Genomic DNA, 144,179 nt, shown 5'->3' on the forward strand with positions numbered 1-144,179 from the left:
AACAAAGCAGGTTGACCTCATGCAGCGACACGGAGGCGTCTCTAGCCTCTGACGATGGAGTCTCTAATTATCTAGAGTTATAAACACAGTATTTTCTGGTTGAGCTAGAAAATACTCAAGTTTTCATAAGGTAAATTTGCACCGTTGGGGTTCTGTTTGCTGCACATCCTGGATGTTAGCAAAGAGAAACGTTCACAGATAGCTAGTAGTTGCTAAGCCGAGATTAGCATTCAGTTCAGTTACAGTATTTTCCCTACTATAAGGCACACCTAAAGCCTTTAATTTTCTCAAAAACCGACAGTGCGTCTTATAATCCAGTGCGCCTTATATTCCAGTGCGTCTTATAGTCCAGTGCGTCTTATAGTCCAGTGCGTCTTATAATCCAGTGCGCCTTATAGTCCAGTGCGTCTTATAGTCCAGTGCGTCTTATAGTCCAGTGCGTCTTATAGTCCAGTGCGTCTTATAGTCCAGTGCGTCTTATATTCCAGTGCGTCTTATAGTCCAGTGCGTCTTATAGTCCAGTGCGTCTTATAGTCCAGTGCGTCTTATAGTCCAGTGCGTCTTATAGTCCAGTGCGTCTTATAGTCCAGAAATACTGTATGTTTCCTGATATTGCTATGCCAGCTCGGCACACTTTTTTTGAAAATAGAGTATAGAATAAATGTATTGTATATAAGATAATAGATAAAGTAAAAAAATTTTTAGCACATTTTAGCTTAGCACAGAGATGGTTAGCCTACTTTAGCGTAAACAAAGATGTTAGGCTAGTTTAGCTTAGCATAAAGAAAATTATAATACATAACCTGAGAAGGGTGATGGTTAGCCTCCTTTAGCTTAGCATAATGACTGACAGACAAGAAGTTTTCTCATTATAAACACATTTAATCTTTAATCTATTTGAAACATTTTGTCTTTTCATTGAAAAGTAAAATTGAAGACATTTTGATTTTAAAGGAATTAAATAAAATAATTCAACCAGTGCAGGTATGCTCTTAGGCTGAATGTGTGGGTAGATGTGCGTTTCGGTGGAACCTGGTTATGTTAGATTTACTCTCATGCTTCAGACATCACTGGAAGACTTTCGCTCTATTTGTTCAGTAATGAGAAAAGTGGTAGTGAGTAAATGTCAGCCGGTACATAATGTCGTACAAATCACGAGACATTCACAGCGTTAAATAAAATCATTTCACACCGTCAAATTTTTAATCATCATCTTGCTGTTTTTTCAATTTCACAGTCTTCACATCTTCCACTTAGATGCTAATCTGAGATCGACCAGCATGTGCAGGTTCTACCAGGTTCCCCTCCTGACCCATCCAAGTATATTTTTTAAAACTCCTCCACATTGTCACGAGGTCACGGTGCAGGAGCAGCTTTTATGCTGTTCAATAAAAACCTTCAATCCAATGAAAACAGCAAATATTTCACTGCGAGTGAGCGTTCACAGCATTTTAAGATGGGTTTTTCACCTCGAGTGTCTCGCAAATTAGAATGTGAAGGATATCCATGTTTAAAGGAAGAAACCATTGACAATATTTTGGTTGTAAAAATAAGTATTTAGAAGAAACTTCTTTAGAGATTAAATATTTTTTTAGGCTTTTGAGGGTTTTTTATTTTCTCATTCAACCGATCAATTGATCACTTTCAACACGTGAAGACTGTAAAAATGGAACTAACCAACTGATGGAACGAAACTCTTTGTTTTTATGTCTTCATAACAACACATTAACAGCGGCTAGCAGAGGCAAGCATGTAAAGCGCTATTGGGGGTGTTTTGGCGGTGCATTGTGTTTGAATGGTGATAATAATCAGACTCCATCAACAGCAACTTTACACAACAAATGCTACCTATCATGCTAACTTCATTCTGCATATAATCTGAAGTGTTAAAGCTAAATGAAACTCACCTTTACTTTTGAGAAAATTTTACAGTACAGTGCGCCCTCGTAACTCGCGATTAACGCGTTCCAGGAACCACACGCGAATTACGAATTCTGCGATATTGCGACAAACTGTTTATTTTATTATTTACAGTAATTTAAACGCTTACAAACACTATTTCCAACACTCTTATTGGCTTTTCAAAGCACTTTTGTGTCTCACGGAAGTCCGAGACTCACAGAATGTAACACACATCCAAATGCCCTCAGCCAATAGAATGCGAGAACGGTATCACGTGACTACTTGCCAAAAATCCACGATGAGGTGAAATTGCGTGTGTTGATGAAAAAATGTGCACTGTGTCCATATCTGGAAGAGGCGTGGCTTAAACCTCACATGGGCGGGGTAATAAAGGTAAAGGGCGTGGCTTAACAAATACTAAGAAGAGATTTTCAAAACCTCAGAATTCACTTTGGGATTACATTTTATAATTTTTTAGGAATGTTTTTTGCATGGATCTGAAATTACTTACCTCACACGCTTGATAATCAACAAAACTTACTTCCTCCAGGCTACGCTACGCTATGCTAACACAATCTTAAATTCCATGGACGCTCCCTCTATCAGGTCTTCCTAGAGACTCCAGATCCCGCCTCGTTTCTCCTGCGGAGCGGGAATTATTGGAAACCATGAATAAGTAAAACGATTTTCTTTTTTTGTTGCGCGTAACGTTTCATTTTAAGAGCAGCACGTATTGATGTCGCTAATGAGACAAGCACACGCTGCCGCTAGCGGCGTAGCCTTTGGAGCGGTTGGTTCCTTCAAAGGGAAGGCGGCGTCTTTATGATCCTCTGAGTGATCGCTGTACGTTGACGCGGCAAACCGTCTCTTGTTGGGCGCTGCAGACAGATAACACTATTTTGGTGTGTAAATGTCAATAATAGAAAAGTGTTTTTTGGATTTCGCTGGAGCTCAAAGAGGCGTTTCATGTCTTTTTTACGGTTGAAGGGATGACAGACGTAACTCTCACATCATAAAGACGCCACGCAGATTGATGTCGGATGATATTGTGTGTTTTGCATCTGTCGTTGCTTATTTAAACATCTTCAGGATACCTTTTGGGAATATATTTGGAATTAAAAAAAAAACCATAATAAAACTTTTTAGACCTATAAAAAGCCTGTTTTTATATATGTTTCCATTTTAATGATGAATTCTCGTGTGTGTGAGCAGAAGCACGACTCGCACGACTGCACAGAAACGACTCCGTTTGGAAGCATTTGCTTTGGGTTTTTTTGGGGGGCAATAAATATCACATCCAGCATGATTGTGCAATTATAGCTGCGGATAAAATAAAAGCAGGAACAGAAGCTGATCCCTGAAACGCTACGGAATCATTTTCTCCCTCCTTTAATTCCAAGCGTTTTCCACAGGGAAGCTGATGCTGTAACATAGAAATGACATTAATTAAACAATAATTGTGAGTTGCTTCTTTTAACGGTTCGGGTCCCTTGTTTTCTTGTGTTATATTAAAAAAAAAAAGTGTGGAATATTTAATTGAAGAGTGAAACTCTCCACAGAGCTGTTTGGGCGAAGCGGATAAAATTAAAATTTGCTTCAGTTTGGCCTCTAATTATTCACTGAGGGTTTCTCTCTGCTCAGCTTCAGCTCACGTTCCATCAGATGAAACCTCCGTGCTGCGTTTAGGAACATCTGTCAATTCTTCTATTGAAGTGTGTTAACATGTGGGGGGTGGACACAGTAATGCGTGGATTATCTTGTCCGTGGACGTAGTCGTTGACGCCTCATGACTCCCACGGAACTTGTCCGGTGGGAATGAGTTGCAGACATTTTCAAAATGCGCAAAGCAGGCGAATTAGTCTGACTGGAAAATCTCAAAAATGATCAAAATATGAGTAAAATCTTTTATGCAAACCTCGGTTTCTGACCACAATTCGTACCAGAAGGCTGTTCGAATAGCGATTTGTTCAAACTCCAAAATACATTTTCCCCATTACAAATAATGTAAATGGTCTTAATCCGTTTGGAGACGCTAGAAAACGACCTTTGTTCAACATATGTTGTTTCATAATGTCATTTATATGTCAAATTGTATAGTAATGAAACATATCAAAGAAATGTAAAAGAAAGGAGAAAAAAAAACATGGACGTAGTCAGATTAGCCTAAGGTACGAGTTACCGTCGTCTTTTGGACAGAAGTTACCGTAACTCATACCAGAGGCAATGGAACGCAAATTTAAAAATTTCTCAAATTTCAAATTTCTCTCGACTTTTCTCGCCTTTGTCTCGCACTTGGCGGCGAGAAAAATGCGTATGTTTCGCGTTCGACTTCCAAATTTTTTTTCAACTTCTAAGACAAAAAAAATTCCAAATATTTTGTTTGAATTCCGATTTTGTTCGATGTCCAAAGCGTTAGTACAAGCAAACCTTGGTTTTCGAACACTAACACAAACACTATAGACACTTCATTCTACCCATGCCTATCTAAGCCTGCGTATTTATGCCTTTTTATTCCTATTTGTATATTCTCGGTGGGTTATTTATTATGTATTTATTATTTACTTGTTTATTATTCTTTCTATTTGGTATTGGGACTACTTTCTGCGCGCTTTTCCTGTGTTTTTTTGTACTCACTGTTAATTTCCCTGACAGAACCTCCTTAAGGGATCAATAAAGTTCTACTCTACTCTACTCTACTCTACTCTAAATAAAGCCTTCTGGCGTGTTCCGGTCTGCAGGCTCCTCACTCTGTCACATGCTGACGTTTCCCATGAGGATTCTGTTTCTTTTGTCAGACACTTCTACGAAAACGCAGCATCTTTTTGGAGCCACGGGAAATATGAATAATCGCTAATTGGAGGTGGATTCTTTCAGTTTCTCTCCAGCTGTCCAAGTTTGAACTGCAAACTTATATTTAAAGTGTAAAAATAGACATCAAGAATGCCAACTTTGTGTACGCGGAAGTTAAACCTTTTCACAAACGTGCGAGGAATAAAGGAAAGTTTTGCACGTCTTAATTACAGTTTAACATTTAATGCAAACTTTTTTACGTTATCGTTGGTGATTGTTGTGTGTTTTTACCACCGATTGCCTCAGTGATTCCGTGATTTATGTGTGTGCACACGCCAACACGCTACACCGCGTGTGAACCCACATGTTCCTCCATCAACATTAGAATTTTTAATTGGAGCAGCGGCTCGTTCCAGGAGTGATTCATGAGGTTCGGCTGCACATTCAAATTAACGGCACGGATCGTTTTCTTCTGGAAATTAATCTTGGAATGTTCACACCTTGGTGAGCAGCAGCAGACAGAAACAAACCGCATTTCTATCCCAGAATATTCCCGCGTTTCGGCAGCTGACGGGACCAAACTGTAGACATTCCTCGTTCTTTGTTCTCGCACCAGAACCAACGGAACCAGGCAGCAGCTGCTGTTTCACACGGATGACGGTACAGATGTATTTAAGCTCCCAATGAAACATCGATTGAAAAGTTAAAAAAAATAATTTATACATTAATTATAAAAGTAATTTATTTATTGATTTATTAATTTTATTATTTTTATAAATTAATAAATACATTAATTTTAATAAATACATTTATTAAAATTTTTATTTTGTTTTAAATTAATACATTTTATATTTTTACTTAATAAAGATGTTTTTTATTTAATAATTACCAAAAGCAACATCCCCTAAACACCACACTAATCCCCTACAATCCTGTCGTTATTTGGAAGAAACAAAAAGTTTCAAAAAAGATCAGAAAAGTTTTGGGAAGCTCAGAAACGCAGGTAACAACGGTCACAGGTGATGATGACGTCATGATTGACTATAAAGGGGCATCAAAAGGCAAAAAACGGGGCAAGTTTTTGACATGATTGAATTTCGAACTGTTACTGCGGAACAAATTTCACTTCAAATGTCTGACGTTAATGGAAAAACGACCAATTTGTGTAATTTGTTGGAGCTTGTTTGATAAAGGTCTCAATAGAACCCTAAAAGCAATTAAATCTCCCCCAGAACAGACTGGGACATGGCTCCATATGCCCCCCCCCCCACCGTACTTAGAGTTTGTAGGCTTTCATTTCAAAGAGAGAACCCTCTGAGATCTTTAATAATGAAAGACCTCTCACCATTTCAAAGAAGCCTTCCGCGGTTAATCTCCTCGACACGTCTGTCAGGAAGACGGCGCCGCGTCACAAACCTACATTTTTCATGAACTCTGATTAATTTGATTGAATAATTCAGGAATGGATGTTATGGAAGCGTCGCAGTTGTCAGTTTTTACGCTTCCTCCAGAAAAATCTGTCCGTTTGTGTGACGAACCGCAATCCTGTTTGTCCTATTTCTGTTTGTTTTTTATTGATCTCTGGACATTTTCATCCACTGCAGACCAACGTTTGGATAATTCTGCTGATGCTTCCATCAGATATAGAACAAAAAGGTGATGACGGTGGTATCTTATTTCTTCTTGGTGCAGCAGCTTGATAGAATAACCTGAAGTGAAATGCAATCCTCTCCACAAAGGTTAATTTATATACTGCTCATATTTTCACACTTTTTGTCCTTGACTCATTTTCTCCTTACAGCTTCTCAAATCGCAGAGGATTTTTTGTTTTCCTCGTGTCTGAAATCTTTTTGTTTTTGCTTCATTATTTTTACCCTTTGGAATAAAAAGTTTGAAAGTTTGCAACCTCTGCCGACAAGAACGTTGTTAAAACAGCGCAGAAGTAAGAGAGGACCGAATGTAATTGTCCTGTCAACCTTACACATCACCGATCCAAACCTTAACCAAACCGTAAAATAAAAAAAATAAAAAAAGAATAAATAAAAATTTATTAAAAAATAAATAAATAAATAATTAAATCACATCTAGCTCCCTGTTTGGATGTTAAGGAATTATGAAAATTCCTTCAAAAGTGTAAATTCCTCCCAGAGAGGAATCGTCTATCCGCTGGAAACGAACCTAAATATTTAATCCTCTCAAATTTATTCTCTTTATCAAACCAACTTCGCGTCCCGTGGAGCTAACAGCAGCTAGCTCAGGAGCTAACCCTGGAGAAGGTTGCATAATCACATAGCTGGTCTATAAACAGGAGGCGCCACTAGTATTGAGATAATGAAGAACACAAAAACTCCTGTTTTCCTTTCATGACCTCTGACATCATCATGAAACCTACTTCACCTGATGATGTCATAGTTTCTTGTATGTGCGATAGAATCGATAGCGTCCCTCCTGAGGGAACCAAATGCCTGAATCAGAATACTTTAACTTTATTAAACTCAATTGATGCATAATGATGATTAAATTGAATCTTGACTTTTTGGAATTACATTAATAAAGATTTGATTAGTAGAATTTAATTGTATTTACAACCCAGCTTTGCTTTTGGCCGGTCCGCTGCTCTTGTAATAATTGATCACCTTCCTCTGCGGAGACTTTCCCCTCAAACTTCTGACCAATCCCAGCTCTCCCATTCAAACGCCCCTAACCTGGTTTGGTCCGGACCTCTCGGATCCGTCGGTGTTGTGCTTCTGTCACTTTAGTGCTGGGTTGATAGATGGCTGAGCGGCTGATTAAACTGATTCAAAGAGGTTTATTTTGAAGGGGACAAATGTCGCTGCTTCAAGTTAAACTTATTTCCCAAGCTTTTACTTTTTCCTGGAGTAATCGTCAATTACATCTTTCAAATATGAGCATATTTATAGCTTTACACGATCAGAAATGAACCGTACATTCAGAACTGAGGAGTGTTTTCACCCTTGCAGGCCTGTATCCGTAACGATCTCCCCGGTGCACCCTGGGACGGCGCAGGGCAAAGCTTCTGCTTTAATGGATCTTTAATTCACAGCCGTTGCCCTGCCTGTAACCCCCCCCTATCTCCCAAAGCTGCCAGCATCGCTCCTCAGCCGGCATCTGTTTGTTCTGGACAGAAATGTCAGGAGCCGTGCAGAAGAAACACAATTAGACCTCTTTTAAAAGAACCCTGGAAGAAAATGTTAACAAGCAGCTGATTTCTATTTTCAGTGATTGATTTGAAGCCACAGGCGCAGAGCAGTGAAGGATTAGATATCATTAAAAAAATGTTTTCCTTCAGTGAACTTTAATGGAACTTATAACCCCAATTCCAATGAGGTTGGGACGTTAAAAGGTAAATAAAAACAGAATATTTGCAAAGCTTTTTCAGCCTAAATTTGATTTGAAAACACTACAAACACAAGATATTTAATGCTCAAACTGTTAAACTTGTCTGTTTCTTTGCAAATATTATCTGGCTTTGAATTTAATGCCTGCAACACGTTCCAAAAAAAGACTGAGAACGTTGAGGAACGCTCAAAAAAACACCTGTTTGGATTGTCCACAGGTGACCAGGTTGATTGGAAACAGGTGAGTTTCATGATTGGGTATAAAAGGAGCATCCCTGAAAGGCTCAGTCTGTCACAAGCAAGGGTGGGGTCAGGTTCACCACCTTGTGAGTAAATGTGCAAGCAAATAGTCCCATAGTTCATGAACAATGTTTCTCAACGTTCAATTGCGAGGAGTGTAGGGATGTGGGTCTATAGAGTCATAAAACGATCCAGGGAATCTGGAGAAATGTCTGTACGTAAGCAGGAGAGCTGAACACCAACACTGAAAGCCCGTCACCTTCGTCTCTCAGGCATTAAAAACTAGCGGCAGGGTGTAAAGAGTGTTAGCCCAGGGGCTCAGGAACGCTTCAAGAAACTGTCGTCAGTCAACAGTTTGTTACTACATCTACAAGTGGCCTGAAAACAAACTATAATCCTGAGAGTGAAAAATCTGGAACATGACCCAGCAACATGTCAGGTTCTACCCCTACCCTCACCCCTACCCTCACCCCTGTCTGTAACCCCAACCCGATGTTTGAGGTTAGGTCCTTTAGTTTGACTGGTGCAGTCTCAAAGGCGGTTTTCCAGCTCAACAGCGTTAACCCCAACTCCTAAACCTAACTCCAATCCTGAGTTAGGGTTGAGGTTAACTCTAACCTTAACTCAAACCTAACCTAAACCTAATCCTGAGTTAGGGTTAAGTTGAACTCAACCTAAGTCTTACTCAACCCCAACTCTAAATCAACCGTAACTCTACCCTAACCCTTCCACTAACCCTAAAACTAACTCAATCTTAACCCTTACACTAGCCCTAATCCTAAATCTAACTCAATCTTAACCCTTACACTAGCCCTAATCCTAAATCTAACTCAATCTTAAACCTTACACTAGCCCTAATCCTAACTCAACCCTAACCCCTATGTATTAGTCCTAAGTGAGGGTAGAAGCGGGGTCAAAAAGTCTAGCACTGGGATTGAAAAGAGGACTTCTTGTGGTTCTAAACTACACTATGGCCATTCTGAGTTAACAGAAGTTAGGATTAGGTTTTGGTTAGGATTAGGGTTTCTGCTCGGGTTTGGGTTCAGTTTTGGCTTCAGTTTCATTAACCTTACAAAAAAAGAAAAAAACATTAATCATCAAGAATGGTTTCTCTTTCTTGCTAAATTGGGGAACAAATGTTTGATGATGGTCGATTGTATTTAGACAGTAATAAAATAATGTCTCCATGATTCCCCTTGATAAATAGATTCATTTTCAGCCCCAATTTATCCGGCATTGAAATGTGTGTTTTGGAAATTCATGCATCATTCATATTATTGCAAATTAAAATGGACAATACAATTGGCAAAATTAAAAAAAAGAAAAAAAATTGTGAAAACATTTTTATATTAATATGTATTTTTCCTGCTGATCCCTATTAGTTAAAAACACTTCATTCAACCTGGCATCACAAACCATTTTCATTTATTTCTAAAATACTTTTGAGCTTCAAAGACAATAAATATCCTGGGCTTTGAAAACATGCAGATTCAGGAGCTAATTACAGAATCCCTCAAGAGAAGCCAACATCTATTCTTTTTTAGCTTCAAGCCAATCTCATTAAAAAAAATAAAAATAAATAAAAATAGTGTGCAAGATGTGAGTGAACGATATCTGCTGCCTGGAAGCGGCAGGATTTACGAGAAACATTTGCGAGATGTGTTAAAATGGGGTTTGGAATCATCTCTCATTGGAAGCACATCTACAAAATTAAAGGATACCAAATAGAGATTTGGCCGCCTTGGGTTGAACTTTTACCTCGGCTCATCTCTAAGTGTCCCTGATGCCTTGAGATGTTTTATACCCCCGAGCGTTTCAAGGATACGCCGACGACTGGTATTTGTTCACGTGGGAGTGATTCCCCGAACAGATGCTACGCTCTCCTCATTCCACTCCCTAGCTCATAAAAATCGTACAAATACATACAAGCATCTTTTTCATTTGTAGTCGAGCTGCCTGGAAACAATTTTCACGGACAATTTTATTAGAAGCGAATCTGTTCTCTTACTTTTCAAAGGTCATTCGTTTGACGAATCCCAGTCTGTTGTGTTTAGAAAGGTTATTTTGCTGCCTTCAGCGCATTTGTTTTGCACAATAATCAATTGAAGTTCATTTACCAGTGGGTTAATAGTGTTATTATTATTGTTATTGTCATTACATTGGAGGCGTTGTTGAATAGACACAGATTTTTATTATGCACCAACCAATCAGAAGTATTGATCTGACTAAAAAGGAGTGAAGAGGGGCTTCAAATAAAGGTCCTGAATGGTGAGATGCATAGAAAGAGAAGTAATGATTAAATCATAATGACATCATAAAATGTGTGTATTTGGATTTTTAACGTGATCTTAACATTTTGATCGTAGCCCATCTTTCCCTCCCTACCTTTTTTTTTTTATTTGAAGCCTTTGCGACACATCGATTGTTGGATGCTCGGGAGGTTTGATCCATCCAACCTCTAAACCCTTCCTGTCCCATCAATAAATGGACCAGAGGCCTCTGAGTGGGGCGGGGCGGGGGGTCTCTGTGGTGTTTGGCAGCAGGAGGCTGATCCTTTGAGTCCTGAGGCAGGGATTACAGGGCTTCTGACTTGTTCCGGAACATCCCATGGATGCTCAATGGGATTGAGATCTAGGGGAATTCCTGGGTCGGGTCAGAGCCTCGAACTCTGTCGTGTTCCTCTGGCCCTTCCTGAAGAGTGGATAATCCAGACTTCCTTATTTGGTTGCTTTCAGGAAATCTCAGGGTAAACCCTTTGGTTCTTTGGTAAACCAATGAAAATACTTGATATTTCTGTCCTGCTTTTTATATTTTACATTTTCTGTATCTAATTCCCAGGAATTCCAGGTTTCCCAACAGCCAAAATAGCCAATGTCAATCAGTCCAACTACTTCCTCACCAAAAATCAACTCTAGACGACTGTGAATTCCACTCAGAAACACATTTCCTTTGACTTTGTGGGACAGATGTTGTGTTATTGGTTTTCCAAAGATGCTGCCTGCATGATATCAGCTCCGTCCTTTGCACGATGAAGCGAGGTCAGGCAAGATTCCCAGGTGAGGACATCAGCAGCCAGATGCACATCCAATAGAGTGATGAGGCAAGAGGGAAGGAGGTGTTCGAAGGGGTACCAGAAAAGATGGAGGTGAGAGAAGGAATGGGGGGTTGCTAAGGTGACCTCATGTTCCTGCAGTTTATTTTGCAATCCCTTAGGGATTGGCTAACAGGGAATCTTCACAGTTTGGTCCCCCCCCCCCCGCCCCTGGGAAAACCAGATGATGGAGGAATGATGTATTCTGTTTTTGTTGGGTTAAATCAGTTCATAAAAATGCACCCAGTAAGCAGAATGAGGAATTTCCAAGTCAGTACGCTTCATGTTTGATATTATAGAGGTCGTATGAAAGAAGAACACCAATAAAACTACCGGGATCCTCATCGTGAGCTGAGCGTAGCACAAGACAGACGTACAGTGTGCTTACTTTGCATTTATAGCGAGGCCTTCTCAGTAATTGTCTTTCGATTTGTTCCGTGTGTCTGTTATTATTCTTGTTTAGTACGGCGTCAACGCCGGCGTGAAGCAAAATGAAATCTCCTCAAGCTTGACTGTAGCTAATAAAGTTTCTCCTTAACTGTACTGCATGTATTTGAGGTCTGGATTTATTCAGCCATCTCATGAATTTGAGAGCTTATCATGCACTTAATTGCTTAGAAGTAGACTAGTTTACCAAATGCATGACTTTGGCGGAGGCTGTGTTCACCCCAAAAACACAGCAATACCAATATCTCCTCCAACAAGCAGGACAGACGTGTCAAATATGTCCTTTTATGGATGCTGATGTCATCAAATGTATATCTTTTCATTGAAATAGTCAGTAAGTGTATCAAGAAAGAGGAAGCAGAGGTGCCTTGAGACCTCATCCAACGTTTAAGACTATTTAAGCCAAGAAAAATTCATTATTTTTACAAATAATGAGTTATTACGGGCAGCAGAAATGGAGAAAAGTTGCCCAAGACTTGCCATCTTCACCCCAACCCAACCCAGACCTCTCTCTTAAGGTAAAGAACCAGTCTCAACAGGGACTCCGATCACTTCACATGGTGTGTAGAAGCAGGCAGCCACTCTGTTGGAAGTGTAATGCTCCAGTATTTATAAAACTGACACCCTGTGGCCACTGCAGCTCCACTCGCCGCTCTACTCCCGACGACTGAGCCTGATGGAGGAGTTGAGTCCGGCGCTGGGTCCCCGGAGCTCCCCGCCGTTTAGATGTCATTTCTCTAGCCTAGCAGAGAGAGGAGTATACCCTGGAGAAAGTCTGGCCGAACCTGGCGAGTCACAGGCAGTTGTGGTACGATGATGCACGACTGCGTACGTACACCGACCGGACTGCGGCGCCGCTGCAGAGGAAGAAGAGCGACCCGGCAAACCGTGGATGAGAGATAAGGCTTTAAAGAGAGATACTCTGCGAGAGAAAACATAATTCCACCCGGGTGATTCATCGACACGATCAACAAACATTTGTTTTCTCGCGTTATTGGAGCCGCTGCCGCCGCCGCTGCGCGTTAAGAATCCACCTGATGCAGAAACCTTTCCTTCAGCGGTGAGTCATGAAACATTTTGGCAGGTAATTCTAAAAGACCAAAGGGGCCATACATTTTTCATACGGTTCATTTTTCCTGCATCAGCGCCGCGTCTAAACATTACAAATTACTCCCCCGTGAAAGTAACTCTGTTACACACCTTACTTTGTAAATCAACAAAGGCCCAGGGTCTGGTTTTCTGTTTCCACGGAGGGAGGAGGCGAAAACAACACAACTAGACGAGAAGGTATAATTGGCCAGTCACGTTGGCATGGAAACCGCATGTTTTTCTCCATCTATATGTTGAAAAAATACCTTCTTCAGAAAGCTTTTGCACGAAGAAAATAAAACGAATTCTGAATTACAAGTTTATTCCGATACAACCTAAAAAAAGTGGAAAATATTAGATCCGTTAGGGAAAAAAACCCTCATCTTTTATCCTAAAGATGACACTTGATGGACCTCTCTGCTAATGAGGGCGACCTCTGCCGCCATTAAAATGCATATATGGAGCTAAAACATCATTAATCCAGCCGGCGAGTGCATTTTTAAACGACACCGGGTTGTGAACCGACGCAGCGCCGGTTTGAACCGCGAAATAAATCCAGTCTTTTGTGAGACTACGACTCGACTCTGGATGAACATGTAAAGCATCTTTAATTAATAAGGATCCCACAGCATGACCTCCAGATCGTTCGCATCTGCCACTTCATTTAACGAAAAAAGGAAATTTCCCATCCGTGATCTTCATCTGTTTTCTCATCACGCGTCAAACTAACGTCGTCTGCTTTTTTATCTCTGCTCAGGAGTGGCCATGTTTCCATACATGATGTATATTTCGAGGGTGAATCAATATTATGACATTCTGAGTGTTTCCACGCAGGAACTGTGTCGGAAAAATAAACACGAAGGTCTACGTGACTCAATTATTTCAATTTTTTTGCTGTTGGTTAGGTGAGAAGAGAATCACACAAGTGTAAATGAGATGTGTCAACGCCTGGAGGTTAAGTCTTTATTCCTCTTCACTACGTGAGCTTCATCCCCCGTTTCTGCTCTTAATTTACATAAATGGAGCTCTGTCGTTCTTTTTAAAGTTTATTTAGTTTTTTTTATAAGTGTATAAATAATTTAAATAATATTATGATATTATTATTATTATTTTTATTATTATTATATAATAATAAAAATAATAAAAATAATAAATAAATATTATTATTAATATTCTAATATTAATAATAAATAATGAAATTTATAAATAAATGTATATCGGCGCTAAAAACTGACCTAAGCATAATACACATAAATTCCTGGATGTACTTCAGGAACTGGGGAATAATAACTCTATTCCCAAACCTTATCAGCTCCATGTGGAACACATGTTCCCGTTAAGGTTGGAAATTAAATGGGAGGCCAAGGTTGCCGAAGCGGGAATAGTCAGCGGCAGGTAGGCCGGGGCTTTCCCATACACTCTCGTTCGTATCTGACCTTTGACCCCTGGTGCACCTCTCTCTGCATAGCGTGATTTACTTGTGTGTCACATACGCCAGCAGATGCACAGAGCCGGTTTAGGATGGCTCGTCCGGACAGGCGCTCGTTCCTCCGAGGGCGCTGGTCTCCCGCGGCGGAGACGCGGCGTGGATTCTCGATGCGAGCCGGTTCCTCCAGAGGACGTTCCCCCCCCCTGTCAAGCAGCTATCTGAAGACGGATCCCAGGGAATATCATCCAAGCAGAATATGGATTTGAAGCGAGAGGCTTGGACGTTTGTACGACTTCCCAGCAGCATCCGAAGCCCCCGGTGGGTTAAGACGTGCCTGGGAAGCAGATGGACAAACCGCGGCAACAATACTGAACAAACAAATAAAAAAAATGATATTTATACTGAAGAAAAAGTGTAAATCATGTGTTTTGGAATCAGTGGCATCAATTGGAACAATTCTGCTTGCAGAGGTGGTCTGTCCTTTTTATTAATATCTTGCAGAGAGGATTTCCACTCAGGAGGAGTTTTAATCACAGGTGTGGCAAACGCTGTCAGGAGTGTGATGACACCTGATGGTGTGTAAGCAGTAAGCACCAGCCCAAAATAAACTCTTGCTTCAAATACTTTACCACTGCTTTTCGTCTGCACTCACATTAATACCTGAAAGAGGACGATTTACTGTTTTTGTCTGCAGAAATTAGCGGAAATCTGCAGCTTGTTCGTGCAGCGATCGTGTGCAAAAACACGACAGGTTATTCCTGTTGCGTAAAAATAATGAATGCATGAATGAAAAAACAGGATATAAAAGAGGAAAAATGTCAGAACAATAAAAGAATCAGAAATTTAAAAAAAGAAATAAAAAAAAGAAATAAAATTAATTAAAGAAATATAGAAATAAACAAAATAAAATAATAATAATAATAATAAAGAAATAAATAAAATAATAAAGAAATTTAAAAAAAAAAAAGAAAAAGTGAAAGAAAGATTAGATGCATTAATACACCGGGCGACAGCCGCTGCCTTTGAAGGTAGTCTTCTTTGTGCACAGGATTAAGGGAACTGTTGGGTTCAATCCCGCTACAAAGAATCCAGACGGAGGCAACAAGAGTCTTAGAGCTCGTATCTCCCGACTCCACGCCGTCCGTCTTTCATTATAAAGGTCAAACAGATATGACAACCTCGCGGTATTAAGATGGAATCATGCAGATCTCAATCTGCAGCACCTCTCACCTCGGAACTGGCTAATCCCTGGAATGCCTGGCAGACATGAATTAATGTTTGAGGAACCATCCCGGTCTGTGTGCGTACACTCGATTATTTAATATCACAGCAGACATCGGGCAAAATGAGGTCATGAAGTCGGAATAAGTTTAAAATGAGTATAAGTACAAGTTTTATAATAAAAAGGATCATTTTAGAATCAATGCTCTCACCTAATGCGTTAAATTGATTCTGTTTTCTAAACAGTAAATTATTAAGTCCTCAAAAGAGTGGGCAAAATTCAAATCTGTTCACAACAAAGATGAAGACATAATTACTATTATCAAAGCGTCACGGGCGACAGATGTCACTTCTCCGCCGACGGGATGAGCAGTCAGCGAATGAAAGCCGAGCTGTCATGTGTTTGTTGCGAGCGCCACAAAGGTAGCCATTAGCGCCGCGGCGGCGTCACCCGCTTCCTATTCAACAAAGTGGTTTTAAAACGTATGCATGAGAAACATGGGCGTGATGATGCAGGTCAGAACGAGGCGTTCAGTTAGCAGTTTTTAGTGTTGAAACACACCGTTGCTAACATTGTTTGCTAGGAAGGCTAGCTGAGTTATTCTTAAACGTCAACTTGAAGCCGTTTTTTATTTGACACACAATTTTGACTAAAGAGTAACATTATTACTATTATTAAATTATTAATAATATTAATAATAACATTTCTTAATAATATCAAAATATTATAAGTAATAAGATATTATTTTTATTATTATTATAATCAATAATAATAATAATAAAATTATTGTAATTATTATTTTATAATAATAAAATATATTGTTATAGATGATGATTATGAATATTAATAAATCTATTAATGTTAATAATAATAAATATTATTATTATTATTTCTAATTATAAATATAATAATTTAATCAAATGGAAATGTCCGATGCATTTCCTGAAAGACTTTCTGTAGGTCGTTGGATGTCAAATAATTCCGTATGATCCCACACAGATTTAATTTATTTATTGAAAGCCAATACATCGTGCCGTCTGGACGCAGAAAGGTTCTCTGAGAGTTTCCTTTTCATCGCTAATTTGTTCAATTTGAGCGCTTCAGTGTTCTGAAGGCATCAGGGCCTTCCACACGGATTCATTTCCTGTAGCGGCGGTTCAGAGGAGACGGCTTCTGGCAGGAACCAGCCGATAAATCCGATCCTCCTGAGGCTCCTGCTCTCAGCAGACCGGATCCAAATTGGGTGTAACGCTAACAAGGTGAATTCACACACGGGCTGCGATTGTAAGAAAAGCTTCCGCTAAAGCTGCGCTTCACCTTTGGTTTACTTATTGGGGATTAATAGACGAACAACATGCACTTTTTATGAGCGTGATTATTGATTGATGATGATATTATTCATCAATACCTGAAGCAGAACTGTACTTTTTTTTTTTTTTAACCATTTTTCTCTAGCATATTTTTCATAACCCCATAATTTATCAAAGCATTCAAAGGGAGCCTCGTTTAAGCTAAATAAAACCTATTCATAAATAAAGAACTGCAGACCAAGCATCCCAAACCGAGACGTTCCAATGGGATTAGCCGCCGCTTATGGATTTTCCTCGTTTGCATCTCACGGGATTTTCAAGCTTTACTTAGTTACTCGAAAGTAATGAGTTACTTTACTGTATTTCTATCACAAGCACGCCTCCTCTTCGGAGAGGTTAGCTTCGCCTCGGCTAATCACAGCGCAGACGCTAAACTTCATTGCAGGTTATTAGAAATCCGATGGTTCATATTGACTATGATAATGAAGGCTCTCCTGCAGAACATCGATCCGTCTGATTCATGCATTCACATCTTAAAGCTGCTTTTGCTTTAAGCAAGAGAAAATGGAATGATTAAACATCCAAAAACATCTATTTTCCCATCATGTACGGTAGCTAAAAGTTAAATACCTGCAGCTTCTATTAACATAACGTCATCTAGACTCTTGACATAGGGTGACATAGGGTGATGCTAATGGATGGCTAACAACCAAACATTTGCTGGAGCTCCTGCTGGGATACTTTTCAATTAGACTGACGTTGAGTCTTTTTTTATTTTTTATTTTATTTTTAAAAAAGAATGAATAAATCCAACATCAGATTTGTCAAACTGTCAAACTTTTTGCCGCCATGAAATTTACACTTTTAAATAACCTGGAAGTCTTTTATTGATTCCGAGAAGAGAAGGAATAAAAGGTACAAAAAACAAATACAAAAAAAAAAAAAAGTAATATTGCTTGGATGCATTGTAAACCGGCTTCACCTGCAGTAAACAGATAGAAGAATTCCATTGTCGTCTTAAAGCACACAGACTGACGGAGTGGTGGAGTATTGTTCAATCCGCTCATGGAGTTATTGTGGTTTTTCAATGTTTAATGCATCTGTTTCATCTTTATCGCTGTTCGCCGCCTGCAGCGGGTATTTATCCGCGGCTTTTCAACCCGCCGTCGAACCTTTTGAGCGGAATAAAAAAACATCAACGTTGTAAAAGAAAAAAAAAAAAGAAGAAGAAGAAGCATCTTTTATTATTTCACATGAAATAATTTCGATTAACTTGCTTTTATTTAACGATGTGCCTTTTCTTCTCAAACCTAAAAAACTTCTTGATTCTTTGACACCTGAAAAGTCCGAGACAGATAAATCCGAAAGTGGCTTCACTTTTTTACACACTTTGTCTTTTTGCCGTATTAAAACTACATTTTATACGACGTGCTTTCAGAGGGCAGATTTCATAGACCGACTAAAACCCAACAATTTTGTCCGGTGGATTATTATTCCGGTCGAGTTTTTTGGGGTTTGTCAGTTCCGATTTGTTCCCTCGCAGTTCAGGCGATGCATTGAACACAGTTTTTAGGGATCACAGTTCTCCCCGAGAACGGTAAGAACTTGGCAAAATAAAAACATCAGACTTTATACAAATTTAGAATTTCTGACACGCGCTTTTGAAAAGTGTGGATGGATTTAAGAAGTTACTTCGCAGCTTAAGTTTTTTTTTTTTTGTAATGCCTTCAAAGGGGAAAAATACAATACTCTTATTTCACCGGCTGACTTCTTCACCCTGCTCTTTTCAACCCGCCGTCCCCCGGTGTAAAACCAAAGATAGTGTTTGCGTTTGGAAGCTGAGACTTCAATAAATGAATTCTACACGCAATGGTGCAATCGTTCACTTTTAAATCAGTACTGGCACCGATATAATTTAACACAATTAAACCCTGGACTCAACAACTTAACCCTTTTTAATCTGGTTGTTTCTCCTCGTTTGCTTCATTTTCTCAGTCATCGTCGAGGTATTCTGCGTGATGGAGACAACATAATTGCGTCTCAAGGTTAGTTAGTGCTGTCGCTGCATTATTAATGGGGATAACAAAAAGGTTAGGCCTGGAACACATGCACACCAACATCAGCACATTCCTGCAAACCCCAGCTGTCAGCTTAGAAGGAGCTCGGCGGCGGCGGTGACAGCTTTATTTCCATATGCATTAACGCTCTCAGAAAGTATCCTCAGATGCAGAATAATACAAAGTGACTGGTATTAATTAAAGCTTCCATATGTATCAGTATTATAATCCCCAACCTCAGCATTGTGCAGCACAAGGGTTCATTAGAAGCAGAGGCACAAAGACTAGTGGCGTAGAAACACTTCCTGGACTCAAAATGAGCTTGTTTGATGAGCTTTATGGGTACAAAGAAAATATATTATTAAATGACGATATATTAAGTGAATCGAGTTTGAAGACTTATTCCGAATGTTCAGGTTGGACGGATAGATGGAACATCGTCTTTAGACGCTCTACGACACTAGGAAATATCGGTTGGCTTCAGCAGACAATCCTTGTGCCCATTTTCCTCTAGAAAATGAGCTGTAAAGTAACACAGAGCGTTCCCGGTGATGTCTATTATTCTTTCAGTCTAAGCAAATTGTTCAGTTCCTACAACAATGGAAGAGTTTATTCAAAAGACGCTCTGACAAGTCGTCTTTGTTGAATGGTGACAGCTAGGCTCGCGCAGACTCGTCTGACTCAGAAATTGGTTTCTGTAAACACCTTGGTTGACAACACAAACAATTGCGCCGTAATTTGAAAGTCCTGTAAAATGTGATGTTTACCAGCAGCGAAGGAGACGCGACGGAGTCTTAAAATCGTGTCGAAATCTCTTGTAAGAATGAAGACGGTTTGATTTTACAGTGGCTCTAGTCGTGCTGGAGTGCTGGCAGGGAAAAGGCTAGAGAGGGGAATGAACAATGAGCTTGGGCAACGCTGTTCACGGGGGGGGTTGAACCCAATCCAACGTAAACAGTATCCATGCCATCGCTTCTTTTTTGAGTTGGCTTGTGGGACGCCCTCCCCCGAGCTCCTGCATGGATGGAGCCAGCTCTTTCATGTTTATGCAAAGGATGGAGAGCCTTCCTCTCCTCCCTCTTATCGCTGATGTCTCTGTTTGTTCTGCATCTCCATGCTAGAGGGGGTAAGGCATCGGTCGCGTGGGGGCCACGCAAGGTCTAGTTCCACCTGGGGCTAAGACGTCACGTGACACTATCTTTATTCTCATGCCAAATGTCCTATTCATTGGATGCTCAAGCAGTATTGTTGGGTTTTGGCCCTTGGGGTAAGGAGCATCATCGTCCAGACTGGACAATCTCCGCAAAGCTGCTTCTGAGCCAATCAAACTGGTTTTTATCAGATCTCAAACATCAGTCCATCTAGAAGAAGTTCTGGCTCCAAAAAAATGATATTTAATTTATTTAATTCCTTTTTCAAAAACACAGTTGTCACATTTTGTTTGGTTTAACCGATTCACCCATACATTTTCAATAAAATAAGTTTTGAAAGTGAACACGGCAGTAAACGTAGCAGCACGTAAGGTCATTAAACGCACCATTAAATACCACTAAAACAGTGTCAAAATCCTGAAAAAAATTAATGAATCAAATGATATATTTGGCTTTATATTGGTAAACCTGTTTCTTTGTAATCATCAAGTATCTCTTACTCAAAATGTGACTGCGTTGTCAGAGATTACAGTAATTCAAAAGCATGTTTAAAGATGCTAACCAAGATTAAACTTCTGTTTTTGCCGCTGACAAGGGTCGTGGACCGCTTAATGGTCGTACAAACTCCATCCCATCCCTTCAGCCTTGAGGTACCGCTGATGGATGCGAGAGCAAGAGGAAGATGGGAGAATTGTGACATATACATTGATAAAGACGCTTCATTTGCGTGTAACTGCTTTACTGTAGTCATCAGATCATGACAAGAAAATGTAGCCCTCATGATGTATACACCATTGGGGCTCCAGCGTGATTTGTAGGTCTTAAATTGTGATTTTCCAACCTGTAGTCGAATCCAGAAAGAGTCATTCATCTCCTGTCAGAGGTTATGTCAGAGAAATCCATGTGCACTTCAAACATTGCTCTTTGATGAGGAAAATAAATGGTAGCCACAAAAGAAATTTCTTTGTTTTTTCAATTTGTTTTGATGGAACATGACTAAAACGCTAAAAGCTCGCCCTTAAGGGAAAAGGCGATCCAAGTGGACGCAAGCAAATATGTTAAGTGTTTTGATTTTGAGCTGATTATGTTGAGAGTGGTTCTCATGATGGAGTAAAAAGGTCTAATATTTACCCCGGAGAGGTCTCGGTCGAGAACCACGAATGCCTGCACAGAATGTTTTCTCCATATATTGGGGCAAATGAAGGGTAATAACGTATGCAGATGATCTACATGTGTATATCTGCGCCAAATTTAAGAACAATTCATCCGTTTTGAGGAGGAAAAATTGTAATATTGTGATTAGACTTCATGGGAATCTACGACCAGTTGGGTATTCCTACCTCACCAATCCACTTCTAGATTAGAATTTCAAGACAAGCACAAGAATGAATCCTTTTTGACCCGAGGCCGACTCCGTCAGTCCCATCTGACCTCGCTGAGTTCAAGCTCCTTCCATGTTGTCAGAGATAAGAAGCATTGGTTGCTCTTTTGACAGCTTCAACACATGCAGCACTGTTTTCCCTCTAATCTGGGGGTGGATTAGCTCTAAATATCACTCGATCTGACACCGACAGCATGGAAACGTGAGCCAAATAAGATGGAACAGAAAGGCGTTTTGTCCAAGTGTGGTTTATTTAAGAAAACTGTGTTTATCACGTGACTGAACTGCAGTATTTAGCCCTAATTCATCTTTTTTTTTTTTTTTTTACAACTCTAGTACAAGTCTATTCACAGTACCCACCTAACGGAAACATACATTTTCATGTGGGCCTTTTGTTAATTACAAAATTTCCCTCGAGTGTCTCCAAAAAAATAAAAATTACAGATTGATGACTGATAGATAAATAAATAAATACACAAAAAATCTGATCCAACTCAATAAGCCAATAAATAAATAGAACAATAAATAACATTCAAAACTTCTTTGGCCGAACTCGGGCCGCTTTATTATCCCTCCCTCCCCCCGTAGGTTGACATTGCTGTTTGGTGGATATGTCACCCAATCAGAGCACAATATTCTGACTGGATATTATATTAACCAATGGGGTTCCTAGGAAAAAAAAAACTGTATATGTGGCATGAAATAGCGTGAAAGAACAATTATATCGAGGCACTTTTAAGGATGTTACAGGAAATGACAACATTTCCACGTGTTTGCGCGTTCCCCAAGAGGAGAGAAGAATGTAAGACAGAAAACAACATTCAGTTGAAAGCTAATTGTATGAATGTCTTCCTCATTCAGTTACGTAACTGCATTTTTTTAAAATTAGTTTTTCAACTTTTTTTCCTTTTTTTTTTTTTTTACAATTTTGGGACAAAGGATGGTCAAAAAGCACCACGAAAAAAAAACAAAAAAACAAACAAACGAGGAGTGAGCTGGAAAAAAAATCAATGAAGACGAAAAACGATGGTAAATCATTGTGTGTCGCCAACCAAGGGATCATTGTTACATATCTGCTTTTAGGAGTCTTTGAACAACATCATTGCGTGTTTTCTGTGGTGGTCGAGTCCGACTGTGTTTCCAACCGATCCCCAAATATCCCCGCCAGTGTCTTAAAGCGGGGTCCCCAATCGTTGAGGTAATCGTAGTCCTCCTCAAGCTCCACGGGGAGGGAGTCGATGGAGCTGAGCGACTCGGCCACCGAACCGTTGCCCTCGTACGCGTACGTAGCCAGGGAGTCATAGGGCGGGGCCGAGTTGTCCATGTCGTGCTCCTTCAGACGCTGGTTGATGAAGTCTCGGATGTCGGCGTTGTCCTGAGACACCGGCGGCCGGGGGCCCCTCTTGATCTCAGGTTTGACGTCCCTGCGGAACAGGTTTTCCTTGACTACCTTGGGGTTGCGAAGAGTCCCCATGTCGAACGCGTGCGTGTCCTCCTCGCCGCCGCCCTCGTCGTCGTAGTGGATCACGTTGTCCCGGATGTCCTCTTTGGACGACATGAGGGTCTCCTTTTTCTTCTGCCGTCTCAAGCCCACGTAGAGAACCACGATAACTGGGAATAACAAATCGGGATTACAAAACAACCCTGATTAGCATACCTTTCGGCAAATGAATAATAGCCCACATGTTCAACTCTCATTCCGTCACCAGGTGTTAATGGGGTGATAGTAAATGAAAGCCCATTAGAGTCATAAATAACAAAGATATCTATAATACAGTAATTCACATAATTGCGGCCCAGTTTCAAGCTAAACCTACATTTATTATGACCTGTAAATCGATGCCTACTGGGAGCTGCTTCAGCAGCTCAAAGGGAATCATTTGTTCCGGCGATATTAAATACATCACCCAGCACACGACTGCAAATATTTACTGACAACATTCAACACGCCAGACGTCGCTTTGGGGGTCTTTGCATTTTCCGTGGCGAGCTTTTTTCAACAAGTTGGAATGAAAATCCCCCTCCTCTTCTTCCTCTCTCCTGTCGGTGCGATCTGTAAATGTCGCTCCGACTCTTTCTCCTCCAGGTCGCCTTGGAAGGAAAACGACGGATTCATCCGACATCTCTGACGTGAAAGAGCCCAATAAAAGCATTCAGACTCGACCTAAAGTAGGTCCCCTCCTGAGATCGTCCTCATACCTCCCTCCATCCTCCCATGTGATGCTATCTGCCTTGTGCGTGGCGCACCTGCTCCCCCTAGTGGCGACAGAGTAGACTTCCACAATAATAGGTTGATATAGGAGAAACAACCAATCGGAATCCGTCTGGAGGAAGCAGCCAAGCAGATGAAAGTCTCCGTCTAATTTACCTCATCACTTCTCCTCGCAGGACAACTGGGTCATCCTGACAAATCCTCCCAGGGACCAAAGTGGCTCCACAGAGATGCTCTCCCTGTGAGTTCTGATTCTGTCTAACGCTTCCCTTCCCGGGAACAGCCTGACAGTTTGGCGACCACCTCGGCCTCGGGATAGGGCGAGCCGACTCTTCTGAAGGCGTTCTGAGACGAACGCGAAAGACTGTGTGCGTTTTTATGTTGAAACTCTATAGTCTAGACTCGTAAACAGTCTTGTTGTCGAGGCCTGACGAGAGTCGGACAGTAAATTCCGCATTAGATGGATGCAAATAAACCTTCCCCATCTTCATAATCGTATTCATAATCCGGGCACCGATGCCGTAAACCTACATTTACTGTCCTCCCTGTTATGCAGATGAGTTTGGACATTAATAGCAGGGAATTAAGTGGGAGTTTTACAAGCGTGACCTTGCATGACTTGTAAAAGCTGTAGCCGGAGCAGCAGCCACAGGGAAGCAAGATTGGATTTAGTTTATAGAGCCAAGCATCCCTCCCCCTCGTCTTAAACGCATCAACGAACGACCAAATTCATACGACCTCTAGGATTAACAGTGGAGAGACGCCAAATGAGGTTTGATTGTCTATTCGGACAAACTGAAGTGGATCTGGATATTTTTTTGATGGATGTTTATATACAGGTGTTAAGATCGCAATGCAGTCAATGTCCACCGAGAAAAAAGGTAAAACTACACCTGAGATGTCTCCCAAGTTCTCTCCTGAACTTGAACATTTGGTTTATGTACAGTAGTTAAAACAGTTTTCGTCTCCAGCAGGATATCAGCAACAAAGCAGAATCAATTCCAAGAAGAAAAGCAAACAGATTCCGAGGAAATGATACAAATTCTTTCATACCCAGTTGGAGCTACCAAAAAAAAAAAGCTTTGAAAAACAGGAATTTTATTTATAACCAATATTTTTGGATCAAAAAAGAGTCTAGAAGTCTGGTTTTACGTTGTTTTCTGCTTAAAAGTTGTGATCTTTGACCATTTTTGGAGAAGATTTGGAGTCTCGTTTACACGTCAAAGGATGGCGACGCTCACCTAAGAGGATGATGATGCACAAGAGGATGGCGATCAGCGCTCCTGTGCTGAGACCCACGGGGAGGAAGATGGCCTCCGCGCTGCACGTTAGCAGGGAGCCGTCGGATTCGCAGCCGCACACCCGGATGGTCAGGGTTCCCGTGCTGCTCTTGGGCGGATATCCGTTATCTTCAATCGCCACGGGGAGGAAATAGATCTCCTGCAGGCGCCGCCTGAAGCCGCTCCGCTTGGTCACGATTCCGGCCGTGTTGTCTGCAAAAAAGAAAACCCCAAAACATCCATTGATTTGAGTTTATTTTATTCTGAAAGGGTATGTGGGCCCAGATTAAAAGAATTCTACAAATGTTTGCTGAAAGCCCAGAAGCATTTCCTTGATCTATACAGGTTCGACTTTTTTTTTCCTGGCCGGAGCAGAAAGGAAAAGACTCCCCAAACGGAATAACCTCAGATCAATCCGACCATCCTCTTAGTCGGGAGGTCCAAGTCAGACAAAAGCTTTTTCCCTGATTGGACCAGAATCTATGTCGATACTCCTGTGAAGACGATGAAAAGCTGCAACATATCAAACAGTCGTCTTATCAAACTTCATCGTTTTTACACCCGTGGAGTGCTTCACAAGGCGGTAACGCACCTGAAACCGGGAATCATTTCCTGTCTGCTTCAGAGAACCGGCAGATAATGGAGCGTTTCTTTTTATAAACACGGATGAAACCTTTCGGGGGAAGAAGGAGAAGGAGGACGATGAGCGGAATCGAGGTCGACAACGGATACCGGGGCGAGGGAACGTGTCAGGTCGAACCTGCCCGGTCCCGTCCACCGCTGCTAGACTGTCTGACCTCTGTCAAGCCGGGTTTGTTCCGCCGACGGAGCCCGGCGATGTTTTCTGACAGGAGGTCACGCGTTTTAGCACACCTCGCGTGTCGTGCACACCCGCCGCGATGTTGGCGCTCCCTCTGCCTCCTGTCCCAGGTGCCCCCGGTGTTTGTATGTTGTGTCCCTGCCTATCAGATCTGGCTAGCAGAGGCCTCGGGCAGCCCGAGAACCCGCAAGACGCCGTGTTACAGAAAGGTAGAATTGGATCAGAGGTCCAGACAACGCCGTGTCCCCGCCCGCGACCTGCCATGTCCTACTTTTCTTTCTGGTTTGACTTCAAAGGTCTCTGAGACACTGTTTGAATCGAAATTCTACTCATCATCGGTCGTTTTTATGAATTTTTAACGTTTAAAGCTGTGTCATCTGCAAACTTATTGTCCTTTCATAAAAAGCGCTAAATTAGCTTAACTCGTCATTAATGCTGCTAAAATTTGATCATTTTGCAAGGCGTTCGCTACTAATTTAACAAGGCAGTAACATCCTGCAACACCCCAGAATTCAAAATTGTACCCTGACCTACTTGCATAGGTCAAAGATCAAAGCTAGTGCTCTGACCTACTGTCATAGATCAAAGCAGTAGCTTTGATCTACGATCTTACACTGGCATTCCCCCTTGTCTTTCTATCTTATCCAGTTCCTGAGTGTAAAAAAGCTGAAATTTGACCTTGACCTCATTTTCTCAAGGTCAAGGTCATCATCTCATTTTCATCCCCTTTCTGCCCAAGTAATGTGCTTCTTGTTTCATCCTTCTATCTGCAACGGATGTGAAGATATTTGGCGTACAAACTAACGAACAGACAATTACAATACATCAACAAGACAACCCAAGAGGACATACTTCCAAAGTCCCGGATGGTGAAGTTCCTGTTCCTCGGTTCCTCCTTGGGGGATTTGAAGGAGAACTGCTGCCCCGCCATCGGTAGATCGTGGTCCTTAGCGCTGAACATCTGAATCACCTGTTAGAAAAAGAAAACCACAAACTCAATCATGGTTTTGTTTTTTTCTTCCGTTTTTAGCCGTCCTCCGTTGGGAACATCAGGTTCAGATTTAAAATCCTTTCATCTGGATACTGACAGCGCAGCTGGAAGGTTCTGTTTCATGTGCTTGTTTCAATGTCAAATTTCTCCCCTTAATGGAAAATGAAACCGCCTACAGGTCAAACTGTTCTGGCAGAAAATGTGAAATTATTCACCGCAGAACGGAGGTGTCAACGCGTCTCCAGCCGACTGCATGCTAGACCTGTCAGCGTCAAAGCGGCGAATGGTTCCCAGCAGGTTTTATTAGTATTAGTTTTATTGGACGCAGTTAGGGTGCCTTTGATTGATAACTCCCCCAAATTGGGTCGCCTCAACATACGGCATGATGGATTAAGTTTATTCAAAACTGTTGGGGGTTGTTCAAGGGTTATGAAGGTGGTTTAAGGACTGTTTTTATTGGAGGAACACAAGAAAAGCTCCTAAAATAATAAAAAAAGAACATGGATTCTGCCCAGTTGTCTCCAAACAGACTAGGACCAACCTGACCCCCCCAAAGCGTGACGAGGTCCGAATGTGTTGCTCCCTCTCTCAGCGTTTGGGTAAGACTCAGTAAACCCAACGCCGGCAGCTGTACTCTCCCCATTATTGATTTCCAGCGATCAAATTAGGTCGGCGATGAATAAATCTCAAACTGCAACCGGCAAGCTATGTCCATTTGCATCCATCATCATTCGACTTTAACCGACGCATCGTTTACACCGTTGATAACGGCTGGCGTCCGTCAGGCCACGTCCAGTGAGTGATGCATGTTGGGTAGGGGCAACCCCAGCGGAGGAGCAGTTAAGTCACAAACCATTAAACTGGTCGTCGGTTAATCCCAGTCCGGCAGACGGGTCTAATCTAACTGTGACTCACCTGGAAATGGTAGAAACAAAGCAAAAACCTGACTCAGCATCCTAATCCCAGAGGTTTACAGATGCTAAGAGGCAAATGGGACATTTTAATCTGTCACCAGCCGTCAGGTCGTCCTCATGATATGAACATTCGACTTACAAACCTTCGATTTACGAACATTCGATTTACAAACATTCAATTTACGAACATTCACAGATAGGAACTCTGAACTAGTTGATGTTAACTATTTGTGGATTAACTGAGAAATTTAATAAAATCAAACGTAAAGGGGCGTGTCTGATAATAATGACATTTAAATGACCTCAATCAGAGATTATAGATTGAAATTGAATAAATAACGATTTACGAACAATCCAATGCACGAACAACCTTTCTGAACCAATTGTGTCTTTGAAGGTTGAGGACTACTTTCTGCTTACAAAATGGTTAATTAAACCGTTAAATGATGGATAAATAATAAAATGTGTCTTTTAAAATACAGTAAAATTAACAAAATCACTTCCTCTTTGCTCACTTTTTTGTGCTGCAGTTGCAGAAAATCTCTAAATAAAGTTATATTTGCATTAATTTTCTTCCATACTGATCCTATCCTATTTCAGAGAACATAGAGTATAAATATGAACCTAGCGTGTGACCTGTCAGCCTCGATAATCAGCATTGAGCTCATTTTATAACGCTTATTTTCCAATAATTATAATAACATCATTCTAAGGTGTATAATTACACCGTGTGATGTAATAATAATAATAATAATACTCTCTTTCGTGAGCTTGAGGACGTTTTCTCCTCCTCTCCGCCGTGACCGCAGCCCCGGCTGCTCTAACTGCTTATTTACCGGCTGCCATTGTGAGGCGTTAATGGCTTTAAGTATATCGCTGCCTTTGGCTCTCGGCTGCTTTGTGCATTTAGCCCCGATACGAGTGGTCCTAAATGTAATGTAAATGTAATTTTCCATGGGTTTGCAGGACTGCAGTCCAATTGGGCCTTATATAACAAAACAAATGCAAGAGCAAAGAGCCTATTATAGGATGGACTGTACGTAAATCTCCATCGTGGTTTGCTGCTTTTATGACTCCTTTGTCGCTAGTTTTTCTCATTTCACACTTGACCAGTTGACCAGCAGGTCGCCGCCTACATTAAACATTAAAATCTTTGCGTTTCACTTTCTTTCTTTACTTTTAACCGCCTCTGTTTGGGAAACTCGGAGCTTCCAAAAAGCAGCAACATCAGCAGCGCCTCAAACCGTCAACAGATAGAGGATCTGCAGTTCTTTATCATCCGCCAGCTGTGAGCAACACCTGGTGGAGTCGTGCTGCGGAACCACTGGAGGGGCGTTTGTACTCTGAACCGGAGGGCGAGGGAGGGAAAGGTGGGAAAGAAAGGGATTACAAGGAGGAGATTAAAATATGGAGGAAAATCTGAGGAGACAAGGTGATGCTTGCAACCCGTTTTTAAAAGTCTTCGCTACATCGACTTTTATTTCTAGCCCCAGTTTAGAAACTTTAGAAAGTCTTGGAGTCATATATTGAACATGCATTTTATTTTGAAAGGCTTCTCCTCCTGCATTATGGTACTCAAGGTAAATTGTGACTGACAGGTAATACCCATAATCCTCAGTAAATACAATTTGCAGCCTTCATGACCTCTTGAATGTCAATTCTCGCCCTTAGCCCTTAGCTTGCCAGAGCTGAAACAAATATCTGCGATCCATCAATGTGGAATAAGCCAAAAATTGTGCATTCACGCAGGATCCCGTCGCCCGAAATAAAGGCTTGCCGGGGCCGTTTGTCTCGACTCGATCTGGAAGGATGAAAACGCTGCAAAAATCACGTCCGGGTTTCACATTAAAAAGACGGTGGAGCCTCAAATGCAGCCGTTATTTTGACTGCAACAGGCCTGAGGACCAGCGAAACATCCTCCGTGTGATGAGGAGTCTACAGCAATTTGATAGACTGCCAAAGAAGCTGCTCCCGCAGAACGCTAACTGCATATAGATGCTAGTTAATGGGCTAATTTACAGGCGCAGGTGGTTTGCAATGCGCACAGGCAAAATCTGCACCGCAACTCAAATATATCATGTGAAATGTACTCTGGGTTGCGGATATGCAAAGCAGCGATGTACTTTATGACGGCGCCTTCTGCTGAATTCGGCTCTACCAAGCAATAAGTACAAGATTTAAGTTCGGGCCATGTACCGACAGGTTTCCTGCAAACTGTTTTAGTCTAGTGACCTTGATTAAAACATGGAAATCTGACCTTTTATTAGGTCCGAGTTAAACGTGTGCAGAAAGGTAAATCTCTGCACACCAGAAAATCTGTTTTTCTGGGTGTAAATGTAAAAATAAGGTCTTGGGGAGGCCTCAAACGCACCTGTCCGACTTTGGCATTTTCACACACGAAGCACTCGTAGAGACTGGCGAGCTCCGGCGGGAACTCGTTGATGTCCAACACGTGGACGGTGACGGCCACCCGGCTGGTCAGAACCGGACTGTCTGCAGCAGGAAACACAAAGAAGAGGTTAAACACAATGAGTCCGACCATAAGGGGCGTCGCTTTGGTGCAGGGCGGTCTTGACGGTCCAAGAGACGGTCCAAGGCTTCCTGCATCTGGAACATGTCGGTGCATATATTGGTGTTTCACGAGGTGTTTGATTGATGATGTTGGGGAGACTTGGACATAAAAATACACATTACAGACATCCCGTGCGTCATCTGCAAATAATGAATGTCTCAAATCTTAAAGTACGGCTCTTTGGAGACAAGATTCTCTTTGCTGGCTTTGTTTTCCTCCGGTTCTGTTGTGGGTTCTCGCCTTGAGATGTGCAGCCCATATTAATTATAGATTGAAAGCCCGGTTGAGAGGGACTAACAGGAATCCACGGTTGTTTGTTACAATCGTTTCTCACCGCGGGGGCACAACGGGGAAATGTTCTTTTTTGTGCGAAAGCCAGAGCAAGGTAAACTTTATGGATTCGATGTGGGAATACGCTTCGCTCTGCAGCGAGGGGCTTAGCGTGGCGATGACGGTGCAGGGGTGCAAAGGTGTGTAGGTTTATGTGGGGGTGGGTGGTTTATGTGGGGGGGCGGGGGCGGGTTTGTAGAGTTGCCCAAAGGGGATTGAAGACGCAGCCACAGCTCTGTTAGTAACCCGTCTATGACCTTGAAGGAAAAACCAATCTTCCCACCGAGGTAAAAAAAAAAATGACACCAAGCATGGGATTTGCTTCTGAACCGCCGGCGCTGAAGCTAACCCAGCAGAAATTCTGATCCATCTGGTCATGAAGGTCCACAATTCCTTAGATATTAAAAAGCTGAACAAATCTTGATAAATAAAAATGTTTCTCTGAGGATGTTATTGCCTCTTAAACTAAAAAGCTCCACAACTGCTTACTGGACTCCATCAGCGATGCATCGTCTAGTCCACTAGATGGTGCAATGGTACAGCGGTTACATTTCAAATCTGACTAGCGTCAGCAATTCAGCCCCCGATAACAAATGCTCCCTTTAATTTTATTGAAACTTGATCTTGTGTTGCTGAACGCTCCGTCGGTCAGCCGTAAAGAGCCCCGCTTTACGACACTCCTCACCCCGTGTATTACTGTTTAAAATTAAGCTCATTTCAATAAAAAAAACCCCTCCATCTTTGCATTCAATCAAGCACAAATCCATAAAACGTGCGGCGAAGGGATTCTTTCAGAGGAGTAATCCGCAGATTAAATGAAGAAACTCACGTCGATGGAGCTAAACTGAATTAGCGTCGCCTCCAACTACCGAGGTTATTATCATTTAAAGATCCTCCCCTCTCTCTGTGAGCGCCACCAGGCTTCACTGCCAAAATACAAACCTCTAATCCAGTCCCGGGTCTGATCCTGATCACCTTTACTATGTGGTGTTCCTCAGGGAAGAAGGCGCTTCTTCGAGGAATTACCGGGAAAAATCCCACGAAGTTAAGAGTTCTAACTCTGATCAGAAGGGATTCAGACGCCTTTATTCAAGGAAAACTTTATCCTCTAACTCATATTGTTGAGTCGTTCCCTTAGACTGATTGTAACAGGAAATAAAAGGTGTCCAAGGACACCAACATTTAACACGTGTTCACGTTTTTCCTTTATTTGTCATCGATTTCTCATAGAATGGCGTTATTTCCACGGGCCGTGAAGGTATCGCACCTCAGTATTTACTGCTGTCCTTTATGGTTCACAACTCGAATAACAGACAGAAAACAACCCGGCGATGATAATAGAATTCACCGCAGACGAGCCATAAAAAAGCTTTCCAGAACACAAAGTTCTGCCAAATCTCCGTCAAGGTCAGAAACACATTTTGAAGTTGGGACACAAACTCCAGGGCCCTGGGTTTATCTCCGTCCCTGCGCCACCAGTGCGACCGTTATTCTTTCAACGCCGGGTGATGCGACTTCTTTTCTTTTCTCTCGCCTCTAATGAAATATTGGTTCTCCGAGAAGCCACAGAGGGCAGAAGGGGGGTTGAATGAGAGGCTGATAAGGAAGGAGCGGGAGGCAAATGAGCGAGACAAAGATGTGCGGAAATCCCCACGTCACCCGACTCGACACGTGACCCGACTGTAAAAACTCCCCTTTGCGTCCTTTTCAGACTTCCACATCCTCCGGTTTCGCCGACGCTTGAGCGAAAGAAAACGCACATATGCACATTGAAAAACGGAATTAGCGTGCCGCTGATGTGACCTTGAAGGGGAAGTGAGTAATATCGGTTTCCAAGGCGACAATGATTCAAGTTTTAACAGCCCATATTTCACAGTCTGTCCTAATGAATATACAGCGTGGGTAATTTTGATTGAGCACCATCCTGCCTCTAGGATAATGACTTTGACGGTTCTTAGCAAAGATTTGATGACTTGATGACGATGGATTTGCTTATTTATCCGGAAATTCGCTCCACTTCCTTCATAAAAACATAATTAGCTGGTTGACACGTCTTTTAAAGCCGCCGCTCCGCATTGATCCGACCGCCTTCCTTCCGCCGTTAAACTCCAAAAAGGTACGCGTTTTTTTTTGTTTTTTTTTACTGCGGAAGGAGTAAAAGTTGACTCTCCCCTTCGATGCCAATGTCATCGAACGTATTAAAAAGATACAGTTAAAAAATGAAAACAGAGTTTGCTGAGACCACCTCCTGGAGATACGTCCTTTCAGGGGAGCCATCAGGGTTTATAGTCTCCTATAAACCTTTCTAGCAAAATGGGATTGAGTATTGACTTGAGTAAAAGCGTGGTAAATCCTTCACGTAGATAATGGCAGGGGAAGGACAATGACACCCCCCATCAATCACCATCGATCCGCTTGTCATACTCACTGAGTTTGGTCGCCACCACCGAGATGTTGTGTTGGGCGATGTTCTCCCTGTCCAGGAGCTCGTTGGTGGAGATGGTCCCCTCCACCGGATCGATGTCGAAGTAGCTGTCCAAATCGCTCTTCCAGTCGATGGAGTACCTGGAAGAGAGTGTTGGTTTTAACCGTCTCCGTTTCCATCGTAAAACCCCGAGGATCCTCCCGCCGGGGCTCATGTATACGAGTTAGCCCAACGACGACGCCGTCTTCATCGGCTTCATTACTCATTCTGAACGGTCATTTCCAGAAAATGTGCTGAGGGTCGCACATGCGTTCCAATCTGGTAATGGGACCGTGCTGAGCCGACGGTTTCCCTCGTGAGCATTAATGAATTTTTAGGCGCTGATGGAATCGCATCAATCCCTCACAACAAAGGCGTAAAAGATGAGGGTTCGGCGTCCGGGAACAGAGGAGACGTCGTCCTCTCTCTGAAATACAACTTTAGTCTTGGGTCATTGTAAAAACGGAAGAGAACGGCGCCGGTAATGACGTCGCGTCGTTTGATCTAAAAAGGCTGGTTGTCATTAATAAAGATGATTTTCGCCCTTTATTACCAAGCGTGTCAAAGGTTTTGGGTTCGCTGCCTTGCTCGCGGGAACTCCCACAGCACAGATGCTTCGTTTGAGTTGAAGGACGACATCTATAGATCAACGTGTGTTTTTTTTTTTTTCTTCTTTTTCCCAGCAAGTTATTTGATCTTAAAAGGCGGTTCTCATTAATATTTAATATCGACGCTTGTTTTCACACCCTAGAACGTCAAACTGGACTCAGTCATGAACAGGAAGAACCATCGACGAGATTCAAACCCGAACATCTCCAAAGAGCCATAAGAAAAATATTTGAATGGACTTTTTTTTAAATTTCTGTGTCGTCTTTCACGTCAATTTCTTCATTTTTAAAATTCTTTATTACTGCATGTCTTCAAAACTATACTATAAATGAGAAATGTATTAATTTATTATGCTTATATAACACTGAATACTTAAAAATAATGAAAATATTATACAGTCCAAACATTTTTTTTTCATTTTCTATTTGTTTCATTAAAATCAAATTATTAAAAGAAAATTAACTAAATAAAAAAATAAAAAACTAAATGAAAAGAAAGCTCATAGAATAATTTATAATATTAATAAACCAAATTCCCATCATGGATTGAAAAGTTGAACATTTGATAGTTTTACCTCTGGGGAAAAAACTTTTTTTGGGGATATTTTAATTTGATTTGAAGTCACTAAACCACATATTTTCCATTGCCAGTGTGGCCCAGCACTACAAGGAACCATAACATGACATATCAGTGTTTTGAAATTCAATTAAGACAAAAAAAATCTAATCTCTCAACATAGATCCAATTAGTTTCTTTCAATAACACAAGATGGAAAAGCATCAAAAGCAATTTTCAGTTGTTTCATTCTGAGATATCATTAAGGAGACTAGAGCCCGTCTCCAGCGACGAGAGAGGAATCACACATCTAAAAAGAGGCCGCTAACGCTGATAACTGCACATATAAAATTAATTAGAGGATTATCTGCTGCTTTTGAGCTGCAGGAATATTAACCCAGCCACACAATACACAAGGTAATTTGAACAAAAAAAAAAATGAAAAAAAATGAAAGGTTTATTTTTCTATGGTCATTGATTTTTAGAGTTCATGGTTTCCTCTGTTGTAAAAAACAAAAAACAAAACAGCATCAAGGTCACGACCGCAGCGTTCCTGCAACATGGTGTAATTCGCGGTTTAACTGTTTTAGACAGAGGCCGAAAGTTTGGCCTTTAAAACTCATCCCAACTTCGGTGGGTTCTTTACAATCGACCAACAATGCAGTATTCATGATGCCCTTTAGTCTCCCCCGGCTGCAGATAACTCACTCCATCCTATTAAATAGCAGAATGAGTGGAGTAACGTCTAAAAGCATATTCCCTATGCATGGCGGGTCATTGGCTCCATTGTTTCGAGGTGCAGAATGTGAGGCTGCTCTCTGAGGGCACTGGAATCAACTATGTCAGCTGTGGTTTTGATGAATATTTAAAATGCTGGAGACTCACTGAAGATTTTTTTTTTTTTTTTGGTTGAACAAATCTTCTTCCATTGTTTGTTGTTTTGCAAATGAAATATTCATGATAAAACCCATGCATGTCCAGACAACACGTTTTTATCATCGCGTTTTTCGGCAAAAGCCGTCACTCCAAAGCGAAGTGTCTGAGCAAAGGTAGAGATTCTAACAAAATGGTCCTCATACATTGTTAAAGGATGCATTTCTTTTGTCTTTAACAGTGAGTCTATTGTTACCCAGCTTTTGAAAGGTTGTTTTTTTTTTGTCCACACAAAAATAAAAGCACCTATAGAATACATTGACTCGCAATGAAATATAGAATATGTACAAAATAAATGTCAACTGGTGTCACAACAGCTGAAAAAAGTGCATGCAAACAATTTAAAAGGAAATCAGTTTTGAGTATTTGACATGTTTGGATAAAATGTGCATGAAATTGTACAACAAAAATGCACAATAACATGTACAGTACAGATAATTTCATCAGCTAAGAGTCAACAGAACAATTTCTTCTGAAGTTACGTCCCTGTTTGTGAATGATGCCCTTTAAATGTACATAAAAATATAATTTAGGTTGAACAGTGTTTGCAGTTCATCACATTTGGTTCGAAATTAAAAAAAAGAAAAAGTAATTTCATGTGTGACATTTTCTTTAAATTTTGCAACAAATGTGATGATCTGCAATGTTTTTATTTTATTTTTTTCCGTCATTGTGCATTCCATCGTATTGTAATGCAGATTATATTTCACCCACACCGACCATACCTCGAGGCACAGCTGCTGGATGAATTTAAAATGTAAAATAATCTCTAATAATTGATCTGAACATGACATTCAGACGTGACTTCACAGAGAGGAGATGGAAGGTTCAGATCTTCAGATGTGGGGGCATCTAATAAAGTCCTAATATTGCATCTGTCGCGGCATCAAACCCCCCCTCCCCCTACATCTGACAAGCTGCTGGCAGGACTTCACATGACAATGTCAAATGTTCTACATAGATTGATTAGTCCTAAAAGTGATCATCTCAGGATTAAAGTCATGATGAAGGCGACTGCAGACATTGATGAATGGATTAGAGTTTTAAAACCTTCAATTACTGGCTGCAGTATCAGTAGTTCTCCCGTCAGCTCTTTTATCCTCACGGGAGCCGCGAGGGAAACTTGGCTCAATAGTAAAGCCTCTCAAGATGAAGAGGAGCATTCAGATCCGGGGGGGTTGCTTCATTTATTAGAGCTTTTCAGGGGCCGGATCGACTCATCCTGAATAAAGTAAATATGATTTACATGGCGGGTCAGACTTCTGAAGCATCTGTATATATTTTCTTTTAAGATTACATGAGGCCATATTGGATCTGAAGGATTTTACAGAACTGAACTGACAGTCCAGTTCATCTGAGGATTATCCTCAGTCGTATATTAACGTATATTTTACATAAAACCTGTGAAAGATGTCCTGATAATTTCCTCCCGTGTCCAAGTATTGAGAATTATGGCTGTTTTCTGCCAAAATGCGACCATAAATCTCAATGCGATGTCAGGACCGGCCTTCAGGGGGCAGTAGAGAGCCAATCCATCCGGATTAATCATGCAACCCTTATTGTCTTGCAAGTTTCATGACTTCTGACCATTTAAAAGCGCCCTAAGCTGCTAAAAATGCTTTTAAATAGCAGAATATGCTAAAAAAAATTTAATAATGCATGAGAAAAATTATAGAAATCTTGCACCTCTGATTCCTGCATTGACCAAACTGCATGCTTACACAATGTGGATTGTAAAACTGCATCCATTCAGATAACTTTTAATGCATTCGATAAAAAATGCATTAAAATATGCTTATATTGAAGACTTTAACCCTACCTGACTGGGCTGCTGCTAGCATCCAAGTCCTGCGCCGTCACCGCTCCGATGATGGTACCCGCGGGCGTGTCCTCGTACACATCCATCACGTAGGAGGGCTTATCGAACACCGGAGGCTCATCCACATCCAAAACGTTAATCTTCACCGTCGCCGTGTCTTTGAAGGCCCCGAAGCTGTGAAAGCGCGGGTCCAGATGGGCGTTAGAGGCGTCTACCTTGAAGGTGTACGCCTTCTTTGTTTCGAAGTCCAACGGCTTTGAAGAAAGAAGAAGAAGAAGAAATAGGGGGGTATTAATCATCACAACTACAGTTTATTTTCTCCTGATAATCAAATCGTGATGGAGGACGCGCAGGCGCCACTCCTGCTGTAATTTCCTTTCTCTCTAGTGTGCATCTGCGCCAAGTAAGAGCACTTGACGAGACTGCAGTTACCGAACAAGAGCATCCGTGTTGACAGCGACTTGGTTTTTTTGTTTGTCGACTGATGAATAAGCGCTTTGCGCTATAAATCGGCGGCGTTGTCTGGATCCCGCTTTATTCTGCAACCTTCCCCCTACCAAAGAGGCGCTTTATTTGGTTTCTCCTCCAGCCTCTGACATATCAGACCAAAGTCAATTAGGGGGGAGGAATCTGCATCCTCGGCATGTCTTCGACTAGAGGTGTAAACACTCGACAGCAGCGACACCCGTGTTCGTACATCTGCCTGTCTGCTGCCCTCTCGAGTGTGAACGACCCAACTTGGCGAGCCTAGCAGTTTTGTACGCTCCACTGGCGCGGAGTCACATGAGAGACATTCCTTTCTGTGTATTTTCAAATTGACTAGCATGTAACCTCTACGGGCGGCGGCGGCGTTGGTTCGCTATCTTCCCGCCCCAGGAACTTGGAGCGCAGGTCTAGCATGTCGTCTTGAAGAAAGAAAGCAAAAGTGAAGCTACAGAGGAAGGAGCGGATGTGATTTTTTTTTTTTGTATGACCAGTCATCTGTCCAAATTCAAACGCACATGAATTAGCCAACTAATTAGAACCCAACCGCTAAAAAAATGACCAGAGGGTGTGCAATCATGATTTCACAGTCGTAGCAGATGTTTCTCAAAGCCCTCTGTCTCTCCTCCATCGCCATGGTTTCACAGTCTCGCAGCTACAGCAGGTGTCTATAAAAAAACAAAAAAAACAAAAAACCAGAGCTGGCCAATCTGAAAGCAATCATTGACCATCAACCGGCGTGATTGGTTTGATTACAGTCCACCAGATGCAACTGGCTGGCCACAGTTATAAGATCCCTCAACAGGAAATACACTCTGTCCCTTTCAATCTCTTTCAAGAAGTGACAACACCGGTGGGGGGGGGAGACCAGGCTCTCCAAAGTCAGTTCCCCCCCGAGTCTAGAACCTGAATTCACAGCAGGTGTCAGTCAGATTCCATCCCTACTAGAAAAAAACCAGATCTCCCATAAAGTCGTGGCTACAAAGAAGGCTATAAATTCCAGTAGTCATTATTTCGGTTTTTGGCGAGCGTTTGGCCGTCCTGCCGATTGCTGGAAATCTACATCAAAAGCGAGGCTGGTGTACTTAACTCCTCAAAAGAGGGAGTTCTAGGCACAGAAACAAACGCATCAATAATTCATTTCAAGTCTTCTCATTATGCGGAGCGTATATATTTTATTTTTAAAAAAAGGGAAAAAATGAACTGATACCTTTTTTATAATCGCGTTATATTGTGAAACATAGACAGCCATGCAGCGCTCAGCGGAAATTGGTGCACAGGTGGAGGAGTTGGGGGGTGGTTGGGGGAGGAGGCAATGCTGGGGGAGGTGGACAGCAGGTGGTGTGCAACAGGCCTCATTAAGCCAGAGACTCACCGAGAAGGAGGAGAAGCTCCTGCGCTCCATCTCAACATGCTGCATCACCACAATTAGGATAAAGGCCCAAATCCGCCCTTTGTAACTGTCTGATTTTCATTTTCAATCCTCCGCTTGCAGGAAAAGACGGGACTGATGGAGGAAGAGGAGAGGAAGGCTCTTCCTCGTGCGCGCACTTTTGCACAAGTCTCCAGCTGAGCACAGCTGGCATCGCCGACTTCGATTTGAGGAATTAATTGCGTAAATGATGTGTAAATTCAAAACTGTTGCGCGAGACAGAATTTACCTGGTGGCCACGGGACGGTTAGAGTTCAAGGGTCCATGAGACGATCATCGTGACGCAATCCCACCGATGCTAGCCTGTGCTTAGCATTCAACGCTAATCACAGGCTTGTTTACCGTTGACTTTTGAGGGCATAGAAGCGGCACTGAGAGTTAGCCACAGCTAACCACAGCTAGCATCCGGTCAGAGACAAAGTTGATCCGTTTGATCAATTCTCCTTTGCTAATGTCTAACCTAGGGGTGTCAAAGTCATTTTGGTCTGGGGGGCCACACACGGGTTCGTCTGATCTCAAGGTGGCCAGACCAATAGACTCATAGCAACATTACATAGAAGTAGCAATCGGTCCAATCATAAAACTCTGGGGCCGGACTGGACCTCCTGGTGGGCCAGAACTGGCCCCCGGGCCGCATGTTGGACCCCTGGCTTAGTGAACATTATATTTTATTTTTCCTCATAACCTTGCAAGATGGTAACAACACGCATAAAAAAGAGCTAAAGTGCTACTAGCTACTAGCTTACAGAGTTAGCTAAACAGCTAAGTAAAGCTAATATTAAAACCGAGGTAGAAATGAGAATTAGTTTAACATGTGGAGACACAAAACCAAACAAGACAAATTAAGATAATGTTAATCATGATGATAATAAAATTAATTTATACATTGAAAACTTGATTAAAAACTGTTGATTCACATATTTCTATTTTTCTATTTTCGAGTATTTCGAGTAGAGCTGCGTGCCCCTACCCCAACATGACCACCAGGGGGCGTTTACACACCTGAAAAGCACTCAGTAACACTGTCAGGTGATTTTGCAGGATAATCCATCACAATATTCAAGTCATCGTAAAACTTTACTGCTTTGATTTGTCATTTTTATCCATCCTGGTTCAGTTGTGGTATTTAATCAGGACTGAGTAGCAGGGGAAAAGACGACAGCAGATACAGGAGGGGGGGAAGGAAGACACCCCAGAAACAATGCAAGAGCAGCCATATGATTAAGTTTCCAGCAAATCCCGCAGATTAATTCACATATTGTAGTTTGGGTGGGGGGAAAGAAAAAAAAAAAAGCGTCACTGACTCTTTAATACATCTGAGAGACGTGAGCATGTCTGGCATATCTGTTGTTAAATAAGAATAAAACGGGGGGCCAGCGAGGGGTAATGAGAAAGTCTGAGTTAATGAGAAGACGTGCTAATGTGTCAACGCTTGACTTGGGGAGAATCAAATGAGATCTGGAGGCCATAAGGGAAATTTCCCCTGGAAAAAAAAAAATAAAAATCCGTCTATTCATTGTATTACCGAGCATATTTCACATTTTTTCCACGATGACCTACTTACGAGCAAAGGAAACCGCCGTTGGTACGTACGAGCGGCTATCGCGCGCGCGCTATCGTCCCTCTAAAAAACGCACACCTATCTAATGCGTGTTGAATTCCTCATTAAAGCCTCAGTAGTTATGCAGCTTTTATGAGTCGCCGCCGCCGACGCAACGAGGAAGTGGATCAACGGAGGAATTTGTAAGGAGGACACGCCGGGTTCCTCTCATGTCAGCGCCGCTGCTCTTCAACATCACAACAGAACATAGTTGAAATTCTAGACATGGTGCTGCGCCCTTTGATATGTAAATGTGCACCTTCATTGCACTGGCAGTGATACTGAATGAAGCAACATCTTTTTTTTAACTTCTTTTTTTTATTTTTTTTTATTCCCTGCCAACTTGAACGTGTTATTTTTCAGGTGGAATTAGCCGGTTTTGAACAATGGGCTAATCAAGGCGTGAAGGTGCGCGACGCACGTGTGAAATCCGCGATTCTAGATATATAACGAGAGATGACTCCTCCTCACTAGGCTAGGGAAGTGCTAGCTGCAGCTGTTTTGCACCACCTCTGTTATTTTTTTTTTGGTGGGGGGGGGGGGGGGGGGCTGGAGAAACGGCAATATGCAGATTGAAACGGCTTTAGTTGGGGTATTACAATACTCACACCTCAGCTGCTCTCTCAGTAATTCCAGTAGGTAGTGGAGGGTGAGGTGGGGGTAGTCTTCTGCTAACAACCGTAGCCTTTCCTCCCCCCCCAACCTTGAAGAATCGTTATCACGGCGTGGCAAGTCATTAAGCAGGTTTGATGTCGTTTGTTTGCGCTGAATGCAGGTATTACCCCGAAAAAGAGGCTGGAGATTAAAAGGAGGTGAAAAATACCGCAAATGTCGTTTAATCTCTGATATGCAGAGCAGCCTTAAATCCATTTAACCACAGTATTATATGTGTACAATACACTTTATGAATCATTAACGCTCTCTCTCGCCCCTGAGAGTAAATCAAAGCCACGGCAAACATGTCGGGAATAGCACGCGCTTCTAATTGCGGCCGTTTGCGAGCACTTGGTATTCCCGGGAACGCGGCGTCCGTTCGGGTAATTCCAGCAGATGACGTGACCTCTTGAACCCAAGTAGGACGGCACCCGTCATCCGATAGCATGTTTGGTATGTTCCTCAAGTTTAAAACGCTTTGATATCTTAGAAATGCCTCAGGGTGAGATTCTGGGATGCGTAATGAGGAATCGGTCAGGTTTTGACGTCTACGTCGAAACGCCTCCACGAAGAAGGCCGGAGAACTCGACCGCCAGCGAATCAGGGAGCACAATGAGCTCAGTGAAAAGCTTTCACACCCTAGAGAGCCATTCGATGCCCGTCTGAATACCATGAGGGCAACAACGCCAACACCATTGGTATCATCGGTTTTTGCGTCCTCACACTCCCGTAAACTCGCACCTCTACCCTTAAATTGGACGGGGTTAGCCTCAGGATGAGCTTCCATACTCTGGTTTAATCCACCCCACCCACGCCTCCCCCCCAGGTCACCGCAGAGACCTTTTGATCGACTCACACACAACCTCGTGACGCACACATGTGAAAACACTCCCGCTCCCCCCGCCTGGCTTGCTCGGCGAGGCGTCGCTCACCCGCGTCGGCCACCCGGACCTCCTGGTGTTCGGAGGATTGTTTTCCTTCTGCCCGCCTCTTTTGACTCCTTTCACACCGGGGACTAAAATAACCCATTTAGAACATCCAGCGCTATAATCAATCGATTATTCTCAGCTCCTGCTGGAGCTACCCATGCTATCCTCGATGCAACGATTCCTGGTACCATTCTTTCTCGGAAATGTCTGACCCTTCGCAAATAGTTTATTCTATTTAAATAATATTCAGATTCTAATTTCACTCAAAAGTCATTTTAAAAATGTGTACAATCGGATTAAATCAACATTTTGTTAGCTTTTGCGTCATTCCGTGAGCTTTAAACTCTCACGTTCATGTTTTTTTGGGGGGATTTCCAACCAAATATTTTTCGTGCCCCTGGGAGTCAAATTAAGAGTTCATTCATCGCTTCTCAGGACCGAGAAGCAGCAGCATCCTCTGAAACGATGCTCCATCCGCCCAGTAATGACATTTCTGAGAGGAATTAAACCGCAGTCGCTGCCTGACTTTTGAGATATTAAGTTCTTAATTGATGGCAGGAATGATGGAGAAGAATTGTTGCCTCCGAGCCGCCGACGGCTCCGGCTTTAGCGAACCCTGAATGAGGCCGCGTTGGAGTCGAGGCAATTAGAGGCATTTTGTTTTTCCCCCTCTTGATGACGAGCCTTTTTGTAAATGTCACGCTGAAAGCCTGAAATCACATGTATGTAATGCTTTTTTGGGGGGTTGGATTTGATCTTTTGATTGCGATACAACAGCTCGTGGGAGAAAATTCCCAGAATGCTTTGCAAACATAAGTAGAAATAGCATAAACGTCTTTTATCATCACTAATAACCAGCAGAAATGTTAGAAACTCAAAGGAACATCTGATATAAACTTTTATTTTACGTTTTTCAGCCACTTTTTCAGGAATCTGATTCGATTTAAATGAAGGGGCGGGGTTGAAAAGAGGAATTCTGATTGGACGATTTAAAAGCACGAACTCCAACAAACTGGATTACCTAAACATTTACACCATCGCTTGGCGAAGAATTTTACAACCGACGCCACAACAGAGGAGCTTTGGCGGCGTTAACATCCCAACAACGTTAAACTAGCAACGCACAACAGTCCAACCAAACAAACACAACACAGAAGTATTTTCCTTTATCCATAACTTCTTTTAAACCTTTTAAAACTTTATTAAGCCTGCGACGGCGGCGCAAATGTCGCTAGCGTTTCCGAACTCTTCCGACACAAAGTGTGTTTGAAGCCAGAGGCCGGCGCTGAATTCTCTTTATTCAATCCAAACCCAGTTTGTTCCCATCCTGTATTCAAATTTATCCCCTCCATGGCGGAGCCGGGGTAATATTCCAGCACGCCGTCGTAAAACAATATCGCTCCTTCGGGCGCCGAACGGCTAAAATTTCAATTAGGTGTGTCGGCCATCTTTCCCTTTTCCTCCCATGGGAGCGTAAATAAACATGCAAATGGACAAACAGCTTTTAATGTAAGTAAGAATTATTTCACCGCCATCACAGCTTGGGGGGGTTATCATCTCGTCGTGTGTGTGTGTGTGTGTGTGTGTGTGTGTGTGTCGGCGCACTTTTAATCTGCATGCTCTTTCATTTACACTATGTCACACACATTTCTCTGCACACATTTGTATGCAGGTTTCCTCGGCGGATTGATCTATTGTCTTTTATAATCCCCTGTTTTGCAGGAAGGATGTTCTAACCCCCTCTGTTCTCCACCCGCCCTCCCCCCTTATCCCCCCCCCATATCAGCAGTCCTGGAAACAGACGATCGTCCTTTGAACCCATTACTCAGCCTGATCCTCTTATCATAACCAAACCTTCCCAAGCCTCTAATTTGAGGTTTGCCAAACTCGGCGCACAATGTCGCTTTTCGTTTCTGCCCCCGCTGTGTTATTTCAATGCTGACGGGAGGGAAGGGAGGGAGGAGGGGGGTAGAAAGAGAAGGGGGAATCGTCCCCACACATTTTGCACACCTGTCTCCGGGGATCTTCCACCAATCTGAAACAAGACAAGACCGTGGGAGGGTTGGAATCCCGGGACCGCAGAGAACGACTCATCTCCACCTCCAGACTCCTCTAATATCGCCATCCTGGATGGAGGCACATGATTTTTTAGTCAATGACTCGCCTTTGTGCTGCAGATTACCTCACAGAAAGGAATACATCACAACCGACTTGTGGTCGGGTGGCGGAGCATCAACAATGCTAGCAAGGAGCGATGCCTCCTCAGCATCCGTACCAGGGCGTACATGATGTAAACACATAACCGCCTTCATTTAAATCATAATCGCCTCCTGTTATTCCATTACTGTCAATGAGAAGGTCAGCATAGCGTGATCTACAGCTCCGACTCGCAGGCAGACGAATCCCCAGTTTTTAGAGCTCAGGCATGGAATCAGTTTCTCATTCTGCTGCATTTTGGGTTTTTGTGTTTTCTTTTTTAAGGGGGGGGGGATCAAAGGATTGCACACCTTTAGTTGCCGGGGCGCGAACTAAAAATGCATCAGAAGGAAAAAAAAAGAAAAAAAAAACCCCACACAAATGGAGATTTTGCACCCCCCCGAGAGCATTTTGCATCAGAAAATGCCCTGAAAGGCATCAAAAAAATAACGTTTTATTTTTCTTACTCCTTAACGCTTTTTGCAATCTGGTGAAATATACGCCGCGTTCCTGAAACGATAGCGAGACAGGAGTAAACAGATGTTTGACGACTACCACACAAATATTTTGTTCAGGTGATTTTCGCACGGAAAGAAATTTAATGAGACCTACTTTTTCTGATCTTCCACAAGTTAATCCCCTCCTAATGTTCTGTTCAGTTTTGAGAAAGTTTCATGGACTAAAACTCTGTTTTTATTCCAGCTTGTGTGTCAAAACATGTGGAAAGCACTCATGGGGTTATTTAGAAATTAAATTACAATAAGACAGGATGGTGATCGTAGCTTTATTTTTAAACGCATGTTTTTAATTGTAGTTTTTATGCACTTTGGAAAGAAATAGACAAATTTCAGATATTTTTTTAAGTATCAAAAACTAAACTACATTTGAGGAAAATGGGGGGAAAAAACCCGAACTCCATGTAATCAATTTAAAATTCTGCAGCATTTTGCAGCATTTTTGCACAATTAACTTCTGAAACATCTTGCAATTTTGCACAATGGCCCAAATAATTTTATTTTTTATTTTTTATTTTTATATTCCACCATTTGCTCTGCTGTAATGAGAACTCACATTTTCCTGCTCTTCTGCACAAACTGGTGAGGTATTTTAACTCCATTCCTCCCGAGGGGAGCTTTTGCTGTCGTTCATCTCATTCCAGCATGAAATAATTGGTAACTTGCAAAAAGTTATGGTTTTAAAATAACTTCCTGGACACTTGAGAACTCACGGTAAAATAAAAAAAAAAAAGAAAATGAAGGAAAAGAAAGAGAAGTAATGCTTGAAAAAAAAAGAAAAGAAAAACCTTTGTGACATGACATTGTTCTCCTTTCCTGTATTGCGGGGCCGCGGCGACTGCATCCTGGGAGGAATCAAAGTGCAAAGATTTGTGAATTCACACCCAAAAAAAAAAAAAAAGCATCTGCTCTGCTTCGTGAGCGAGCGAGGGGCTGGGGGGTGGGGGGGGGCTGCCAACTTTCACATTTTCATCATCTGAAAGACTGGGAATGGCAGAGGTGATTGTCCTCCAGCTGTTCCCGTGACGACGCTACATGATGCATGGTGTATTTTAACAGCATCGCAAGGCGGCGTCGAGGAGGTGTGAGCGCTGGCACAGAAGCGCTAGCAGTTTGTAAACTGCACATTGCAGGAGTCTTGTTTACCAACCTGGCTACCAATGCTATTCCTGATGCTGAGGCGTAGCGGCGGACAGATTAGCGAGGCAAACAAACCCGACATCTGCGAGCTCGGGCGAGTAGTCGCTCTAATGGAAATTTCATTCACGCCATTACTTCTATTAATCTTTTTTTTTTTTTCTTGACGTAAAGGTGGTTCCTGGAATCCTCACCGAGACGCCGCTCACGGCTTTTGTTCTGCACCCATTAAACGCTTCCGCCCACCCACTGTCACCGAGTTGAATGCATCCCAACGCGTCCAGAGAGGAGGCAATAAAACACTCCTGCTGTCCAGGAACGATCCAGCATGTGGGTAGAAGAATGCATTTCTACTCAGGCTGCTGGGATTGACGGATCTGAAGTGGGCCGGCCTTGGAGACGGCGTCGAGGAGGGCAGACATTTACTTTTCAAGTTTTTTATCTGTACTAAAGTTGCAAGGCTCTTTAGCGGATTAACTCTTCGATCAAACATCTCAAAGTGTTTGTCGTACCTGGAGTTGGTTGCCGCCACGTGGTCAAACTTTTAAATTGGGTGCTTTAGCTCCGCGGCGCTAAGCGCGGCCAAAGTCCGTCGCCCCCCGCCCTCCCCTGCTGTGGGTCACCGAGCATCGGATGCTTTAATCCACTTATAAAGGAGAACATATGGCGAAATAAACGAGCCCTGACACGCTGAGTGAATGCTGTATATATATATAGCACAGGCTGGCAGGGGGGCTCCGGGGGCTCGGGCAGCAATGATGAGCTACAACCCGAACGCTTATTAGCATTTATTTTATTTTATATCCCAACAGTCGTCTCTTTTTTTGTTGAGTTGTGGCGGTTGGATCGGTTGTAAGAGGGCAGACTCGGACTGAAGTTACCCTAGAAGTGGAGTGGCAGAGTCGTAACGCCTCATTTAAGAGCCACAGGTTGAGCGATGCTGGATTTTTTTTTTTTTTCTACTTTAAGGGGCAGGAAAAGCCAATAGCCTCAATAAAAAAGCGCCTTGGTTTTACTGTGACTGATGATTAAAGGCTGTCCCGCTGATGAAGGAGACGCTGCAGCCGATGGCGAAGCTAATGGTTTCACCCATGGCTTGGAATTAGTTTTAATCCACTGGGAATCAAAGCGGGGTCACGCCGGAGGCAGCCGGTTTGAGGACTTTTGATTTTCGCTTGGGGGTGGGGGGTAAACTAACTGTCAGGTTTTTTTCTTTTTCTTCTTTCTTTTGCGGAATTTAAGACACCAAACAATGTCAAGTGCTAAATGCTAAAGCTATAAATGCTGAAATGAGACCACGCCTATTCTCTCTGAGATTAATGCTTTTTGTTGTGAGGATTTCCAAACAGGAGTATTATGATGCCACAATCCGACTGCCCTCTTCACGACTGTAAGCCCAGGAGGGGTCGGGATTATGACCCCCGAGACCTGAAGCCTCTTTGCAATCTGCTGCTAGTCCCTGTCCTGATTGGTCTGCCGTTTTAATGCAATAAAATCTGCAAGTGGATAGTCTCTGACTTCATCTCCACCCCGGTTGGCGAAGCTTCTCGTTCCTACGAGGCCACATACCCGTTTGAGGATGATGATGCCCTCCTGGTTGTGTTCGTTGGTGGTGATGTCAAACATAGCTCCCCCATCACCCGGCACGATGGTGTACTCCACCTCCGCGTTCTTCCCGATGTCCAAATCGTGGGCTTTGATTCTCCCGACGGCCGATCCCACGGAGGAGGACTCGGGGACTCTCAGGTGGAAGAAACCTGCGAACAAACCCAACAGCAGACTCTGCTCATTTATTCCCATCAGCCCATCTCATCGCCCGTCCTTCACGAGGTCTTAGACGCTCCCCAGGACGTCTGATCCACCCACAGACAAGCAGCTGTGTGAAGTCCGCCCGGTAGCTATAGGCGTGACATTATTCAGGTTTGACTTGTTTGGACATCAAGGCCCGCGCCGATCCTTGTAATTGGCCGACTCAACCCGTAAGATCAACAAACACGAGGAGAGCTCAGGGGCTCTGATGCTCCAACAAGAAGAATCACCGCCGAGGACTCGTCTAGAGATCCACAAACAAACCATTTGTGTTGACGGATTGTCGCCGACACCTGGAAAATAGGTGGAAATCGGCTCCCGCGTTTCCTTTTCAGCGCGCTGACTGTTTGATCAGTGGGATCCGTTTGAGCCGGAGAAATTAAAATTCACCAGAGCCGTGTAACTGTCAGGTATATACGCGGGAGTTTCCGGGATGATGTCACCTCCTAATATGCATCCATTGATGCGTTTTGCATCACATGTTGGTTTTTTTGGAATTGGGTTGGATTTCAATAATTACCAGTTCAGTCTTGGACTCTTTGTGAGACTCCAGCTCTGCTATGACATCACTGCTCATTTCTTATTCCTCAATCTCACTGCGGATCTGAGCTTTTTCTCTCCGTCTTGATCCCGGGATTGAGGAGCAGCAGCTGAGGGCATATGGATGAATCCATCTGCCGTAATTTCAATAAATAATAAAGCACTCCCAAGGACATGCATTCATTTCAAGTCATTTAAGGTTCGCGTCTTTTTGAAGGACGGGACAAGAAAGTTCCTTTTTCTTTTTTGTTCGTTCGTCCCGATGCCAAACCGGGGTGAGTCGGGGGTTAGCGCACAGCTGCTATGCGGCGCGCTCAGCGAAAAGCTTTGAGGGATAATTCAGCAAAGCCACATGTAGGTATATTCAATGCTGTTAGTCTTGCCGTTGCTGGCTTTTGCAGTCACAACCACATCTGGTGCATCAACCGGTGGGGGTGGGGATTGACAGTTAGCAAATATTTAATCCACGGTAACGAAGAATTCTGTTAAAGACAGACGCGGGATGAGACATTACTGATATCCGTGAGGTCCTCCAGCACATTTCTACCTGTGAGCCCTTCATGGATGGAAGGAGGTGGAACACAAAGGGAGGATTTGGGACGGGGGCGGAGGAGCCGCCGCCGTACTTGGCCCAAACCTCTGTGCTGCGACAGCATTATGGAAATATCATGGAGGAGCCTGACCATCTGACTGCTCTTTTTGGCATTCACAGGAGACCGCCGGGCGTCACGGTAACGCACGCATCCCTGCAGCAAGCATCTCCTCATACGTGTAAAGAAGCTTCCACGGATCAATGTGTTTACAGCAACAAGCTTTTTCCAGTTTTTTTTAATTTTTTTTATTTTTTCTCCTCTGGCTCGGCTTCGACCCGACCAACACTACAATCGAATTAATCTTTATTTCCCAGCAGCTTATTCAAAATACCAGATAAAACGCAGTGTTTAAATACACCGACTCAATCCCTGATGCGCCTCCATCATCAGCTCAGGCCTGATCTAAATATAGAAGGGCGCCCCCCACCCCCACCCCCCCCCCCACCCCCCCACCCCCCCCGCCAGCAGGATAACACCAATCCTGCTTTATTCGCCGCCAGGCGCCACAGTTGCAAACGCGCCAAATAATCAGGTAACTGTGACATTTAAGAATATATAATGGAGACTAATTACCAAGAGGGGGCGTAATGATTGCCCCCCTACATCAATATAGTCGTGGTTTTTATTTTGTTGTACCTGCACTGTTTAAGCAGGATTTAAATACCTTTAATACTCACTTTTGGAGAATCTGGGCGGATTATCGTTGACATCGCTCAGGCTGATATTGACGGTCGTGGTTCCGGCCAGGCCCCCCAATTGGCCCCCCATGTCCTTGGCCTGGATCAACACCTGGTACTGTTCCTTCACCTCCCGGTCCATGTTGGGCAAAGCCGTCTTTATAACTCCTGAAAGGAAAAAGCAGGAAAATGACAAAAAAGTCGGATGGGAATTTTTTTTGGGGGGGCACCAAGTGATCCATATGTCCTATTTCCCACCCCAGCGGTGGGAATCTGCGTGTGTGGCTCCAACCGGGGGATGAAATAGAGGTCATTTGGAACTGAAGACACTTGACATTCAATAGGGAGCTCTGGTGAAGCCATATAATGATTCATTTGAGGATCAGAGATCCTGAGATCAGAGAGCGTTTGTACTCCACATTAATAGCGAGGTCATCAGTAGGTTGTCGGGGGCTAAAAGGAAGCAGGAAGTATAAACGACTCCTCACTTTTCCCACCCTCGTAATCCACTTAATAACGACGCAGATTTTGATCCAGGAGTCAAAAATTTTTTTAAAAATCAAAGGATTTTATTTCCCGTTTTCTCGCCTGCTGCCCACTTTTTTGTTATTGTACCCCTCGTCGAAGTGTCTTTGGAGATAGCGGGACGCCCCACAGGTCACCCCTTGTTTTTAATAATTCAATTTTACCTGGCATTAGTTTGGAACGCAGCCCCAGTAAGGCGCTGCAATGAGCTGCATAATCAGCCGTGGATTGGAGTGTTTCTGTCTGTGTGATATGTTTAAATTTATTTATATGCTTTGAACTGGCCCAGATCAGCAGCCAGCATCAGCCCACTACTGGCAAACACTGCTCCTATGAAGGTATTTCAAATTTAGAGCAGTATTCTGCTGTAATGCCAATCTACTACCCTTTTACTTCCAATTTCAGTCCCAGGAAACCAGTAAAAAATTCAAGTATAGCACGATTAATGTGGAAATAAAGGAATTAAAGTAATAATCATGGCGTGTTCACACATTTAAAAGTTTATGCATTAAAATATGCAGAAGGTAATAACATATCTGTCATGATTTTCAGTGAAATAGCAAACGTTTTCTATCCTTTTTGGAGTATTTCTCGATAAACTGGGCCAGTTTGAGTCGGACGGCCAATCAATGTAGCATAGCATAGCATAGCATAGCTGTAGCATTGCGACACCAAGCAAGACTAGCAAGACACCCAGTAAACAGGAAGCTGTGGATGCAACTACTGAACTGTGCTACCAGCAAAGCCCCACAGCGATCGGAAAACGCCAACATCTTAGTCCATCCAGCTAGCGTAGCTCATTTTTTATCCCAAGCTAATGCGTAGCATCATTTCTCTGGTCTTCTTTAATCAAAACAAGGAGTTTTATCTTCTGATATATGTATTTTTTTGTACTTGTTGTTCCCACAGTGATGGCATTCTATTGGCTGAACATGCCTCTGTTTTATCTATGGAAGACTGTTGTAAACAGACACAGCATCAAGTCACAAGTTTTTATAGAACTTCCTTTGAAACAGATTAATTCTTGTCTCGTATTTCCATATTGTACGATCACATGAAACGCTTTAGCGCTCCCCGTGTTTCGTATTACCCCCTCTTTATTTAACACCTGTCACATAAGCTATTCACTGTCTTTATTGTCGCCTATGCATCCTTATGTAGCGTAGCCCAAGGGTCGTTGGCGGTGCTTGTTTTACTCTCGTGATATACGCTAGCACCGGCTGGCGCTACATCACCCACCGCTAATAACAAACATAAATATCATTCACCATCTTCTCTGGCCTCCCCATGCAGAACTTCACCTGTTTTAGGGTCCACGGAGAAGTATGGCTGGCCGTGGAGGATGCTGTACACCACCCTGGCGCTGTTTCCGTAGGTGGGGTCGTCCGCATCCGTTGCCGTCACCTGCGTCACGTACGTCCCTGCGGAGAAGAAGCGGAAGACCGATCGATTTAAGCCGTTTCCTCTGAAATCCATCAGTTGGTCAAACAACCTGGCCCGACACTAATGAATGATGGATCACCGCCGAGGAGGCTAAAGCCGATGCTAAGCAGTTTGACACCAATGTGGTGGAATGAGGAGGTGCAGGGAGGATACATGTGTTCTCCTGCTGTATGATTAGCATTTTCTAGCATTATTAAGTGGAATAGGGTAAAAAAAAAAAAAAAAGGGAAGAAATAAGCTCTTGTGTGACCATTCATTAAACAATGTGACCATTAACAAAGCAAAAGGCCGTGGCAGGAATCGCATTAGGGTGGCAGCGGTCCAGACTCCCGCAGTAACGAGGATGGAATAATTACGCGTTGGAGGTTTGGCTCATCCTCCTTAACTAACTGGCATTGAATGCACCACTTATCCTTATTTACTGTGCATTTAATTAAAAATCAAACCAAAGCTTCCTGTTTGAGAAGAACAGGATCACCTTGAGACTCCAACCTGCACCTAGCTATCTTAAAAAGCACGCTGTGTGGCGCTGGCCAGAATCACGGACGCAGAAATGGTGACCAAAGGGACGGAATTTGCATTCCGGTTAGGTCCTAGCAAGTAAAGAACCTCCCGCGGATGCTAACAAGCTTGAAACAGTAACTACGAGAGATTAGCATATCAATCCACCCAAACAAAGCCTCACAGTGGAGTTCATGAGCTCAGCATGGATAACCACTACGTATACAAGATAACACCACCGTGTAGATAATGCACCGACCCGTTCTCTCCTCAGAAGACCTGCATCTCCAGCAGATTATGTTGGAGGAAGTTGAAAAGCCTCTAGGTGCACCATGTGCACCTGCACATTTCCAGGCAATGTAAGCGCCAGCCTCCGCCCAAGGTGCGAGGCACTAAAGAAGGTGATTATATTCCGCTCACACACAAAGATGGTCGTGCAGCTTTGCTGCAGAACCATATGGAGAAACCTAAAGCAAATCAGGATTATTCATCTGAGCTTATTTGTCGAGCTTGTGGGCTTAGTTAGCTTCGTCTTGCTTGTTTCGTTGGAGGTTTTTTTTTTTTTTTACCATTTCCTGTTCTTTTGCTTTACACATCCTTTTCTTTTCTTGGGGTGCCCCAAGTTTCACCAACATCCATCAGATCTAGGACTTCTTCCTTTGGGTTTCCAGGATTACTCGCAGACATAACTTACTGCCCGTATTTGGACCTCGCCTTTGCCTCATCCCGATCAGACATCGGACTGTCTAACAGTCTTACAGTTTTGACCTTGGACTAGTTATTGGATTTTCAGAGTAAATCCCTGAACTGCACCTCGAGAGTCTTGGTCGAGTGTCTTGTGTGGATCCTCACTCTGCACTGCTGGAGGTGTGACGATATTAAAAATAAATCATTGACGTGACATCACAACCCAACGTAAGCCACTTATCAAGTGGATTAATTACATTCCTGAGGCCGGATCTCTAATACAAACATAAAATATGTTTATCTCAATCGCAGGCTGTTAAACGCGGAAATCCCAACTTTCATGTTTTGCTTAAATCTATTAACGTAGCAAATCTTATGTGCAAAACAAGCAGTAAAAGTCAGCCACAAGTTTATTTCATTGATGATTTGAGGATCCAGAGGTTTTATGGGTTGATTCATGCTGGGGGGTAAATTTCAGACACTCTCTGCCTCAGCTGCTCTAAGTTTGGCCATAATTTCTCAACTTTACGGACGTGACAGACTTCATTTCTGGAACCTCAAGTGCCCAACGTGTCCCTATGGGACCAAATGGCTTCTGATCGGTGGGTGGTGGGGCAGTTAAAGGGGAGAGCATTGGTCCAAAAATCATGTGAAATCATTGGTTATATCCAATCCATAATATTTCAGAGGAACACATTACCTAAGAGGAAAGGGAAGACGTTTCGCTTCATTTCACGCTAGTCCTGATCCTTTGTTTCCATGGTCACGCTAAAGCTTCTGTGGTTGTTAGCAGTTCCAGAACAGCGCCGCTTTCTACCCAGAGATTGCTGATTGAGGAGTTTTCGAGGGGCTTTGCTGCTGCTCACATCAAGAGGAACCCTTCTGCTAGTGAATTACCTTGATCTACTCTCCCTTGGGGGTACAGGGGGGTGAATAAAGGCAGTATTGTGAAAGAAACTCCAAGCCCAGAGAGAATAACCAGTTGTCTGAATTGTCAGGATCTATCGGGCTGAACAGCTCCGCCCCTCAGGTTCCATTCAGGAGGAAGACTTACCTACTGGTGACATCTCAGGGACGCTGGCCCGGTACGGCCCCTCCAGGAACTTTGGCTCATTGTCGTTGATGTCCTGAACCTTGATAACAAATTCCGACTCTGGCTCCAAGGGTCGATTGGTGATGATGTCGACAGCCTGGGCTCGTAGGGTGTAGTAAGGCTTCTCCTCCCTGTCGAGGCTCCTTAAGGCATGGATGTCCCCCGTCGTTTGGTCAATTGTGAAAATGGAGCCAGCCCCATCCCCTGAGAGAGTGTACTTCACAGCACTCTCCCCCTTATCGAGGTCGGTGTGCAGCTACAACACAAAAGAGATGGGGTGGGGGTAAAAAAGAGAGAAAGGTTGAGTGCAAACATTGGCAGAGATGATGATTCAATGAAAGCGCTGGGGAAGAGCTGTCACTGAACTCTATTTCACAAAAAAAAAAACAGTCGAGGAAAAGCGACTGAGCATCAGAGCCAAATTCATGTCGGTACAAAGATCTGCAAAACCCTTAAGTCATGAGAAAAATAAAATGATCGTACTTTCAGAATGTTCCACAGATTAATGAGGCTAAATCCCTCATAAATAATGTATTCTCCCAGTGCAATTATGCTGCAGTGATAGCTCTTCAAAACTCCATCTCTACCCAAGCGTGACTCAGGAAAACTTCTCCAACGCCAGATAAGAGGAGTCTTTTCTGAAGAAATTTCGCAAGCGGAAGCCGTAAATACCGCCTGACGCCGGTTGCCTTCACCTGACAGCGAAGGCCTGCGACCGCATGACAAAGCATCGCGTCTGCAGCGGCGGAACATCTCTGTTAATACGCATCCGAGGCCAAGGCCCGCTCTCTTTGTACAAGACAAACACATTCTGGGTCGGCGCTGGAGAGCTTATTGACATAGTTATGTTTGCCTTCCTGGGGAGATCAGCCACACAATTCAAAGCCCTTTAAATATTTATCCCTCCCGCAGAATGCTGTCCTCGCTACGCATAGATATGGATTTTTTGTGATTTTATTAATTGCCTTGAATTTACTATGGCATTGTTGAAGGGTAGAATTATTCCAGGGGTCAACAAGAGATGTTTTAAGAACTGCAAAACCTCTCTGCTCTGCTCCAATTCAGGAGTTTTGCATGTCATAAAGTAATAGAAAAATAAACCCAGCTACCTGTGAAGCCCTATTCTGAATTATAAGGCTGGTGTCTTCAGGAATCGGGTCCATATTGATCAATTCCCCACTCAGGTCTTTAATCCACATCTTTAAAGCGCTGGAAGGAGTTCATCCCTCCAGATCCAAACAGACTGAGATGTATGTCTTCTATTATTCCCCCCACCTTTTCCTAGCATAGCTGCTACACCCAAGCTAACGACTGAATCCATCCTGTTTCCGTCTCTTTATACCGTCATAGCCGTCATTTGCACACAGTTGTTTTCCTCCCCCACCAGAGGAAGTGAAATGTGAAAAAAACAAACAAAAAAAACCCCACCTCCAGATATCCAGATACAGCAAAAACACGCCGGGTGTAATTGGTGATTCGGTGCAGATTGCCCATTTTGCACATGCATGGCATGGCATTCTAATAACATCACCCATGGTGCATTATTCATCGCTATTCAAATGATCGAGGGGTATTTTTAGTGCGTTACCCCTTGTTGGGCGAGGTTCCAACATTTTATGCAACGAGCACAAAATCTGAAATGTAGATTATGTATTGTCCATGTAGACCGAAATTATGTGAGGATATGTTACGATTAGCCAGACTTGTATTTTCCATTTTTATTAGTAGGTGCAGGTGTTCCACGCGACAACACATTTATTTGTGCCACGATTGACCACAAGTAGGAAGGAAGAAGGTGTAGATTGGAACCTACAGCCTTCTGTCTGCGTGCTGGTGCTAAAAATACCCAAATATGTCTGTGGCATCACATTTGTAACTTGGGTTCATTAACACATCTCACAACAACAAAAAAAGAAGTGTTATCACATACTTTGGCAAACTCTAAATTTAATTAATGGTTCAAATGATGCTGTATTTTGAAAGAAAATCTTATGTGAAATAGTCATTTATTTAAACCAAAGGAAAAAAAAAGAAGTGAAAGCTTAATTTATAGTAGAAGTTCTTCCTTGGGAGGAAAAGCAGTGCTTAAGATGTATATTCCATAATTTCAGAGCCAAAAAGGGACAATTTAAGCATGAAAATATATTATTTTACTTATTCTGATTGGACTTGACATTGTAAGACTTGGAAATCACTTGATTTACAAATCCCAAATTCACAAAGTACAGCTTTACCTCACCCTACATTGTTAATCCAGGAGACAGGACGTAAATTGAATTATCGAAAATGCTCCCATTGTGGGACAAATTCAGGATTATTATATCTAGACTTAACTTGTGTTCAGGCTACACGGATGATAACCATTGTCAGTTATGGACTGGACTTTATTTATTTGGTCAGTACGAATTTATTTTGTACAAAAAAAAATAAAAATCTAAATTACAATTTGGCAATGTTTGCCATACATGGCGGAAGCTTTATTTATGAGTGATAAAATAAAAGCCTTTTAAGATAATAGAACAGAAATTATTATTAAGTTTGAGTCAAGTAGAATGACAAAATCTTGACTTTTATTTTTCCGTATATTTTATTTATTTAAAAAAAAATCTCCCTACAATCGAGAATGACGTCACTCTAAACGCGGAATCCGAGGTTTTCCTGCGCAGCGTTTTACAGGTTTAAAAACATGCATACATAAAATGCATTCATGCTGTTAACATATTAACTGAATGAAAAAAAGTTAATTCTTTATTGAAATGTATGAAAATTACAGAAATTCAGAAGTGAAATGGAGTTTTTTTTAACGTCTCTCCCCAGATGACCATATATGGACTTCCGCCTTGCGTTATTTTAGCCCAATTTTTGACACCTGGGAGTCAGGGTTCACAGGTCAACATGAAGATGGAGCCCCAGGATGAAACGGACCGCTGTCCGGACGGTTTGTTACTAAACTAAACGGAACGTCAACTCCACCTTTATAGTTTAATCCCACTTTAAACGAGTTGATGACGTTTCACCGCGCGCCAGCCAGCCTCGCGCCACCCGGAAGTACCTGTTCCAGTAACGAACACCTAACGGGACGCTGGGTCTGTAGTAATGATAATAACGGCATGAAGTGAGAATGGAACCCATGACTCCGCCAAGTGCTCGTGACGTCATCAGCGTGAAGGCAAGGTGTGTTTACTTATTATTTATTCTCGGGGGGGGGGCTGAGTGATAAACTGTTTACAGTGGAATTAAACTCGAGTGTCGGATTAGAGTTGGTTTTTTTTTTTTTTTTTTGTTAATTAAAATTTAGCTCAACATTTAATTAACTTCGACGCAAACAAACACTTGTTAATTCTGTTTTGTCATGTTTTTATTTAATGCAATGAAGCAGAAAACTTACAGAATTAAAAAAAAAAAGCCCCCCCCCCCAAAAAAAGAAGGCATTCCCCTTCTAATTATTCTGAACATATGTCATCCTCTCATTTGTGAACCCTGCTGCGTTGTTGCTGCTGCACCTTCTCAACTTCCTGTGTTTGGGTTTGGTTGCTATGGAAACAAGGGGATTTTTTTTTTTTTTTGGATGGATTTGCTAATAGATGGAATTATGGTCTGTCCTTTCAGGTTTCCTGGGGAGCGGAGTTATTGTGACGACAAAGGTAGGAGCTGATTGTGCTGCCTGTTGTGGTTGCATGTTTGCGCCCCGCTGCTGTTTATGCTGATGACGCCTGACTTTATTTGTGTTGATTGCTCTTTTTATACATTTGACGCCTTTTTGAAACAAATTGGGGGAAAACCTCTCCGAGCTGCGTTTTGGGGCTCAGATGAATTTGTCGTGTTTGTTGAAGGGCTTCTGTTACCTACTTCCTTTTTTATTGAAGGAGCGGGGTTGGTGCTTTGTGTTTGTGCCAAAGCGACAAAAAAAGTGATAACAGAGAAAAATGTCAGTGGTCAATTTTCAATCGGGCAATAAATGTTCACCAGAGGCCCTGCGGCGTGTTGTGTTGGAGTAAAATCTGTTGTTTCCTGACTGGGAAATGAAGGTCAGCAGCTCCACCGGGCTGCAGAGTTTGCTTTTCTAGGTCTTGAACTTTATTTTAGGGGCTTTAATGGATTTAACTTTCCTCCACGGTGCTGCTTTCTGCTTGGATTGAACCTAAATACTTCCTGTTTGAGTTGCTACCTTTGACCCTATTTTAGGATGTTTATTTTATGCACACTTTTTGGTCATTGAGACTGTTTTTTTAATTAAAGCATCCCTATCAAACAGCTCCATCGCTGAGATGGTGAGAAAGGAACGATAACGCAAAAAACACTAGAAAATGTGTTAACGCAGCAACGGCGGGAAACGTTTAGAATGCACAAATACAAGGTTGTGCATCGCTTTTAATGACACCCCCCCCCCATATAAAGGAAACGCACGGCGACGAGCCAGCCAACTACTTCCTGTCGGCCTTCAGAAGCGACGCTGCCCTCAGGTGCTCTCCGGAAACTTTTGCCGTCATCCTCTGTTTCCGTCAGATAGCGCCCCTTTTTCATTCATCATCAATCTGGTTTTGTATTGTTTTATAATCCTGTAATCTGTCGCAATCGTCTCACGCGGCATAATCTGTAAGGCGATGCGTCGACGACGGATGGAACGGCGTTTATCTCCTCCTTTCGGCGTGATGAGAGTTGTCAGTCATTTTTGCTGGTGGCGCCTCGGAGATCAGAGCGGCTGCAGGCCTGCTATCCGTCTCTGGTGACGCAACCCAGACAGGAAGTGCACACACACACACACACACACACACACACACACGGCTCCAACACCTGTGTTCCAATCCCACGTAAACCTGCAGCACCGCCGCGGTGATGCCATGTTCTCTTGGCGTTTTCGGCCGCGTTCCATTACAAGATGTTTGCCTTGGCTTCCGCTGCGGTGGACAAAAAAAATTCCAAGGACGTCTGAAAAGCAGGTAGCGCTGACTCAGCATTTTGATTACTCAGCGTTTTCCGCTCGTGTTGCGTTGCGTAATGCCGTTGAGGTGTTTGGACCGTCAGTCAAAGGAAAATCATCGAATAAATTGGTTTTTAAAAAAAAAAAAAAAAAAAGATTAATGCAGTTTTCTTTGACTGATTTATTTTCAGTGTCGTTCATTCACAACACCTGGACGTTCATTTAGAACCGCACAATTAAAGACGTAGACGAAAATGCAAGTGTTAAAAAAGGACAGCCACGTTTTTAAGTGAAAGTTGTTTGATATTAATTAAAAATTCCATTACGCCAACAATGCTAATCAGTATTAGAAAACGATTATTAATAGGGAGGCAGAACAATGGCTTGTTTGAAGCCACCAACAACGCCCCGCGGGCTCCAATCACAGCCTCCCATCCACACAAAGCACGAGGAAATAATGAGTCTCGACTAAAAAGAGGCACAAACTGTCTGCTCCTGACTTATTCTTTACAACACGTGATCCGTGAAAACAGAATCCGCGTTTGCAGAATTGAAATGATGCAAAAAAAAAAAAAAAAAATTGGAAGAAGAAAAATTTAGAAAAAAGAAACCCAGCAGGATGACAGAATGAAAGCCGCCTGGTAGAGACAAGCGCGATGACACGCACCCATAAGAGTGTCTTTACACTCCAGTTTTTCATGATAAGCATAATTAGCAAGATGCTCTGCACAGGCTAGTAGCCGACATGGCGGCTATAAAAAGAACCAGGTAGTGTGGGGAACAAGAATCAGAGTCCTTACCACCCAAAACTCACCATCTGTTTGAATAATTATGTTTGACTTGGGGATTTTTTTTGTTCTTCTGCGTCTCGGTTGATTGCTCAGTGTTCACAACTTTTCAAGATGCCAAGATGGAGTGCTAAGCGTTTCATATTTGGGACAGGATGTGTTTCCACGACTCTGTGAATGTTGTTGCTTTGCCTCATTACGTTACGATTTATAGACTTTTCTCGACGTATTCCAGGGGTGACTTGTTGTTTCAGGGTTTTAAACGTTTGGGGCGACGTCGGGCAGAAATATCACTCAGGTCAGATATTACTATCGACTGAAGTCTTGATAGAGAAAGCTGCAGGACGTTGCAGGCTGTGGGATGTTCACATACTTATGCTTTAGAGGGGAATTCCTGGCTCCGAGGAGCGTATTCCCCAGTTCTTTTTGATGATTTGCAGCAGGCGGCCTCCGATTGGCTGAACGGTAAACCAGCACATTGATTAATTTCAGTGATTTCAGAGCAGAATGTAACCAACCTCTGTGGAAAATGCTGTAATTGGATTTCTGCAAACGGGATAATACGGGTGCTCCTCAAGGAATGCATATGGGAGCCACAACTCTTCTGCATTGTTCCTGGAACGGCCCCCGAAGTCTGCACCAATGGGCATCGTTACAAAGGAGTGTATAAAGTGCTAAAGTTAAGATGCATTCGTTTGTCAGCAATTGTGTACGTCTGCAAAAACATCCCCCCATCTAAAAAAACCCCAAAATGAAGACATCTGTTTTGTCTTTTTAATTTTGCGTGAACACTTTTCTACTTCCCATCGACGTCTTGTTTCATTACAGGGATTCAAATGTTGCACAGACAAAAAAAACAAAACATTAATTATGCAATTAAAAGGTTCTTATCTGGACAAATGTGCGTGTTTGTCTCCTCTTCAGGGCCCTTTAGGTCGGATTCAGGCTGGCCGCATTTGAAAAACCCCACCCCAACGATAATCCAGGTTAAAAGACGGACTTGCATTCTGACTCCTTCTGTTATAAATCTGACTCACCTCTTTGCGAGACAGCTCCCATCCTCCCTTAAAGCCCCGCAAAGTCAATCTCAGCCAGGATCTGGCTTGTCTGGTCCAGAATGATGGAAGCTCAGACATGTTGGGGAAATATAGCGCCAATCACCCCGGCGAAACCAATGCTCAGAGCGCACATAGACGCTCGTAAGCAGCCGTTACATGAGGACAGGTGACGTGAAGAAACATACATGTTCATGTTTTTTTGTTTTTACCTTGTGCAAGGGAAACAAACTGGAAAATTGCTTTTGAATGAGTCACGCTAAACAATCATGGTGATTATTTTTGGCTTAATTGCGCTTTCGTACCGCATCGAGCGTCCCGGTGTGCATTATAATCCCGTCCCTTTGCCGGCGCCACAGGAGACCTGAAGGTGGATTTATTACACTTTGTGAATAATGTTTGCCTTATCCGTACTTAGTGTTGAGTTATGCCCCTAGCAGGATATTCACTCCGAATTTGTCCGATCAGGATTCATCCGTGCTGTTCATCAGTGGAGCCATCCTGTATCCTTTGGTGATTTGTGCGTATCCGTGGCCTCTTGCTGTCTTGCATCTATTTTTATGCTTCTATTCATTATCCGGGGACCAATCCACCCTTCAATCTCACAGCCCGTTCACACACCGTGCCGTCCAATGAGCACCGAGCTGACATACTGGCACTTGGTGGCTCGGAGTTAGCTCGCTGTCAGACTGGCGCTGTGTCATACCGCCGTTTGCGTGGTTGACTCCAAGTCGTGCTACTGATGGAAAGAAAACACTGTCAGAGCTGCCGGCTTATTATAGATGATCGATATTGGCTCGCCAGTCATTTCTTTGCCGCTGACAGCGCCGAGCTCGCTAACGTGCTCGTGTCATGCCTCAGTCAGGTAATGGGGATTGAGGGATAAAATGCACACGGGAGGCTACGCCGCTAGATATGTAACAGGAAACACTCACTGACGTGAGGAAGATGATGGGATATGGGATGTATCCACAGATTCAACCATGGGCGTGGGAAAGGTGTTCGTCCCTGACATCGTGTTCCAGATATGGTACCTGAAAAGGGGCTTCTCAAAAGTGGACATGACCAAAGACGATGACGTAACAGGTCTGCCCGTTTTGGACTAACTGGCCAGTAATGTGACACAAATCCTGAACGATAACGGAAAAACTTTTGGCTAGTAATAATTAGGGGTTAGGTTTTGGGATTTTGGCTAAAAACGTAATAATTAGGGGTTAGGTTTTGGGATTTTGGCTAAAAACGTAATAATTAGGGGTTAGGTTTTGGGATTTTGGCTAAAAATGTAATAATTAGGGGTTAGGTTTTGGGATTTTGGCTAAAAATGTAATAATTAGGGAATAGGTTTCGGGATTTTGGCTAATAACGTAATAATTAGGGTTACATTAAGGGTTCAAGAGTTTGTTTTTATTGGCCAGTTATTACGTTATTACATTTCAAAAACAGGCAAATTTGTTTCGTTATTAGCTGTTCTTATGTTTAATGGCTTTAATAGGTTGCTTATGGACCCCATGGGGTTGGACTTTGGCAGGAAAAGGGGTTCGCCCAGTTCTTCACAGTTCATGACTACTGCATGTTTTTGGTGGCTAAACTAAAGGTTCTATTTGTTTGTGATTCTTAGATAACTTTGATTGTCCTACCTTCATCATGAATGAATAAAAAAATCATCCATGGTTATATTTTACATACATTTTCTGACACATTAAAGTACATAAGATTGCTATTGATCCGGGAGACCGATTCCCTCTGCTCATATCACACTTGATTAAACAATAGAATGATATTGATACAACATAGAGAATGCAATTTTCTGCCCAGAATCATAACAATATTGCCTATCAATGTCAAGAAACAAATGGAAAATGTTGACCACTGTCGTAAGTGATACTGATTGGTGCATTAGCACGTCGTTTGGGAATGTGATCTGAGCCATTCGGGGAAAAAGTCCATTACCCACGAGGACAAAATATATGAAATGTATTGCTTTGTCAGCGTAGATGAATGGCGTCATTAGCTTTCATTTCAACTGTTCCTTTCCGAATTCCTCCTAACATTCATCATCAACATACTTTACAATCGTTGATGCCCGCCGCCTCTTTAACGCATTCTAACGAGCGGCTGATTTGCTGCCATGGCTTGGCGCATAATCTCCAGGAGAGCAATCCTTCCAAATTAACCTGCGTTTGACTTGGAATTTCTAGATTATCGGAGATGAGAGAATTTCATATTTTGACGTTTTACACACTTGTAGTCTTGATTTTAAATCCATGATATTAATCGTATTAGCACCAGACTCCAGGGTCACCTAGCATGCTCGCCATGTGCCACAATGGAGGTACCGCGGCGTCGAACAATTAGTTGGTGCATTAGATGTGCTTTATGGGAGTCATGGATGGATTGCTGCCTGGAACATTTGCTCAGGGTCTTTACATTCAGGCTTTGCTTAGCGGTAGGTCACCGACTAGACCTCTGCATACGGCGGTGCAAAGCAATCAAGTCGATGTTAATTAACTGTTGGTATCCAGTCAGTCCCGCTGAAGTATTTTACAGCACATCATCATCAATAGTCTGTAAACAGGTGTGCTGATGCTATTCATGCCTCTGCAGGCTCTCAGGCATTTCACAACTCACTCCAGAAGCATTTAAAGCCAACGGCGTTTAACGGTGCGGAACGCGCCATTGCTGGGAAGGCTGGTAAATTTCATGCGGTCAGTCAGATGATGGGATCTCCCTTTTTTTGTTGTGCTGGGGGTGATAAGTCTTGTTGAAAAGGTTTTTATGTCCTTCTTATGGGGCCCTCATTGAAAGATTAAATTGCAGGCTCTACATCGGTAATAAATCTCAGCCAGGTGTGGGGCGGGACCGGCAGGAAGAGCCATCAATAAAAAGATGGATGGTCATTTCTTGTCAGGCAGGAAGCAGGGGGGAATAAGTCGTAGGAGGAAACAGGTCTACCCTTTCTAGCAAAAAGTGTCGTATCGACCAAAAACGAGCGACCTTTCGTTGAGCGAGTGTGAGAGACGGGGCGTTGGAGCATGCCACCGCATGCCGTGGCATGCTCCGCGTCGCATTAAAGGTGCTGAGAGACCTTTTCCCATCCGTTTTTATCGGTCCTAAGTGTGACTCTATCTAAATTGATTGGATTTCCCTTTAACCTTCAACCCCCCCGGTGAGGGTTGTGATGCTTTCTTAACTTAATGGCTGCGGCGGGGATTGGTGAGATCCTGCAGCTTATGCCAGATTGATAATTTGATTCCCAGACCGGTTTGTCTGATAGTGGTTTCACTGGGAAGAATCCCATTGGTGTTTTCATAGACGTCGACTGGTTTTGACAAAACACTCCAAACTGAGCACAATGTCATCTGTAAGGTTAAAGAGGTCAACACGTGACGTTTCATTACGAAACATATTATATGTGTAATTTAAATGGGTACTTTAAACCGATAAAGGGTTTTGTAACTGGCTTGATCAATTGATTTCTTTCTATTTATGTTCAACAATGTGTGACACGCAAGAATCCATTAAGACTCTCCAAAGGTTTGCCCTGTACATAGCTTTTAATAAATGTGCAGGAACTGAAGAACAAAGTTAACAAAAGACTCTTTAATGTGCACTAAAATAAAATAAAAAGTCCTCTTCTAGTAACCAAAAAGTATTTCCGCCTCTATTTCTGTCGGAGTTGCAACACTTTTGGCTTTTGGCTCTTTTTGACCTCTTTCTGAAGTTTGATAAATGGATGAAATTTCAAATAAAGATTGTAAAGATTGTCTTTCTTTTACCTTGCTCCACTTTTTAGCCACTTAGTGACACAATGTGCACTCAGTTGTTGACACTAAATTGCAGCAGTCTGCTCAGAAAATCCCATCATTCTTTGAAATGCGCCGCTCCGAATTAGACCTCCTGATGCCGTAAGCAGCCATTACTCGTGGAAGGGCTTGAAATGGCACGTCGTCCCTTAAGTGGATTCCGATTTGCTGCATTGCAAAAAAAAAAAAATTCCAGGTGAAATATGACATCTGTGACCAGTAATTCTAAGTGAAGGGAAGAACTTTGCTGCAAAGACAAGCTGGAAAATAGCTGCTGAACTCAGCGAAGAGTTAAACAGAGAGAGAAAGCAGCTTGGCTTGATATACAGCCACGCCGCTAATGGCAGATTTTTCTCGCAGATAATCACTGCTCAGCATGCTAAGGCCTCTGCATTATATAACAGCGCCTGCGCAGGGTTGTTACGGCAACCCTCATGTTCTCTGGGCTGTAATTACTAATTTGCAATAATGCTTTTTTTTTTTTTTTTGTCAAAAAGAAGATTGTCAGACGCTTCTCAGCATAAATTATTTCACGAATCTTCCATTGCCGGCACTCAAAGCAATTCCTAATCAATATCTTCCTCTTGTTTGTCTGGAGGGTTGTCGTTATGGAATTATAATGATTTGTTGTTATCCGTCTTCTTATTTCCTTTTTAATAGCGTTGGAAAAACTTTGCAGCAGCGCTTCATAATAAACTTCAAGTGGCATAAAACCTTTTTTTTTTTGTAAACATCCTTGGAATTATGTCTTTTTATTCCTCTTCGCTACGGGTCCATTGTGGTTTTGTGCTGTTTTTTGAAAGAGCAAATTTAATTCGCTCTATGCGGCGGCTGCCTTTTTCCACACAGGACTCCTGGTGTCCCGGAGACTCCCGAGACTCTCTGTGATAAATGTAATAACTATTCCTCTAAACAACTGCAGTTCAGTTCCACTTGAGCAAAGCTCTGAGGTGCCTGCTCCCATATTGATGTAGGAATCCAGCACCGCTGGAGCTAAAGACGATGCTGGATTTTTGAGGCATCCATATTTGTTCTCCTGGGACTAAATAGATATGTAACTGTTTAAAGTTTTACCTCCAAGTGGCAACGTTGGGTTTTAGTGCCACCTTTATAAAGACCGAGCTATAAAGACCAGAATATACACACTCTAGCCTGACTATTGAGATGTAGTATTGTGTGTGTGTATGTGTAAAATCAATATGGATATATTGCTGTACTTCTTGCTTCCCACAGTTTTTGTAGTCTTGACATATCACCAGAGCCAGTGGAAATGCAGACGCCACGTTTTTCCCCACCAGTGTTGCAGCTGAAAGGGAATTTTGCATGAATGAAACCAAATGGGAAGTGAAGATTGATAGTTATTTCCTCTCTCCTTCCCCCTGTCGACTTCATACCTACGCCTCTCATGATTCTGTAGTAAATATAAAAATCAGACATTTTCTGAACTCGGTCTCATCTTATACTCCGTAAATACATGAAATAAATGATAAATAAACCATGCATTTTGATTATTGGCAATCAATTTTTGATATATGTTAGCACTAATTATGTATTTCAATGATAGAGCGCATGCTTCGCATGTATGTTGCCCCGGGTTCAATCCCCGGTATCTGTACCCCTATGGGGGAAGGCACAAGCTAGTGTCAATGGTAGGCCGCTTCCAAGCCTGGATAAATGCAGAAGGGCATCCAGCATGAAAAACTTGATCATCTAAAACTTAAACTAATTGCACAGTTCGTTCACTAGAAGCCACCGATGAGCATTTACTATTCCAATGTCGACGCTTACTATTACTCCAACAAACACAGGATCCGTGTCAAGTTGTAATTTTGAATTAATTATGATTTTCTAAATAAAAAGGAGAATTTTTGTCTTGATTGACTCATTTTCGTGCCGCTAACAAAGCAGCTCTGGTTAAAAACTTCATATCAAATTAAGACTATAACAGAAAGTATGTCTAAGCAAGTAAACTTCTATATTTTGTAATATTATCTGAACTCTTCCTGACTATAAACACATCATAAAGTCTCCAGCGTGAAGACGTAACATTTCAACTACAGGATATAAAATAAGGCCCTTCACAAGGGCATCTGAATGTTGTCTCCTAACATCTGCTGGCGCTACACCCATCCCCTGGTGCGCTCAGGCGAACCCCAACAGTTAATAGGGAAACGAGTTGATCCGTAACACCGCTACGTCTCCACTCCAACGCCATTGGTCGTCTCCCCCTCCCTCGCTCGCTCCCACCCTCCCTCCTCCAGCGATTATTCTGCATTCTGTCAGAATTGATAAAATGAAATTGCTGCATCTGGTTAGCAACGCGAATTAGCCGAATTCTAATAGGGGGTGCTAATTAGTGGTTATATTATTATTGCTGACATGGTCAGGTTTTTTTTTTTTTTTTTGAAAAGAGTTTTCACCTCAGTGGAAGAATGACACGTTTCTAAATAGCGTTGTCTCCTTGCGTTAGTTTAATTGCTCCGTGAGGCGATATACGAACCAACTAAAAGCTTTGTGAAACATTTTCTATTCATCCGGGGAGCTCGGAGTGAAATGCCAGCTAACAAGGCCTTGAAGCCAACATATAAATAAGAACTGTTTCATCCAGTTTATCTATTTTTAATCTTGCATTTACACCTACTTAGCTGTCACCACATTTACAGTTCCTGCTTTTCATGAGCTTCCTAAATGAAATGTACCGCAGCTGCATTAACGACAAATAATTAAAATGCTCTCACATAAAACGAACGCTTGCATTTCACAAATATGTGCAAATACGGCTTTTGGTTAAGGATACAAGGGACTCCCAACCATTTGATATCAGAAGAGTGTCCCATTTACTGCAGGATGGTGACCAGATCCACTCATGTCAGCGCTGAACTGTTAGCACGATACTCAACCTCTTGGTACCCCTGGGAGTACTGATTCTTCCGAGCCGGATTCCCGGAGTCTTCGTAATGCGGTAACCATAAGAACCTAAACCCTGACCTCTGTGTGGCGCTACCCGTGCTAAGTGGTATAAAAGGAAATTAAGGTGTCATGTTCCTTCTCAACTCGTTGGTCGAGAGAAATTAATGCTCAACCAAAAAAACCACTCGGGTCATCGCTTCTGACGAGAAGCTTCTTGAGCCTCTGCGGCTCCCGCATCCTGGACGTCACTGAACTGAAGTCATGTTTACACTCCAGAGGGTGAATGCATTACCACAATTAGGCATTGATGTATTAGGGGACAAGCATTCATTGCACTGAGACGCACGGTCCATTAGAGTTCATTTATGTGCCTTGAAAACAAAACTGTTACCTATAGGTCTCTGTAATGGTAATTGCCTGGAAGACACGCCATTAATACCCCACCCTGCCTGTCTCTGGGCATTATGTATTTAACTTTTCATCCCGTTGTAGCTTCACTTGTTTTGCACCTAAAGCCTTTCTTGCGATTGTCCTGACAGGTTTGGGGATCTCTGTCCGGATGCTTCAAACGTGGCGAAGAATCAGTCAATTATTTTGAAGCAGTGCAGCAGCTCAGGATTAAGTGACTTAACGGTGAAGCAGACAGCATCCCATCCTACCCTCCTAACCGCCCCCCCATCCTCCATCCTCCCCTAGCCTCAGAGGCCTCCACAAAACGGCGTGGCTTGCGAGGGCTGATTGCGGTGGCGCCGGGGGTAGATAAGTCACTCTCACCATTATCCAATGTAAGCTAGGAGTGCCAAATTACAACTTTAGCCTTAAACCTCCACTGAGTGTACTTATGAATGTCTCCCACAGCAGAGGAGAAAAGAGGCCCATACTAAAATCCGATTGGCCCTAGGTTTGCAGGGGACAAACAAAGTGTGTCTCCGGGGATGTGTTTATAGATCCTCGGCTGTTGGGGCTCTCAGCTGTTTTTTTTACTGCCGTCAGTGTCTTACTCCCGCTCATAACTATGATGTCCCGACAGCTTTAAGACTCCTGTAATTTAAATTTATTTCTACCACACCATCGATTCTCTCACCACTCCAATGTCATGCATGTCTTGCCGGCCTAACCATGTTGCCACAGCTCCGTTAGCATGTATAGATTTTCCTTCCCATGCCTGGGATCATTTATATCCTTAAATATGAACTGGGGCGGTTTGAAAAGACACGGTTTTACGAGATTAAAGCCAGGAGGTTAACTTCTTCCAGGGCAAAAAAAAAAAAAGACTTTCATTCCCATTTGTCACATTTCCTGTATGTATTTATCAATACGTTTTTATTTTCTGATAATGTAAACTTACTCTCCGGTACATTTGTGCTCTCTCTCCTTTCCATACGTTCCTTCCTTCATATTTTATCTCCTTCACCTTCTTTTGCTCCCTCCATTTACCACCAATTCAATTTCTCCCATGCTCCTTACGACATGATTTATGACATTTCTTGGGCCATAAAAAGCTGAAAAATAAGGCTTTTTACCTTGCCCACGTACTGCGGGTCTGACCCCATATACTCCTCCAGCACAAAGAACTGGTTCCACACCCAGCCCCTTTTGACCCGTTGAAATCCGGCCGGCCCATTCCTCATCGGGCCCAGCGAGTTCCTGGCGCGATCTTTCGCCGCCCTGATCCGTCCCAGCGGCCGTGAAGGCGGTCGTAAAGAAAAGACTGAGCCCTCGTCAACGAGTATCCAAAGGAACAGCAGCAGGCAGTTCCTTGTTAGCATTGGCGATCTGTGAGGTTCAGGTCCCCAAGTTAAAGTCCAGCGACGGGAGGTGAGCCACGCTGAAAGGATTTGTGGAGGTCGGATATGCCGGATGGGTGAGGCGGGAGCCCAACAAACAGGTTCCTGGTCCAGTCAGGGTCCCAGTTAGACGGGTATGGAGCTCATCACCTGCAGGACAGAAAACAAACGTCAGGTCTCAAAGGTTCTCATCACCAACAAGACTAATGCAGCGTCTTTATTCCTATTAAACTCCAGCAGGAATGATTTGGAATGACCCATCCACTTCTGGCTCTGATTGGCTCACCCAGACTTTATTTTTGTGCCCTGGTTTAGTCAAAAATTCCGTGTTAAACCAAACAAACCCAACAAGAAAGGAACCAAATGGTTCAAACCAAATCCATTTCCGAAGACAAGTGGTCTAGATTTGTCTTAAGTTACATATTAGGTGTTTGTATTTAAAATTTTTTTTTGGACAAACTACTGTTGTTGCTTCGGGTTTTGAAAATGGGACCCCCTTTGTGGACCAGATCGTAGCACATGTATGATCAAGTATTTATGGGATGTCCCAATGACCTGATGGTCCACTATCTGCACCTGGTGATGAAGGAGAGGCATACTTCTGTACTCAGTCCAGGCTGGCTAACCTTTAGTCTGTTCCTGGGGGTTCAAAACTCCTGCACTACTTAATGACGCTTTAATAAATGGGTACTGAACAGTTCTCATAGTCTTCTTCACCAACAGGGTCTCAGAAACTTCACCCAAACCCATCGACACCGTTGGAGAACCACGCAGCTGTCGCGTCGGTTGCGGGCGGCGATGGTTGGAATCCTACATTGCCTGGTGCATCGATGCGAATGGCGCGTGGTGCGGTGCGATGATTTCTTTTCCGTGCATTGCCTCCTCAGACATCTTTCCTGCCAGGAGCACAACAAATGTGACAAGCGGCGGCCGCAGGAGATGGTCGCGCTCGCCGCGGCGTGTCATTTGACAGACAGGCATTCTGCGAAAGAGGAAACTCGTACGAGGTGGGGGGATTAATAATAAATGATGCAGCTCCAAGACGTTGCAATTGAATATTTAATCTGTTCTTTCTTCCAATATATATTTTATGTCGTGGCGCGGCTCACCAATGAGCTGCGAGCGTTGCTGGGGTGCAGCCAATCAAATCGATGTTGTGTCACGCCGTTGACGTTTTGTTTGTGATGAGGCCTCATCGTTTGCATAAATATCGACGACTCCAGTCAGTGGCGTTCACCCTTCGTGACGGGCCAATCAGATGTGACGTCTCTGACTGTTTACCAATACTTAATCACGAAGGAAGAACGTCAAGTCTTTTATATACGTACTGAATATTTCAACGATGTCAGCCGGTGATTTAACAACTTCAGCGCGATTTTGTTGCAGGAGAAAAAAAATGAAAGGCAACTACCTTGTTTGATGTAAAAATGGAATAAATGTAGCTTTTATAGGTTTATGTTAATAAAACGAAGTAATTTAATTGATTTACACCAACTCATAACATATTTTACTGATGATTTTTTTTTTTTTGGCTGAGCGTAAATTCTTCAAAGATGTGTAGTTTTCTTGCTAACTGATGTTCAGACTATAAATTAAAGGGGATTTCAAATAGTCCATCTTCCTGCAGCGACTCTGACTCTGTAATATTGAGCTGTGTTATAATGGAGACGACTGGAACCTGTTTTTTTCTAATTGAACGATCATTCATCACCAAGCCCCGAAGCCCGAAGGAAAAAATAAATATATCAGAACCAACCTAATTTGTTAAGCCTCATTCATTATGGAGCAAACAACCCTTTCTTTTTTTTTTTTTTACCTTTCACACCTTGTTTGCGGCCCTGACTACCATATCCATACCGAACAAACCTCTCCAGCCTTGTTACGGGACACTTAATTGCGCTGACAACAAAAGACGGGGGAACCACAAATGGCTAGGATGAAGAATTGAGCTAATGGTTTCCTCACCTGTTTTATTTTATTCATTTTTTTTTCCTGTCTCTCTGCTAATGCACTTATAAGCTGTACAGTAATGGAAGACAGCGTGCCTCTAATTTCATAACCGGAGCCCTCATTGACATCATTGTCTTTTGATTAATTACACAGACTTGGAACATCGGATTCAGATGGATATTACTTCCACCAAGGTTACACAGTGCATGCCGATCCATTTATCCTCTCTGTCATCGCAGTATCTTAAAAGTCAAAACTGATCTGCAAAGTTCCCCCCAGTGCAAAATTGGCAGGAGTCGTCCTGACACGGGTCAGACATGACTCCCCTGTAGGTCACTTCTCATTTAACGTTGACATAATGGAAAATGACTGTTCCCATAATTCCTGCAAAATCACAGCTCTTGCCACCGTACGGCCCTGGGAGGTTGCTTGATGCATATTTTATGAGATAAGTTCATTAGCATGTGTCGGGCTTCGGTTTGCGAGCCTTGACCCGTGTGTCTACTTCAGATAACGCCACGCAGCGGGCTGACAGCGTTCTCGCACATCACCTTCAATAATCAAAAGAACATATGGCCGAGCCGGTGTGCCGGGGCAGATTACCACCCACCAGAGACTCCCACCGAAAGTTATTAGTCATCAAGGCTGCCATAAACACGACACGCAAATAAGTAGGCATTAACTTCTGCAGCTGAGGGGGGAGAAATTAGTCATCTGGATCAAGTTCTCACTTTGCATATACTTTATTTCTTGATAGACAAGTGGGCAGAGATGTATGTTTTTCCGCAATCGAGCGTCTCGTCAATCAGAGATGTCACCGAGGCACAGGTGTTGTTTGATAATTGCTAAAGCATCCGAAAGTCTTTTGAAACATAAAAAAGAAAGGGAAAAAATTCACCAATGCATTGCCTGAATGTTAGGTTTGCGGCGTTTTAATTAGCTTTAAATGACTCGGCTTTGCAAAGCGGGACCTCGCTCTCCAGGTATTGAGTCATCAGTCATCCGACGGCTGAATGCACTACAGTATGTTAGACAATACGGACATTTAGGTGCTGTGCTCGTCTTTTGTCGAGGGGGGGGTGGGGGGAAGCAGCTGTACATTCATCCTGCTGAGCCTCGGCTTTGTTTGAAAGAAGCTCTGCCTCAGCATGAAGAAATAAAAGAAGTAATGCGTCTGCAGATCGTCTGCACAGCTAAAGCTAATGGCCGATCGTCTGGCACAAGGAGGCCGAGTCGCACAACGGTGTCACCTGTCGTGGCATTCCCAGACTTTCGGTTTTAGCGACTCAAGAGTTACGCCGAAACAATCCCATCAGCGATTAGTAGCATGACGAGCTAATTTGGAAAATATGAGTTTTAAAAATGGGGAAAGGTATTGCTCGGCGGTTACTCCAGGTCCTCATTTCGGGTGCATATTTTCAACGGTTAATTAGCTAAATAGCTCGGAGCTACGAGCTACGTGTCAGCTCTAAAATACAACGGCTCTTCAGGGTCATACAGTAGAAGCACATCCCATTGTAAATTAAGAGCAATTAACATCTGGCGTCGCCGTCAGTTCAAGGCGAAAAATGACGAGAGAAGAGGATCATCATTAGTATATTAGCTTCATTTTCTCTCTCATTGTTTGAGTTTGGAGATGCTTCATTTTTTATTTAGCACTTTATGAGAGACATTGTCGTTAGTAATGGAATGAACTTCCCTCGCAGATCGACGCCATTCCCTCGCCGTAGATGCAACACGTTTTACCATAGATTGGAAACAAATCGACAACCCTATCTTAGGATCTATCGGTTTCAGAATGCTAAACGTTAACATAAAGACATTTTCTAATAATCACTGAACGCCGTAGGGAGCCGGAGGATCTCAGCAGGGATATGTGGAAATACTGAATTATAGATAAGTCACTAACATATTAGATAAACCGTAAACCGTCTCTCTGGTTTAGAGATTTAACGTTTAATAATTGAAAGTTGAAGCGGAGTGTGTGGATATGAGTTAATACACTCGAAATGGAACATTCCCGAGTGTCCGGGACAGAGACCGGTCTTGGAAAGGTGTTTCTGTGTTTCACATATAGAATTCTAATGAAACTCATACTAATCCCAGTTATTCGTCTTTCTTTCTACTTTTCAGAGCCTGGATCAACAGATTATTACCTTTTTAAAAGTGGCAAAAAAATAAGACAAGGAGACAATAATTAGCAAATAAGTAGGTGATTAGCATCTCCAGGTGTCACACAATTATCTAATGAAGATAAGCCAAACTGATGGAGGTAGCGAGTTCTTTTTCAAGCATTGTAATCACTTCATCAACTGCATATTATTTGTAAAGAGAACAACGCACGAGATGAGGGGAATTTGTTTACTCCGAAATAATGAATCATTATTTTCTGGTGAAATATCCCAATAAAAATGAAGCTCTTCCCCCCCCCCCCACTTTAAATATTCTTGGCTGATATTCACCAGTGTCATACCAGTATGGATCATAATGGTTTACTGGCTTCTTTCTTAGATATGAGATGCGACCACGTCGCCACGGTGACCTCAGTCGAACCGCCGCCGCCCGACTGATGAGAAACTGCGTGAACCAAGGCCGGAGAGATGAAGGCAAAGAGTATTATTCAGGGAAATCACTGTGAAGCCATTGTTTTTGCACGGCTAAGGCCGAAGAAGACTGCAATATCATTGAAGCCCTTCAGGGGAAGAAGAGTGGGAGGAGAGAAGTGTAGGCAGGAGCAATGTAATGAAAATGGGAGTAACAACACAGCTGGCCAGTCAGGCTAAATTATCAAAGAATAGCTCATGCGTAGGCTAAAGCACAGACAAACTAATGAATAGTGAATAAAATAGAGACTGGGATTCGTTTCCTCATTTATAAAAGAGCCGTTCTGAAGATTTCTTTATTTCTGAGTGTGAAGCTTCCAATCCACGTTGGGGAAAAGGAAGCGGCAGCACTTTTAAAATACTACTTCTTTCCTGGCTTTGAACATTGATAAGTACACACCGGTTAGAATTACCAGACAATGACAGCAATTAATACCACCTGATGACTCATCGCCCCCCAGTTGGAGCCTCTTGCCGGCTGTAAGTGTGACTCTGTGTTAACCTGATGGATATGAGATGCTGTCGGCACGGAAACCAGCCGCGTGATTAGTTTTTCGTCTCAAGCCGGCTCTCCGGGCGACGGTGGCTGGTCGGTCTTTCCACGATAGCTCTACCCGTACCTCAAGAGAAGCGTTTGGGTTCATGTCAGATTGCATTATTAACACGGTTTAACGTCAGGATGGCCCACCCCCACTCCCCACCCCCTACCCTCCTTTCGCGATAAGGCACAGGCGCATCACCCAAATTAATACAACATTAATATGGAGCGCGTCAAAAGAGACTTAATCGCTTTTCCTCAGATTTAATGGCCGTGTAATTTGTCCCCGGCGAACCTCTGAGTTGTCATTAAGTATTTTGGGAGTTGTTTATTATCTGACTCAACTTTTTCTACTTCTGGAATGCAGATAAATTCATTTATTAAACAGCATATCTACACCCAACCCCCCCCGCCAAACATTTACCGTCTACCGCAGGAAGACGTGGTTTGACTTTTGTGATGTATTGATTGGCGTTTTCCTTGTTTGCGCAGAACTTCATTTTTGTCTTCACTGCAAAGGGGGTTTGACATTTACTATCGAGCACCTACTCGGAAAACAAAAGCCCAGAACCATCAATATCTGAACCATGGATCTGTCCCGTTGTCTCTCTTTCATTGAAGTCATTATGGCGCACACACAAAAAAAAGAAACAGGAAGACGGAATAAAAACACTTTCTCTTCCTTCTGGCGTCACAAATGGCAACTTTTTCCTTCGCATAGTGTTTTTCTCTGAAGCTTTGCTGACTTTAATTTTCAGATTATCAGCAGTACCAAGGGCTTTTTTGGTCATTTAGGACAAACTGCTTTGGAAAAAGAGTTTTACTTGTTGCCAGAAATGCTTGACAACAGGAACAATTAAAATCCTTGTAGCCTCGATTACAACAGATGACTCAAACCGACAACTCTTTCAACTTGGGATGATCCAAGCATTTTTTTTTTTGAGGATTGGTATTTGTTAAAATAAAGACATAAATCATAGCGATTAGCTTGGTGATAACCAATATTAAGCCTTTTTGTAGTCCGGTTAAAGTGCGTTTTTCCAGATGAAGTCACCATACAACCAATAATAATAGTCTTCAAATCAGGTCATTGGGAATACCCAATGTCTGTTAAAGTTATTGATTGAAACGTTTTTGACAGATTTCACCCATTCCTGGGAAGTATTGGACTTTATTGAAGATGTCGGTGTAGGTTCTCAGTTATCCAGGTCATGGTTATTCATGACTTTGATAACTGAAAAGTCCAGTGGATTGACTTAAACACTTGGGATGACTTTATTGAAGTTTACTTGATACCACATTGAAACCATTGGTATCAACATTTAAACTAGGAGAGTCTCATTCATATACGTGAACAACGACCAATATGGAACTCTTATTGGAAACCCTAATATCTGCCACAACAACTGAAAAATGAACTTGTTTATAGAGGCAACTCTCTGACAAGCTACTGTCAAAAAGTAAAGTCTGGCAATAAAAGTGAACAAGGCACAGTCGGGTTTGTCACAGCACAACGTCAACTTGTCTTTTTTTTTAATATGAAATGTCTGTCACTGCATCGCTGCTAGATTTTCACTCCGACACCTGCTGCCAGTCAGGAGTGTCACCTTTACCAGACCGACTCCAGGTTTGTTCCGCCTCAGCAGGGGAGCAACTCTGCTTTCATACCCAAACCCCTCTTATGCAATGAGCCTGTTAGGAAAGGTGTAATTAAACTGCCTCTTTACATTAGGCACAAGATAAGTAGAATCAAATGAACCTCATTTCCTTCGAAGTTCCTTTTATACATCATGATAATCCAGGCCCAGCTGTGTATTATCAGGTTTTTGACATTTACTGTTTTGACAGATACAAATATCCAAAGTCATGAGCCTCGGCTGATCTTTATTCCGGCGCGGTGAAAGACGGGCAGCTCAAGAAATTAAATGAAGCAGCTCCTTCGCCCCGAGGCAGCCGCCGAGCATCGCCGGTGCATCGGAGACTTCTGTCATCCAGACAGTTCTAAACCTTCTAGGGCGATGAAACGTTTGGCTCGACTTAGGACAGCTTGAAAACAGTTTTGAAGAGAGCCTCGTCGGGCTGAGAGCCTGTCACTTCCTCGGAATCCATAAGAGCTGCTGTTTTTTCTGTATCTGAGAGGTGACTCCATGTCTCAACTGATGTGGTTGGTCGACGGTCTCGTTGGAAACGATAACGATGTTCGGCGTAAGAAGACATGGACACAGGGTAGACATGTTGGAACCTTCCACGTTTCCAAGTTCCATCAGGGAAGCACAGGCTCTTTTTTGGCCAACTGTAGATGCTTGCATATCTAAAATAAAGTCTCAGACTAGTGTTTGATAAACAAACCTCAGATATCTCCAGGGAGAAGAATCTGGCCTGTTTTCTGATTCAGTCTTGAATCAGAAGTCAACATGTTGGTTGATTTATTTCCAGCAGACATAAAAAGCTCCTCTCTGGGATGTTCTGACGCTGAATTACCCCTTCACATATTTCTTTTCCGCCGTACCGCCACATGAAGACAAACAAGCTACATTAGACGGGCAAGAAATGGTTTCATCAGTCCACTTTTGTCCATTTAGGATCCCCTTTTATCATTGGGTAGGAGCGCTCTCGGAGACGGTCCGCCACCTTGAATATAATCCAGTCATGATGAAAAATAAATTAGCTGCATGTCCTACTGAACGCAGGCAGCCTCTCTGTTAGAAACTGAACTTTTTCCCCCCAGAAAGATGTGGAAGGCTTAGCAGCAGAGACAAAAACCGGCCTGAGGCAATCAAAAAAAGCACCACACTGACTCAGCTCTCCCCGGTGTGAACACGTTTGAATCCCCTGCCAGTAACGCCTGTGATGCAGCAGATACAGCTCCAATGAAGGGCTATGTTTCAAGAAGGAAGTATAGCTATATATAAAACTCCAGATCCAGCGCAGGACCTGAATTATGGATTTTTACTCTAGAATCTTATAGAATCTTATAGATGACCTGCACACAAGAAGAACAAAGCATCCCTAAAGATGGAACAACCGGTGCTGGTTCTCGGTGGTTTGAGTCGGTGCCGTTTACTGAACTGAAAAGAGAGAATCTACATTAAAACAAAAAAAGATGTGGTTGCGCAGACACTGACAGCGCTCCACTTGACAACGAGCCCATGAGCCAAATTGACTGTAGCGGGGGAATGTTGCTTTACCCGGGTGTGAAGTGCAAAACTCTGATAGCCCCCACTGCTGCAGTTTGAACTCTGAAAAGACAAACCCCAAGGCGAGATGTTGTCCTGTTGTGTCGCAGAGCGTGTCATAGAATTCCGCCCAAGGCGAAGCCAGATATTGACAAAAGAGGTTGCAGAAGTCAGATTGCTACAAGACAAACGGCGCCGGTCAAGTGGTCAAGCAAAGTGTGTACTCAAAATATCTCTGAGTGTTGCATCGCTGCCAATGCTCTCACTGGTCGTTGTACTTTATATTTGAGTTTGGACGTAACTGTAATGAGTATAAGTTTGCCAAAGACGCTGCTGAAGATCAACAAAACTCTGAGACATTCATATATAAACAGTGCAATAAAATAAACCCCTTTGGTGCACATTTAAGTGTCTTAACTGTGAGACTTGTGGTATTTTTGATATTATAAAGTATAGACAGCCAACTGTTGAGCACTTTAAAAAGCTGGAAGTTGTTCTTTTTGATTAACTTGGGAAAGAAGTCATCAAATACGTCGTAGAACATCTCAGATCTCCTGTTGATCTCCCGCTGTCGTCATGAAGGTTAACTAATGAGCCCAAAGTTGAGCCCCTTGTTGAATCAGTTGTTCTAGACTTTATGAGGTAGACGATACGCCTCTTAAATATAACATGTTAGAATTTAGCCAGAGTGTCATTAGGCGTTACGTTTGCTCTATAAACCATCAGTTATTTATTTTTTACCCACTTGAGTTGTTCATTCAGTCATGAAAAGTTAACCTTCATCGTTCTGCGCGCTCATTGAACTCCTCGTTAGAGGAAGGGCGTTCGGAGAGACGTAACTCTGCCAAGGTTGCCTTTAAATGTCAAGATCTGCGTCTCGATCCGGTTCTGTGCGTCCAATGACACCTTCCCCTTTTCAAAGATTCTAAAGATAAATTCTGTGCAAAACTCAAATGACATATGGCCTCAAAAAACACAAAAATGGCAAAAATAACCTCCTTGATGGAGGTGAATGTGAAGATGAATAATGATAATAATGAAGTTGTTTTAGAAGACTAAGACATGAGTTACACTAGCCTAGCCACAGATTAGCCTGGATTATTTTGTCTGATAATCAGAAAAAATGTCATTATTGGTATGTTTAGATGAAGTATTTGGTACTGTAGGCTGGTTCCAAGCCCGGATAAATGCGGAGGGTTGTGGCAGAAAGGGCATCCAGCATAAAAAAACTTGACCAAACAAATATGAGGATTTATTTAAAAATGGAAAAAGGGTGACACGCTGTAGTAATCCCAAACAGGATGAGCTGAAAGGAAGTTCCAGCTATCAAAGGGATGCAAAGAAATGCCTCGACATCCAAATTTACGATAATATAACCAACATTTATTCTTTTAAAGTCTCATTTGTCAGAATCGATCAGGTGTTCTGGCGGCGTAGCGTCACCTTGAAGGCTAGTATTGAACCAACTTAGCGGTGATTTAAAATCGGAGCTGATCTGCCGCCGTTAATTAGCGTCTCTATCAGATTAGCCTAAACGGTGTGTTTCTAAGTTTTTATCACGCCGTCGCCGGGGTCCGGTGAGCGGAGAATCACCGGGGTTTGGTTTCCTCGTCTGCCGTGACCTTCAGCGGTCGTTCGCGCTTCAGAAAAAATGACGTCTGCACCGAAAAGTTAACCTCTTTAATCACAACTGATCGGTTTCTGCCTGTTACAGCTGTTGTCTCCTCCTAATTACCCTGATCTAATAATTGCATTTGCGTGCCGTGACAGACGTATATCCCAAACTATCACCGTCGTCGTCATTATCCGGCCGCTGCATTTTTCAGCCGGCGCGTTTCCCCATTTTGCTTAATTAGACATTGCTAAATGTTAACGGATAAAGCTTGGGCGAGCGACTTCAGATTTACACCCGGGCTGAGCAGATGGTAGTAAATTAGATATGAGAGGGAAGCGAGAGAAAACAATTCCCGAATCCCTGCTGGATGGTAGCGGAAGATGAACCTTCCAAGTTTCCTTTTGTGCTATTAAGGACCTCTAATTGGCGGCTCCGCCCCTTCCCATGCCCCATTTCTTGTGCATTTCTGGTTGGACAACTTACACCGATTTATCCACCGAGGCTTAAACGTGCTAACATCTTCACCTTTGCAGCCGACTGAACACTGACGGCAACGGCGGTACACTTCCTCTTCCTCCTCCTCTTCCTTCTATTTATGTCATGCAGGTGGTGCAATGACAGCTCGTCGTATGCTGTGCTGGAATATTAAGTCCCCCCCCCCCCTTCTCAACATGAATCACAGGAGTTGATGTTCTTCTCCGACTCGTGTTCAGCCGTGTTCTTACCGCGGTAACGACTCCAGCTGACGGACGACTCGCGCAATGAATGCCTTATTATTTGATTATTTGAGACGGCTCTTAAATGCATGTATGAGCGGTAACTGTGATGCTTAATTAAGTGGCTATGCTGCAGAGCCGTCACTTTTGTGATTGGAGGACAGGGGGAGAGAATGGAAAATGAATTAAGCTCTTATCTCAGCTATTGACTATATGGTGCTTATGATTATAAAAATTAACACTTGACGCCTGGAATCCAGTCGGCTTGTTGTTTCACCCGTGTTACGGATCCGTCTTTTTTCGTGTGGGTTGATCACATGGAGACTAGAGGTAGCAGAAATAATGATTTATTATAAAGTCGCACATCACTGAATTTTTGTACTTTCATTGTTATCTCTTCAACTCTGTGCTGATAAAAGTAAAAAAAACCCCAAACAGTTATGCTTTGTGGGAAAAAAAAGACAAAGAAAGAACTATTGTTAAGATTTTAATGACGTCAAGTTATTTCAAACCAATCTGATGGATGATTTGAGAAACTCTATTGACATGGGAGTTACTAGATAATGACTTTTAATTCATATCAATAATCTGTCCAATCAGTGTTCAGCATTCGCCCGATGTGATGGTATTATCATAACCCTTTGTTTCTCCTCGCATCATGTTTTCCATACTAACAACCGCCGATCGGCCGCCATTGTTGGTTTGATGAATCGATGGTGACGATTCCATTCCCAATCTTTTCATACATGACTTTACAGTTTTATTCAAAAATACAACCACATTAGCGTCTTTCTCAGAACAAGATTCATCACCGTGGTTTTTCTATTACCACAGTAATCTAAATGCAAATTTGAACTGTCCTTTTTTTTTTTCCACCACGATGATGCTCCTGGCTCAGCGTGTGCTCCAGAAATGAGAGCGTCCCCCCACCCCCCCTGTTCCACCTCTTCCCACCTCATCCCGATCGGCGACTGCCGCCGGCGTCCGCGTGTCGGCGAAGATATCGCTAATTGAACAAAAAGGATCATCGCGGGAAAATTCTGAAGCTCTTTGTCGCCATCTATCCTATCCAAAAGCAACAACTCTTGCTATCTTTATTTGTTTAAGTATTATTTATAATTTTATTTATTAGTTGTTAATTCTACTTTTAGCATTTATTATTATATTTTTTATAATTTATTTATAATTAAATTTTTTAATAAGTCATGAGATGGAGGCAATTGATTCGCTATGGTGACCCCTGAAGGGAAAAGCCGAAAGAAAAAGATCAACTTAGCCAATAGGAGGAAGAGGATGACATGACCCTCCCTTCTCTACCTCTGATTGGCTTGGATTAACGATGTCGTTCCCACATCATTGAAGCTCTTTTGCTGAGGTTCGAGTTGGGTTTCGTAATGACGTCGCCATAGTAGGATCTGTCAATCTCTCTGGTTAGTTAGCTGCTTTTATTACTAAGAGAAATGAGACTAGGGGTACAAACGATTCTTTATTGATTTATTATTCTAATCCTTCATCATCTAATGAGGAACTCTTTGCCGAGATGACACGAGAGAGTGTAATATTATTCCGAACCATCACCGAGAGCAATCGTAGGATAAACGATGACACTCTTCAATGATCTGGATGAGAATTTTCGAATAAAATCTAATTAAGCCTATCAAGATCTTGTACTTTTTAAAAAAAATAAAACTATTTAAAGGTAATCCTTGGGGGATTGAGCTGCATTTACCCACTCGGCTTCAGATGGAGGCTTTGCAGAGGTTTTTTTCCCTCGCTGGAGGTGTCGGATAGTTGCTTTTATTGAAAAGGGAAAGGGAAAAATGCGGCATACAGACACCGTCTACACACAGTGTGATGCCGCTGCTATCTCCAATGCACCGATATGGATTGGTGGCGGTGAGTGGCTTCATCATTCCTGGCTTCCTTCTTGCCCCCGCCATCAATTTCCCCTGCATGGATATAGTCCTGAGTGACACCCGGTGAGTTGCTCTCTACTATCTCCCAATGCTCGTTCCCAAGCACTGTAAATATATCCAACAGCTGAGCGTCCATGTCCTGATGTAACTCTAAACCCATGTGTTGGTGGTCTGATACCAATTATCTTCCTCTGCACGATGCTTCTTTGGCGGTGCCACTCAGTTGTACTCCATCACTGTGGTCAGGGACACCTGCTGTGGCCTTTTTAAAAAAAAATCATCTTCTATTTATTAGAGGAGTGAAGGCTGGGGAATATCTGGACCCCATCATTCATTGCTCTACTGTCTCTTGAAGCTAGCAACATTTGTCTGAAGTGAAAGTCAGACGCCTCCTGAGCCCAAACGGCAGAGTTAGCCTTTGAATTACATGTAGTGTACAATCGACACTTTTAAATCACACGTATGATCACATTCATGAGGTCAGGAGTATTCCATTTCTTGGAGTCTAAAAATTACCAGACAAACACGAGGTGGAGGACTCCATAGCAGTCTAGTTGATCTAAAAGTTTTCCAGATTTAAAGTGAATCATGTATGAGAAACTAGCATGTTTCCCACTGCAAGGTAAACCTCGGTTTACATCGTAAAAACGGACCAGGAGACGTGACGTAAACTTTGGTAAACTGACTTAAAATGAAAAAATAAGGTAACTCAAAATGACGTAAGCCGAGGTTTACAGTGCCTGTATCTGTGTTTCCTGTCTGTCTTAAACTGTTGGCGTTCCACATTCATGACTGTTTGGTTTTCTCAGTGTGAAATATAGATGATTATCACGAAATAAATGACCCCAAATTTATTTCTCCCCGTTTCTCATGGTGTGGGGCTACAATCTGTTTGAACGCTTTGAAAGCGACTCAACATTTTCCCTTCAGATGGAAAGTGCTGGCTGACGACCCTCATAACAGACCATTAGGGGCCCCTCAATTGAGGATAATTACACATTTCATTGTCACCGCTGACAAAGTGGCGTTTCTGCGCTTGCTTGTCGAATGCAAAGGTATATTTAATATGTCAGGTGATTTTTTTTCTGGCATTTCAGAAGTGTTAAAACCCATGTAGATGTACGAAAGTACCAGAATGGCACGATTAAAGTAATTCTAAACCAAAATAAGTTATTTTCGACTCATCAGATGGCATCCTGGGCGGCGGTGGATGTGATGTGTCAGCAGGTAACTGCCTTAAAGGTGAACTGGCAATCGCCTTCGGCCAAAGCTTAATGAACTCGCCGACAGGCTGTGCGGGTCATGATGGAGTCCTGCGTCTGTCAGTTATAACAGTTCATAGTCAACGCTTCTCGCCTTTCTCTGCTACCGACCACAGTGCCGATCTATATTTCATGTAGGATTGGCATCAGGCGTAGAACCGTTGAACGTAAACGTCGATAGGAAGTGTTTCCTCACTTTTAAAGCACACTATCACTGGAATGGCCATGAAAGGTCTGCAGTGGGTTTTCTTCCATTTGGATCAGAAATAGCTGATTGAAAGAAAACATAACTATTGGTAATTGACTTAGTTTCTCTTCCAAGATTTTTTAAGTAGGATCAGAGCCTGAATCCTACATTACCCAGAATGCAACTCAACCGCTGACAGCGCTCATCAAAGAAGAGACTTGAGTGACAACGTTTGAGGACGGTATGGACATTAATTTAATGATTTAGAAATGCAAATTTTTTTGAGATTTGACAGTTTCCCAATAATCTATATTGGCGTCACCATGTTCTATGCACAATATTTTAATAATATCTGATAATTACGTTTGAAAGCACATCTGCCATCGTCCTATGAGCATTCAGCATAAATAATGAGGAAACTTGTTTAATTATTTAACGCCTCAAATGGATTCAGTCGTCAAATGGATGAAGATCAAAGTGAGAATAAATGGACTGCAATTATTCCACCGCAGACGGTCCAGTCCTGTCCAAATGAATTTGAATCCGCTTGACTCTGCAGGTACAAAAACATGTTTGCAGCTCATACGTAGGCGGTCAGATGAAATATTTTACTATTATCAGTCATTTTTTTATTCGGTCCTTTGGATGTCTACAAACGCAACCCCCCCCCCCCCGCCCTTGGGAGCACAAACAAACAATAAAATTCGATTTCTTTCGATTTCTTTTTGCCGAGGCTGCAAAGACTCATGGAAACGATGTGTTGACCGAGAGAATAAAAATCACACACCAACATCGTTAACCGTAATGAGTTCTGATTCTGTTTGGACTGTTTCAATGGAAGCTGACTCCGCCGGTTGTTATTGATGGACTACATATGTTGCAGCAAATAATGACAAAGCCCACAGTAACTGCAGGGAGTCGGCTGTAATCCTGGCACAAGGAGCAGCGCATTAACATTTAGATTTATTATTCAGAGCGGCTAAACTGTGTGTGCAAAGGTTCAGTGTGTATCTTAATTACGCTGCGTGGATGGGATGAAACTATTAAGGGCTCTTGCATGTTCAATATTCGAGTTGCATGACACCCCGGTCCCTGCAGCTTGTTGAAGAAGACGTGACCGTGACCTTATAGCCTGAAGCAGAGGTTTGCCAGCATCAATTACTCACATTACTGTCAAGCTGGATATTCTGATGCGGGACGCCTTTCCTGTTGATCCGTCATGTGGGACGGGTGATCATAACCTCTGTTCAACGTACACACCTCAAGATTTCATAGTCTTTTGTTCTCGTTTCATGATCGTAAAGATCCACCTGCTCATAACGGCGATAAGAAAAAATTACGAACGCTGTCAACCTCAGGACGGCCGTGACGGTGCCAGGTTAGGGGACTCTGATTCTTGGAAAGTGCTTTAAAAGTTTGGAGCCTCGCGTTGGTATCTTTATAAACCCTAAAGTTTGCTCTGTCAACACCATCTGTTCAAGATGCTAGCACACATTTCTGTCATCCTAAATGAAAACAAATCAAACTGAAAGTATTCCAGGGCGGCTCAAGGGCTGTCTATAGTTACGGCCCAAGGAACAAACTATTAGACCTCGATGCTGATCAAGATCACATGTAAAGGATTCTTCACTACCAGGACAGGAGCTGGTAACTTCATGGGATGATGTCTAGAAGGATTGGACAAAGACTAAACAATGAAATCCCCAAAAGATTGTAGACATCATCCGAGTTTGATGACTCAAAACCATCCAAAACTGGTTTTGCCTACCTTGTTTTGTTCACCTGCAAAGTCACTACCCAACCCTAGAACCGGGTCTGAGTCTCTCAAAGTAGTCTTTCTAAAAAGATTAATACTGTTTTCCTACGTTGTGAATATTGGCTTTGGATTCTGGTTTTGGGCTGTTGGCCTTACGTTACAGATTAGACTTTATTGTTTACGGACGTTTCCTTGATGTATAATTCCCGTTGGCCACCCTGCTCTCTTAATATTGGCTCTTGAAAAACACATCAATCAACCAGTAATCTAAACTGCAAAGTTGGGATGGAGAGAGACTTAAAAAAAAATAAAATTACCTGACAATGCTTTCGCAAAAAATCAATACATAGAAGAGTTACTTGCCTAATTAACTGAAGAAATTCCCTTGGAGTCGTTCTGCTTGCTTGCACTTATATTATACCTTAAACAGACATTTCAATACATTAATTTTTTTTGGGCTTCCTGCCAAGTAAGACTTTTTAGATAATAGCATTTTATTCTAAAACTATACGGTTATCTTAACGCTCCTGTTGCTCGCTCAATGTGACACTAATTAATACATACGCAGAGAATATAGACCGTAAAAGAAGGATTCTTTCAAGGCAGAGTGGGCACATCTTCGGCTGCTTCGAGAGACAGCTCAGGGATTCATTACAGACATTAATGAGCAGTTAATAAAAATAAGCATCACAGGCCAGTTTAATGAAAATATAGTGTGCAGGTTTAAAAGGCACTTTTCAGAAGTGGGATGACACGACTGATTGATGAGCAATAAAGAACCCATATAAGTCAGAATTATACAGCTTCTCTCGTCTCGCTCTAATTACGTGATCGAGGAATAGATCGGTTTTATCTGAATTTTGATAGATTTTAGCTAATGTGTGGAGGTTTGCGCTGCAGATAATTAAACGCCCCTCCAGTCTGTAAATCAAAATTTCCCCTCGATTTTAAAGCGTCTGAATGTCAGCGGGACTAATTTTGTGGAATCAAATGAAATCAAATGACGTCCTTTCGTGCGCTCGTTCGCCACAGGAAGTGCTTCGTACCGGTTTAAACCGTCCCAATCTGCCCTTGCTAATACAGGAAACTACCTGTCCCCCTGCTCAAATGAAAGTCTTTCCAAATTGCTTTAGTGGGGAAATGAGGTGAGTGCTAAGAGAGTTATTGTTCTGGGGGTTAATAAAGAGTCTAGCACACTGCAATGAGCCCGCTGCGCTCTAATTTGTCGGCATCATACGCCATTAACCACATCTCCTAAATGGCAACTTTCAAACCGAACATTCCTGTCGTCGTGGGCGACCATAGACTGTTTCAACCCCGGCCCTCGTCATCGTGTTTATCCTCAACAGATGCCAACTGATAACTTCTAATTTTGGTGCATCCATTAGCAGCGGAGCCTGAACGAAGCCCAATGCCGAAACAATAACAGTTTCTAAATGGCTTCTAATATGATTCCATTACTTGGAAGCTCAGGATCATATCGGCTGTGTCATTAGCGCACAATGTCAAATCCGTGCGGTAAACAGTCATAATTGTATTATTTTTAAATGTTGTTTTCCAGCTTTTACAGCTCAAAAGAGAGGAAATGAGGGGATATAAAGGGAGATGAGGCTCAGCAAAGGGCCACAAGTTAAAGGACACCCTAAAATACTGTAAATAGAAAGTGTGTTCAGCGACAAGGACGTCAGAGTACTCCTCTGGCCTCAACGATGGTTCAATCATCGGTTACTGGTTGACTCAGCGCTCGATTTATTATTATGATTTGTCATTAGAGTTAACAGCATGACGTTCCCGTGTAATCAAGGCTCAAGTTACTCTTGAAAAATAAAAATCATCTATTATGTGCCGTTCTCATTGTGAACATAAACTCTCTACTGCCCCCCAGAGGAGGTAGGTATTCACCATCAGAAATCATGTTCCTTCTGTTTTTTATAACATTCATTAATTCTTTATGTGCAGTAAAGGTGATTCACCTGTCGCAAGAAGTACACCTGACCCCGGGATACAGGTAATAGCTGGATTGAACACGTTCAAGGGAGGTTTTATCGGAAAACAATCACACGTTCGCGTTGGGAGAACTTTGTTTGAAGTCTTTCGATTGTTAAACGTACCACTTTTTTGTTCAACTCCAAGTCTCCGTTCTTTGTAGAGTTTTTAAAAAAAATTTTTTTTTTAGCTGTCTGTCTTGTTTGCCTTCCAAGTTTCGATGAATCTCCTTTTTCTTTTGTTGTTCGTATTTGGCTGTCAGTTTATCAGAAAGCCTTTCTACTTATTTGTCCAGCTGGAAGATTCCGACAAGAGGCCATACATGATTTGTTTCACTAATAACAGGATATTTGGCTCCTGGCAGAATTACCCATAATGCATATGATGATGGTGGAAATGATCTGTTTGCTGGAGTCAACCGGGCAGCTGTCACCGTTGAACCAATCCCAACGGGCGGGGCCGGCTGATGGTACCTGTCAGTGTTGTAGGTTTCATATTATATTATCATTAAATGAACTGCACCCTTTATCCCATTACATTGATTGGATAACCGACATTGATCGTTTTTAATAGGCTGTTACTACCGACCTATAACCAATCAGGAAGTACAGTGGGTGGGATCAGTGATGGATGTCGGTCTGGTTTTGAGTCTGAACATCCAGCTGGGAGTAAAAAACGTTGGGTTTGAACATATTACAGCATTTTTGTTCGTGGCAACGGATGATAAAGAAAAGGAAAGAGAGAGGGAAGAAGTATTGATCGGAGCATCTGCCTGGTCTATCTCTGAGACGTGAACAAATGTGATGTTTATTTGCTTTATCAAGTATTACTCTGGAGACGATGATACTTAGCGGTGCATATTGATTGAGTTTATTTATTTAATGTTTACTCATGCGGTGGTGTGTCTCAGGATGCAGAAACTTCTCCGATTGACCAGGAAAAAAACAGGATTGGGGGTGGGGGGCGCGTCGGGAGTCGGAATCAGCGATCTATCTGAGCAGAACTCTCCTTTCATTGGAGTTATGTCCTTGAAATGAATCCTCCCGAGGAAGCACCGCGGACCTAATTTCATTAAACGGTAGATTTTGCCAAGTCAGTGAACCTAAAATGATGCAGTTGAACTCTCCGGTCTGCAGCCGCTATGAATTCTGGGGGAGTGAATCAACCTCCGACAGGTTCCTACGCCCGTGGCCTCCAGTCAACCTCAACTCCTCCTCAACTTTCTCCACTATAACCTTGCTTTTTAGTGTCTTTCCATCCCCCCCCCCCACACACACACCCTGTCCATTTTCTGCTCAATCGTGCTGCAAGATGAAACCAAAAAAGGCAAAAAAATAAATATTTTTCCATGCGTTTCGGGTCATTAGGCTCAGAGTCACATTAAGCCGAGGCTCATTATCAGGGCAAAGATAAACTCTGAATGCATTAGGGATAGAACCCACTGATGTATGAGCGCCGCATCGGTTATGCTAATGCTTGTGAACCAGCTAACGGTCGTGTTTGTCAGCGTGTGTGTGTGTGTGTGTGTGTGTGTGTGTGTGTTTGCATGAGCATCGACGCGGGACAAAACCGAAACCTGGGGACGTCTCCTCGTGGATCTTCATCGATGTCGCGAGCGTTATAAAAAAAAACAAAAAAACCCAAACGGCTCCGATGGCGTCGTCTGTAACTAATGGGCCATTATCGCAAAGCACACAAGGAAATTAAGTGTAATAATTATCTAATTAATGAATGCAGATGAATAGAAGACAAGCAGAGGAAGGATATATTTAGGGTTCCGGCCTCAGGCGACTGACACACGTGATCCGAGCGGCGCCTCTTCTTCCTCCTCTTCAGCACCGCGAGGCTATTGATGTCTGCAGAAGTGCCTTCAACCACCGGCCGATATCCTCTCCCAGATAAGTGCCTGCGCAGAAGGTCCACCAGCGATAAGTGATAAGTTTAGTGTAAATAGGTGGGTGGTGGTGGTGGTGGTGGGGGGGTCGGCGACTTTTAGGTGGAGGCGCCACGAGGATTGGAAACGCTTAGATCTCATTTGTTTGTCGCTTCCTCTGCTGTCATCTGGCTCTGATTGCAGAAGAGACACTAAGCTGACAGAGCATTAGGAGAAGCAAGGGTGATTTGCTTTCAATTAAAAAGCTTCTTTTTTTTTTTGTCCTGCTACACTCAGCAGACAGAATACTGTCAATACTCCTCACGCTTGTCTGCAACTGAAGAAGAGATTTCTTTTTTTTTTTTTTTTTTTCTTAAAGCAAACAACAAGCGTCGTCTTTCCCGAATCCCTTTTTTGAGAGTTTTCCATCTCTGAAGACGACAGCCTCGATTGCCGCACATCATCTAATGGACCCTCATCCGAGCGACACCGCTGAAGTGGAATGTTGTGACCTCAGACGCGTTCAGGAACACCCATGTTTTTCAGCACTTAATTAAAGTGACAAGAGCTGTTTTCCCGGAGTGTTTAATTAAAGCATTACTGAAGGTACACCAATCCCTTTGTGTCGCTGGAGTGGGGCCACCGCTCCTCGTTTCTTGCATAGATGCAAACAAATAACACATTTTTGAAAGATGAAAAAATATTTCTTTTGAAGCAGATAGACACCGTTTCCAGTTTTTTAAATGTCGTAATGTGCTGATTTTATTTAAAAAGGAAATGGTCAGTAAATCATAAAAGTCATTTGCAAGGTTTCATGTCATTGTCCTCCTTTTTAAAATGAATTAGCAGTCGGATCCTGTTGGTGGTATTTGTGAAAATTAATTTGCATTGTTTATTGATTAATATTTGAGACTTGTGGAGGCTATTTTGTCACAGAGGGCCCATCAGCATTGGTAATCAAGCATCACAGTTCAACATTATTAGCCTCGAGCAGTGCTGGTATAATCAGTCAGCCAGGTAATATTAAAAGGTGGGTTCTTTTCAGACTCTCAAGTGACATAACTGCCTTAATCAAACAGTTATCTCGCAAGAGGCCAGAGGGAGGGAGAATAATGAGAAAGCAATATCCTAGATTAAGAATTAGGCTTCTCTGCAATGGCGGCGCCTCACTGGGTCAATGGTGTGTAATGGTATGGCATACACAAGTGGGGTGGAGATTTGAGGATGGCGCACCTGGGGGGGGGGGGGGGTCTCCATGACTCACACTGATGGGGAGCAAAATGGAAACTGGTTGCAGGAGTTAATGTCGGCTCGGCTTTAAATCCGGTTTGCCACATATTTCTCATTCCAGGAGAGCAGAAAGAGTGTCAGACACTCGTTTAAAGATAATTGCCGGGATGTGGTTGGAAACAAATATCAACTGGTGGGTTTTGAGGTGGCAAAATATTTGCAGATTTTTTTATTTATCTTTTTTTTAGAAAGAAAGTTTTCAGTATGGAAATAATCGACTGTACTGGCTGAGACGGGAGGGGAGGATTATTCTGTATTTCAAACAGCATGCGATATCTTTTGGTCTGTGTGGCAACAACACCAGCCCTAAAAAGTCCCACAGGGAGGAACTTCTTGTCTCTCTCTCTCTCCCCCATTTGTACCTCATTCATAACCGAGTCGCATTGAAATATTGAGAAGACGGAGTCTAATGCTGACAATGGCCATAAAAAAATAAAAATAAAAAAAATAAAAAGCCTTATGAATATCTTCACAATCCTCAATGTTTCTCATCTACATTATTCAGTTCCAGTTTTGCGATTGGCGTTTTGAAAAGCTACAGCTGTGTATTTAAACTGCAGCGAGTTCGTGTGAATTCCATAAAAAGGACGCAAATCTTCTCCAGAAAAGAATCCATAAATCTGAGCGCTGCAGTGAATATAAAACTTCTTTTTTTTTCTTCTTCCAAAAGCTCTTTTGAGATGCTGCTCTCGGCTGCCGGCTGTACGTGATCTGATGTTTTGCATGAAACCTTCAATTCCTGATTTTTTATTTATTTATTAATTTTTGTCTTTGCACATCAGCTGCATGGCTGATGGTGAATTCACTTGTATTCACAGCAGATTAGAGCATTAATAATAAAAGCCCGACATGAACGGAGTGAGTATGCGGAATTGCATCCATAAAAAAAATAAAATAAAAGACCGGAAAGTAAATCACATCTAAGCATCCCATGAGTCTGCAGCTCCGACAAGAAGAGTAAAGCAAGGGAAAAATGTGATTACGGGTTGATGAGCAGCAACTGTGAGTCATCATCTGTCTGATGTGGCGACACTTATGTTTTTTTTTTTTTTGTTTTTTTTGTTTTTTTTTTACATTTCCAGCAGCTTCAAGCCTCAAATAATGATTTCCCCAGAGCAACTCTTAATTATGTAATTCATGCTCATAAGATGACAGATCATCCATGTGCTTCTCAGTCACGTGTGCCCATCATTTGTCTGTTTATTCTCATTTACTTGCCCATCACGCGTGATTTGCACAACTAAATACACAGTTGTCATGCTACCGATGCATGTCATAGTGAGGTCGTTGACATAATTGTAAATCAGTCGAGGTAATTTTTTTGTTTTTTTTTATTTTTGGAGGTGAGGGGTAAATGGTTTTCCGCAGGAACGAATCATGATAGTTTATCTCCTGCAGTCTCTCATCCGAACTGTGATCATGTGATGATGAGATTGATCTCTCAATATCGGAACAGAGCCTTGAATGGGTTTCTATGTATGTACAGTGAATGCATAATGGATTAAGGGTAAACGTGCCAGATGGCAGAATGCATTAGCCATCAGGAGGGTTCTGCATAATAAAAACCAGAGGCATCACTTCCTTCAGAGATATTTTGGTTTCTTCTTAAAGTTGTCAGGCGCCTTGGGAACATACGAACACCCACAGGTTTGTTTACGCATCTCATTTTCACGCCTCGCGTCTCGACTCAGACGTCAAAGCTGAAACTGATTTTATATCAGAGAACTTTTAAGAAATTTTTTTTTTATAGTGGATGCATGGGGTATCATATTGATGATTATAGTGATACACGTTCATACAAGCGGTCAGCCGGCCTGTAGGTGGCAGTATCAAGGCAGGGGTGGTAAAATACGGCAAAAATGAGAAGGTGTTGACTCATTTTGATAAATAAGATTGCAATGCTTTTAGGAAAGAATATAAGGTAGGAAGCATTCAGAATATTTAGTACATGATTCCTTGGAGAACCTTTAGCGGAGGCATGGGCAAACTCAGGCCCAAGGGGCCACGTATGGCCCGTTGGGCTTTGCATTCCGGCCCACCAAACTTGTTTGGACTATTTAACAAAATGTAATTATTACCAATTTTTAACATTAATATTAATGTTATATAACGTTTTATTTACAAATAATTTGCATTCGTTAACATCTGCCCCATCAACTTGGAAAACTGTGTGGCCCACCGGTCAAAGTTTACCCACCCTACTTTGGCATTTTCAGCTACATTTATGTTCTGAATCAGGATGAAACCGTCAAGATGTCCCTGCAAGAGACAGTCTGGGTTTTATTGACCTGCAATCAAAGAAATGAGGAAAAATGTGGGCATTTGTCGGAAAATCAAAAGTTATTTCCAACGAAATTCATAGAAAACTCTTTACAGCGAAGACGTCCAAGAAAGTGAGTCTTTGGGAAAACTGGCAGCAGTTTAAATTAAATTCACAATTTGATTCTTTGAAATCTAAAGATAAATTTGCACGTCTGCCACCTTCCCTTTGTCAGCTCTTATCCAGGCGTGAGTTGCTGCAGGTGTTCAATCTGTTTCGGATCCAACCCACGCAGACAGAGAGCTAAGAAACGGGCCCCTCTCCACATTTTAAGCATCATCTCCCAGCTTATGTCACTGCAACTTATTGAATTTAAAACGTGCCCAATTTAAAGTTTAAGATATTTCCCAAACGAAACCAGAGTGATTTATGGCTCTGCAGAAGAGAGCTGAAAGATTCGGGCTGGCATAGTTCTTGCCTGCACAAGGGTACTGTGCACATTTTTTATCAATGCTCTACACAATCAAGTCAAAGGACCCTTGTTCATCAGCAGAACTCAGCAGGCTAATACCCATCTGTCAACCGCGAGCCTTTGGGGTGTTGTTTTCTATGTTGCTTCCTCTTACTCATTGTTCTGGCCGGAGGATTCGGAGGCATTGCAAGAATAACACACGTCTACATGCATCCGCTTTCAAACAAGCTGAAGGAGGAAAGAACATGTTAGCCGACTACAGGTCCTGCCTTTATAGCGTATTTATTAACACTTGGGCAATGCACAGATGGCTGTGCAATTTAGCACGTGCCAGGAAAAGCGATCTATGGCACAATTAAGGGAGACAAAAAGGGACATATCGGAAGCCGCAGAGGTTAGTTTTTTTCCAGACGTTGCAAATTTAACTCCATATTTCTTCCCTGCAAACAATTTGGTGTCAGCTTTTAAGTCAAGCGCTGCAAGAATACGATAAGGCGTCACGTAAGATACAAGCTCATCCCAGGAACGCCGACGGAGGTGACAAACGGAATAACGTCAAGCCCTAAACAAATGCTAACCCAAAGCGAACCCGCCGAGGTGTAAAAGCTTGACAATGTTGGGTCTGACACGAGTGAAAACTTCAGTCTCAATGCAAAGACATTCCACTCATCTGCTTTTTTTGGTTCTGCTCAAGTCCAGTTTGGAACCACTTATGGTGAGAGAGACTGTTTAATGCTACTGCCACGTTTCCACCGCTCTGTAGCGACGACTAAAGCGCTTGATTGTCCAGACTCCATTCCAATTGTCTCCTTTTCAAATGTCTCTCTTTCTCATTTTCTTTGAAGCGGACTGGAAACACATTTCTGCCCTCCATTGCTGGGCCGCCTCCTCGGCGTTTCAGTTCTTCATTGGACAATTTGAGTTCCAGCTGTGCCTCTCAACTCGCCTTCAGATGAAAACAACGCGGTCGGATCACCATATGGAACTCTGACTTTTACTTTCACGGTAGCTCTGCTTGATGTGTCTCTTTGATAACCTGGAAAGGTGTAGGGAGGCGTCCAACTAATCTTAAAATAAAGTTGGGTAAAGAGATATTCGGTCTACAGTTAAAGTACAAATACAGAAAATATGAAGAGAACTCCGAGAAAGAATTCGCCAATTATACTTTGTCTTTTGGATTTCAACCCTTTCAATCAATCAAGCCTTATTTGTATAGCACCAAATCACATTAGCAGACATTTCAGAGCACTTTAACAGACAGAGAAACCCAACAAGACCCTCCAGAGCAAGCATTAGTGAAAGCGGCGAGGAAAAACTCCTTTATTGAGAAAGAAACTCCAGCTAGGACCCAGACTCTGGAGGATAGTCATCCACCTTGACTGGTTGGGTGGGGAAGGAAATACAATGACATCTTAGCAAAGTTTGATCATCTTGACATTACCGGTTATGAACATGTGGCTGTCTGCTGTCCAAAGGTAAATGCCATAAATTAAACTTAACAAGTTTTATTCCCGTTATCCGCCACCTTTTACTTCCTCTCCCTTTCACGCCACGTCCTATTCATCACATGCGCCGCGCAGACTGGGAAAGGTATGATCAAGCCGACCTTGAGGAAGTCTCGCACATAAGAGGACTCACCCAGGCCAAGATCTAGGGTCTGTCAAGATGATTTCTTATTCTATTTAATGGGAGAAGTGCGATGCTTTATCACTCCCCAGGTTCACGGTTTATATAAGGCATAAGGGCTACCCCATTCTGAAATGTTAAGCTTTTAAAGTTAAAAAAGACCGAAAACGCTGCACCAAAAAGAAAAGAAAGGTGTCCTTAAGAGTCACGATGATTTAGCTGCAAGGAAAGGGGTGGATGGGTAATTTTTTTTTTTTATTAAGTCGCCCCTCCTCTGAATTGTAAACTATGAAACAGATGACAATGTCCCCTTATCTCCTCAATGACATTTCCCGCCAAGGCATTTGTTGGAAGATAAGCATGAATGAACACAGAGGAAAGTGTTTCTTTGTCCTTACGCTCTCATCCGAGACCACGTTTCGGAGGAGCAGTTCGGTGGCCTCATTTATAAGAATGTTCTCGGATTCATTCGAGGACTCGGTCTTGGGAGCCGAGGTGTGTTTGCATTTGATTAATAAAAGAAGCTGAGCGTGAGAAACCTTAACTAAGCAGGTTGACTTTCTGCTCTACATAGCTGTGATCTGTAAATCCCAAATCAACTGGAATCTGTGCCGCCTGCCTTGTGAATCCCGCCTTATGTAACGCCAGGAAAAAAACTATTTGCTTTGGGAAATCAAAGTTTAATTTAGCTACGACTAAATAACCTAATAACTTAATAAAGTTGAGTTCTCTTAAATTAAAACTTATCATTTTTGGGGTTCTCCTCCCTCACCAGGACATGTTAATGCGAGATATCAGATTCCAAAACCAGAAATGAGGCAAAATACAGGTAATGGTAATGCTACACTAACTAATCATGCAGTAACATCCTTTTACAATCACATTTCTTGATGAACCTCAACTCGTTCTTTTTGGCGAACTCGCACCTCTCATTCACAAGCAATCATGACATCATCATCTGTTAATTAGCATCCTTTCAGCTTCCTACACTTTCCTCCAGACTCCTAATTTGTTTGAAATTTGCTTCAGGTGTCTAAATTAGAAAAGTCTTGCAATTTCAAGAATCAATGGAGCTGATTGGATAGGTATTAGAAGACTGTTTGCTATCCTAGCTTAGTAATCTGCAAACTTTCTTTGTTGCCCAAAGAGGCTTGGGTTCAACTCCGGCTTTTCTGCGAACAATGAAATCACATTTATTGCAGTAATCCTGGTTTGTTATGACACAAGTCAGTGACAAGTCAATATAAGTTCATGTTTAACATGCTAATGCTGCTTTTGGTTACAGTCTGGAACCGTCCTATCAGCAGCCGGTGACAAGCCTGACAGTCCGACCCCGGTATAGACTCAGGGATGATAATATAAATGAGCTGGCTGATATTTCACGGCTAGATGCAGCTGAGTTTTGCAGTTAGCTCCCATCCTCCCGTATCAAACATCCGCCTGCCGCCGCGCTAAATCAGCCTCTGTTCTACTCCAGTAAGTTATGATGTAATTTCCCTCTCTGCCTTGATAACGATAAGACCAGATACCACAAGGAAAGACTTCCATGTGGAAATATTTAAAATTATAAACCCTCACACCTACACAAGCTGTCCTGCGCTTGGTATTGCGCCACAGACGTTATAAATCATGTCTTGAAATGTATATTCTACTCCTCTACCGGTAGAAAATGTCTATAATAAACAGGTTGCCCTCCACGCTTTGCACAACAGTAACAAAGACCGCAATGATAGGATGGATTTTGCTGTTGGATGCTGTGGTAGAATTACCGAGCAGATGGGAAATGGACTTTGGTGCTGCACCGGGTGCATCCAGAGCAGTCTATTTGCTCAGGAGGTTAGCTCGCTCAAGTGTGTTAAGCAAAATGTGAAATGTTATACTTTTGGAGAGGTACTTCACAGGACGGCGGTGTCCGCCGCGCTGGGAGATGATGTGGTTTAAGGAGAACATTTCCTTTTAATGAAATGGAGATGAGGTTCGACGTGGATGAATAAAAGTGAAAATTTTATGTGGCATACAGTAGAGGACAGAATTAATTGCGGCGGGATCTTGGAAAGAGGAGGAAGGGGGAAAACGCCGCTGCAACATTTAGTAGCCTGAACCCATTTATTTTAACTTCAGATGTTCTAATTATCAGGCTTGATTACATTAGTGGTAGTAATCAGATGAGACACTGGTGGTGCTCTGTTAGCGCGGACCTCTGGGTCTTCAGACGTTTTTATTTTGTTAGCTCAATAAAAAGAATATAATTTAAAAAAACATGTCAAATAAGTGTAAATAAGCCCTTTTGGTTTTGCCTGTCTCTGATTTTACTTGTATTTAAATGTCACTTCCTCTTTCCTCAGTTTGTAACGGAACAAATTTGTATGAAATTAATTTCTTTCAGCCACAGCAAGTGAGATAATTTTCTGTTAGAAACAAGACTTGACAGTATCATCAAGCTTGTTATTGTTTCAGGTACAACACGTGGTTTCTGAACCAGAAATAGATGGAAAACCCCTCATTTAGAGTAATTGCTCAGTGTTGGCTGTGCTGTGGCAGCCAATCAGATTCCCTCAGGGCCCCAAACTTGACTCCCCCAGCTTAACATCCATCATCTTGAACCTTCCAACCGATCGACGATGAACAAAAACAAACTAACTGTTGGCCCGTACGATTATGTAAAGTTCACTTCAGGAGAAATTCAATGTTCTTTGTAATTAGGTGGAAAAAATGACTTGCATATGACTATCAGCACAAATCCAATATCGTGCATCCGTAAAACATAGGAATTTTATTGATTCCCTCAAGCCAATATCTTGAAAGGGTATTGAAACGGCATAGAAGTCATCAGCAAGATTTAATCAATTCCCCAGATTGGAGTATTCCATATCTATTTCTACCTCGCATTCTCCTGCAGCTCTGCCAGGGCTCGTAATGAAAGGCCCCCCAGCACCCTCTCTAGAAATCATTACAACCCCCCCTACCTCTAGGGTCAGTAAACTAATAGTCATTCACCTGTGTGGCAGGAAATCTTTCCCAAGTTGCCACCGGGGGCCGCAGAGGTTGTGTTTAAGGTTATAGAGTCGAGTGCGGCCAGAGATGACAATTCATTCTCTGAACGGATCCTTATGATTGAATGTGTTAGAGATTGAAGGCGTTTCATCACCCATGGAAACCGAAGGGTTACCTGATGACGGTCTGCCCCCCTCCATCCCTGGAAACAACTTCATGAACAGTGGAGTAAAGGTAGCGGCGGGTAAACACCCTCCATAAATGTTCATGCACGTCCTGTGGCGAGCTTTGACGGTGCCCGCTCCCACCCCCACCTGGAGAATGTATGGGGGGCTGCTTCTCGACGGGACGCCGCGGACCTCTTCGGACTACTTTAGGAATTTTCTCTGCAGTATTCCAATCACATGTTAAAGTCTAGATGGATTAAGTATTATTTTTAACGCTATTACCCCCTTTTGGAGAGTCCGCTGCTTCTTGGCGTCTAAGGGGAGAATCTTTCTCTCGAGAGGGGGTCTGACCAGACCAGTGAGGTGGAACTGGGATTTATTCTTAATCAATATTTAACTCATTCAGTGCCAACCGTTTTCAGAGCAGTTATCCCCATGCCGCCAGCGATTTTAGAGCATTTTGACTGGGATTTGAAGACTCTCAGCTTCTTGTGTTCTACGAAACGCCAAAAAGACCAAACAAAGTGCAGTCTCTGTTCTTTCACCAGTGAGAAAAAAACAAATTCTACCTCTGTTCTTTGGTCATTGGCAGCAGAATGTAGGCTGGTTTCACCGAAAACACCAGTTCTTATAACAAAAAGACAGAGAAAACAACTTTTTTAGTTAAACCCTGAGTCAGCAGAACAGCGGCTGATATTTGTTGATTTTTGTGACACCTAAAAACATCTCAAGTGGTTTCCTTCTAAAAATCACTGTGTCAGTGATAGCGAATCTCGTGACCCCCATAGTAGCTATCTGGGGTTCAGGGGTTACAGTAAAAAAGACAGTATTCTAACCTCTGTCACTCATCTCCATGATCGTCTTTTCTCATGATTGCGATACTCTTTCTCCCCAAACTACCAAAAACATACTTTCTACAAGCGTGAGCTCGTGTCTTCTCCTCATGTAATATCTACTGACAGCTCATGCAAACACAGCACTGCTGCCCCCTCCAGGGGATCAGTTGTCACTACACCAGCGTAGGAATATGACATTGACAGAGGAGCTCTGCCAAAACCCAACCAACATCAACGCTGCTGAATAAGTTAAGCTCTCGCCCGTCATCTCACGTCGCATTCTCAGCTCAATGTTTTGTCCTTTGTGTTCAGGTAACCACATCCCTCCTTCCTTCAGTCTTCCATTTCCAAACAACTGCTTCAAAACAACACACGGATACCACAGGGGAGGATATATCTGTTTGCTTTCCAGGAAGGAAAAAAAAAAAAGAAAAGCCTTCCTTGGCATTACCAGGCTGCAGAATTGGGGAGGTATTTTACCTCTGCTGTGTCTTCCCACCATGGAGGAAAAAAAAGAAAAAAGAAACAGCATGTCGGAAAAGCTGACAAACGAACAGAGACAAAGCTATATAAATAATTGGTGAGTGGAGTGAAGAGGAGTTGCCCATCATTCAGAGCAGAAGCGTGCACAATATCTCCTGGAGATTGAGAGTCATCCATCATTGCGGGACGTTAATTCGAGATGTTTAGGACTCCGGCTGATGATTGTGTGAGCGCTGGGGGAGGCCTGTCTCCCAAGGTCTGCGGGGGGCTTTTTTTGCAGAATGTGGCTTGTCGTGGGAGAAATTGCTGCCTGGCACAAAAAGCTGGTTCATGCGGCTACAATGGGTTTCATCCCAGATTGGCTTTGAGACTCCGTGGATGGAACAACCCAATCCTCTTTTGTGGTTAGCATCCAGATGCTCGAGCAGGCTTTCAGCTAATCCCAAGAATCGAGCAGAACACCTACGCACCTCCAGGCCCAAGAGAGTCACGTACGCACACCAGGACGCACCTCATCTAGAGCGGAATGATGTCAGAGTGAGTGTGCCCAGTGGGGTTGGGGATCGAAGAGCCCACGATGAAGAGACTCGGAATAATCTCGAGTATCGATTCCGTTTAAGACTCTTGATGGACACGACCTGGGAAATGCATCGATGGGTGGCATATCCAGATGACTGATGGTGGACGCTCTGAACGCTAAAGGGTGGGCGCGTCAACAAATAATAACGCGGCCTAATCAAACCCTGAAGCGGATGCAAAGATGTGTTGACAGCTAAGGGAGATTTAATTCAGCTCGACGCCCGCCGTCTTTCCATCAGATTTCCATGGCGACGAGCAGCTTGATGCGTATCTGTGAGGCCGTGTCCTGCGATCCCAACCGACTGATTGACGAGTTGCAATTGAACCGGAATCACGTGTGACCCGGACATTATAGATTAATACGTTATGTTTCCAGGAAACGAGCTTGGTGGTGACGTCACGCCGGCGCCGGGAGTTAAACGAATCATTAAAAAAAAAAACTAATCAAACTTTATTGCAGAGCAGAAATCTGCACACGCTCAAATAATTTAATTGGCCAACGAGAGCTGCAGAGACTTGATTGAATCTGAGTAAATTGAAGGCAATGTTTTTTCGGCGTGAAACAAGATGATCTGATGTAACCCTCCTCGGCTAAAATGCAACACGCTAGGACGACGATGCCCGCCCCCCCTCGCTGAGCGGTTTCACCTCGCGAGGGCGGCCCTGACAGCGAGTAGCGTGGGTAATTGTGAGTTACAGAAACATTCTCATTTGGGGAGGGGAAGGGGGAGGGGGGGGGCGCTGATGAAATTAGCACCTGTCATCTCCCAAATGCAGGGTAAGTGTTGGCTTTGGCAGGTAAAAGGAATCAGGTCGCCTGTCAGGATTTGTATGGATGGATTGATGTGGGTACGCCGGATACATACCAACAAGTTAATGTCAATATCTGTGCCTGCTAGCGTTGGAAACCCAACTGGAGACCCTGCATGCATGCTTTTACATCTCCACCCCCCCCCCCCTTGGTCTCTTTATATATTTCCACATTTCCTTTCATTTCCCGTCTTCATAGGTGACGTATTTGTCACGGCGTGAGCCATAACGCCTCAAAGTCATCGATTAGTACACCACAGCCATGTTGTGCGTCTTTTCATTTATCCGCTCTTAATGCTGTTATAATATCTGAATTGTTGGCGGCCGCCTGCCCTGAATGCTCATTTTTCTCTCCCCCCCTTTCAGCCCCATCATGTGCTGAAAGGGTCCAGCTCCTGTTTTTCCTCTGGAAGTGAACTCCTCAGAGTGTAATTTGATTATTCCAAAGCAGGTGTTTTCAGCTGAATGCTGATAAGACAAGTCGGTGCCTCTGACGGTGAAGTGAGTTACATTAGATGTGCTTAAAGCAGTGGCAGGCTAGAGTTTTTTTTTTTTTTTTTTTAATCTAATCTTTAAGAGAAGATGGGATTGACTCTGAAAATCGGTACTTGAATCCACCAGGTACTTCTCCAGTCGCTGGGAAATAATGCGGCGTGCATACTCAGAATGGTAAGTAAGCAATCTGCATTATTCCTGTGGAGTAATAGTGATGCATCTCGTTGGGTTCCATCTGCCTGTCCTCGCCCGTGTGGCAGGTGGATGCTCGGGCGCTGAATGCACGGCGGCACTTGACATAATGGTGCTTTTCGCAGGCTTTTTTTTTTTTTTTTTTTTGAAGAGATGCAAAAGTTGAAGCTTTAACAACTTGCAGTGGGACTGCTGATGTGACAATCAAAGAAGCAAACAGTAGAAGCGGCGTTCTGTTTCTAGTGTTTCTCGCCCTCGTATTTCCTTTCAGGCTCATCCTGAATAAGCATCTGCTGTCGCTGCCGAACCGGGGGTGGGGGGGGGGCAAGGTTGCATCTGTGATCCTATGTTTTCCCAGCAAATCAGACTCTGTCAATCCTTTCTGATACCCTCTCGGATTGTTCCCTCTAATCCCCTCTCTCTGCCACAAGAATGGTCTTACCCACTAATAACATTGCTCATATACACTCAGCAAACAAAAAAAAGAAAAGCACAATGGAGCAGTCAGCTGTTGTTCCCGCAATGAAAACACTGTTCTAAGCACTGCAGCATGCGTTAAAGGGAGCACACAGGGTTGTCCTTGAGGTCGTCATCTCTATCGTCAATCCATTGCCGTGATAATTAAGTTTAATTGCGTGTTAGCAGAAAAGGAACGCAGTTAAGCCAATGTTCTCAGGTCAACTTGCCCTAAACCCACTTGACATGCCCCTGGTGGTCTAATCAGTGTCGAGAGAGTTTGGGGCGGAAAACCTGCAACAGCCATTCATTTACAGACAAATTAACACAACCCAAGTCGTACAAATGGGGGTCACCCAGAACAGATCGCGACGATGCCATTTCCGCTAATTGCCTCATTCCAGCGTGCAAGCACAAAGAACGGGAGACTCTATTTTGATTGTCCCTCGACTCCAACTGCAAACTCCTTCAGTTGGAACGCCGTCAAGGGCACCAGGCGAGGCGCCTTTCATGACACCCAACAAGCCATGAGGAGGACGGGTCTCCGCTGAGGAGATGATGCTGGTGTCTGATGTTTGGAGGTCTGTCGGGAACGTTGAACTTCAAAAAACCAAACGGGGAGGGGGGGGGGGTGGGTTTAGAGGAAGGAAAAGCTTACCTACCTTCAGCGGGACACTTTGGAGCGGAGACTGTTTTTATTCCAAATAGTCTCTGAATCAAACTGTCCTCCCACTCTCTCCTCTCTCTTTGCGCTGCTTCTTCTGTTAATTCCCTCTCTCAACACGCTTCCCTCTTTCTTTCATTATCCCGCTTTCTTCGCCCTGCAGTTTTTTTCAGCCCACGCCGGAACGCCACGGATCTCTCCCCCCACCACCACCACCACCACCACCAACCGCTTCAAGTTCCGACAGAGACGGACGACGACGTCTTCAGAAATAGCTGGAGGATAGACGGGTAACCAAAGTGGAGCTCGGTCCACGCTGTGGCAGAGCGGCGAAGTGAGAGGAAGGAGCGTGTGTGTTAGAGAGCCAGGGAGGAAGTGTGTGTGAGGTGGGGGGAGAGAGAAAGAGAGAGGTAGGGGGGAGAGAGAGAGACAGAGACAGAGAGAGAGGCGGGTGAGCGCTGCTGGGCTCAGTGGTGATCAAGCGACAGTCGTGATTGCACTGGCGTCAGGCAGCAGGGTACCCCCCACCTACCCCCCATGCCTCCTCCTCGTCATCATCATCAGGTCCCCAGGGGCATTCTGGGATCTTCATCATCAAGCAGATTAAAGCCAACGACCAGGCGACCCCCACACTCTCCCCCTAGTCCAAACCCCCTACTGACACACACACACACAAAGCCATTGGTGTGTGGTGGGGGGTCTCATCAGAGAGATGCGCCCTTTTTTTTTATTTTTATTTTGTTTTTTTGAAGAAGCTTCAAACGAAGGAACTTTTTTTTTTTTTTTTCTTTTTTACTCTTTGAAAATAAATATTTTTTTGTTTTTTAGAATTTTAAAAAAAGTCTGTTAAGGGAGGGGGGGGGTGCAGATGGAAGCCTGCCAGTCACGTCTAAAGCAGTTAATCTGCAGGAGTTAACCACCTACTATAGCCGCGTAGCCTAATGACACAAACAAGTGCCTTTCTACCCCTCTAGGGTAGAAAGGCGTGGATTGAAGCGGGGGGGTGGGGGTGGGGGGGGTTGGAGCTGCTCGCCAAGTCGGGCCACGGTTGACGTCGACATGCTCGTTGGGTGAAATACACACATCGCAGTACGAAAACTAATATTTCCATCATATCTTTGTTTCCGTGTGGCTGGCTGCAGAGCAGCTGGCTGTTAATGTTACCGTCACACCGCAACAGGCAAATGGCAATTACTGTTTTATGCTAATATAATTTAAAATGCTTTTATTGGCCTCTGTTTTGTGGGGGGGGGGGGGGTGGGATTGTTTTTTTATTCTACATAGGGACAAACCCAATGGCTTCCCCCTGCCGGTAGACGTGCAGGGGAGGTGGTGGTGTTGGGGGGACAAATGTGGCTTTTTTTTTTTGGGTAGTCATTTTATTTTATTTGTTGGCCTTAAAAGAGGTGACGATGTCGTTTACGCATAAATATCCAGAAAGTGTTTTTTAGGTTCCGCTCTGCAGACGTGGAGATGATGGAGTGATGGAAGACGAGTGCATTCCTGTCTTATTTTTAAAAAAATTTATTTTGCAGTTAAGGTTAGCAGATGGCTAGCTTTAGCTTATGTAAGCTTCCAGTGTGCAGTTACACATATGTTGTGTGTGGTGGTGGTGGTGGTGGGGGGGGGGGTTGGGGGTGCTCCCAGTTGTAAAAGGAGGCATCAGCTGGTTGCTGCTAATACCCTTAACCCAAAGTAATAAAAAAGAACGCTGTTCCCGCCAGATCTGTACAAAAAAAAATAAAAATTACATCACCTAAAAAAAAATAAAAAAAAACTTTTACAGGCTGCTCCCGAGTCGGGGAGTTGTCGTCGACGGTGACCTAAATTCTCTTATTTCCATGATTTGCATGATCTAATGCTCGGCGCCTCGCCTCGCTGCCGGCGCAGACGCCGACTCGGCTCCGCCTCACATGCTAAGGAGCCGCCACCAGCTTTAACCTTTAAAATTAGACCCTGATATAGTGCAGGAATGAGAGGTGGCACGCATCACTCTACAGAAAAGGTTATGAGGGCATTAGCATTTAGTCGGCGCTATATTTCATTTCGAACTGTCTGGAAGATAGACAAGACTCGACGCTGAAACAAAATTCCCTTTCTTTTGCCTCTGCTTTGATTAAACGATGCTGACAGCCCCAGCTGGAAATTTACATTTCTGTTCCTGCAGTTATTCTCTTTGTTTTTTTTTTGTTAACATCCCATGACTGATAGCCAAGAACATTTCGACTAATAATAAAAGTGCTTGACATGCGAAGATAAGAAATAAGATGTCTGGAATCAATGATGGAATTTTTTATATTTCACTGCCGTTCGTCACATTTTCTTTGTCTTTGGCGGGAAGCACAAATCAAACAGCTTATGTTTTTTTGTTTTTTTTTCAACATAAAGAGAAAGTCAAAATGAATGAGCCTTTCTAAAAAAAAAAAGATGGGTTTAAATGTAGTTGTGCAGCATTCGCACACTTTTTTCTGCACTCAGCAGTCCTGGCTGACAACCCTGCTCCCAGATCAGCCCTGTCCAGATGGCGTGGCGTGGCCCTAGAGAACTCCATCTTTAATCCTCTTGGCACAGGCCGGGTTAAGCAAGAGGTGGAACGGATGCTCGGAGTCAGACGTCAATCAGGGCATTTCAGAGCGGCCCGCCGCTGCCAAAAGACACCAGAGTGTCCTCACTCAAAAATAAATACAGGGCAGAGAGAGACGCCATCCATCCATCCATCCATCCACAGGGAGGACTGACTGACAGCTAATTGGAGCTCCTGATGGATTGATTACCGGCCGGTCATGTCGACGCCGGCTGATGGGATGTTGTTTCCAGTGGAGGAAACATCTTGTAGCTCACATGTTCAGACACACGGAGCAGGGATCATAAATCCACTGGGAGCTAGAAGTGGTGGCGTTATGATGCATTGAGCTCGCCGCGTGTACGTCGGCCGTTATCGACTCGTATGTCGATGACTCAATGCTAATGTTACCAAATTACCAAAAGCAAAGGGAGGTCTTCAGTCGGTGTCCTTTCATTTTATTTCATGTTTGGTTCGACGGTGACGAAAATGCAAAGAGTCGTCACATTTACGAGTCTGTTGGTTAAGTTGATTCAGACGAACGCCACCTGTTTCCGCTCCACGTGTCGGAGCAACAAACCGAAAGTGGAGCAGTCCAAGCTGGTTTTTGTAAGGGTGGCAGGGGGCTAAACCAAATGTGGCACAAGTAGGGGGATGGGATGGCGTTGTTGGAAAGGGGAGGGGTTTAAAGTGCTCTAAAAGAACGAGATCCGGTCTCAGCTGATGTATCCATCCGCCAACACGTGGTCGAGCAGCTCGTATCTATTGTTGTGTGTGTGTATACAGTACTCCCTCGCACTTCAAGATGTGCGGCTTCACTATATCGCAAATTTTTATAATAGATCTCAAGGTCAATTTATTATATATAAGTTTCATCTCATCGAGGACAGGGGAAAGTGCAAGAGGCTAGGAGCAAGCTGTAGTCATGTGATACCGTATGTGCATTCTTATTGGCTGACCACATCAAGAAGTGTGCTCCATTCCGTGAGTCTCGGACTTCCGTGAGACAGAAAAGTGCTTTAAACAGTCTATCAGAGTGTAGGATAAGGTAATACAGATGGAAGTTTGATATCAGTATTGGGATGGTCATAAACGTTTAAAATTACCATAAATAATAAGATAAATAGTTTGTCGCGATATTGTGGAATTCGTTAATCGTGTGTGGTTCCTGGGATGCGATTAACTAGTGCGTTGTACTGTATAGCTCTTTTCCAAACACTGGCAGCTCTTTATGATCCATTATTCATTCACTCCTCATTCACATGTGGTGATGTTGCCCTACATGTGTAGCCACAGATGCCCCGGGGCAGTTGTGGCTACACATGGCAGCCAATCTGGGACCACCACTGGAATATTCACACACAGTCCCTGTGTCCCTGTGGCAGCGAAGGTAATGTGATTTGCCCAAGGACACAACTGGGTGTGCAGGATTCAAACCATCAATCCTACGATTTTATATATATATATATATATATATATATATATATATATATATATGAGCTAAATCCACACATTTGAAAATATTGAATTATTCTTGACAAATATTAAAAGGCGCATTAGCAAACGATGAAGTCTGCGAACTGTTAATTAGCCGAGGGAGTATTTACACTAAAACGAATGCACAGTGTTAATTCACCATTAATTGCGTTTGGGTTGTCTGTTTAATTGGCCACCGGAGGAGAGCAGTCGCTCTTCTCTCCTACGTTCGGATCCACGTGGAGGAAGAGGAGTTCCAGGGGAGCTTAGAGCCCCTTTTTTAAATTTTTAAATATTTTTTAAAGGTTTATCGAGTGCGAATAGGAGATGCTCATCTGCATACTTCACCTCCGAGCTGAGAGGTGCTCCTCGTGTAAACTCCGGGTTTCCTCTTGAGCGCGTGGGAGCGAGACGATGGGTTCTGGAAAAACGTGTCGCATCCAAGGATGTAAAAAAAGGTAAAAGTTTGCTGTGAAGATTTCTGGGCTTCGCCGCGTTTCGAAGGATGATCCGTTGTTGTTGTTACCACCCGAGTTTTCAGATGTCTCAAACCGACTGGATGGGTTTCCTGGAAAGTTTCTTTTTTTTTTTTTTTTTTTGTCGGCAGAAAAATGAAAACAATGACTCTGGAATTTCTGATAACTTTCCTTAACATTTCTTCTCACTGGTTTCTCTGAGAAGTTCTTTAGATGTTTTTCTTTTATGCGGAAATTTCTGTGGATGGATTTAGATTAACCCTTACAGACATATTTTGGCCGTTTTTTGGTACTTTTGATATTTGTCTCTATATACCACATTAAAAATGATTCTACATACCCATGCACAACTTCAGCTGTATGAAGAGATAGTTTTTATTATTATAAATTGTATTTTATTGCACATAAAAACCAAAAACATGCTCATCGAATTGATTTTGAGCTCCAAAAAGGTTATCATAGGCTTCTATCATAATTATATACAGTTTGTGTCACTCTTCAAAGGAGTCTTTCAAAATAAGACTATGCACACAATTCGCGCATAGAAATTCGTGAATCGTTCGCACAGTCGTTTGCGTCACAGTCGTTTTCGTCACATGGCAAAATGCACCAATCACGGTACATGTTTGCATTTCGTGACAAAATGCACTAATCGCGAGACATGTTTACATCACGTGAATACATGCGTCACCGTTTGTATGACGGCGACTACACGCACAGAAACACGGCGCCTGCCGTCTAATTATAAGGAGCCGTTTGAACCGTTTGTCATAGATCAAATGTTAATGATCATATCTCCGGGGTTCCGGGGTCAATCGGCTCCACACAAATAATAATATTTGTTAAGAATGGTTTAAAAACATCATGTGATCTGATCACATGATGGGCGTGATCATGGGGCTGTAAGGGTTAAATCCAACATTTTGCTCCTTGTCTGCCCTTCTTTCCTGGAGTGTGACTGGGATTAAAAGGGGGGGAGGGACTAACGGGGCGGGGGTGTTGCAGGACAACCAGGACCCAGGTGTGCTTCTTATTAGCGGCTAAGCTAATGGAATCGCCGGTCTTGCCTTTCTTGGGATCACGCGGCTCAGGACAAGACCGGCTCGTGTCCTCAGGGAGATCTGGACCACAAGGAGCATCTGGTGCTCAGGTTCTGAATCCGCCTCTCTGACCTACTGCAAATTAGCAGCAGGAGAGACGCCAACAAACCCAACAAATCTGTGAAACACCGTCTTAAATCCCTTGCTCTACGTTTGTGGGGAATTATTTTTGGTTACGTTTGACTTTCTTCATTATTATTTGTTGTTTTTTTTGGAGCCTTTTAAACCTTAAAAAAAACGCATTTATTGCCAAACAACTTTTCCACAAGTAGAATTTCTTGTATTAATAGTTTCCTCTCTTATGAATAAATCACTACTGGTTCATTTATAATTTATGGTTCCTGCATTCTAAAGAAATTCATGGCATTAATACATTCTATGTAATAGCGGAGATATTTTATAGATGTCAGTAGATACCTCCTGCATTCAAATCGCGCAGCCGAACATTTTTGAGCATTTCTTTCTTGGAGTTTGATTCGACTTAATTCTCCACAAATGCAAGATTTTAAATCTCAGAATCTCTGATTGAGCTCCGTCCTCTTCACAATCAAGACCCCGAGGCGGCGGCGGTGGCGATGATAAGAAAACTCCAAAAGCTTGAATACCGATCTGAGTACCAATCCCGCCTTGATAGGAACGGAGCGGTAATTAAAAGAGCAGTGTGTTTGGGGGAGTTTTAACCCACCCTCCCGCCTCATGATACCCCTGAAGTACAGGTTGCTATTAACGACAATCGGTGCCGACACCAGGATTGAGGCATCTAATCTGTTTCTCAAAGCCGTAATGCCAAACTAATGAAAGAGATTAAAAGCGTTTATTTGAGAGAGAGACCTACACGACGTCTCTACGCTGATGATGTTTTTCTACCTCCCAGCTGCAGATAAAAAAAAAAAAAAGCTAATGAGGCTTGCAGAGTCATTTTCGGCATAGATTTTAAGATATCGAACAACAGTTTTCACGGGTGAAAAGTTTTGGTTCTGCAGGTTTCAGGGGGAGAAAATAAATAAATAAATCAACTTGTAATTTGATTTTTTTTTTTTTTTTTGAGTCTCATCTTGCGCCGTCTGCAAAAATCTCCCAGAGATTGACCCATAAATAAAATGGGGTCGCGTCATAGGTAGGAGTGAAAACCGTCTCATAGTTTTTGCGGTGATTTGACAATTTGATCAGCAATTTTCGCGAGTAATGAGTCCTGGCAGACACAAGCCCCCCCCCACTACTGTCAGCGCCGGGGGCGGCTGCAAAATGAGCCCATATTACTGGTCGACTGCGGAAAGCTGAGGGATGCGTTGTCAGGCAAGCGTTTGGCAAAAGGTTTTGGAGTGGGAGTCGGAGGAGGAAACACATTAAATACTTTGGAGAGATGGAGCGGCTAGTATATGGGCTTTAGCCTGCAGAGGTGGAGGTATATTGAGCAAGTGGATGAGGATGAGGGTGGGCCGTGGTGCAGACACTGCCTCCACCCACCCCGGGCTCTGGATTGTGCTCTGCAGCTACAGTATATTATGTCTCTTGCTGTCCATCTGAATGCATCCCACAGCCTGGCGCCTCGACATATTGAGGGGTGTTTTAGCATTTTACTCAGGCTACACATTTGTACCTCCAGCCTGCTGTTGCACCCAAAAAAATAAATAAAAAAAAGGGGATTTTTATGTTTCCTGGCTTAATGAGAAATAAATGTGCTGTTAGATGTTGTGCATTTGCAAAGACCCGCTGGTGCGTGGATGATGCAGTCTCTCTCTCTCTCTCTCCGCTTTGGTCTGGTTTTTCTGGCCGCTAGAAATGTGATGGGATAAGCACTGAGGTCTGTCCTATTAATGGTGGCGAGCCAACTTGGATGTTATGATGAAAACGAGAGACGTGTAATCTCCGAGGGGAGGGCCGTGCCAAGGAAACGGCTTTCCTGTTTGTCCACCGCGTGGATTTAGATCCCCTTCATCCCGACTCCCTCTCCCCCCTCTCCCTGCCGCCGCCTTCACAGGGTTATTATTCTCTGGATTCCCACGGTGCGGCCAATCAACAGATGTGTTTGAACGGAATTTTTGTGAGCAACCGCCACATAAAGCGATATCCTATCACGAGACGCAACACGGCAACCAGCTAGGTCGCGATTGCCAAGGTATTGTTTGCAAATGAGGTTTGCGGTTGGGGTGACATTGAGGAAACGGTTCGTCCTTCGGATGAAACGCCGCACTGGGACAGTTCTCTGAGGATGAGTCTATGCTAGGTGCATAAAAGAACGGAATGTAATGGGAGTAATAATGTGGATAAAGAGCTTTATTTCAATGATGCTTCTTGCACTGATTGGTGGGAGGCTAAAAAACATGTGAGATTATGAAAATTAAATGGGTAGACAGCAGCTGGATTACCTGGTCAGACTTCCAAACCCAACGTAAAACCCAACGCTTGAGTGTCTGAACTGAAATAGTTCCGTCCAACATTTCAAATCCGTTGGAAAGTTTGTTCAAACGCGCCTTGAAAGCAGAGGTTTGGTTCAAGCCCATTTCAGAGGTACGCAAAGCGAGAAAGACGAGGATGAAGGGCGTACGGAGGCAGGAGAAGGATGATGAAGGCCAGAGAGGACATGCAGGTGGTTGGTGCGATGGAGGAAGACCTGCAGGTTGAGAAGAAAAGTAAAGACTCCCCATATATGTGGGTTTTCCACGTTAATTCATACAAAAAACTAATAATAATGATCTTGCATATGAAAAACATACATGCAGAATTCGTAATTTGTCACTACGGATTATGAATCCAGCAATCCCCCCCCAAAAAAATTGGGTCAATAAATTGCTGTCAGTCTTCTTCATTTGGCGCAGAGTCGCTTAAGCCAGAACGATGCTGTCGTAGCGCCGCTGCATTTGGCAAGCGTGGCTGGAATTAATATTCACTGGATGGGCTTTCACGCATGCAAACGCAAGCAGAGACAGATTTTTATTTATTTTCAAAAATTAGGCTTCCAGGAGAGGAAAAACCTTCACCTTATTTATTTATTTATTTTCACTCCTTCGGGAGCTGTTCTTCGCCATGAATAATAAGGCACCCTAAAGTTTTGGGAATAAATTCTTCAGCTTCGTAAAGTGGAATCACCCGCTGTATTTCATTAGTACAGCTCATAAACACATCAAGGGCTGGATCCATCCAGCTGTTCTGGGGTTTTACACCCACTGTAAAAAAAAAAATAAAAAATTACAAATTCATCAAATGGTGCATTTTTGGTCATGCGGGTCAGATAAGTTGTTTAACCCTGAGAGAAATGTTTTATCTGTGCTCAACATGAGGATATTCCCAATTTGATTGATACAAATGTAATAAAATCCTATGAACATTGTAAGCTAATTTATATTGTAAACATAATTTATAGTACTGGTTTTACCCGTTTCTGGCACACATTTTCCTGTGATAGTAGGAAGGAAACAAGCTGTGGATGCAGCGGAATCAGACTCTTTGAGGAAACGCGGCGTGTGATCTCCTTACATGCAAGGGCATTTTCAATTTTCTCTTTTTTACCAAAGGAAATCAACCTGTTTTTTTTGTTTTTTAGGTGTTCTGCATCTTGATGTGTTTGTTGGCGAGGGAAATGATCACACAGATCGACACGGGTGATTTTAATCTGAATGTGTTTCCCTGTTTAGCCAAATGTACAATAAATATATATGTAGAAGTGTTAAAAACATGCATGCATGGACTTTTTGCAGCGTTTTGACGTCCTACAGTCTCTCCTAGAGACTCCAACACCTGAGCGTGAGCCTAAAGACTGCTTGTCAACGTGCTGCGTTTCAACACTTGCTTTTCTACGACCTGTCATGAAGAGGTCCAGCCTTCCCAGCGAGGGGTCCGGTCATTATAGGACTCAGCTTATAGTGATGTTGAGTGTGGGATCATTATCAAATGGCTTCCTCCGAGCGCCTCTGAGGAGCGGCGCTGGCGCCCTCGGGCCTCACGCTGTTCAACCTTACGCTCGCTAATTGCTTCCCGTCAGAAAGGCCAGAACGTGTCAGTTCAGCGGAGTATCGAGGCTCGGGGAGGAAGAAGTCCTCCTGCTCCTGAAAACGGATTCAAGATGGAGAAAAAAAAAAAAAGTAAGGAGTGCCGTCATGACTGATGGGATGCGCCGCAGACCGGTTGAAAGTCAGGAAATGTTTTCACGGACCGTCCTTGAAGAGGTGAGGGATAGATCCAACAAAATAAAACGATACGACCAGAATAATAACTGTTTCTAAATATAATAATAAAGGTGAATCCAGTTTGTATCAACTTTATTAGCAGCGTCCTCGTAACGTCACACCAACGTTTGTTTTATTGTTGGTTCTGCTAGCTTGGGAGAAGGTCGAGATGCTTGCCTCGGTCACATGACTACAAGAGTCAAGAGTGACTCATAGATGTGGAGGAGAGAATCCACTCATTTGGAACAAAACATCCTTCAGAGTCAGAAATAATGGAAGTTCTGGATTATTTCTGTGTGACCTGGTACCGACTGACTGACAGACCGGTACCGGTCCGTAACCCGGGTGTTGGGGACCCCTGATGTAAGCAACAAACAATAAGCAAACAATAAGCCTTAACTATGGGTTCATTCCTTACATAAAATGTTGCAAAAATTTGGAAATTATTATTAATATTTGTTTTTTTGTTATTTTTTCTCTCACATTTGATAAAACAATATCTTAAAAATGATGAAACCATTATTTGCTTTCAAGAACTGGGGAATTTATTGATTTATCGCTTTTTTCAAACCAGGAAAAACCCATTAAACTCAATGGTGTGATATTCGTATGTTGCGACGGGTCGGTTAAACTTCTTTTTGTTATTATAGCAGTTATTTTACTGTTATTTTTCATATCATGAACACTATGCTTTTCAGTGAGGAACACACTGCTGCTGCAGATGCCTGCAGGCCGGTACTAACAATGAAAATGGCTCAAGATGACGAAGACGAGCCTGCGCCGGATGATAAAGATCATTTGTGTTTCGGCTTCTTTGATTCAATCATTAAGCATGAGAACATTTCTGAGTATCTGTCACGGACGATAAAGCGGCGTAGGTACGGCAAACAGTGTTGGAGCCGTTTAAAGTATTCCTGTGTAAAATGTAATGACCTCACTCCATCATCTTAGCGGTTGCTCCAGGGTTACGATGTGAGGTCATTTATTGTTAAAGCAACAGAAAGTAAATACACATAAAATGGGTAAATCCATTATGTCATTGTGGGAGGGGGGGGGGAGGGGCTTTGATTTTATTGCTCTTCATCATAAGAACACACACACACACACACACACGTTCCGGTGGTCTTGGATTGCCAACCGGTTTCGTTGTTTGGTATTTAACATCTGGCCATCCGTTCAGGCGTCCGACTTGTTGGCTGGTTGGGTCGCTCGTCCCACCAGAACGGATCCAAACACGTTTAATTTCTGCAGAGACTCTCTGAGCAGAACCTGGGAGGTGGGCAATCTGCCCCGCCTTCAGACAATCTGTGGAAAGAAATCAATAACAGTAAAAGTCCAGGAGAAAAGAGGCGAGGTTGGTTTTTGTGCTGGTGTGATGAAGATATGATGGAATGGTGCTGGTTTCTCTAACAGAGATGTTAGCCTAGCAGAGCGACGCAAGCTAAGGAGATGGACACAGCTAGGAAGTAGTTCTTAGCTTCTATTCTTGACGTTTATTGACTTTTGTAATTCCACAAACCCATTTAACACCCTTTAAATACAGTTTCTTTTTAAGTACTTTGGGTCAACAGTCCAGAGCAATGGAGAGTGTGGAAAAGAGGTGAAGAAGCGTGTCCAGGCAGGATGGAACGGGTGGAGGAAAGTGTCAGGTGTGATGTGTGATAGAAGAGTTTCAGCTAAAATGAAAGGAAAGGTGTACAAAACTGTGGTGAGACCAGCGATGTTGTTTGGCCTAGAGACAGTGTCACCGAGGAAAAGACAGGAGACTGAGCTGGAGGTAGCAGAGATGAAGATGCTGAGGTTCTCTCTGGGAGTGACCAGGAAGGATAGGATCAGGAATGAGTACATCAGAGGGACAGCACAAGTTAGAGGTTCTGGAGATAAAGTCAGAGAGGCCAGACTGAGATGGTTTGGACATGTCCAGAGGAGAGATAGTGAATATATTGGTAGAAGGATGCTGAGTTTTGAACTGCCAGGCAGGAGGCCTAGAGGAAGACCAAAGAGGAGGTTTATGGATGTAGTGAAAGAGGAAATGAAGGTAGTTGGTGTGAGAGAAGAGGATGAGAAGACAGGGTTAGCTGGAGGAAACTGATTCGCTGTGGCGACCCCTGAAGGGAAAAGCCCAAAGGAGAAGAAGAAGAAATACAATTTCTGTCCAATCAGATAGAAAATAAAATATAATTCATGTAGCTTTATGTTTAAAAAAAAAAAGGTGGGGGGTTCATTCATCATCACAAAACTCTGTCAAACTAGCGTATTTCCATATATTCTAATAATTGTTGCCGGGAGGCAAGAAACGAGGTCGACACGGATGAACCGCGTGCAAGAGGAGGATAATTCACCAGTCCTGCCCTGGGATCACCTCCGACTTCCATAGCAACAGGGGCTGGATGTACTGAACGTCTGCCATCAAACTGAGTTGGACTTACAGATAAAGACAGCAGTTTGTGCTGTTTTCCCTTTATTACACCCCGGGTTGCCTTCTTGTTCCATCGGCAGATGACGAAAAGAAAAGCCATCCATTTATTTTTAAATAAGAAAATCACGCAATCTATTATTGATACTCAAAATGTCCAGCTGGGGAAATCAAATGCACTTTTGAAGTCTTGAAGGGTATATCTTTTCACCTTGTTCCAAACCGGGCCCCAACAATATGAAAGGAGCCGGTGTGTCGACAGGCTGGGAATATAAAGAGTGTGTGTTCACTTATTTATCCGCTTCATGCATTTACTCTTTTAGGACTCAGTTCACAGGAAGTGCAGGACGGACATCTGAGCCTTTTGGGTAGGGATGTTTCATAAAGCACAATAAGTGTCGTGCGCCCGCGGTAGCTCCTTCCTCTTTGAAGACCAGACGCCTTTGGGAGCTACTTTTTTTTACAACCCGTTGCAATCTGATTGGCAGCTCCGGCTCATTTCCAGTGTATATTACCTGACAAAATAATAACTAAGGTGACAGGAGTTGAGATATTTCCCACAATGCAAGGGGAATGCAATTTTCTACGTCAGGTTTTGTTTCTAAATATCCGAAGGCCTGAAATGTTTTGTCGGTCTTGCCCTGACCTTCGTGGTCCTGGTGGTCCAGCTCCGCCCTCCACGGATCGACCAGTTGAAAAGTCATAAATGCCTGTTTTACTCAGAGGTAATTACAGACCCCATGCCTTGTAATCCTTTTTAAATCTGCCACGAATGGACGCCTCACCGTGGGGTGTGTGTATCGAGGTAGACAGCATAATTACATTTTCAATTTGCTTGACAATGTATTTTGCGTTTTCTCCTGATACGTACAATTATGGCTGCAGAGACAGAACATAAGATTATGATGAATTTCCAGGACAATTGTTATTTAAAATCACATACAATTGTTGTTTCCAAGCCACAGTTTGTTTAAACTGTTATTTTTTTTTAATTTTTATTGTGTTTATTATTGTGACAGCTCATTAATTTCCAGGGGTTTACTTAAATAATGAAGGTCTTGCGAGAACAAGAAGTCTGTTTTATTTTGTTATTTATAATGATGCATTTAATCGCAAATACATATATACATGTTAGGGGTGAAATGTTTGGCCACATCAGCTGATTTGAATAAACAAAAACCAACAAAAATGCTTTGGGAATATTGAAATATACAACAATATAGTTGTCAAATACAACAAAAAATGTAGCCGTATTTATTTTATAGTCATACTCTATTCTCTCCACTGTGATGTCATCTTTAAAGTAGCCAATCCCTGAACAGGACAGCAGTGCACTTCCTGGATCACCAGCAGGAACTCCAGACTTGTCAGAGGTCACTAAGATAGTTTATTAGGGTTAGGAGGTGTCACTCTAGACTGACTTTTTATGGCAGAGTGAATAAAAATAAAAATAAAACATCAAAATCCGTTGTCATCGAAACATTGTTATCTGTGCTGTTTTCCGTTCCCACCTTTTTTGCCGTATCTGTTGAGCAGAAACGTAGAATGAAGACATCCAGGCGGTACAATAATTGGTTTTTGCGGAATAAATCAATTTGTTGATCCAAAAATGTATGCGATAGCAGTCATTCGCCTCCACGCATGCAAAAAAAACACACCACGGACATAAAAACACACCAAAGCATGAAACATATTAAAAACAAATTGCTGACATATCTAATTAATTCCCACACAAAGGCGGGAAACCAATCCACTCCAGGACATGGTGCTCATACAGCATTCAGCCACGGTGAAATAATTCTCATTTGAATTCCAGATTTTTTTCTTGCCTGGGAGTTTCAAAAAATAAGCTATTTACACTCGACATTTTATCTCTTGTGATGAATCAATACTATTTCCTTTGACTCGTGTCGGAACAGGTCTGCGTTCTCCGCCGAGCAGGGATTAAATTGACTCTGTTTTCACGTCGGACCGTGTAATAAAGCCGGCAAATAAAAGAAAAAAAACAAAACAACAAAAAGTGAAAAGTTGCCAATTAAATCGCTCGCATCCTCCTCCTCTCGGCTGGTTCTTTTCATGAGGAGCGATCTGAACTCGACTGCTCCCACAAGGAAAAAGATAATTAGATAACGGAGGCCTGACGTCTCACCAGTTCCACGCCGCAAAATTTTGGAATACTCAGTTGTTTCACCTTCCCCCTGCTGCGCCACTTGATCAATATGTGGTCAAGGTCCCAATCATCAGAGCCTCTATATTATTTTTTTTTAAAAAGCTTTTAATTTCCTCCCTTGATGATTAATGTCCTAAAATGGGAACGACAGCATTTGCCAATATTCGATTTTCTAAGTGCGTAACCACAGCTTGGCGCCCTTTGAACTGTATTATTTCAGGCATCAGTAGCTTCCATATACCTTAAATTGGATGGTTTTCCTCCAACATGTGGTATATGAAGAGGAAAATTAATCAGAGAACCTTTGGTGGTGAGATGATCGCAAGAAAAAGTGAATATGTAAGAATCCATCATGAAAAATTAACGGTAAACTCCCTCTTGATGTTTTTCTAGTCAAATCTATTAATTCCAACCAGAATGGATGCGTGGTAATCCAGTTTTTCAGTGGATTATCTGAAGTTTTCCTGTTTCTGATAACCTGGAAGTACTTTAATGTTTTTCTTTTACATTTTTTTTATTCTTAATGTTTCCATTTCATGGAGCTAAATATAAGCAGAAAAACCCCCCACAGAGGATGAGCGAATTTACTTCTCCATTTAAAACACACTTTGATGACACTTTGAATGGGCGATAATGAAAATCCTATTTGCATAAATGTTCCTGAAAAAACTTGAGACAGCAAATTTAATTAAACTACCTCTGTTGCACACCGTGACCTCACATTAACCAGAAGAAAAGAGGCGCGTTTTTTAAAATTTATTTATTTTATTCCTCTTTTTAAATCCGGGCTAATTATATCGTTTGAAAGCGTTTTTCCTCGTCGAGCTCGATTCCTCGACTTGCATCCGATACCTCTCCAGCGGCTCGGTGGAACACGAGCGTGGCACTTCGGGTTTGAACCGGTAAGCAGGACAATTAGAAAAACCTCGGCGGTGACTATTAAGCCGATATTGTGCGTTTGATTAAAAAACGAGGGATTAGCGACTTAAAATGTTCTGCCTGATCCCCTGACTGGACTTCAAAGTGAAGTCATATTGGAAGAGCCACTTTTTAAAAAGACGGGGGTATTATCCGCGGCCCTGTTGTGTCACTGACACTCGGATGTCACCCAATACTTTCTAGGAAAGTTTGAGCATGTGGAAAGTTTTTTCCACAAGCGACTGATGTAGAGGGACAGAAGAAGAACGAGTCGGGGTGCATGCATCTAAAAAGACAAGAATTGTCCAAACACTCATCCCACTTATGTCCGATTTGGGCATCTTTTCTTTTCTGTAGGAATTTAGTTAAAATATTCTAGCAAGGACAGTTTGTTCATGTATTTTTGCGTCACCATTGTGTTTTCATTTTCATCGAGGGCAACATCAGCATAACAGCTGTAATCAAAGGACCAGATGTAGCTTATAAATGTAACTCAATGTTTTGTATAATGATTGTAAAATAAATACTCCTTAATGTTAAATAACTGAATTTAACACTTATTCAAGTTACAAACATTAGAGTTGCACAGAAAAAAAGAAGTTTTTTTCTCTGTTCTAACATCAATCCTTTTAATTTGTCAGGTTATTAAACCCGCAGAACTCCATCAATCAAGGATCAAACTATCAATCAATCAAAGAAAAATAACATCAGACACAAGTTAGGACGTTAACTTTGTTCACGTTTAGTCAGTTAAAAATGGGTTGGATTACTGCATTGTGGGAAATGTAGTTTTTGGTCAAAGCACTTTTTTTTTTTTTTTCTCATTTACTTTTCGACACTCTGACCTTTTATGCTCTCGAGGGCCACATAAAATGATGTGGAGGGCCACATTTGGCCCCCGGGCCATGAGTTTGACACATGTGGTCTAGATGTTTATTATGGGATCGGCCTGCCTGGTTATCCATCCATCCATCCATCCATCCGTTGGTTTTCCTCCCTGTGTTTCTTGCCTCTAGTTTAACATGCTATGCTACCACTTAGCACGCTAGCGTGGGTTTCAAAGGTTGCCGAGTACGTTACGCGGACGATGATTGCTTCTCCTTTCTTGGCTAACCGAATATTAAACGACGGAGACACTTTGTCATTGCTTATTATTTCTCCTCCTTCATGGCCTTTGCTGTGAATGTATTTTCAGCCCCGTCGGTTCTTAACAGCGGATCAAACATTCTGCAGAGCTAAATGCCTTTGGGGGGGTGGAGCAAACACCTGACTCGCCAGGAAAACAACACGGCGGAATTTCTCCTTTCAATTTCATCTGACAGCGCTTTCCTTTTTTTTTTTTTAATTGCTAGTTAGAAATTGAACAGCTAACGCTGCCAGATGTGTTTCTGTCAACGCGGGCAGCTGCTGACACAGTTTTCCTGTTTCCATCTCATGTCAGTCCTTTAAACGGAGATGCACTCAGTCATATCAGGATGTTACCTGATGAACAGTAATGTGAGCGCTAAATCTGATGATGGAAACGATGGAAAGCATCTCGGAACCCGAGTCGAGTGGATTTGAGCTGCTGGAAACTTTCCTCATTGGACATTCTGCTGCTGTTTTCTAATTCTGGTTAAAGTTCTATTTATTACTTGGATTATTTGTGTCTCCATTCTCTTCAAGGTCTCCTAGCGCTCTGCTTCTTCCTGCACAACCTTTAAATTTTTTACCGTATAGTTTTTATTCTTTTGTTTTCCCCTTCTTCTTTTCCTTCCACAAGTCATCGTGTTTTACATTCGGTGTGATTTCATTGGCTTTTGTTTCCCAGCACTTTGGAATATCGTTTTTTTTGTTTTATTTTTGAAGGATGGTGCAAATAAACTTTAAAACTTTAATTTAAAAACGACTTCTCCTCCTTCTTTTCTTATTCCCTTGGCTCTTCTACTTTTTCCTCCTTTATTTTGTCTCATTCTTCTTCCTCTCCTCCTGTTGGTCCCGGCGTCTCCTGGTCTCAGGTGTTGGAAAGTGAGAAGTTCTAAAAGAAGATGCAGCACGGTGACATCAGGAGAGTTTAATCCCTTTGTTCCGTCTTTAGTTCCAAACCCACAGGGTTTGTTCATGCGAGGATAATATCGGCTCGTTTTAGGAGGAGGAGGAGGAGGAGGAGGAGGAAGGAGGAAGGCAAGCCGCGGTCTTCTAATATTGATGTCATCAATTACCCAACGTCTTCCACGGTGGACTCTATTTATATCCATCTGTGGTTAACGTGTGCCTGTGACTCACTTTTCATAGCAGGATAATGTAAATAACAACATGTGTTGTTGTTGATATTGTTATTCTGTGGGCGCAGAGGTAATAAGAAAACAATCAACCTTTCCGATATGAGAAGAAAAACCGTATATTCACCCGTCTCAGACGCTTCAACCAAACCTTTTAGCTTGAATCGAACTCCCTTTTGTTTTTTTTCCACAAAACAACACAAATTATTTGAACGTTGACTCAACGTGTCCTTTCCTGCGCCGCTAACGCTAACGGTCATCTTGATGAGTTGGATCCATTGAAAGAGGACAAAGGTTGACATTTTCAGCTTTGTGTGTGTGTCACGCCTGCATTGTGTGTGTGTGTGTGTGTGTTTTACCATAATAAAGGAGTAAACACACACAAACTCATCAGCTTTGGGTTTATAAAACTCCCATCCGACCATGGCCGCGTCTGAACGGAGTGTGTCTGTGAATAATGACTCAGGATGGCGGCTTGGGGACCCCGATGAAAGTGGAGTTAATCGACTGTCATATAATGAAGCGTCCCCTTCAAGACGGGTTTTTGGCAGCGGGGTCAGACCAGAACTCAAGACGACTCCGAAACGCTCTGGATTCCCATCATTCCTGCAGATCTCCTCAACACTAAGTCGCCTGTGGTCAAACTGCCCTCCTTCCATTTCATAAACCGGCTGCTGCCCCCCAACACACACACGTACACACACACACGTACACACACACACACACGTACACACACACACGTACACACACACACACACACACACACACACACCAGGGTTCCATCTTCCAGGCCTGGAAGCCCAGGACCCGGCTAATGGCATCTGCAGTTAGCAGCAGTTAGCAGCTACTGCAGTGATAGGCTGTCTGCTATTTGTTTGGAGTGTGAATTTGACAGGTGGCCATTCCTTACAAATTGCACCCCTTAAGAAACTTATAGAAAAAGTGGAATATGTTTAACTGGGAGGCAGCTATTTAGAATTTTCCGTCTGCTGCTTTGTCACCCGTGTGATGATTTGCAGAGCCGGCGTCGTCTCAATGAAGGACTGTCCTCAAAGGAAACAAAAGTCTCTCTCATAGCTTTTCCCCAAAATTGTTTGACAAATTATAGTGTTTGCCAACGGCAGAGCTCCTAGCTGTTTTCTCAAATGCCTGTGGTGAAATGAATTTGAAATTCTAATCAGTTAGAGATACCTCCTTGATTCTGCTCGAGGTGGAGAGAAAACTTCTCCACGGAGCTGGTTTTTTGTTCTTGAGGTTCATCCAAGCTTCAGCTAGACATCAGCTTTTGTGTGTTTAAAAGGAAATGTGGCAGAAAATACCTCACAGACATTTCTGACTGTTGGGTAAGACTATAAATGTATGTTTGTTGTTTTTAAATACCTTTTTCAAAAGCCGTGTTACTAGTATTGCTTAATCGTGACACGTTAGGCATGTTAATGCTAACATTGCTAAACATTCCAGGCCTGGAGGCTAGCATTAGCTTCAGTACTGTCAGATACAGGAAGTTCAAATGGTATCTTTAAATAGACTAGATGTTTGCCCGTTTCTTTCCTGCTAAACATGTTGCTATACAGTGCACCTTCATGCATCATCGCTTGTGACTTCACCTCATAGCAGATTTTTGGTAGGTAGTCACGTGATACCGTAGGCGCATTCTATTGGCTGACAGTATCCAGAAGTGGGATGTGTTTCGTGAGTCTCCGTGAGACGCAAAAGTGCTTCAAACAGTCTATCAGAGTGTTTTAAAGGTAATACAGATAGAAGGTGGTTTAATATCAGTTTGGGGAGGGTTCAAAAACATTTAAATTACCGTAAATGATATGATAAATAGTGTGTCGCTTCATCGCGGAATTCGTGAATCACGCGTGCTTCCTGGAACGCATTATCCACCAGTAACGAGGGCCACCTCTGCATGAATGTCAAACGATGCTCCTGATTGGCCCTGTCTTATTAAAATATTAACTATCTGAGAGAAAAACCTATTCTAACGCTGGGATTTCCAGGTTTAATTATGGATGCACTCAATAACGAGACCCCGAGACTTGTGGCAAGGTTGTGATTCTCGGGGTCAAGGGCAAGTGTTACGGTACACAGGTGTCCTCGTTATTATTCATCATCGGAAAACGGCGCGATGAAGAGGGAAACCAACTCAATGGAAACAGATCTATAATGTAGAAAACGTTAAACGTGGTCGCAGTTTGACAGCCGAGGATCATCTCGCTCTTAGTCCGGACATAATGAAGGCTTGTAATGAGGAACAAAGAGCTTCTTCTACAGTTGAGGAGATAACGGATCTTTCCCATTGCCTGTCTATGCAGCGGGCTTCCCTGCATGAGATGTAATTTCAGTAATTAGAGCCAAAAAGGACGTGAAATCTCATCACAGTTAGACGATCAGATAAGACACATCTTAGGCTGCTTTAGATCTGCCATTGAGCGTCTTTAGACAAAGGGAGTCGGGTAATTAAGTCTGGGAACCCAGTGGCTTCGGCTGATTCGCCGTTATTAGTTAGTCCTGCAAGAGGACAATGACTGGAGCGATAAGTCTGTCCTGATTGTTCAGCCGTATTTTAAACCATCACAAAGAAAATTAGCCGGAGGGGCCACAGCGACGCAATGCATCAACTTTTACACGCTTTATGAAGCACACCGAGGGCCTGACCAGTGATTCACGCTAATATGACATACATGGTATTGGCTGTTAAATCATTAACAAGTGATTAACGTGTGATTTGTATTTATCGTCAATGCGGGTGAAGAAGTTTTCCCCCAACATCCCATTGGCCAACTAGCCTTCCATAGCGTGCCGAGCTCCTCTTACCCCCTTGCAAATATATTACTGCAGCACATTCAACATTTCAGACATTCATAATTGAGTAGCGGATGATGAATAGCACAAGGATGTTCCATTTTAGGCTGGCTGGAAAATAGTGGCAGGATTCCGCAACGAGCTTTTCTTCCAGCTATCGAGCTCCATATATCTCAATACAGGAGACGATATCGGACAGCCTGTGTTTGAGAGGGGGAATGAATTTACTCTAACACTTTTACTGGTAGTGCTTCAATGCCGCAAAGACACCCAATAAATTGTGTTATGTTTTGTTGGTGTTGTTATATACTGTGCGGTCAGTATTCATGGTGGTCAGAGGAGCTAATTTGTGATCATATATTTCACCGATGTGGATCGCTGAACCTTGTTGCCATTAATTAACTTCCAAATATATCCTGATTTTTAACTTGTGTAATCGTTTCGGGGGGGTAGGACGCTAGTCTCTGCAGGAAAGAACCGGCTTGCATGGTTGGACGGTTGTTAAAGCTAGTAACAAAATAACTTTTGGCTAATAACGTGGTAAATCAAAATTTGAACCCTAATCGTAACCTTAAACCCTAATTATGACATTATTAGACAAAAGTCCCTAATCCTAATTCCTAACCCTAACCCCTAATCCTAACCAAAACCCCTAATTATTACGTTATTTGACTAAAGTCCCTCATCCTTACCCCTAATCCTAACCCAAACCCTAAAACAACATTTAGCTATTATGTTTTTGGCCAAAAATTCCTAATCCTAACCCTAACCTCTAATCCTAACCCCTAATTGTTAGCCAAAAATCCCTAACCCTAAACCTTACCCCTAATTACTATGTTGTGAGACTAACGTCCCTCATCCTAACCCCTAATACTAACCCAAACACAAACCCTTAATTATCATGTTATTAGACAAAAGTCCCTAACCGTAACCCTAACATTATTATCAATCAACTTTAATTTGTATAGTGTTTAATCATATATGAAGACATTTCAAAGCGCTTTACAGAAAACCAACAATGCCCAGACATCCCTAACCCAAATCCAAACTCTAACCCCTAATTATTACGTTATTAGACTAACGTCTCTTATCCTAACCCCTAATCCTAACCCAAACCCTAAAACAACCCGTAATATTTATGTTATTGGCCAAAAGTCATTACTTAATTGGTTCAAGACTATAATTACGATGTTGACCAGTTATTACATAATCGGCCTATTACGATTAAACGGGCGAACTGTTGTTATGCTGTCAGCTGTTCCTTCAGACAGATTTCATGTCCGTTGAAATTCAGGACTTTTGTCTCAAAGATTGCATCCAGTCTTCAGTCTTTAGCTGTCTTTCCTATTTCAGAAGTGACTTATAAATGTCAGACGATGTTTTGAGATTGAAATGCCGTCAGGGTTAATTGCAGGAAAACTTTGATCTTTGATTATTTGCTCCTTCAGGACAGGAAACATTACAACACCGAGGCCTTTGCTCCTGAGAAACTCAACTCGGCATGAAGCTGCTCTTGTCTAAACTCCTGACATTTGCTTTAAGTAATCAGAGAAATAGCATATCTTGCTCCCCCCCCCCCCTTCTTTACAAGCGCTTAAGGCCAAAACATTCAAAATGTAGTTCTGACACTCGGCCATTTAGTATAGCAAATTCATGGCAAAGTATTGATTTATTTTCAGTCTTGCAGCTCTTGCCTTGGGGGAGCTGTAATAGCCCTATTGATGCATCCCCCACGATCCTCCGGTGATTAAATGAGGGCCCGTCTTATATGGTTTTGTTCCTGCTGCTCATAAAGTCTTCCTGTGGCCGTCAGGTGACGGTGAACTCTTTCGAATGCGAGTGGCTCTAAAGTTACCGGGGTGATTTATCGGTGCGATATCACGCGATTACCGCATTAATGAAAGCGTTGATGGATACAACCCCCCCCATGCAAGGTCACACACTTCTTGCAATGTTTATTAGGAGGGGGGGTTACTCACTTGATTAAAAAATGATTTAGATTTGGATTGGCGATGAGAGAAGTTTAGCTTAGCTCATTATTTCTAACCAACATAATGGGAGTTATTAAACCATTACGCTCCTATAGGTGGCTTTATGGCTCACTTTAACTACACATCTGAGCTCTCATGCAAGAGTTTGCTTTTATTTTTTAATCATTTTGTGGGGTTCAGCTTCTCAGGAACAGGTTAAGCCAGCGTTCTGCTTGTGAATACATATCTTTTAACACAATAAGACATCTTATGAAGGCGTCCACTGTACCGAAAAGGGTGTTTTTTGTCCAATATCGGCATGCCATCTTACATTTTCTACGACATGCATCCTCCTCCGAGTTGCCTGACACACGTCGGTTCTATCATCCGGCTGACACTTGATGTATGAATTGTATTTTGTTTCTGGAGTTTTGCGACTGAAACTTTCCTAGGTTGGGCGTGAACCGCCTGAGTGAAGAAAAGATTTCACACTCGAAGGCGAGAGAAGTGACTCCTTGGGGGTTTTTGAATCGGAGAGTTCAAAATCCATTACTTTGGCGCAGTGGAGACCACTAGATCCAGCAGTTTAAATTGACATCAAAGGTAGACGGGCTAATGAGGAAGGGTCTGGCTCGCCCCGCACCCATAGAGAGTAAAATTACTAAACCAATACCTACCTGTTTTAATTATTCTGCGGGATTCAGGAACGTGGCTGGAAGCTGGTGTTAAAATTCAGCAAATTTAAGTTTCTTTTCTTTTGAATAATTTAACTTATGCTTCATATTTAATCATCTTAAAAGGAAAAAGGCCCAATATTTCAGCTTACTGTGTAATAACTGTGTGTTATGGGTAGCCGACCCAACATATAACCTTAAATCATTAATGGTTGAAGACTCTCTTTTGGTCTTAAAGTTCCAACATGTGAACATTTACAATTAAATTACCACAACTAGGCCATGATTTATTTCTATATGATAATATAATGAACATCGGAGCGTTCAGACTTCATCTGATGGTGCCGTCCATCTTTTCCTGTGCAGAAAACAGTTTCTAAATCTGCTAGATATACACTTATCTTAAGAACCTGAAGGGTTTAAAGGATTTTTTTGTAGTCCTTTCGGAAACCACAATTTAAACTGTCTATTTTAAGTGTTTTCCTCTTCAGCTACTTACTTAATGCTCTGGGAACTTTGCTTTACATCCTTTTTGAACTGCAACAGCATTCCCATTGAAACATGGGCGAGTTTCTATCTTTGCCATTAGGACTACTCCGTTAAAACACAAAGTATTGCTCAAGGACGTTCAATATCACGGGTAAATATTCTCTTTTCTGTTTTTATTCCTCATGAAGCAAACAGTTGTTGCCTTTAACTGCATTCATCCCTTCCAACCTCCCCAGCAAAAGCTAAAACCAACAGACTCCAGTGTAACGACTTTGGATTTGAGGCCAGGGGGGCCGGATGGATTCTAAGTCAACACAAACTTGGTTCAATATTGGTTTTGGATGTCGGCCAGTTTCAAAGGGACAATTAATTTTCATGCTCTTTCTACCTCCCCTCCCCCCAAAAAATGCACAAGGGTACTTTTTATGCGAGTCATTCGAGTTCACTATCAGCAAAGACAATCTCAGGTGATTTTTAGTTCAGCAGCAATGCATGATGGTACAATTTCCTCACATTTCCCTTTGCAATCACCATCTGGGTGTAGAAATATTCTGCTAATCAAGACATTGGAGCCTCGGCCTCCTTTTTGGAGTTCTTTTCCTCTTTGCAGCGTCGTGATGGTTCAGTAAACGTGATGATGGATACATTTCCCACAAGGCGAGACCCTTAATTAACTGTCCTTTGTCATTAAAACGAGCAGCCAAAAATCCTGACAGCTTATAAGACACCCAAAGCTACAGGGTTAGCCTTTCAAATGTCAAACCTCTGTAATGGTAAATATAAAGACAGGAAGCAGACTGTCTTTATACATATAAAAAAAAACATCCTTTCCTGTTTGTTCCCTTAGAATTAGAAGCAACTGGACTTCCTCCAAGGTGCTAATTTAACTTATTCTGCTAGATTGCCCATGCTAGCTCATCAAAAACCACAAATATACCTCTCTTTTATTCCAAACAAGTCAGTTTTAATGTTGCTTACCGCTGTTTGACCAAATAAAAGGTTCACAAGGCCGTATCCATCCGGTATGACCCATGGTTCAACAGGGCTCACCTCCGTCAACACGCCACAACCCCTTTAAATCGCTAATGAAGGCAAACAGGAGGGAGACGGCGCGTGGGCGCCCAGGATGAAGTCATGTTCCGCTTGTTCCGCGTCAGCGCCAGCATCTTTCTGGTCTTGACAGATCAGCCAATTAACCTTATTTACGGCTTCCCTCCTCGTCTTCTAACGAGCTCCGCTGGGCTTCTTTCCTAATAAGGAGCCGCTGAGATCGGGGACTGTTGGTGTGTTGGTTCCAATTGTCCTGCAATTATTAAGGTGACAAGGCACCGGCCCCCGGTGGTCCCGTGGAGCCCGGGCACCAACGGTGATGCTCTAGTTTGTGTTGTTTTTCCTACATCGCCCTTTTGAGATGCTCTGGACTTCAATTATCAAGATATCTAATTGCCGGATTGTCAAACGGATCCCGGCTCTCGGGGACTCTCGCCATCGGGTTTATCCGACTCACACCAGTAAGAAAGTAATGGGAGCTTTAGTGTGTTTACAAGCTTTCGTTAGCAAGTGGAAATTTGCTTGGTGACGCCTCATCCATCGTGTTGAGTCTGGAGATGGTCGCCGGGGGGATAGATGTCCAAGATGTCTCACTTTGAGCCTGCAGAGAGGAGTCGGGTGTTTTACATATCATTACCGCAGAAGCAAATACCCAACAGATTGCAGCCAATCAGTGCTCCTGACTTTCAAATTACGATCTGAAAGACGGCTAAGTTTCCATCTGCATGTGGATATCACCATGAGTGTCAATTCTTTTGCATGATTCACATGATTTCATGTCACAAATGGTCCCAGAATCCAACAACCTTTCACTTTTGTTGGTTTAGATTCCAGAAAAAATGAGTTTTTCTCTCATCTCTAAGTGTAAACCAAATCAAGATGCCTGCCAACTGGATATAAAAGTGCTTTACAGTGAAAGTAAATGAACAAGCGGGATTTTTTTGATCTATTCTGTCCTATTTGTACTTTTGAAAGCAGTGTTTGTGTGTTTTTCTCTTACATATGACAAAAGTCTAACAGATTAAAATAAAAAGCAGCTTTGCTCGAGTCATTTGTGATTCATCTTCTAAAGTCTGCCTTTTTTGTCCAGATACTCTCCACTCGGTGACCTTCACTGGACAGTTTTTCGGGGGCTGTGATTTTCAGGTCCCAACTGCGTTTGGGCGCCTGTGGAGACGATATTACCATCCGTAGTTCAGCCCTCTAATGTGATACCCAGAATCCTCTTCTGTTCAACCTTCAGCCTCGCAAAAAAAGACACGTCAACAAATCTTCAAGTTGCCTTTTTTATGAGGCACATCTGTGGTAAAACTAGAGGCATAACATTGATATTATTAAAAAAAAAGTGTTTCTTTACTCCAACTTTTCGAGTAAAAAGCGTCTCAGGCTTTTTTTTTTACTCGTGTTATTTACAAAGTTGGATCCCGTTAACGTTCAGTCACAATAGATTTTATAAAAAAAACAAAAAAACAAAAAAAAAACAAGTGATGGGGTTCATCTTCTTGAAACGGACCCCTGGTGTTGTTGTGATTTCTCAGTAGGGGCCATCACGGCGACCAGTCAGAGACGCTGAATCAGCAAAGCTGTTGTTGTTGAAAAATGCTTCTCTTTACTCTCTGCTATAACCAGTAATGATCTGAAACTGGTCCTTCTAGGTAGATAATAGTGAAATCACCCACCAATAATGTACAGGTTCCACATGACCCGTAAACCAATCAGAGAACAAACTCAAGACACGATGCGTTCAGGGATTATTGGAATGATTGGGTTCCAATTGAACATTATAAACCGAAATAAAGAAAGGAAATGTGGGATAAATTATTTACGGCAATAATGAATTTCCTTTAACTTTTATTAACCACTGATCAACAGATCAGTCGTTAATCAGCGTTATCAGGATTTTACAGATGAATGAGTCAACGACTTGTGATCGATATAATTATTATAGCAACACCTGTTATATTAATGCATATAAAACAGTCACTAGGACCTCTGTTCAGTTAACTAACTTTAATTTCACATTATAAGGTGTTACTTTCCGTATTTAATACAGCGAGGGTGAAATAATGCTGTGAAAATAAGGAGTCCTGTCCTTCCACTCAACAAGCACTCCGGGTGTATTCAGCAGCCAGTGGGATATTGCACCTCGAGTTCAGGTTAATTATAATTTTATCTTCAAACAGCAACAGAGAGTGCTCTATGATCCTGGTAGCATCCCATGACAAAAAAAAAAGAAAAAAAAGACAGAGAAATAAACATCAACAGGAGTGTCTCCGAGGCGGCGCAGAGACATCAGAGAAAATCCAGCATGCCATCTCCCATAATGCATCCGAAGCCATCTGATAATCAAGCTGGCAAGCTGCACTCACTTTTATTTGAACGGCGAAAGTTGATGAATCGGACGCGGCTGCAGACTCACAAGCCCTCCACCTTTTTATTTTTTTATTTTTTCCCTGTCGGCTGGCCGGGGGTCTGTGGGCCTCATCCATCTTATTAGGGCGCAGCGCTCGCCCATATGGTGCCCTTCAGGCTGTGGATGGAGGGATCCCTTCTCCACATTTAAATCACAAACAACAGAAAAAAACATATCGGCTTTTATTTTCTTTGTGCATTTTCTGCTCACGGTCGGTCTGAAGCAAACTGTAAATGCATTTTCAAATCGAATCCGGCGCTTTTGCTGCGTTTAACCTAGCATGTTGAATCAATTTGTTTTGTTCTCAAGGCTTCAACTTGTAATTATTTTCATCATGTCCTATTTCTTTTCAGCAAGCGTTAAATGGTGTTTGTGTGCACGTTGAAAAGATGCTCGAGAAGTGAGCTAAACATATAATTGTGCATGCAGTCTTTTCAGAAATAATTTGTACAGTTTGCAGAGTTCATTGTTTGCAGGCGTAGTAGCACGAGTAGTAGTCGTGGCTTTATAGCACAGTTTGGATGTATTTGCAATGATTGCACTCCAACCAATGCCAAGAGCAGCTTCCACAAAGAGAAATCGTTGCACATCTTGAGAGGTGTGATTCCATTAGAGAACAAATGTGTCCTGAAGCTCCCGACCGTCTTTTAAAACGAATCTAAATTCAATCACAAAGAGAGCGTCCAGAGCGACGGGCGTTTGGGATCCTCAACCACCACAGCTCAGCTGAGACACTTCTTCTGTCTGATGCGGGATTATTTAATCTGATTAGACTCAAACTGCATACTTGGAGGATTATGTTTTAGTAGGTTCTCAGGAGGAAGTCTTCTGACCGGGTTCTGGATTTTCCGTTCTGCTTGAACGGACTGACAGGAAGCCGTGATGTAACGGTCTGCGGTCAGAGTCGACTAAACTCTTCGCTTCTGTCAAAGTGTTTTTACCTGCATCCAGTCACGACTGACATAACCTACTTGGACTCCAGGCAGCGTTTCACCTCAGGTCGGTCCAGGTAAAGCTCCTCCGCTCCGGTTTGGAGCGAATCATCTCTGACGTGAGGTGCTGGTTCAACTACCACCATTAGAGTAGCTTTCACATAATTTACATTTGGCTTTATTACCTTTGTGGAGGAAATGTTCCCACATCAAGCTTCATTTCCTGTGCCTTTTTTCTTTTTACTGCTATCTAATTGCCGGCGAATCCATTAGCAGAGTGCGTGTATGCAAATCAAAGCATAGATCAGCCAACGTCACGGACCAAAAACGTTCTGTCGGAAAAGTGTGTGTTAAACGGTTACTGTTGACGTCTTGTCAACGGAACTTGTGATAAACATCAAAACAACATCAAATATGTTCGTAAAGGCTAAACATGAGGAAGGCAAATCTCGTGAAAGAGACTCGCACAAAAAATTTGTTGTGGGGTTGGTAGTCACGTCTTTCCTGGGAAGACAATGTTTGGGACGAGATGGGAGGGGGATGTCCAGCTGGATAGAGATGTGTTGAAACTATTTTTATGCCCCCGCCAAAGGGGTAATACAGAGTTACCCTTGTCCTGTCCTCCCGTACGCCCGATATTATGTGGTTACGGTACGTTCGCATCTCCTGAAAGGCAACTAGGAAAAAGAAAAAGTCAAATTTCACATTTGCTTTTAAGTCTAAACTTGTTCATTGGGTTCCTTTTGGCTTTTTGTGTTCATGCACTTTCCAGCTGAGTGGATTTTTATGACATTTTACGGTTTCTTTTGAGTTGAGGTCGAGGCCCGCCCACATTGGGCTAGGAATGGAGTTTTTCCACAAGCAACGCTGTCCTTGGACACATTATTTTTTCTTCAAGTTATTTGACCTTCAACTCTACATTTCTATATTATTCAGTTTCATTCTTATGACTTGACAATGTCGTCCTTGAGGTTTGGTATTCTTTGTACGTTCGAACTAAGCTAGCGGTGATGAAAAGCGTGATCGGAAATTACTCCTGTGTCCCGTTGACGGTATCGCGTTTATCTTTGCTAAAATTCCCGTGAATTGTTGCGATGCTTTTGTGTCCACGAAGACAAACTCAAGGTCTCGATGCAAGCACCGGGATTCGTGGTTATAAAGCTTCCGTTTGTTTTCGATGTTGGATCGAAAAAAATGTACTTGAGGAACAATAATTCACAGCTGATGCCAGAACAGTAATTCTATATAGTCTCAATAATGTTTGGTCGGCCAGGCGACAGCTGCAGCGAGCCAGATGTCAGATGGACTAAATAAAGGCTCGCCGTCATCACAGCTCCTGAAACTCTATCAGGAACCTTTGGTACAAAAGGAATGTCTCAGGTTGTGTTCCATATAAACCATCCTGGCTTATGGGGGGGGGGGTGGCTCAGACAGCTGGCCGCGCTCCACCTTCATTCCTTTTGTTCTAATTTCTATTTCTGTCCTCTGGACATAATCTCCATTGTCGGCCCCGCTTCTCAGCAATTGAATGGCCTTGTCAAGCCTACCTCCCCCTCAGAGGAGTCCCTGGCTCTGAAGCAGTCCTGGCAGGAACGGGGGGGACGGCGGTGGAGGTTGCCGATCTCTGCTGTCTCTCTGGCACCTCAAGCCTTTAGTAGTACACTGATTGTTCTAGTTGGGGGTTTGATTTGTTAAAGCACTTCCAATGGTCGAGATGGTTAAGTCTTGGTCAGGATGTCTGTCTAAGACTCCATGTTTGCAGACTTGAAGCCGTTATGTTATAAGATGTTGTAAGATACTGAAGTTAGAGGACTTCAGATGTTTAAATATATGCAACTGGACTAAAAAAAAGCAAGTTTTGATATCTTTTGAATTGGTTTCTCATGTCAGCGTAAGCATCATTTTCTCGTATTCGATTTCCTTCCTTAAATGTCTTTAATATCTTCACGTGGCACCAAAAACACAGTTGGATTTAAAAGATGAATTAATCATAAAGTGAACAATCTAATACGTAACAGGTAGGATAGGAGACCTGAAGCCTAGACTATGGGGGAAAACACAGTGATGGTGTCAAGGCTCCATCATAAAAGCATCCAGCGAGGTCTGGCTGCCATTAAATGATGACGTTTGGTAGAAGAGTGAAGAGATAAAGCAAACACAAACCACTGGAGTTAGCTGAACATGTTCCAAACTGTCGTAACGCTCACATGAACACGAGAACAATTTAAACGTCGGCTGAAGTGAGTGTCTCACGTTTACCCTTTTCACCTCACCTTACACACAGTGGAGGCAGTGTGTGTGTGTGTGTGTGTTCAGATGTTTTCGTGAGCTGCTGACATATCTCTTGTGGAGCTCAGCACTCTTTGACAACAGGAACCCTTCTTGGCCCGTCACTCTTGTCTCTTCGCGTTAAGTGCAGCGCTGGACAGATTGCGGCCGGCCTTGCGTGCCCGTGGCCTTTTGTTTCTCGTCCCCTCGGACCCCCCTCTCGTGACAGGCTCTGTGTTGAGGTGGAAACCCCGCCGCGCGCCCTGCTGCCGGGTTAAGTGCTCTTGCACATCGCCCATAGGGAATGAAGACAGACCGGGGGAGGCGTGTCTCTCTATTCTCCCAGTAATAGGATTTGTGCAGCACGCTGCCGAGCATCACCTACATCAGACCTTATGTCGGATTATTGTTTTTTCATTGTCGCGTGATAAGGGAAGTGCTGCGTTAGCAGACATTTAGCGGTCTTAATTTTTACCTGTATGAAGAAGTCAGTAATGTAATAACAACCAATAAAGTAATACATTTACCTGTTTTTGAATTGTAATAGGCCAGTAGAGTAATTAAAGTCATTCTGGCTAATAATAATTAGGGGTTAGGATTAGGGTTAGGGACTTTTGGTTAATAACGTAATTATTAGGGATTAGGGTTGATGTTAATTTAGGGTTAGTGTTAGGGGTTAGGGACTTTTGGGTAATAACATAATAATTAGAGGTTAGGGTAAGGGTTCAGGACTGTTTTTTTATGTTTTTGAGACTTTATTTTTACTTAACTTTTGGATAATAACAATAATTAGGGTTTAATGTTAGAGTTCGGAGCTAGGGTTAGTATTAGCAGTTAGGGTTAAGGAATTTTAGCTATTAAGATAATAATTGTTGGGTATGGTTAAGGTTAGAGTTGGGAAGTTTTGACTAATGTAATAATTAGCGGTTAAAGTTACTGTAAGAGTTAGGGTTATGATTAAGGTTTGCATTAGTATTAAATTGTTACGTAATTCGCCAGAGTTATTAAACTATTCCGACGATTATCATGTTATTGGCTTGTTACATTTCAGAAACAGGCAAATTTATGACATTATGAGCTGTTATTACATTATTAGCTTTAACACACGTGCTAACATGTTTCTAAACAACTTATTTCTTTCTATTTTTTTTCAATATATCTAAACTTCTTCGCAAATCTTTTCCTTCACCTTCAGGCCGGCTTAGAAAACACTTTTTTGGTACAATCATAGCAGTCAAACCAACATCCAAACCGTCTTTCCCGTTTACTAGACGTGTCCCGCGGATTTAAGATTCTACAATCCTTGATTTGCAGTGTCAGTGCAGCCCCTGACAAATCGTAAATCAGAGGCGCTTTGCCGTTTGGTCTTCCTCCTCTATTGTCTTCTGCTGAACAAGCGGATTTCCTTCTGCCAATTTCACGACTGTTGAAAGCCCGGATGCGTCAACACAAATGTTTTCATGAGATAATTCCCGGAGAGGAGAGATTTAATTAAGTGTGCCCTGCTTGTTTTCTGGATCTTCTGTTCATCAGCGCAGTAGAACCGCAGAACCAACCCTCAGCGTTTGAACCCCGACTTCCCAATCAACCTGAACAGACATTGTCTCTCTATTGTCTGCCTCTCCTCCGGATCTGGAAGACGGCGGTGTTTAATCCGAGAAAATAGCATGTGTTTGACTTTGTTGATGACTTGGGTAAACTTGCTTGTACTAAAATGACCTTTTCTTTGAGGACGTTCCTTATTTACCATTCCATTATTGGGGGGTACTTGGGCTGTGAACACCTCCAAGATGACTTTTGGCAAACATGAGCTTCCCAAACAGTTTTGGTTATTAAGAAAGCATCTCATCATTCATCATCATCATCATCATCTCTCTCCGTCAAATACATCTGACTCAAATATTGACCACCTCCAAGAATGTATTTAACGCTGTAGATCCGGATCAGTATCTGGATGCGACTGCAGTGACAGTCTTGGGCGAGATTTGAAAAGGTTAGCATCAAACGTGCGTCAAAAGGGTTTTTTGATGGGTTGAATGAATTACCTGGTGGAGAACAGCCTCTCTCTTCTCAAGCAGCACAAACGAAACATCTCTTGACTGCACTGGAAGCATACAGCCATCAAGCTCCAACCCCGACCCCGGCGCTCGCCACCCACGGACTCCCAGGATGCTCCTCATTATCGACCTCTCCACTTCCACCTGCGAGCAAGAGATGCTGAGGAAAAAAATCACCTGAAACTAGACAACACACTGGCTTCCTTTCATACGGAATGGATTTTTGGTGCAATTGTATCCCCACTGATCTTATTATAAAGGGTGGAGGGGGGGGTGCAGGTTCTCCGTCAGGCGGACAGAAGAGCATCGATGTGACTAATGGCGTAAATGCGCTGCTGTGCTTACAATATGGGCGGCTTGAGTGAGCCGAGCCAATCGGCGCTCTGCTGCCTGTCTCCTCTCCTACACATCTCACCGACTCATAGCGTGAAGCAATTTAAACTTTTGTCTCACTTGGTTTTTCATCTCCACTTAAGGGTGAAGGAGTGCGATGCCACGCTGAAAGTACGGCTTATTTACTCGTGGGAATTCCATGCATATAAGGAAAAAAACAAGTTTTAACAAGGATAATTACGACTTTTTTTTGTCAATACCGACTTTTTTCGTTGACTTGCTCTGAATGAGATGGCCGGTTGTCACATCGGTCATGGAGAATACACAGTGGAAAAGTTAACACCCTTCAAATGCTCTCCTCTGTAGTGTAATGGCTTGTGCCTGCTGTCACATTAGCTTAAATCAACCTGTCCAACCACAGGGAGACTTAGCGGTCTGGAAAATGTGCCATTGTCCTGCAGACTGCATCTTCAATTTTTAGGAACACAGTGCGCCCTCGAGCATTCGCGCATCGACGCTCGCGACCTCACCTCATCGCGGGTTTTTGGTCGGCAGTCATGTGATACCGTATCCATTCTATTGGCTGACGGCATTCGGAAGTGCGCTACGTACCGTGAGACACAAAAGTGTCTATCAGAGTGTGGGGAAAGGTAATACAGATAGAAGGTGGTTTAATATCAGTTCGTCTAAAAAACCCCCCAAAAAAACAAACAACATATTTGGATTGAAAAACACAAATGTATTTATAGCTGGTAAAGTTAGAGATAAGTAGAGTTTCGTAAACGTCTTTAGCATTTGAAACATGCTTCGGTAATTGCTTTAGTGTCCGATTAAATACTGTTTCAACCCCCTCTAACATAGACACGCTAGGTTTTTGAGTGAAATGCATTAAGCCTATTAGACGTGTAATCCATGTGCCCTTTTAAGGAAGACGACTCTAAGCATCTGTCTCCATCCAATAGCATATATTATTTATTCTTCTTTGAGAGCACAAAAGCGTTTTTGGTGACAGGACGCAAAATGGAAATGGATTCTTTGAGTGCATCTGGGCCTGTTTTATTTTTTTTTCTCTCCTCCCTTTGCACACTTCAGATCATCCTGTCACTGTCGATTTGTTTAAAGAGGCACATCGGTCCCTATGTGACAATTACTGCTCCCTCCATTTGCTTCGTGGTTAGTCTATTAAGATCACTGACCACAGCGCTACCTCAACCGTGGTGACTGACACAGTTCTGTGTTATATTTTAAACCTAAATAATGAGGCTATTTCAATGAGATAAAGCATTAAAAAATACCCTTTAGCACTTATCTGCAGTTTTTCCTCATAATGTTATATATTTGGCATCTTAGGCTATAAAAAAGTCATTGAGTTTAAGCTCCAATTTCCAGTGCAATGCTATTTTTAGGTAGTTAAATAGCTTGAAACTTAAGCCCCTCCCCTTTTCTGCATAGCCAATAGGATTTTGGGGTATTTACTGCATTTTGTGGTATTTAGAGACAGTATTAGATTCACCAGGTGGCTTGACACACAACTCCAAATGATTTTCTGTTACTCCAGATATGAATAGGAGGGTATTGTTTATGTCGTTGCCATAGCAACCTCAGAAGTTGAGGGGAAGTTGGTGTTTCTGCAACTTAGGAATTATAAATAAAGTGAGAAATGACAGAAGTGAAAGATGACAATTGAGCTGTAATAGTTGTGTTTCCTTTTTGTCCATGTTGTGTTGCCGTACTTTCCGAGGCGTGTTTGCTTATCGGAACGTGTCCACAGGCAAATTCGCTGCAATTTGACAAATTGTGGCAATTACTCTGATGAAGTTCAATGATGACACCATTATGATGATGTAATAATGAGCCCAGCCCACCTGACTGCGTCTAATAGGAAGTGCCACAGGACGTTTGTCTGATGGATGAGTGTTGCTCCGTGTGCGTCGCCTTTTTTGTGGAACTCACCCGTACTCTGGATCTAAATGAAGCCTCCCTGTAGGTCCCATAAAGCTCATCTCTGGGATGATAACTTCTTCATTGCATCGTGTAATATCCTGCCAGCAGTTACTGTTAGATGTTTGGATAAGATTATGAATGCATATCTCTTAAATTAGGTTTTACGTGTCCCCACTATAAGATATGGCAAGAGAGGCAGCAATAAAACATGGATGTGTTCACGATGGTAATCTGGAGTTTATTTAATGTGAAGGAGCAGGATTACCGTTACTGAAGCCTCTGAGGTGTGGAGCCACATTTAATCCTGTGTTGTGGGTCTGTGGACCTGTAATCCACACATGTTGGTAGGAGTTAACATGACACTGACTGTTACCATGGTGACTATTAGCAGTTTAAGAGATGATGATTCTTAGCATGATGTTGATAGTCATTAACAAGATAGTGTTGTTGTTAGCGGGGTGTTGGTTGTAGTTAATATGTTGTTGGTTGTAGTTAATATGTTGTTGGTTGTAGTTAATATGTTGTTGGTTGTAGTTAATATGTTGGTGGTTGTAGTTAACGTGTTGGTGGTTGTAGTTAACGTGTTGGTGGTTGTAGTTAATGTTGGTGGTTGTAGTTAATATGTCGGTTGTAGTTAACATGTTGGTGGTTGTAGTTAACATGTTGGTGGTTGTAGTTAACGTGTTATTGGTTATAGTTAACGTGGTGTTGGTTGTAGTTAACGTGGTGTTGGTCGTAGTTAACGTGGTGTTGGTTGTAGTTAACGTGGTGTTGGTTGTAGTTAACGTGCTGTTGGTTGTAGTTAGCGTGTTGTTGGTTGTAGTTAATGAGGTGTTAGTTGTAGTTAACGTGGAGTTGTAGTTAACGTGGTGTTGGTCGTAGTTAACGTGGTGTTAGTTGTAGTTAACGTGGTGTTGGTTGTAGTTAACGTGGTGTTGGTCGTAGTTAACGTGGTGTTGGTCGTAGTTAATGTTGTTGGTTGTAGTTAATATGTTGGTTTTAGTTAACATGTTGGTGGTTGTAGTTAACGTGTTGTTGGTTGTAGTTAACGTGGTGTTGGTCGTAGTTAACGTGGTGTTGGTCGTAGTTAACGTGGTGTTGGTCGTAGTTAACGTGGTGTTGGTTGTAGTTAATGAGGTGTTAGTTGTAGTTAACGTGGAGTTGTAGTTAACGTGGTGTTGGTTGTAGTTAACATGGTGTTGGTTGTAGTTAACGTGGTGTTGGTTGTAGTTAACGTGGTGTTGGTTGTAGTTAACGTGGTGTTGGTCGTAGTTAACGTGGTGTTGGTTGTAGTTAATGTGGTGTTGGTCGTAGTTAACATGGTGTTGGTCGTAGTTAATGTTGTTGGTTGTAGTTAATATGTTGGTTGTAGTTAACATGTTGGTGGTTGTAGTTAACATGTTGGTGGTTGTAGTTAACGTGTTGTTGGTTGTAGTTAACGTGGTGTTGGTCGTAGTTAACGTGGTGTTGGTCGTAGTTAACGTGGTGTTGGTCGTAGTTAACGTGGTGTTGGTCGTAGTTAACGTGGTGTTGGTCGTAGTTAACGTGGTGTTGGTCGTAGTTAACGTGGTGTTGGTCGTAGTTAACATAGCCAGTCAGTGATGTCTTCCCCTGCAGGAGATAGTGTTGCTAACTGATTGAGCCCTCATTTGTTAGCCTCAAACAGCGAGGAAATACCTAATTTACTTTAGATTAATGGTATAAATTTATGAATAAAGTTAACCTGCAGCCAGTCAGGTGGGTTTGTTACTCATATCTAGAAAACATGAACTTCCTGAGAATATTTTTTAGAGATATTTCGTAAAAGGCTCTCTACGGACGTCAGCGGTGACAGTTCTGAGTGGGAATGGCGTGGAATGACCCGGCATAATGTTAACAGCAGCTCTTTACCGATGAAAATAGCATTATCTCTACTCAGCATTTAAAAAGCTCACCAACATATGCTGGAAATAGTCACAATCTATTATTCTCGACAGTCAAGGTTTGCTGCGAACACAGCATTTACCGAGAGCATCGCTGCTTTGACCTACATACACCCGCCGAATAATCTTTTGCAGACATCTGATTTTTCTCTTTTGTGTTTTTGTTTCTAATCTTTCTCTTTGTCTGAACATTATCAGGCAGAGTCAATACTCCACTGGGCTTCTGCTTCTTGCCAGGAAAATTTTCGTTTCAAGTGCAAAAACTCTTCTAGTGTTTTGCTCTGTTCCACCAACAATCGCGATGATATCTCGAGTCCATTAGCCTCAGAGGTTTGATTCAATTATATTAAGAATACTTGAGAGCCCCCGCTGTGGAGGGGCCCTGCAGGAGCAGCTGAAGAGTGTGGGCTAGGCGGCTGGCGGCCAACCTTGAGACCCCTCGCTGCTCCCCTAATGGCGCCGTCAGCCGCCATGCTGTCATAACAATCTCCCTGGGGGGAGAAGCAGGAACGGTAATAAGAACAATACGTGCATAAATGTTCACCAAAAAGAGACAGACAGTGACAGCACATCAAATATGAAGAGCCTTGCGTGCTAGCCCGCTAATGTGCTTGTTCATAAGGGAGTACATTAAGGCTGGATGTGTGACGCTGTGAGCCGCCCGAGGATTTATATTTCCTTAGCGTGAGTGATGATTGGACTGTGAGGAGATTACGATGCCGCTCTGCTTTTGGTCGTGCCATAACGTGGAAAACAAAGTCTTTTTTAAGCATCTTATCAACCGTGAGTGCTAACTGCTAGTTTTATCACGACGGGCGCTCGGCCAGCACGAGACTTTGGTTAAAGTTGCGTCATTGAGGCTTATTAAATAAATCAAAGGCGAGTATCTTTGAAATACACGGACTGGCGGGGATCTGTCGCTCTTTCATCGCTGATTTACGAGCTTCCCTACAGTCCTCAAACGCACCGCACACACCGAAACGGTCGAAACTCTCAATTAGCATAGCAATACGACTCTGAGTTACGACTCCTGATTATATATATATATATAAAACAACATTTACAATCCAGTTGATCTGAAGGTGAGGAAAAACCTGAACTCCAACACGTCTGCTGACATTTTTTTCACGCGTTTCCTGCACCGCCATCACGGATATTAATGGTGGTTCCTCCATGTGTTGCACACGCCGTTATTCCAGCGCTGCCTTCAAACGCCAGAACACAACTGTGCTGTCAGCAGAAATGCTTCTTCCACCTCATTGCTTCCATCTGCACTGAAGCTCTGGCAGTTTGCTGGACATGCAGGTGCCAGATGCAGCATTATGGCCGCACCGCCGCCGCTCCACCTGCTCGTCAGGTGTCTGGAAGTTTCTCCCACATCAACTCACATCGGAAATCTAGCAGTGTGTGTGTGTGTGCGTGTGTGTGTGTGTGTGTGCGCAGCAAGGAGAGGCGTGGATGCGTGAAGCGTGTCCTCAGTGGGATGGAGCCATGATTCAGTCGGTTAGAAATGTGGTTTTCTGTGTGTCGGTCCATCTATCCTTCAACGGTTTGTTCTGCTGTTATCCTTCTCTCTGCTTCTATTTATTCACATGCTGTTCATTATAGGTATTCTATCAAATCTATTGATCTGTCACTCTATCTCTTGTTCTGTCTATTGATTCAGCCATCATTCTCTCCGTTGGTTCTACATTCCATCCATCTGGCTTTCTGTCTCTTTAACATCATCTATTATGCTTTTCATTTTTCTCCAACTTCATCCTCATCCTTTTTTCTTTCTCCTCCTCTCATCCTTTTTTTTTTTTTCTGACAGTGTTGACAGTGAGAGAATCCACATTTCACTGCTGCTCTGAACTATCCTCCCCCCATCTCTCCATCCCTCCATCCCTCCATCTTTGTGCTGTGAACCCAGTAGCAGACATACCAACACAGAGCCGTTATTTTATAATGAAGAAAGCCAGGGGACAGTTCTTATCGGTTCCTCTCATCTCCCCCTGCTTTAATATTGAGTTTCTTTTGGGTCCGGTCCAGCCCGGTAACTTCAGACGACCGGTCGCTTTTGCTCAGAAAACAAATTATATATTTATCTTTGAAAACCAGACGTCGGTTTCGGTGTCGTGTGTGAAAAACAGCTCCGGTCCAGTCGTTGTTTTCACCGCCGCCCGATTCATTCTGCATCTTCAGGCCGTAAAACAAAAAAGATGTAACGAGAGCTAATATAGAGAGATGTCAGCTCAAGTGTGTGTAGGTGTGTGTGTGTTATGAATATATTCTAAAGGTAAATGATGAAGGAAAAAAAAGCGGCACTGAAATCACATACGTGGGCGTTAATTCCATAAATAACTTATTTATTTCAAGCAAGAGGGAAACATAATTAATTTCTTAACAATTAATAACAGTAATAATAATAATAATAATGATGATAATAATAATCATTCAATTTACAAGGTTAAATCCTCCCTGAGGAGGGGGTGTCGGGATGGTTTTCCTCAGTTCTCTCCACCTGTCGTGTTGGTCTCCTTGGTTTTTCGTGCTTATTATTTTTTGTTTGTTTTGTTGTTTTATTTACTGAACACTCACAAACAACAAACAAACCCTAAAGAATTAAAACAGCATCACATGTCTTTGTGTTTTTCTTGTGCAAAAAAAAAAAAAGAAGTGAAATCTGATTTTGTTTGTTTGTTCTTTTATCCATATAAATGATCACATACGAGCCAAATGACGCCAGAACCCACCTGATGAATTCCCCCTCACCATAGGATGACTTTTATCTGAGTTGGACCTTTTTATGCGTGTTTAAAGATTTCCCGCCTTTTTTGTTGTGTTTGTTGACTCTAATCGTCTTGTTAGTGAACAACGCGCCCCCCCCCCCCCAACAGACGCGTCCGATTTGAATCCGTTCTAATAGAGATCCGCCGCCTTTTTCTTATTTTTCCAACCTGAAATGGAAATGTGTGCTTGTTATCTCTTTAAAGCTTTTGAGTAAACGCTGTTAGAAATAAAGCCGTCCCATGTGCACCGCGGGAGGAGGAGGGGGTTTACTTGATTTTACTCGGGGGGGATTTAACTCACAGCGGGACGTCCATCACCTTCTTAGATATGATAAGCCTCCTGTATTTGTTTTCAAGCGGTAGTCCTTGTTTTTCTTGGCTAATCTTCATGCACACTGCGTGGTGGAGAACTCCAGCTTCAGCAGAGCCGTCTTTAAACTTCTGATAAAGATTCAGTCGGGCTTCAAATCCGTCCTCGGACTGGGGGAGCTTTTATTAAAACCTCACTTTAATGACATCGCCCCATTATTTGGATTTCTTAACTCTTGAATATAAATGATATGATAAGCGAAACTAAAAGCATGACAGGTACTACATCTTCTCTAATTGGAGGCATTTGCAGACGTGACTCTTTTTATCTCCTGCTAGTGATTACAAGCATGCTCTGCCCTCATCCATTGACTTTAAAATATCGCTTGAAGAGGGTGAGAAGATGAATGCTTATTGCCTATAATCCCTGACTGTGATATATGAGCGCTGCCGATTCCTCGCTTTACCCAAAACATGTATGCAAACAACGGCTCAGGCGTACCGCCGAGATCGCGCCGTCTTCTCGGGATTAATCTTTTTTTTTTTTTCTCTCTCCGTAGGTGTCAAGTAATGTTTTCACCTTCATAAAATATTCCTCGGGCCGACATTGACACCTTCTTAGAGGAGCATCAAGGCTGTGTCCGGGTTAGCTGTCACCCAAGTCTAAAGGATGTCGTTGTAATCTCTTTATAGCCATTGTGGCCACATGGCTCCGTTACAGGAAATGGCTGACTGTACTGTACGTATTTCACTCCTGTACAAATTAGATGTCCTGATTTATCGAGGCCCATGAGTAACTGTTGTATAAATCACCAAACGCTTCACATCTTACTCCGGCATAAAGATGGCGAGAATTTTCAACTTCCTCAGCTCTCTGCAAAATTATAAATCACTGGGGTTCGTCGTATCAGCTGGGGTTGCAAGGTTATCTTCACCGTGACGCGGTTTCCATCAAGAAATGTGATTTTGGAACGATGGAGACATGCTCACGATGTGGTTTGACTTTTTTTTAACCTGTATTGTTAGGCAGTCGGCTAGAATGGTGGTTTAGCGGTTAACGCAAGAAGGTCCGAGGCAAGATTTGGATTTTTTGCATGTGGAGTTTGCGTGTCGCCGTGTGGAGAGGTGGATTTGTGGCTGTATACGCCCAGTAGGTGTGAATCTGGGTGAAAATCAATCAATCAGTCAAGTTTTATTCATATAGCACTTAATCATGGCAACAGACATTTGAAAGCGCTTTAACAGACAGAAAAACCCAACAGAACCCTCCAGAGCATTAGCGACAGTGCCTTCAATACATGTTCTCCATCATGTAGTTGGTAAATTCAAGGCACAATTGCAGCTGCATGGCCACAGATAAATGGCCACCAGCATTTATCTGGTTTGGCGTCCAAGCTCTACCTCGTCTTTGACTCATCTTCTTTTCTTTTTGGCATGTCCTTTGGCATATCTTCTTAATTTTCTTCTCTAACACCAACTGCCCTCATGGCTTCCTCACTCCATCTATCCACCTTCTCTTTGGTCTTCCTCTTGCCCTCTTTCCTGGTAGCTTCATCCTCAACACTATTTTACCTACATCCTCACCATTGTTCCTCTGGACGTGTCCAAGCCTTGTCATGAAACATGCTTTGCCTCATGTCAGCTGGATTAGACTCCGGTCCCATCAGTCTCACACACAACATGTTGCTGCAGGAAATGAACCGATATGTTTTCTAAGCAATTACCTTTAATGTCCAAGGTAATTATGACGTCAAGAAAAAGAAGAAGTCGGTTCTTCTAGTTGAAGAATGACAGATTCATTGTTCTAACACGGTTTGATAACTACACTTTAAAGCTGTCACGGAGGGCTGCCTCAACTGTTACTGGATAGGTTGGGTGCTCCATCCTTTAATGGACTTCCTTGGGGATTGGATCCTCTGAGGATGAATCTGTCAGAACAAGTCAAAGGTCAGACCTTTCTAAGACTCTTATAATCCGCGGCAGCACTTTGTTTCAATTGTATTTTCCACCAGGACTTTTGTGGACTGAGTAGGTGAGTAACTGAAAACGTTATAAAAAGGGCAATCTCAGTACATTATGTTGTAAGGAATGAAAGTATCTCACAGCTTGAGCTGAGGCTGGGACCTTGGAGTCAAATTGCCGGAAGTCGTCCTTCAGGCTTGGAGCTCTTACTCCATCTCGTGTGGTGTCACCTGATGTCTTTTCTCCTCCAGCGCCGGGTTTCCATCAGACAAGGCCAGAGTGGGATGTTTCGTCGTGCGGACGGCGATGACAACAGCTGGACTTTAACCTTCCACCTCCCAAGGTTCTTGTGACGTGTGCTTTTTTGTTTTTTGTTTTTTTTCTTCATCACAGCTAGTTACTGGCTGCTTTCAGAGAGAGATGCCAAGTCTCTGAGCTCATCCGAAAAAGCAGCTCGCTTCATTGTACATCCTTCAAATACGTTTCCACACAAATGACACGCGTTGAATTAATTGCATTGTAAGATTTTGTATATTATCGAAATAGGGTCACTGCTGTAAAATTAATGAGGCGGCAGCTGGCGGGGGAAGGAACACCTTAAGTGAATTGTTGTATGTGCCGTGTGAAACGTCTTCGTTCTGATGTAAGAGAAGCACAATAATCCCACAAACACATCCCTTGAAAACAGTCATATTCCTGACCTGATGCCAGTACCTTTTATTTGAATTTCAACCAATTTCATTTTTGACATCAGATAAGAATAAACAAGACTCATTAGCATGAC

General features: G+C 42.7%; 1 protein-coding gene across 1 annotated transcript; it reads right to left on the reverse strand.

The window, feature by feature from the left end:
• Positions 1 to 21,716: 21,716 nt before the first annotated feature.
• On the reverse strand, positions 21,717 to 102,942 carry LOC137587704 (cadherin-12-like). Its single transcript, XM_068304295.1, has 12 exons — positions 101,946 to 102,942; positions 68,782 to 69,195; positions 53,743 to 54,037; positions 51,359 to 51,478; positions 49,533 to 49,700; positions 47,483 to 47,670; positions 36,968 to 37,221; positions 33,016 to 33,152; positions 30,057 to 30,178; positions 26,633 to 26,750; positions 24,922 to 25,173; positions 21,717 to 23,079 (listed from the first exon to the last, which is right to left on the reverse strand). Exons 2-12 carry the CDS (start codon positions 69,025 to 69,027, stop codon positions 22,568 to 22,570), a joined length of 2,412 nt encoding a protein of 803 aa, XP_068160396.1. The 5' UTR covers positions 69,028 to 69,195; positions 101,946 to 102,942; the 3' UTR covers positions 21,717 to 22,567.
• Between the last annotated feature and the right edge of the window lie 41,237 nt (positions 102,943 to 144,179).

Source organism: Antennarius striatus, chromosome 20 (genome assembly GCF_040054535.1).
Source record: "Antennarius striatus isolate MH-2024 chromosome 20, ASM4005453v1, whole genome shotgun sequence".
NCBI classification, from domain to species: Eukaryota; Metazoa; Chordata; class Actinopteri; order Lophiiformes; family Antennariidae; genus Antennarius; species Antennarius striatus.

Bases quoted from the DNA above. Each gene is read 5' to 3' on its own strand.
- LOC137587704 (XM_068304295.1), bottom strand. From the start codon at position 69,027: ATGCTAACAAGGAACTGCCTGCTGCTGTTCCTTTGGATACTCGTTGAC. The intron at 37,222-47,482 runs GTATGTGGCCTC...CTTTCTTCAAAG, and splicing joins GCATCATCATCCTCAAACGG to CCGTTGGACTTCGAAACAAA. The intron at 23,080-24,921 runs GTGAGCGTCGCC...TGTTATTCCCAG, and splicing joins GTGCATCATCATCCTCTTAG to TTATCGTGGTTCTCTACGTG.